Source organism: Anser brachyrhynchus (genome assembly GCF_964034855.1).
Source record: "Anser brachyrhynchus genome assembly, chromosome: Z".
Taxonomy (NCBI): Eukaryota; Metazoa; Chordata; class Aves; order Anseriformes; family Anatidae; genus Anser; species Anser brachyrhynchus.
In genome coordinates this window covers 19,062,666-19,189,621 of record NC_137697.1, presented here as the reverse complement: position 1 = coordinate 19,189,621, position 126,956 = coordinate 19,062,666, and the positions used below count along the sequence as shown (strand labels likewise).

The 126,956-nt window shown below is 39.6% G+C and overlaps 1 protein-coding gene and 1 long non-coding RNA gene across 4 annotated transcripts; one reads left to right on the top strand and one right to left on the bottom strand.

Moving 5' to 3' along the window:
• The first annotated feature begins 5,592 nt into the window (after window positions 1-5,592).
• On the top strand, window positions 5,593-18,315 carry LOC308185260. Its single transcript, XR_013943228.1, has 3 exons — window positions 5,593-6,322; window positions 6,402-6,645; window positions 16,870-18,315. It is a non-coding gene; the product is annotated as an uncharacterized lncRNA (long non-coding RNA).
• On the bottom strand, window positions 9,999-68,920 carry PIK3R1 (phosphoinositide-3-kinase regulatory subunit 1). Of its 3 annotated transcripts, XM_080573107.1 has the most exons (16): window positions 68,703-68,920; window positions 63,650-64,412; window positions 35,857-35,949; window positions 35,054-35,128; window positions 32,054-32,185; window positions 30,966-31,167; window positions 30,687-30,766; window positions 21,013-21,115; window positions 20,213-20,311; window positions 19,909-20,089; window positions 19,297-19,422; window positions 18,144-18,286; window positions 17,698-17,874; window positions 17,463-17,531; window positions 15,033-15,203; window positions 9,999-14,563 (listed from the first exon to the last, which is right to left on the bottom strand). In XM_080573107.1, the coding sequence occupies exons 2-16, from the start codon at window positions 63,981-63,983 to the stop codon at window positions 14,374-14,376; spliced, it is 2,175 nt and encodes a 724-aa protein (XP_080429233.1). In that variant the 5' UTR covers window positions 63,984-64,412; window positions 68,703-68,920; the 3' UTR covers window positions 9,999-14,373. The 3 variants fall into 3 exon arrangements, with proteins under 3 accessions (XP_080429233.1, XP_080429235.1, XP_080429234.1); XM_080573109.1 differs by lacking the exons at window positions 30,687-30,766; window positions 30,966-31,167; window positions 32,054-32,185; ... (2 more) ...; window positions 63,650-64,412; window positions 68,703-68,920 and adding an exon at window positions 24,632-27,594; XM_080573108.1 differs by lacking the exons at window positions 30,687-30,766; window positions 30,966-31,167; window positions 32,054-32,185; ... (2 more) ...; window positions 63,650-64,412; window positions 68,703-68,920 and adding an exon at window positions 22,460-24,590.
• Between the last annotated feature and the right edge of the window lie 58,036 nt (window positions 68,921-126,956).

The following is a 126,956-nucleotide window of genomic DNA, read 5'->3' as shown; positions in this document are numbered from 1 at the left end:
ATCTAAGATTTCCACTATGCTGAAACAGCCAAGTTGCTTACCAAATTCTGAATCACTCTTCTTTGGGCTGGGCCTTATATAAAGGCTTCTCACAGATTATTGTGTGATAAAGCAACAGGCTGAGGTGTGAATCTCCATTGCCAACATGAGAAAAATAGGTAGGTACAGGACTTCTGCGCTACGGCAGTCGCAGTTATTGACTTGTCCTATATACCTGTCTACAATTAAAAAAGAAAGAAAGAAAGAAAAAAACCCAACCCTTTATACATTGCAGTTTTAGAAGAGGAAATGTACACCTCCCTTTGCCCTTACCACTAACGAAGAAACTGCTTCCTCCCTGCCGACTCCCAGTTGTCTGAACAATGAAACAGCAACAGAAAGAGATGAACCTTCCTGATTGACAATCAGGTGACAACCACAAGCATATCTTTTCTTCTTTTCTCCAGACTCACTGAATGTGCTTTCATATCAACTGTTTGTCCTACCCTGAAAGTGACTGCTGATGACAAGGCAAACCAAGCATCCGATCAGACTGCCAGTTTGCACTGTGCCTCCATGCCCCGAGCTGATTTTTCAGACAGAAAAATGAACATGCAGAAGAATGTTAAAAAAAAAATTAAAAAGTCCCCAAACCCAAAAGCTAAGGACATCACTGTGAGAACAATATTTAATCAAAGTTTATAGCTCAAATACAATGGACAAAGAGATCAAGAAACTCAGGCATCTGTAAGAATTATCAGGCTCTCTAACTGGGAGATGCAAGTTCTATTTTTAGGCATTGGAACGGGCTGCCCAGGGAGGCGGTTGAGTCGCCATCCCTGGAGGTCTTTAAAAGACGTTTAGATGTAGAGCTTAGTGATATGGTTTAGTGGAGGACTTGTTAGTGTTAGGACAGAGGTTGGACTAGATGATCTTGGAGGTCTCTTCTAACCTAGAGGATTCTGTGATTCCGTGATTCTGTGATTTTCCACTGGAAGTACCACTCAGATGCACTGGGTGCATGCAGTTAGGCACACAAAGGGAACAGATTTCTATAACACCAGTACAAAAACTCTCCATGGGAGCTTGTGGCAGCACAACTAAATGAGGCTGATAATTTACACTTCCTCACTTACAAATGCAATATCATCAGTACTAGATAAATTATTGAAAAAGTTGTCAAATAAATTGCCTCATGGATATGATCACCATTTTGCTGGTTGAACAGCATTTAAACAGCTGTTCCTTCAGTGCCCTCCAAAAGGGATTATTTGAGAGAAGTTTTAATGTGACTCTTCTTTCACTTAACTTTCTTTAATGTATACCCTTGGTATAATTCTATTACCCCCTCAGGATTTTTATGCTTCTGCTCCCATGTAAATGATAGGAGAAAACTCTCCTATTCTGGGCTACGTATGCCTTCAAGACTAGGAGGCCAGAACAATGATTTTTTTTGCATTTAGCAAGATTGGTAAAGAAAGCAGAAACAATTTTAAAATATTTTAGCTTAGCAAGTAGGGGTGAGCTAATCAGTGAGCGACAAACCTGAATGCCAGCCAAATCCATCCATAGGAACTGGAGATAATTCTGGTGAGATTCTTGTGCTGGGATTAGATGAGTCAGTGAACCTAAAGAGATTTTAGGCACATGCTGCCCCATCATGTATATTAGTCCATTTCTAGTTCACATAAATTTGTACTGGGGTTAGAGTATGCTGGAAGGAGGGTATTTGAAACAGAAGACCCAAGGGTCTTTCTTTTCTGTTTTGCAACTTCCAATCAGTTAAAAGTTAGTTAATTTGTGGCATGTTTTTAGAGACATAAAAGCTTCTAAGACATTTATTGGCGTTTTCATTGCTGCTGTGTTCAAATGCTCCTTTTTTTCTGATCCAAAAAGCTAGGCAATATTGAACTTTTCAGTAAAAATGAGCCAAAATAAAAATGAAGATCTAACATACCTTTGAGATCTGGGTGGATAAAGTACAGTTATGAAAACACCAGTCCAGTCTGGTTTCTGCGTTACAGTCAGATCTGGATGGGTTTGGTTTCCTGCTCTGTTTTTAAGTTGTATCTGTTCAAAGCAGAGTCTGTGATTTCTGTAAATGCATGAGATGGTTTTTCATGGCTGAAAATCCTCCCAGACTTTGGTTTTTTAGAATCCCAAGCCAGACTCACATCACAGACCAATTAGGCCTTGAAAGGTGAATGTTGACCTAAAAGTAGTTCTGATCTAGATGTCACTTCCTGAGCTGTAATACTCAGTAAAGGACCATGAAATCAAACTGCTTAGAGGAAAAACAACACTATCTTTACTGCTACACAATTACCTATCTCAGCTTGAGTCTGTTCAGTTTTCAAGAAGCTTGATGCTGTGTACATGGGTTAACCATTGAAGTAAGGACGTGAACTCAGTCTTCACTCGCTTCTGGTGAGTACCATAATGACTGGGCTTATTAAATTTTATTTATTTATTTATTTATTTATTTATTTATTTTTAATCTCAGTGAATATTTTTGTTCGTACAGAGTCAAACCACCAGTGGATTGAAGCTAATTCTTTAGTCCGGTGGAGGAAGCATTCACCTAGGATGCCTGATGTCCGACTTTAGCCAGTGCTCAATGGAGAGTCTCCTAAAGCTCACATATGCTAAGCGACAGCAAGCATGATCACTGTTGGCCAACATGCTGTATTAGATGGAAAATAGAGTCCTGCCTTTCATTTTGAACGCTGGAGAAGGTCTGCTGAAATGATAATTCTTGTCAGGGTTTCATATCAAACAAGTCAGTGTTTTTAAGGAGAACTGTCCTTGCTGAACTATCCTTGATCAACCATAGTATGTGCATGCTGAGCCTTACATTCCTGGCCTCTTTCAAGGGCCAAGATTAGATTATTTGTTAGGAAGGGATGGAGAATGACAGCATCCCATTGCAGAGTGAGCCATTTATCTGACACAAGAATGTAGCTATGTATTATCAAATGTGTCAGTACTAACAAATACACCAATAACTTTGTACTGATAAAGATGCTGGGCTGGAAAATTAGGCTCTTAATGATCTGTAGAGCAAAATTAAAAAGATAAATAAACCCAAGGTTTTAGATGACTGTTTGAATAGAAAAGCTAATCAGTAACAATGTTGTCATATTTGTGCACCTTGTCTCCTTCCCCTTGCATTCACATAGGTCTAGGAATTTGATCCTCTGAAAACTGGCAGCTCAGGAAAATGTTGGAAGAAAAGCTTTTTCTTCTTTTTTTTTTCCTCTCTTTTTTTTTTTTTTTCCCCAACATATCTCACAGTCCCTCTCTCTCAGTGGGAGCCAGTTCTCAAAACTCCAGAGCCAGGTTTGCTTCAGAAGCTGCTACAGAGGTGAAAGCTTGCAGAGAGACATCAGATATAAAGTATCTGCTGGGACTGATAGCCACATGTACCCACTATTTTTTGGTGGGGAGCCTACAGTCAGCTAGTTCAGCTTCATGACTGTAGAGATAGAGCTGACATTAAGAAAAAAATCAGAAGAAGCCATCTGCCTAGCTTCTTTTGATTATTTTTTTTAATCTAAAAAGTTTTGAAGGTAGCAGCACAAAGAAGAAACCATACATTTTTATTTTTATTTTTTTCATAGACGTGGGTATACATAAAGCAAGGGCTATATACATATCACCAAATACGGCAGTACTATTTTGAGTTTCTGAGTTTGAGAATGTTCTTCAGGTGTGTTCTGATTGTGAACGAGGGCAAAAGTTAACTACTATGTTCCCTTGCAGCCTCACTGCCACAGAACACAACCTAGGTGTCTGTGTATGTACATGGGGGAACAGCTTTGGTCTGCTTTGGCTAGTTCCCCTGTGAGTGTCTGGAATATTAAGATTTGAATACAGTCAAAAAGACACTACTCTTTGCTTTTGGTTGGAGATGAAGCACGAAAACCTGATCAAGAAATTCCAGATACTTGCAAGAAGGATGGGACACGGTGATAGAGTTGTAGTAGGTTCACTTTCCAAGATCCAGAACATCTTTTCTGGGAAACTCCTACAGCAGTCAGTTTCACTTGCACAGCATGGTTACTTTACAGAAGCATGGATTTCCTAGGCTTCTTACAAAGCCTGGGGCAGTTGCCGCTTTTCACTAATTTTACACCAATTTTACACCTTTTTTTTTTTTTTTTTTACAGTTTTTCACTAATTTTACACCATTTTCAATGGACAAACGAAATTTGAAAACGTGGGGAGGGTAGTGTTTTGAAATGAGGACTGTTCATTGGTGCAGCCTGGCTAAGAAGCTGATTATGTACTCAAGTAGTCAGCTTGTCTTCAGAGCCAAGGCCATGGTATTGGTTGTGTTTAGCCACGTAATGCCAAGCATGCCCAGGTGTGCCCACAGGTCCTGCGGTCGCAGTGTCTGCAGCGTAGACATGCGGAGGGAGCATGTACATTCACATTGGTATAGATGTTCTAAAAAGCAAGGGGGGAAAACCACGTTTTTGAGTTGCCACAGACACCGCATTCCCCAGTTATAATCAATAACAGGAGCTCTCGTGAAGCGTCCTGTTAGAGGGTGTGCTCTTCTGCATGTGACAACAAAGGAAGATTCTTGTGAAAACAAGTTCTTACCAGGACATTAATGGCAATTCCCTCCCCTCTTCTGAAATCAGCTATTTTGAACCAGCATTACCGAGGAGCTGTTACACAGAGCAAGCCAAGAGTGTGCACAAGCGCCTTTGTGAGTGCCTTGCTCTAACAGACGACAGCGTGAGCCCAGCCCCTGGCCGCACCCTGCTGGAAGCCCATGTGGCCCAGCCAGATAAGAGGCATTTTCTCCAAGGCGAGGTCTTGCATGGCTGTGCCTGCCAGGAATACTGCAGGAAATTGACCATGACAAGATTTCGGTTTCAGTAATGGTGTTAGTAGTGAGACACATCAAGACATTTTAAAACAGCAACGTCATTTAGTTGTGTGTCTTTGTGTACCAGTTGGCATTTTTTAAATCACTTTATTCTCTCTCTCCCTCTGAAATACTCACAGCCCTGCAGGAAGGTGGCTGTGTAGACATATTCACCTGCCAGCTCAGTCTGTCCTCATGCAGGATGGTTCTCTTGTCCAGAAACCTTAAGTGCTTACCATAAACAGGTGCAATGCTGTGAACCCATTCTGAGGGTCTTGTTCAAATGCCCTGAGGACTCCTGGTGCTCATGGGTTGCCTGACAATCCAGGACTTTCTTGTTTACATTGCCTGTTATCAGTAGAACAACAGCAGTTTGCATAACAGCTTCTCCTCTTTCATCTCAAGTCTCCTGAAGCTTCTTTCCCAAATGTTGTTCCTGCCTCAGAACATAATCCCACATGTCACTTCACCTGCTTAAACCCATGGGGCTCTGCAAGGCCATGTCTCCCATTTCACTGGACAGGGACACTCTCTATGCCAGAACTTCCTTGGCAGATCATTTGCTGATGAAAGGTTTGGTTTAACTCAACTGGGGCATGCATGCCTGTAGTGCTACAGCCCAAAAAAATACCACAGAGCCTGCTGTCTTCTCAATTTTTCTATATAGTAGATGAATGGGGAATCCCACCAGCTCTCCTGCCTTGCTGCAGAGCTCAGCATGCCTGGGAAGTAACTTGCCTGAAGTCATTCCTATCTTAGTTTTCTTGTCAAAATATCCCACCCTGTGATCCTGGCTGTGGATCAAATGGAAGGAAAGATCATCAAGTTCCATAAGTTTCCCCTGGATAAGAAAGGAAATGCAAATATGGTGACTAACAAACTGATCTCACTTGGAAAAACCAGCAGCATCTCCATCCATGCCTTTTCAGCTGATCACATGGCTGGCAAGAGATCAAATGATTCTGCAGAAGATAGGTCTCCGGCTTTCAGGCAGACTGGCGGTCAGTTGGGCCTGAGGGTGCCAAGGGCAGGCCTCAGTAAGCCAGGGCTGAGGCAGTGTCAGGGCTTGCTCTGGATCTGGCAGAGAAGCTGGCAGTATCCTGGCATTACTGCTCATCCACCTTCCTCTGTGTGGAACCCAGCATTAAGGAGGACGCTGCCCAGCATGGTTTTGACCCTGTTACCTTCACAATTATTATGAAAGACCCTAATTCTGAAAACCAACTGAACTTCTCATCCCAAATTAATTGTTCCTTATCATTACGCCTAAGAGCAGAAGATACCACAGCTGGTACTGGAAAGATTGAAACTGAGCTGCCTACCAGCAGAGAAGAGATTGAGTTCATCTAACTTTAGCCGCCTCCAAGCTGCATCTCTCACGTCACCCATTTGCCTGGGCTCCCCCTCCAGTCAATGGAGTGACTCCAGAGCATGATTCACCACAGCCTAAGAATAGAGCCTGAGGTAGGTGGGGTGAATCACCCTTGGGAATTGCCTGTCTCTCTCTATGAAGAGAGCTTTGCCAGATGGCTTTGATGACAAGTCTTTCTTTTAGGTGCTTAAAATTAGAGATGAATCCCACCTCAAAATGTTCAACCTCCATGCCTTCCTGATACAGAGAAGAGCCAGAGGGAGAGCTGCAAGTTGCATGAGCATGCAAATTTGCCACTGTTTTTAAGTGGCAGCCTTCAGCCCACAGAAAAATAATCCTGCATGGATTTGAAAGGGAAGGTGAAAAGCATCTGTGCCCCAGCACAGTGCCGTTGGCATCCTGCCCAGAGGACATGGTGAGAGGCACAAGGCTGGTTCCTTCGCATCTGCCTTCTAATATGGTGTGGCTGGCTACAGCTGCTAGACTTGCATTCCTATCATATTTTCATATCATGCTCTCTCAGGTCTTTACTCCCATCCAGCTTCACAATGTACAAGCTGCTAAGAGCTGCTTTACCTGTCTTTTAGGTTGGTAAAGTAATAGGCCAGAGGGCACAATGAAAACCATCATCAGTATGAAGCACTGGACAGGTAAGTGTGGTGTACCACCCTGCCACACAAACCAGCCACACATTTCCCTTCAGACAGGTCACGAAATATGGACTCTGCATGGCTCTTCTACCCAATACCCTGTGGAGAAATCTGCTGAAGTATGTAGGGTGGCTGCCAGATGTAGAAAAGAGGGAAGAAAGATTAATCTAGCTAGCACCTTTCATAGAACATTTGTTTTACACCAAGAACAAGATTAGTGGGGAAGAAAAAAAAAAAAGTAAACTGGGTAAGGAAATAAACATTTATGGAAGAAGAAATGTTCTCAGGAGTGAACTCATTATGTTTCTTCTCAGGCTAGAGTTTTCTAAGGATTTAGGAATATCAGACATATGAAAGTGAAATCATCATCTGAAAACTATATTCATGCCTGGTTTTGTCAATATTGTTTGTTCAAGGACCTGAGGAGAGCAGATTTTAGATCCTTTTGTGTGTTACCTGTTAAATTTTTCTTCTATCAATATTTGCACATGTTTAAATTGGTGGCTTAAACTCCTTTCTTAGTATGCAAGGGTGATTTCTTCGTGCTAGAAAGAATGGAGTGACAAGATATATTCATGTAATAGTGTTCGGGGAGGGAATAGAGCCTGGCACAGCCGTGGATAAAAATGCTGCTTTTTCAAAGAATTATCAGGACGTTTCTGGTCATCTGATTGCTGTTCAGAGGTTAAAGTACTGGTCCCCACAAAGATTATCCAAAGTTTGAATAGCTGCTGATTGATTGATACCTGTTTACCCAAGAAGTCCCTACAGAGCTTCTATTTTTGGCAGTCTGTGTATTTGAGGACATAGGTCCTCAGCGAGACTTGAAAAAGAAAAAGAAAAAGAAAAAGAAAAAGAAAAAGAAAAAGAAAAAGAAAAAGAAAAAGAAAAAGAAAAAGAAAAAGAAAAAGAAAAAGAAAAAGAAAAAGAAAAAGAAAAAGAAAAAGAAAAAGAAAAAGAAAAAGAAAAAGAAAAAGAAAAAGAAAAAGAAAAAGAAAAAGAAAAAGAAAAAGAAAAAGAAAAAGAAAAAGAAAAAGAAAAAGACACACCAGAACCATGTTCTCAGCACAGCTCCCACAGTTAATGCTTTTTTTTTCAAATGCATTAAGGAAAAGCTCTGTGCCTTTTGTACAACCCAGGTCTGACTGGAAAGTGTGTCTGACTCCATGTCCCTGAAGGCAAAGCAGAATGAGTTGTTTTTTGCCTCATTTCCAGCCTGTGGTGTGGGCAGGACCCCACCATTTACAATTTCCTTAGTTTCCACCCTCTAAACAAGGGCCCCTGCATAGGTGCTGGCCTTGCCGCCATGCTGGCTGGGGCCAGTCTCAGCTTTGGATGTACAGAACATGGAGGGGAGGAAGAGGAAGGTGGCTGCCACGTCTCCCAGGTGGAGGCAGAGGTGGGCTCTTTGGGCTTGGTGGGACATGGTGGGCTGTTGTGCTATGTGTTGGGTGTCTCTGAAATGTAATCTTCTCCAGGAACATGCTAATACACCCCATGGCTGTCAGGGTCCCTCAGAGGACTCCTGAAAACCAGAGGGGCCTTCCCTGCAGGAGTGTAAAGGAGGGCCGCCATTCTGGGTAGCCCTCAAGGCATAGCAAGGCCTTGCCAGCCATTTTGTGCCTGGCTCCCCACAGGCAGCAGAGGGGTCCCAGCACTTGTCCTGTGTTCCACCAGTGTGGGGAGGGGGCATTGCCTGTCCCTTCAGTAGGGCTTGTAATAGCCCACAGCAAGAAGTCTAAAATATCCTCTTCCATTTTTACTCAAAGGGGCCCATGAGAAGTTACTCATGCACAGGACTTCACGTGAGTCAAGCAGCTCCATGAGAAAAAGAGGATGAAAAGTATTCCTAAGCCTTTAAAAAAAAATCACCCACGTGTAGCTGCACAGATAGATTCAAGCAGTTTTTCACATTCCTTATGAAAAATGGCCATCAAGCCTCAGGAAGAAAGCAGAGAGAAAAAGTAGGAGTGTATTTGTCTGCAGACAACAAAAATAGAATGACATTTTTGCAAACTATTTTTTTCCAGTCTGCCAAGTGTGATTTCTATACAATGTATGATACAGGCCAGAAAGCCGCTGGTCCGTGGATTTCTGCAGATTATGATCAATCAATCATAATTTCTCTCAGTAGCTGATGATGGAAGATGTGTGATTCATGACCATAACTGTATTTTTAGATGTAGACCTCTCTGGCTACAGGACCTTGTGTTGCTTAGCATATGCTCTGAGAGCAGGAACAAGATAAACGTAGTGTCTATTTAAAAGAATCAGCTTACTAATTGAGAAGAACTGCAATGCATATGTTAATCAGAGATCTAACCCCACTTTCTATCAAGTGAACTAAAAATATTGTAATAGCCTTCAGTCTGTGCTTCTTGTAAGAAACTGTAAGGCCAGTGATGACGTAATTTTTAGTAATTACTTCAAGCCTGTGGTACCTAGGTACCTCAATCTGGGTGTATTATGTGACTACAGTGAGCAACACGTGGGCAGATTTTGGAATGGAAACCTTGTGAACAGGAATCTCTTTCTGCTTTTAGAGGGACCGGCTGGCTTCCTTGGAGGACCTCTCCTGGGGCAAGATACGGATGCGCCTGAAATGTTAAAATACTGCATGCCACCAATGTGTGAAAGAAAACAATGCTCGGAATCAGCCTTGCCCGATCAGCCTCTCCATTCTCCCTCTTCTTCATTGGTACCTTGGTTTTCACTGTCAGGGGTAGTCGTGAAGCTGGTAAATTACCTCTGGCTACAAAGGTTGACAGGCTGGCTTCATGAAAATCAATGATAAAACTAATTCTAATTTCAGATGAAACAGCACTTCATCTGCAGTATAAAACATACTCTTGCAAAAGCAATGCATCTAAGATTAGCAGAACTGTCATTTTGGCACAATTTGGTACAAGACTATTTTGGAGCTAGTCAGCTACTTCATTCAGTTCAATCCATAGGGTGGCTGAGAGTAAGCTGAAATCATTTTCTCCCTAGTTCCCTCTAATAATACAAACACTTGGGTCTCATTTTCGAAGTAGTTCACATATAGAGACAGGAAGCATCAGCAAAGGATTCTGGTAAATGGACTTCTCAGTCCTCACTGAAGCCTCAGAAACTGAAATGCAGTTTCAAAACAACCTTTATTCTGCTTGAAGACTTATTACAATTTTTAAAGCAACTTAAAAACAAGACACAGCTCCATCAACTCTATAGCTTGAACAAAATTTCAAGGAGGCATGTTTTCACTGTTGCCTTGTGAAGGCAATTTACAACCCACTTTACCCTTCACCTCCTCAAAGACCATTTTAAAACAAAGTAATCTTAATGTTTTAAAGACATTTAACAGAACAGAGCTTTATTTTTAAAAACAATAATAATAATAAAAAAAAAATAGCAGCATCTTGGGCAGCTAATGCAGTCTCATTAGGACAAGTGCAATGTAACGTTACCCACTCCTCCAGTCCAGTTTAGTTTTCCACTACAGTAAATACAACATGATTCTACATAAAATGTTGTATTTTGGAACCTTGTCCTATGGGAGGCATTGTGCTTTGTGCTGCCCATTTCTAAAGTGACCCTGAAAAAAATACTATCAGGATTCACTTTCCCAACTTAATACCATGCATAGCAAAAGCACTGTGTGAAAATCGGCAGAAGTTTTCCCCATTAGAAGCATTTGCATGTTTTCCCAAGCATTATTATTTCATTGCCAATTACAAGACAAAGCCATTTCTTTACTACAGAACAGTTGACACCAAATAGAAAATTTTAAGATTTGGTTTTACAGTTTGATAAGATTTTTTTAGATAAATGAACCATACAGACAAGCTTTTTTTAGAAAAAAACAACAACAACACAGAAACTCAGTCTTCTAACTGTATTTGGAAACATGCTGCACCCACAAAGGTCTAGTGCATGTGTGTGTCTTTACACAAAATTAATAATATCACTTACTGAATTCAGCAAAATGATCACGTTTGGTGAAAATGCACCTATACTGAGATCTATTCATACATAAACACAGCAAGTGTGTGCGCATATGCACTGATGCACACATGAATATCCCCAAAACTGGAAATCCCAATTTCAACTTACGGAAATCAGAAGCTCCTAATTTTCCCTGCGGGTGTTGGTTCTCTGTGTTATGCCTCATACTTTACAAAAGCCTTGCAAAAGTGCTGCTGCAGTGCAGCATAACTCAGGGATTTAAAATAAAAAAATTCCCCAAACCAAAAAAAATACCAAAACAATTCCCACCCTTGAATCATATTAGGTGGAAAAAGTATACGTCAATAGAAACACAGAAAAGCATTGCGTTTCTTCAGTTATATCCACATGCTTTTTTTCTGTATATATTAGTCTGAGATCAAATCAAAACTGGAGTGAACAATATGGTACATTAAGGACAAACAACTCTGCAGTGAATAGGGCCTTTGGCAGGATGCAGCTCTGTGCATTAAGGAGGGAGGGAAATGCAGAGGCCACACAATACCCAGGTACCAAAGAAACCCCACTCATGCCCACTTTGGGGGCGTAAGTGATCCTTGTGAATTGCACAGACCCTGTGTAGGCAGAACTTCCCCTAACGAAGCCCTAAAAGCATTTATCCCCATAACATAGTGCTTATTTCTCATTGTTGCTTGTGCAATAAAAGCAAGTGCCAAATTTGCACGCACACTATTTTTTCTCTGCTACAACCACAGATGAAGTGAAGTAGTACAGCACAACAGGAACAAATGATATCCCGTACTGGGCTGGGCATGCTAAGGATATGGCCCACTGACATAGCAGAGGTTTTCTTAATATGAGGAAAATTAGATCCAAATGCCTTAACTACGATGAAATTTCTTGAGAAATACTAAGTGAAACATCCATTCAGATTACATATATTTTGCTTATAGAGAAAAAAATACGATTTTACTCTTAAAGTATTTAACATTCAAAAATTAATATATGTCTGAAGAATACCTTGGATTGCTACAAGTGTTAAATTGTTGTATATTGAGCTAATTTGTAATGTCAAGCCCAGTAGTATGACTGTCATGCTAGAGTAATTGTTGCTTTTCATAGTAAAAACCAGTTATTAGAAAACCAAATTTAAATGGTCCTATTCTGAGAGGCCTGAAAGGAGGGTGGAATGAGGAATGGAAGGGATGAAGGCTAAACTTCTATTTAGAAAATAAAAAAATCAGAATAATTTTGAAAATGATGACTATCCTGAAACATTTTTGTTGGTTGTATCTTGTTTCCTGATATAGATTCTAGAGAGAAAATACATCTATAGGAAAGCAAAGACAACCCACCAAAAAAGCACAAAATCCACATAATTAAAGAAAAAAAAAGCTTTACAATCTCAGAAATGAAGGGATAATGTAAAAATTAAAAGATAATATAAAAACTACTGGAGACTGGCAAATTCCTCATTATTTTCAAAAGCTTAGTAAGTACTGAATGCTTGGAATCAAAATACATGTATCTCTAAAGCAGAGTTGTTATGAGACAGCTCCATGGGACCTACTCTTTTGATCATGTGTAAGTCCGTTAAATAGTAATGGGTTTTCCCTGTGCATCTTTGGGGAAGAATAAATTCATCTTAACTTAGTCAAAACTTGTCCAATATTTATGTGAACTTCATTACTTTATCAATTTGCAATGCACGAATTTCCGCAATGGTCATGGCAAAAAATATATAATAACAATAACCACTGCAAGCCACCCACAGTGAATTGTCCCAGAATTACTAGTAAGTTTGCTTTAGTGGGATTCATGTATTTGTTTCCTTTAAACAAACCATAATTCTGTAAGTCTCTAGTGCCTGAAACTATGAAAATGTTCACTTTAATACTCCCTCAGTCTACAAACTTATGAAAATAAACCCAAAATGTTAACTATGAAAGCCTAATCATTTTTCAGAACAGAGGTTTTCCAGTCTTATTTAGCCCTATGTTGTATCCAATTGTTCTGAGTACAGGTGGGAGATTTCTTTAAAAATACTAGTATGATAAACAAATCCAGGCAACAGTTTAGAGAAACTTCCTTCATATGAAATGAAAATACCTTGACATGCTGACAAAAATTCTGCCACAGTAGGTCAAGATGTCATTTATTTACTGTGAAGTGTGGATTCATTCTGAAATCCAACCTATCTACTCCAGTAGCTAAATTTTCCTGTTTTTCTGCAGTCATTATCAGAGAAGGATACACAATTTTTCATCTTTCAAATACAAAGACAATCATGACAGAAGTTCAAAATGCTTCAAAAGCAAACATAGCAAGGTACCGTACTCTAAAGGTATCTCTGAAACAATATTGTTGGACTCAATGATATTTTGTAATGTTCATATATTTTTATTGAATAAAGCAGCTTTGAAGCTTATCAGGCACTGCCCAACAAAATATTTAGTCAAAAAAAAAAAGGATGAACTTTTTAAACTTTGAGCTAGTAGCTCAATATTCTATACAAAGAAAATTGTAAAATATTTCATAGTTTTAATTCTGAAGCCAACTCTTGCTGGCTTCCTGTACATCAAAAAAAAAAAAAACAACACCAGAAAACGTCAAAAGAATAACAAAAAATAATCATCAAGAAAAGTATTTTCAGGCAAAAGAAAGAAAGAAAAAAGAAGGCAAGTAAAGAAGAAAGAAAAACAAGCTTAACCTGTAGACATGCTCAAGAGAAGACTACAGCCTAAAGAAAATTCAGTATTGCATAGCATGGTCTAAGAATTCAGCTTTCAGCAAACACAAAGGGGAAAAGAGAAGCAGTTTGGTATTGATAGTTTCCATCAATGATAGTTAGTCATCCAATATGTACATTATTAAAGACTGTATGCCATTGAAAGTCCTGTTTTCTTCAGTCTTAAATAAATTCTTAAAACAGGATTTTTAAATGTCTAAGCAAAACACTTCCTGGCACTTCACTATTACAATTCCTCCAAACAACATACTGTAACTGAAGTCCTTTTAAAGTGTCCCTTATAAATGAAAGTGCCATTCTGCTACATATCATTCACCAGAAACCAAAAAATCCACAATGCTGTGTGTCTGGATCCACTGAGTGCAGCAACACCAAATCCAAGCCAGGTTGTGACCAAGAAATTCCAATAACCAAATGACAAAGACCTCTTACACCTTGTGTCTGCAGAATCCAACGTTCTAGCTGGTAAAGCTTCAGAAGTGGTCGTAAACAAGCACCATGGTTAAAGGCCTCTATGTCCCTGCAGGGAGATCAGGTTAGGATTTCTCTCTCTTGTGTTTTTCTTTTCTCAATTTAAAAAAAGCACTTCAGATTAGAAACATACGTTCACAGCTTAATACTGTGATCTTTCCGACTGCAGTTGTGAAGGAAAGCTCTAGTCCCATCTGAAGACAGATAGCTTTGACACTGCAGCTCAAATTCTTGAGTAAGGCTGAAAGGAGCCTGCTCTCTCCAGAGGCCTCAATGTTGTCAAATCTTTTCTTTAGAAAAAAACCAAACACCCAGAGTATTAAGATCTTCATCGCCTCTGCTGTGCATATACTGGGTAGGCTAGTGTGACATTGAGAGAGTCATTGTGCTGCACAAGTGATGTGTGTTGATAATGTAGCACCAGTTCTTTGAGAGAGTTGTACAAGTTATATGGCTCTGCAAATCCATACCCAGTAGGTGTTTTGTTTATCACACAGTGCTTAACTTCTCCATCCACCCTAAAGAAGAAAAAAACAAACAAACAAAACCACAGTTTTTAGTTTGTCAGTAGAGTAAAATTAAGCTAGAAAATAAGGTACTGGCAATAAATATTAAAATGCTAGTCACTACATAGGATTCCTTCTATAGTCTTCTGTGGTGGGAAAATGGTAACAGCCTAGGTTTAACCCAAATTCCCAGGTGTTGTGTGAGCTTAAGGATGCAGGAGTTAGGCAAGACTTAGTAGCTGTAGATAAATGAGTTACTCCATGCTCTACTTTCCCTTGTTTTCAATGAGCCTCATCGGCGGGGGCAGCACAGGTTTGAGCTGTGTAGAAAATGGAGCGGCAATAAGAATGGCCTCAGTACTTGTTGTCTGCTTCTAAGCAGAAAGATCCAATGGGATCCACACACGTGCAAGTGTGCATGTGCCGCTTGCTCAAGGTGGGTGCCTCAAATGTTTACATCGTTCACATCTAGGGTACATACACAACTGAGCAGGCATAGCAGCCTTGCTTGCTGCTCTCTCGAACCAGGAATGTTCCATCTCGCTTTCCCCGCAGCAGATTTTCAGCTTGGCTTCTGTTGATATTTCCCACATTCCATGTTCTCTCGTCATGGTGGGGCAAGTCTTCATCATCATCTACCATAGAGTATTGGCTGTCAAAATAAGACAAAAGATGTTTGTAAAACATGTTGCAGAGCAAAAACCATGAGTATGCTAGTCCTCCTTTCATATCACTTGGAAAAATTTGGTTAGTAGATTGTCTCCCTGGTAGAACTACGGGTGTAAACCATGTAATACTACAACATTTCACCTGCTGAACTGAAATAAAAGTTCTGGTCCCTGTTTCTTTTAAAAATACTCATGTAGATGTGAAGATGGACATAAAAGGATGCTGTTTTATCTATCAGAATCTGCTGTGAGCATTTCAGCACTTCTACCATTGCTCCCTGTTTTGGTATACAGCAAGCCCACCAAAATCAATATATTTTGAGACAGCTTTATTTCTAAAGATCAGAACACTTGGTCAGCAGTGAAAAATCATGCAATGTATTGATTACATCTGCTGCTTGGGAGAGCTATGAGCAGTTGTACAGGTAGATAGATAAATTATTCATAGTGGAGATGGCTTTGTGGAAAGGTTGGAATAGTAGTGTTCTCTTTCCTGACGAGATTATGAAAAAAGCATGTAGTATAGGACCTTCTTTACCAAAACAGCCACCAACTACAAAGCTAATTCAGAGTTTCATAGAACCATCTGAGTTAAATGCACTGTGAAAGAAGATGTCTTTGGTTCAGCTATGGGGACACCACTTTGATACTCTACAGTTCCAAAGCTCCCTATTTGCCCAGCAGCCTGCACTGTCAGCTTTGCCTCTGCCTCTCTGCTTACAATCAGTTGTTCTGAAGAGTCTCAAAGTGGTCTACCAAGATCAGCGATTTCACATATTCTAATTTTTCAGGAAAAAAGGGTTCTTTTGTTTCAGATGACCTGCTATCCAGCTCCCTTATCCCATCGTATTTCTTTGCCCTGCAAGAAATTCTAATGCATTCAGTTTTTTGGCTCTATTTTCAGCATCTAGAGAAAGAGATTCCTATTTTTACTGCTGCTTATTATACTCATTTTTTTCTGCTGTACTTTAGAGAAAAAGTCAAATTCTCAAAGTTTAATTTGCCAGCAGAAACCTGAGCACTTAACAGATTGGAGAGTCACAGAGACAGAGAAAAGGAAGATTTTCTTTAAACAGTTTCACTTACTATTTTGATGCTATGTTATAACCACAGCCTGGCATTGCTCTTTCTGTCTAACTGATGAGAGTACCAGCGGAAACAAGTGTCTACATATTCTCCATTGTATCTTCTCTGAGCAGTGCTAAGACTGAGTGAACAACATGGCTTTAAAATGTGTATGCCATTTTTATTCCCTTCTTCTAACAATGCAGCCACAGCAGTTGCACAATTTCCAGAATAACAGCAGGAAATTCAGTAAATGAGGCCAAATTAAAATAGACCACTAATGTGGACAAAACTAGAATGTAAAACCAGAAAACAGTCATTGTCAATCTGCTGCCTTTGCTATATGTTCAGCCAGGCAGTGTAGAAGGCATGCACAGGAGACTACACAAGCAGAAAATGTTGATACAAATATTACTCAGACCACTTGGTTTTTCTACTTGTTCACTCTTCACCGTTTACTATTTTTAACTGTGAATTTAAGGCACTTCGATGCTATTTTGCAGTTTGCTTCTGTTTAAAATTTGGTTTATATTTTCTTTTTGCTGCTTTTTTTTTTCTTTTATTTTCCTTTTTTTTTTTCTCCAGGAATGAAGTGAAACATATTCAGTTAGTTGTCAGACCCCAGCCAGAACCTATACTAAAACTGAATTGCTGAAATGACAGAATACTATCCTGCCGTTTCCCAGAAAGACTGACTAGACCATAAAAATGGAGAAGGACCACTCTTCAGCACAATTTTATCACCTTCAATAGCAATGTGATACACTGATGTGGGCACCACTATACTAGATAGCACCATAGTATCAACATCTGTAATTGGGAAACAGCCTGCCTGTGCCTAAGAGACCTTCTGAACAATTTATGACATGCCTCCAAGATAACAACACCTTATAATCTTCATTTTGTTAGTAAGAATAAAGACACAGGTTAAGTTCCAGTGCTTTGCTATAGTAACCTGATTACACACTTCCTTGAGTGTGTATGGCGGAGTAGGGGGGTGAGAGGGAATCCTTTCTGATACTTGGGTTATGTAGGCTGCCCTGCGTTAACAGTGAACATTGTTACAAGAGACCTAGAAGAGATTCCCTCTGGATGGATCTAGAATTAAATATGCTCAATCTCACTTCTGTGCAAGCTGATAGGAAAAAACAGGAATATTTAAATCTCTTAATACTCACTCTTCTGTATTTTCATTTCCAAGCCATTCATTTAGCTTCTTTTGCCGAACACCTTTCTGAGTCAGCCACCTGGACAATAATACCAAATAAAATTAATTATTAGTTTCAGAAGTTTGATGCCAATAAATAAATATATTTGTATTATATTATTATCATATTATACTGTTATTATATCACATTATTATATATATGTTTATATATATGTATACATTTGTGAATTCATAATGATACTTACATCAAGTACTGGTCTCTTGTCTTCCTCAGCTGTATGAGGTCTGGCTTAATGCTGTTCATACGCTTGTCTATCTCTCTATATTCAGCGGCTTGCTTCTTTAAGTCCTCTTCTAATCTACGCCTGCTGTCCACAATTTCACTTATTCGAGACTTCAGTTTTTCATAGTTGTGCATAATTCTGAATGGAACAATGTGGTATGTTATACTCTGATAACGTCTTATTCATAACTTTATGTCTGCTATTTTCTCATGTAGACTTTTAAGAGAACAGATTATTTCTCTAAATGTAGCTTCATGCTTCACAAGTTCACATCAACCCCATTTGAAGTTTGCTTTGCTTACAACTGAACAACTTTAACCTTGACATCTTGCTTTAATTTTAGGCAGATTTATACTTGGCATTATTTCTTTCTTCAGAATCATACAATTTGAAATACACATACTGACCTTTGTATTTCTTTTTCGTTTCCTTCACGTTTAAATTTTTCAATGTATTCCTTACTGTATCTCTCCTGTGTCTGGCACTGCTCTTCAAATATTTTTATTGTTTCATTAAATGCTTCAATAGCTGTTCTTTTCATTTGAATTTCCTGAAAATAAAATAGTTGTTTAAATTACAGTTGTTATCAAACAGAGCGGATGATTTATTGGCTTGTATCATGGAGACATTTCAGTATATTCTAACAGAATGACTTCAATACCCCATTACCAGAATGCATCCTGTCTGCAGAGCTTTACAAAACAGAGGAAACAGGCCTCTGCAAAAGACAACCATGATGAGGCTTTCCAGGAAAGAAAAACTGCTAGACAAAGAGTTAGCTACAAGCTCTCTTTTGTATAAATAGGTTTTTTATAAATAATTTTTTGAAGATTAGCCTTATGGCAATGCACTTTGCCCTTTGTACCATCTAATGTCCTTAGAAGTATAGTTGGCTCTCTGAAATAAAATTTTAAGTTACTGGGGTGGACTGGTCTCCAGAGGTCATTTAGTCCATCTTCCTGCCCCTGCATGGCTAGTCCAGGGCTAAGTCTTTGAAACAATTAAGTTCAAATTGCCTGCACACCTCCACCTTTCTTCAGTTACTTTCAGGCATATTTTCTGTTTACTTTAAGGAGCAGTCTTGATTCTAGGGGTGTAAAACGGCACAAATTCACCAAAACCTCAAGACTTGGCTAATAATTGGATAAGATGAAAGAAGGACAGTGGGAGCTTTTCATCCCTGCAGGGTATCTACATGTCATCACTCCACTCTGCATCAGTGAAACCAGACCTTTCCAAAACTAGTATTAAAGTATTACTAGTATTACTAGCCCTGATGAGGCCAGTATGCAGATGTGTTTGTAAATCAAGGTGCTTGCTTTGGATGTGCGTGTCGGTCTTGAGCACAGAGTTAGGTTGTAGGTGGTGACTGTTAAAACATGAGTAAGCAATTCCACTATACTGAGCAAGCACATAAGGTACGTTTTCCTCTTTTGGGCAATTGTAGTCATGGTGGAAGGGAGGAGGAGGAAGGAAGAAAATAGCAACATGAATTTAAATAACAGTCTTCTAAATCCACATTAGACTTCCATTCCCCTTTTGGTTTCAAATCTATTTTACCTGAGATGTTCTTGTGTAGTCTTCATAGAGTCGGTCATATTCTCGGCTTTTTTCTTGGAACTGGGTATTATATTCATGTAATTTCTTCCCCACTGCTTCAATGCTGTCCTCTTTTACCACTTGATCCTGGGATGGTGAACAGAAGAAAAGATATTTGGTAAAAAAAAAAACAAAACAACAATACATTGCACAGATTTCCAGACTGCTTAAAAATGCCCAGATATTTATATGGTAAAAGTGACATCTCTTTTATCAATACAGAGGTATGATATATTATATGCACAATATGCAAGTCAAAATAAAACTAAATAATAAAAAGCAATTTTCCATTGCAAGTGTGCAGCTTTATAATAAAAATGATATATTTCATCAGCACTGAGTGGGGTATTTAGTAACTTAAATTTATTTCCTAATAATGCTTCTGCAGTATTTAAAGTTTTAATTATTTATATGCAATTTATGCTGTTGGTTTTAAACAAAAATATCCACTTTTATACCCACTTTATTTTTTCAAATATTAACAGAGCTGAAATTCTTTGTAATAAATGTCCCCCCAGTCTGCGATAATTTCTTTGTAATTAAGTGGAACACAAAGAAAATAGACTGAATTACCTGCTGGTACTTAGACACTGGATACAGTAATTTTACATCCAGTTTAGGATTGTACTGGGCTAGAGATTCATTCCTGTAGTGGTTTATTAGCTCAACCACAGAGTTGAAAGTTAACGGGTCAGAAAAGCCGTATTTCCCATCTCGGTGAAATATTTTGATTAATTTGTTATTTCCTCCTTTCCTGCAAGTAAAGTTTGTTGAAAAGTTAGGCGTACTTCTACTACTATTTCCGAAAGAACGTGGTATTTTAAAGGCAGTATTGCATTTTACTTAAGGTATTACAGACCTGCTGTAACTGTCTTACCTTAGTGTAAGCGTGTAGTCCCCATGCATTTTGGTTGAAGCATCTCGTACCAAAAAGGTACCATCTGCAGTGTCTCGAAGCTTCTCATTCACTTCTTCTCTAAAATGAAAGCAAAAGTAACTAATCATTTCAGCTTCTTCTCACTCATTTATCCTTTCACCGTGCTCTAAATTCTTGTTTTAAAATAACTTTTTTTTGTAAGCCTTCTTGATCTCCACATAAATAAACACAGTTATTTAATAGCTTATTTAGAATTACTAGAGAACAACTGGGATACAAAAATGGTATATTCTATGTCCCCTCACTGCTGGAACAAAATTATATTCATGCAGAGGTCTTCTGCTTGTTCATACAAGCCTGCACAATTGGAGCAGCCAGTCCTGGTCTAATGTACCTATATATAGTACATTTAAAATGTTGCTAATACATAGCACTTGTTAGTCTGGCTTGTTAACTGTTGTGCCTACAGTTGAGGATCTGGATGAAAGACAAGAAAAAAAAAAACCTATTTCTTGGTGTTGTCTTTTCATACTAGTATTTCATGCTAGCATTTCATACAGCTGCCTTAAAACAACAGAACAATCACCAAATCATTTCACATATTACATTCTAATGGACTGCAACTAACTTTTTAGTCATGTATGGAATAAAACCAACTGTGATATGTTTCTGTTGGAAAATATCCTAAAAATGGCTCTTAGAGCCATAATTTTTCTATACTTAAGCAGAATACATACAGAGAAAAACAGAGCAAGAATATAAAGTCAAACATGAGAAATACATGTCTTGAGATGTTTTACCTTGAGATATCTCCCCAGTACCATTCAGCATCTTGTAATGACATGTTGTTATTCATGCCGTTGTTAGTTACAGTATTAGGTTTCGGTGGCTTAGGAGGCAGTGCTGCAGATAAAGGGAGAAAAAGTTGATTATAACTCATTGAAAACATGACCATATATTCCTTGAAATCACACATTACTACATGAATGAGAAAAAAAAGGAATAGTTACAAAACAGTGTTTTCCACCTCTGACAGTATTTAAATAAGGAATCAAGAATTTTACTGAAAAAAATACAATTCAACAAGAAGGATGTACTGCTTCAAAAAAGTACGTTAGTCTTGCAATAGTATATTTTAAGCAAAATATAACACTTTACTCATCTCCTCTCCCTGTGAGGAAAGCATTTGGAAAAAAGAAATCTAAAGTTTGCTTTTACCTTCTTCAACTATCTTCAGCTAACTATAAATAATAAAACATGTAAGATTTCATTTTGTTTTCTCCCATGTGATGATCTTACACTAATATTGCTGTTTTCTCACCTATTAGCTGAGTAATAAAAGATGCAAACCCACAGCAATACTGTACGTTTTAATACAAGAATTAGCTTTCCATGATGCTCTGCATTCTGTGCAATCATTTGAAAAAAAAAAAAAAACACTTCAAGAAACCCATCTGTGACCCAAATATCCTTTGTGTTAATCTTAGTATTCTACAGAATAAATTGTCTTCCAAATGCAAGGACTGATAAAAAACACATCCCCTTTTCTCAATGTCAAAGCTGCATACGTATGCCAGTGGGTGCCAGAGGAAGATACTGCAGCACTCCTGACTTACTAGAAAGGGGGACTACATTGAGATCAGGATTGAAAATCAACCCAGCTCTTTAGTTCTCTAGTAAGTATAACATTCCTTATGAACATCCCTGTATGTATATTATGACCAGCTACAAAATACAATATTTTTAAAGCTGCAGTGAATATAAAGATAGCATAATATTTTTATATACTATGAAAAAAATGATGTGATATCCGGTATGCAGTTAATACTGTTAGATTTTAAAATCTGTTTTTCCTAAAGCAATCCAAACCATTGAATAGTAACCACTGATTCAGGAAACATAAGTGTTATTACAGCATCTCTTTTTAGCTACAGTGTGGATGACAGCAAAATAGCAAAATAAAAGAAATGATATTTTTTAACGATATAATAGCAGAGATAGAACTACATATGACAGAAAAAAAAGAGAAACAGGTCAATTCAGTAAAAAAAAAACATTTAAGTAAGCAGACAGGTATTTCTACAGGTTATGATTCTAATTGCTATAACCATGCACAAAAACACAATTTAATTCTAATTCGTATCAATGACAAAGTAAATAAATCCTATATATCCATTAAGTATTTTTCATCAGCTATCGTAAAGACCAAGAGGAATTAAGTCTTCCATAATAAGACTGCAGTTTTACCTGGTGGATCCATTTCTATGTAAAACATCAAGTCTGTGCCACAATTTATATCTGTCTTAGGATATTCTATATCCAGTTCTTCCATATTCCAAACAGTATTGTACATTTGTATGAGTTTCACTGAGTAAGCTCAGATACAAGAAAAGAGTCAGGCTCTCTTTGTAATGGTGTCTTGGAATTCATTTTAAAACCTATAAGGGGCTGCACTGTAACCTATTACATCATAATCCTCAGCCAATCATGTCAAAATAATGTCACCAGACCACTCCTGTTTCATCATTTTGTTCTACATTAATCTTAGAACAATTTCAGTTTCAGAAAGAGCCTGCATTTAGCAGAATAGCAATATAAACCTGGTTTTACAAGCAAAAAGCCTGAGCAGGCTCTCCTTGTGCACCCTTATTTCCATTTCATTTTCCTGACTTTGCAGCATGGTACAGTCCAATCCTGGCAGGATGACAAAAGGCTGATATGCTGCAGCACGTAGCTCTTACACACACGCACACACAACACATGCATGCTCACACACAGTGCAGCTCCCTTTGCAGAGAGGTAGGTCACTTCTCAGATTCATTCTCCTACTCAGATGCCTGTAGTTTACCACCAAAAAAGCTTTAAAAGGCTTGTGTGCATGTTAAAGACGCAGAAGAGAAAAAGAGCATAGCCATTATATACCCATTACACACATACATACTTAGGCTACATACATTACATACATACATTATTTATCCACATAATGAAATATGGATTAGGTTTTTAAATGGTACAGATTTCTGTATTTTAATACGCACACAGATCTGATATACATAATATTATTATATAAATTGTGCTTACTGCAGAGATGCCGCCCCCCTCTTTCATTCTGTAATAAAATACAATTCCAATTGATCTGGATTAACTCATTTTGAAATCTAAAAATCAAATATTGTAGTCTTACATTCATCAGACTTTCCTGTACCATGCAAGAAAGTCAAAACTGAGCAAGATCTTGAAAAATGATTTTGCTGAACATAAAAAGCCAGTCTGTCAGGACATGAGATTTAGTCTGCCTTTTCACAGTTTCTCTACCCTGCTCTCATCAAGATATTTATCAAGTTAATTGTTTTTAAAAACAAGAGTCCTTGTCAGTGTCTTCTTCTGAACTTGACTTTATGCCACCAGCATACTTGTACTATTCGGAAACCGTCTCTCTAAGCCCCCCCATCACTGGCTGCACCGCTCTCAGACCTCTTGGAAGAAGCATGCACAGAACAGACTATTGATTCCAGAGCAGAATGCTATGTAAAGCAATCTAAACGCTTTATACTCACTATAATCTATGGGGGCAGAAAACCAGATACCAAAAATAACCACAACAAAGAGTAACTGTAGCAACTATCTGTGCCTACATCAGGAGGAATCCTGGTGCAGCTGAAGTGTGCTCTATCTCACAAACACCCATTAAAAAATTAACACAGTTTATACCCATCCCAAATATTTCACACGTATCTACCCTCCCCGTGCTACTCACCAGCTCATCCCATTAGACGAGCACTAACATATACGAACATGTCTGGAGAACCAACAGTTAACAAAAAAAATACACGCCAGTTTGCTCTCTATATTAACAAGCTGAAATTCATTTTGAAATAGACTCCCCTCCCTGTTTAGGTAGACATGCTCCAAAGATTCCTTCCATTTCCAAAATGTAACAGGATACTTGAACTCATCCCAGACACAAGTCCAAACACTGAGCTTGGAGGTTTAGCCCACCTGCTACCTAAACAGTTGAGTTGCCAAGGTAATTATTTAAATTAGGTTATAAAGATTTCCTACCAAGACTATATCGCTGCATTTAGGTCTAATGTGGGATCAGTAAGATTTTTTTATTCTGTTGAATAAGGTCTTTCAGGAGAAATTACTTCTCCTGGGTTTCAGTGGTGGCTGAGTTCTGGGCTGCCCGTGCTCGTATAACCAGGTTAGTGCTCAGTACGGACTAGCCTAGCTTGCAGGCAGGAAAAGACAGGCGGCAGATAGGCAATTCCCCACTCCCTGAGTAATCTGCAGGCACTTGACCTTCACTCACCTATTTTAAGACCGTGAAACCTCTACCTGCTAATCGGTTATAGCGAAATACCTCCACAAGGTGACGAAGAAAACCCAAAAACTCAAGAGAAATTCAAAATCACTTACTTTGTACATTATGCATCGCAAACGCTCGCCCTTGTAATACAGCCTGAAAACACAATCCAATAACCTGAAAAATTAATTGGCTTTCTCTTATAAAAATCTTTAAGAAACAAAAACAAAAAACAAACAAACAAAAAAAAACTTCTTTTACTAGGAAGCTTCTCTGAAACAACTAAGCAAAAGATAATTCTGAAAAAAGAAGACTCTGCTTTCCAACCAACGTTCCACAAAAATCTCTAAAAAGCTGCAATGTGTAATGAGAAAACCCCAGCCTTCTCTCTCTTCTTAACTGCTTACAGCTCTGTGCTGTGCAGAAGGTATCCACTTACTCTGGTTCATCATTAAAAAGTGAACCTGACTTTAGTACTGTAAAAAAAAAAAAAAAAACACCACCCTCGGTAGCTTGCACGTCTCTCAGAGATAAAGATCTCAGTTTCATGATTAACTTGGGCAGGTTCAAATATTTGCTGAGCCAGGGATTTCTAGTGGGGGAGGGGGAGGCAGATTCAAAGTAAAAGTTGTCAACAGCCAACAAATGGCCAATGCAAGGCTAACTTTCTCATTTTAGCTAAGTAAATGAGAAGACCATTGTAAGCGGCCTTAAAATATTCAGTGTAACTGGATGGTGAATACAGTTTTAAAGTCAAGAAAAGCACCAAGAACAGCTAAATACAGGAAGTGGCTAACTTTCTGCAGAAAAAAAAAAAAAGAGAGATTCAAAATCTTGCTTGAAAAGAGCTGCATCTCTCAGATCAGCCCTGTGCAAGCAAAATAGCCTGCTTGCAAATACAGCATCACCTCCTACACTGGATTACAAATACATGTGTTGCTTGAAGACCCCTAGAATGAGGCCATGAAGCATTTTACCCATATCCTGAAAACAGTAGAGAAAATACCTGTCCATATTCACAGTGTTTGCCAGTATGCCAGGTTTGTTCATTTCCCACAGGCAGGTGGGAAAAGTGACTGTCCAGGGAGGAAGCAGCCTAGGTGAAATATATTTTCCTTGCCTTAAATCTGACTTGCTAAAGGAATGGAACAGCAAAAGACTGCTTCCCTTTGCCTACAGAAGTTAATTTCTTTGCCAGCTATAGTTTTACAAGGAAATAAATCCAAAGTGAAAGGACAAGCAGACTACAAGACCACAAATTCAGAGAAAGGAGTGAAGGGGATTAATATTTTCTTCCCACTTGTTGGTAACAGTGAGCACTGCTGGTACCAGGGGTCCTTGAGCTCAGCTCATGCTCCTTATGGCAGTCAAACAGCACTGAAGTTTCACCCCCAAACACTCCACCTAGCAAAATCCCCACATGCTACAAAATAGCACACCTACCGAAAGCCACTTGTAGTTCACAATGAAATCCCAAATATCTTCAGTACAATTTTGATGTTTTGCAATTGATGGATTAGCTTCACCTAATAGAAATCCCTCACTTTCCTAGTCTTAGCCTTTGCCTACCTGAACAATTGTCAGGTCTATATATAATTTAAAGTAGCACAATCATAAACGTATAGCCTACTTCAAATAGAGACAGTAACCCTGTGTTTCTGAACTCATGACAGCACGCAGCAAGAGAAGAGGTAAAATCTAACTTCTGACAGTAACTGATACACCTCCTATTTACTGTTAAAAGCTACAAATGGGCTTAATAACATTTTTTTTTTTTTTTTGGTTTATAGGACCGCAGCACAGATGCATATTCTCAAAGAAGATAAGACATCCCAAAGCCGGGGTCACTTAATTGGTTATCATTTCAAAACACACAGTTACACAGGCAGAGATGAAAGATAAGACTTTGTTCCTAAGTCCATTTCTTTTTTTTATCCCAGTGCCTTGTGCAAAAATGAGTGCCTAATCATCCTGCAGAAAGAATCATGTGTTTTGTCAAAAAAAATTAGATCCCGACATCCACACACCTGCATTTTCACATAACTGCACCACTTTAACTTTTATCTACATTTAAATTTCAGCAACTTGAACTGTACCCATTGAATGTATAGATTTGCATTTACAGAAAGGCAGCAGCGTACTACTTTTTGCACTCTTAAGCAGTGTTCTTCTATCAGTAAAGAAATTTGTTTCTACAAAATGTATGAAGCAGAAGGAGAACTGATCAGATTCCACAACTCTATATGTACTTACATACAAATATACATGTGCACACGTATTAATATGTAAACAATTCTGATTATCCCACACATTTAACCAAATACTTTCAACTTGGTAGTGAGAAAATTAGCGTATGCTCCACTGTCAAAGTCTAAAGCAAGAATTCAGAACAGCTAGGGCTGACAATTAACGATACATTTTGCTGTCCGCTAGACCAAGTATGAAGCCTGACTTTTATTAGCTTAGAAGGGGAGCCCTCTGCCGGGTGAGGAGCCAATGCGCAATAGCCAGTGTGAAATCAGTTCTCCCACGGATGGACTGCCTTGCACACACTCCAAAACACACTTCGCACTGCCAACAGCTCAGCCAAGCCTGTGGTATGATGCAGAAAAGTCCTGACACGATGAAGAAAGGTTCTGGCAATAGATAGCATTTGCACATCCTCCTCCACTGAGCCCCGAGATGCTACAGACAAGACTATGGGCTAAGCCTGACCACCACAGGCCAGGGCAGCTTTGAGACAAAATTCCAGAGGAGCAGGACCAGCCTTGATACTCCCCTGCTCTGGTTATTGTGCTGCCAAGCTTGCTGGTATTTTGTTTATCTGAAAGCAAAGTGCCAGCTTTTTGGCAGTGCTGCCAGGATTGCATCCTGGCAAGTGAGCCGTTAGGTGGTCTCATTACCTCACCTCTTACCTGTGACAAAGCAAGTAGTAAAACCTACTTCTTCACGCTTAAAACCTGCAGTATTTTACATCAATAAAAGGGGACAGGCAGTCTGGACAAAGCAGCTCGAGGTCAGTAGGCATGCAGGCCATTACCGGCTCCAATTCATGTGTACCAGACAGCAAGCAGCTCCTAACAGCCCCTGCAGATTCCTCAGCATCCCTCCACCCCAGCAGGACCCTGATCACCCCATGCTCTCCCCCAGAACCCCCAGCTCATCTCCCATCAACCTACCTGTCTCTGCCAACCAGAGGGTAGCTTGCTGGCTAGCTGACCATCCGGGCACTGGCTGGTCAGCATGCCATGCCTGCAACCCTACCATGTCTTCATATACTGCACACATAATAATGGCATGTATTTTAACTTTGGTGTTTTAACTTTTGCAGAGTGCTTAATGTTATTGTAATTCACAAAAAAAATACAGAGTTTGTGATGAACATTGTGACAGGGAACAAAAAAAAAATATCAGTCCAGGTTTGTCCAATAGAAAAAAAAAAATAAAAATCAAGTAATGGCCTAACATTAACTCCTGCTTTTGTGCTATGGCGTGCATAGCACCACGTTAGTAACTATAACATGTCCAATTTAAGATGCTGGTCCAATCTACATACTTTCTATTGTGTTGAGGCAAGAAGGATAATAAGTGAGTGATGTGATAAGAAAAAGGCCCGCAGCTGTGCAAAAGTCTCTTCCCTATTCAGACATCTCCAGCCTTGCATATAATGTACCTATTCACTGCTTAAGACACCACTAGAACTTCACGCACAATTCATTTTAGACTGAATGTTTTCATGCAGGCCTAAGAATAACAGGAAGAAAAAGAAAAAAGAAAAGAAAAAAGAAAAAGAAAAAAATAAAGGAGGATGCTATCACTTCAGTCTGTGAAAAATAAAAGAAACCTGGCTACATCGGTTTACCTGTAATTGCCCAATCATCATTACACCATTTTCAACAAGATTGTTTCTGTTTAAAACCTCTTAACTTCTGTATTTCTCAAATTCTATTACAGATCATCATTCTCAGAACACTTACATGAAAAAAAAATCTCTTTCCTAAGCATCTTCGTTTATTACAATGGAAATTCAAGACGCTGCAGTCAATAATCTTGAAGCTGATAATTTTGAAAAATACATCTTATAATCCTCTATAAGAACTATAAAAAACAGAGCATTTCAGATGTTCAGGTCACTGAACAATTAAGGTGTTGAACATAGGCTCGTGTCCCAATACTGTAGATTTATGTAGCATTCTATAAAGATTCAAATTTTGACAAGTATTTGAGCACTTTAGAGGTCTAAGAGCAGAGACGAGCTAACCACAAAGTTTGAAAATTTGTAATTTTTTTTCAGTGTATTTATAGATATGCAAATGTTCTACTAAAAACATTTCATTGCCGGGGATGGACTGTGAAACTCACGCATAAGATCTATTTTTGTAACAGATTATATAAAAAATCCCAGAAGGATCCTCAAAATAGACAATTGTATTACAAAACATTTATTAATTCAGATGAAATATTAAAAACAAATATTTGCTTTTAATGATTAATGCAGTGTCATGATTTTAATGGTTAATGAAATGTCAAACCCTATAAATCTGATTGATACAGCCACATTTCTTCAAGTACTCTAACGATACTCTCAGGATGACTACACTTCGTGTCCTCATTAGTAGTTCTAACATCAACACCTTTCACTTTTATATTTTCCTCATAGGAAGCAACTCAGAGCTATATGCAACTAAGTGATCTCTTAAGTGCAACTTAAGAAACTCTCACTATTGACCCCATCTTTGTAATGCCCCACCCAACCGGTGCCTCAAGCCATGTAAATTTACATATCCTGAAGCATTTGCAAACACATCATTTCAAAAAATGCTGTTATCAAACTCTGTAGAATATAGAGGTTTCAACAGTGTATTTTGCTTTTTAAGGCTTGTAACACACGGCAAAGATACACTCATTCTTTAACAATAAGCAGTTATTTGCTGCTTAATAAGGTAAGACAAGTAGTTGTTAAAAGTTTGGACTCTGCTGGTTGTTATGAAACATTAGGAAGGGAAATACACTGTGTTTCTAGAAATGCCTCCTTAACTATTTTGAGAAAATTGAAGAAAACCAAGGAACTATAAATTAGCTGAAAATACATGTACACTAACTGTTAGGCAAAGGTTCCTAACAGAGCTAGGAAGGTTGGAAAAACCTTTCAATCACAGCAGTAGGAACAGAAGTCTTTGTTTTAGCCACTTAAAATTAACCTTCATTAGTTGATGAAGGGGCTTATATAATGAACCTACCAGAAATACCAGTGATAATGCTTTTTTTTGTTGTTCTGTTGCTGTTTTTCTGCTGCTGTGTTCTAGCTCTTCAAAACATAAGCAGCCCTACAAATCTTACTGCCATGAACTTTACCTTGTACTGTCAATAGAGGTGGGAGAGCTATAACATGCCCAGGGTTCTATTCACTATGGCCCCATCCTTTGCTTAGATATTCTTTGTTAATAAGCTGTAAAATGAATTACCTCAAGCTAACATACAAAGTCCCCCTGCATTAATAATTTCCTTTTCACACAGAAAGCAACTCTGCCTTCCTCCTACCAAATATTTGATTTAAAAACAGGGATTTTTGCATAAGTTAGAGGTGTGTTTTACTGTTCGTTAACTAAATTAGATGCTAACTCACGGAATCAAAATAAGTGTAAACTAATTTTCTTGAATGGGGTTTTAATATTTTCTGCACAGTTTATTGATACTGATTAATAAATCTTTTGAGTCTCTGGATTAAAATAATAAATATATGTAAGTAAAGGGGAAAATCTCGATTTTTTCAGATGATCTCTATGGGGTATTGTAGTTCAAGAAAATTTGTCTGGGAGTAGAGTGGCAGTTAACTAAAATCTTCAGAATATACTCCTCCCACCCCTACCACTGTATGATACACATTTTACTGGTTTACAAAAATTCCTATTTTTTAACGAAAAAGAAAGGAATACCATGAGGCTGTAGAAACCATGGATACTAAACTGATTTTAATAAAAAAGACAGTTTCTTATAAAACAAATGTTGCACCTCACTATGGAAAATATAAATAACTTGGTTTTGTAATTATCTACTTTTGCATTGTTTCATTAAAAAGAAAAACAATGAACATTTACTGTCCTTAAATACAAACTTAAATATTAAAGAAAATAACACCATAAAACTTTTAAAATTAGGAATTTTTACCTGGTACAGGTTGTCTCTCATTCCATTCACTTGTGATTAAAACCTCTAGGATCTTTACGTGGTGTTCAGTATTATCAGAGCTGCAAGAGATGGATTAGACAGTAAGAAACAGGAAAAATACAGAAGTTTACATTAGTGTTATTCAAAAGAATTGGAAAAAAAATACAATAATGCCCTCCACATGGGAAGTCAGGCCAGAAAATTAATTCATTAAACTTGTTTTCGTATGTAGTTAACCCAAGTTTACAATACAGAATATAATAAAGATGTCCCACGTACCTTGCTATCTGGAATTTGAAAAGCAGAGGGCTGAAAATTTCAGCTAGAGACCTTGCATTCAGGAGGTTTTTGCTGGAGGCTTGACAAAGTCTGAGGAAATGTTTGAGCAAATATTGGAGTGTGAGCCAATACTGGGGAGGTATATTTGGAGATCTGATGAGTTTCTTCAGCAACTGAGCATATTCCTCTGAGCTCTGGACTTCTGCAAGCAAACAGATAAAAGGCTCTTGATATCAGAACAAGAATATTTAACAAGTAAAATGTAACTATATATGACCCTTGCAAGCGTCAATTTTACAGAAAAATAATAAAAATTTTGTCCTTCATGAGTGCTGCAAGACTTGTTTCTTCTTTTGAAAAAAGTGAAATGCTCAGGGAAAAGTAAAGAACAAGTATTTAAAAGTCAAATGGAAACAGATATGCATTTTGGTAAAAACCACAATGTGTTCAGAGTGTGCTGGTAGAAGTCTGTCTTGTGTTTAGCGTCACACATGATTGGGTAATTCTGAGATGCACAAGATAAGTCTCACAGGTGCTGCTCTAACTTTGAAGGTTACCAGTAGCAATATCCTGTCCTGGGACATATAACAGAATACAAGGCCCACGAGCGGAAAGCCTGTAAGTTGTGCTTGTTTGAAACGACCACTATGGATGATGAATCTTACACGCCTGCATTTGTCACTTCATAATCTGTTAACTCCCAACACACTGCAGAACACCATGACCTCTAATACGTTTACTTTGTCAGCACTGATAAAAAGTTAAAAATTAGCTTTCTGCACACAGATAAGTCCTTGATTTTTCCCCCCCAGTTTTTCTATAGTCATTCTACCTCCTAAAATGCAGAGAACAGGGCTATCCCTATACTTTGCATTATGTTAACTTAAATGGATAAGTAAATAATGCATGTCTAGATCTGAACTGGAACAGCTTCCACCAAAAGCAATGAAGGTATCTATTTTTTTCTGAGATTCTGCCAGGTTGTTCAGAATCTTCCATGTTCTATGGGGGACAGCTGGATCACTGGGTGCTCTCAATCCTAACAAAAGCTCCTTTGTTTGACATTTGAAATAATTTGGTGTTCATACCTTGAGCTACAGAAATCATGTCACTGTAAACAGCTGCTGGAATGATGGGATTTGGCAGGTCCAGAAGATATCTCTTGAGAGCATCTGATAAAGTGTGTACATCAAAAGTCTCTAAATCCAATGAAGAGGCATCTAAAGGGAAAGAGCAACATACTTTTTATACATTAGAAATTGGAAGAAATGTACAGGCTTGTGATATGAACTCTTTATACCAAGCCAAAACTGCTAATTAATATCTGGTTTATGGTGAACAACTCAAAAGATATAATGGAAGACACCAATATGCATCTTTGACATAAAGAATATACAGTGCTCAACACTGTGTCCAGGCCTTTGGCATCCGATGAACTGAATGACTATCACAGCTTGTGTAGCCTTCTGTCATATACAGTGCAGGGCTGAACTCATAATAATGGCAGTGACTTGCTGGATGTTGGCAATGTTGTGGAATCATCAGAATATTTTTAACAGGTCTCTGTTTTACCTGTAAATATTTTGTGTAAGAAGTAAGTATTAATCAAGGCTTTGCTCAAATGCAAGTTCTCTGCTGGCAGCTCCTTCTATTATGACTGGAAGCTTGATTAACAACTTGGGGCCCCATGTCTGTAAATATTTATGTGAGTAAGTGGAAACAAATATACACGTGCAAAACTTGGTGCACCATAAGTTGGGATTTATCTTGTAAAACCTGGTATCCTTCCAGCATAGTTATGACTTGAGCTAAGGTCTGAGAGTACCACTAATTCTTAGCACTGAAGCAAGGAATATCAGCAGCAAAAATAAAAACAGGAAAACACAGAAATGCTTAATGTGAGCAAGATTGGCTTTCCTCCTAAAACATGAAAATCTGGTGCAGTAAAGTCCCAAATGTTTACAAAAAGATGCATGTTTGGTACAAGAATTTAAATATACCAGTGCTGATTGACTTTCCAGAGTAGCCAAGTCCCCTGTAAAATAACTCTTGAACCTATTTGGCCAGCTTAAACCAAACTGAACAGGAAGGTAGAGGACACAGTTACACTGTGTGTCTACACATACTGTAAAAAAAGACATCCGAGAGAGAGTAGTGAAATGCTTAGTGCTCCTCCTTACCCTTCTTGTTTTCCCCAAAGGAAAGCTTGCAGTAGGAGCTCAATCTTTGTCAGACACCAAAGAATCCACTTGAGAAAATTATGATGGAAAAACTTGTAGCGTGGCTACAAATTCCACAAAAGCAATGAAGCATCAGAGAATCCAACCACAAATTTCTACAAAACAGTTTTCAATAGTTCTGTTGCTCACAGGATGTTTATTTCATAATTCAAGTTAAGTCCTGATTCTCTCAGTGTTGACCCATTCTCTGAAGTACATCCCAAATTATTATAATGAATACATGAGTAAAAATAAACTTGTGGTACTCTGCAACTCTTTGGGTGTAAAGTCATAAACAGATCTTAACTATTCTGTCTGCTGAGCTGGCCAGATGCAAATCAGTTTTGATTTTGGAGCTAAGTAGCATTGTGTTGAAGCTACCAGGCAGTTATCCAAATTAATATGCAGAGCATTTTAACCATAAGCAGAACAGCACATTAATTCTGTTCACGGTTTGGAAACAAAGCTGAACTACACACTGCTAGATCAAGAGAGCAGGCAGAGGAGATCAGGTCTGCTTGTATCTATGTATCTGGACACCTACTACACTGGCTCTGTCCTGGAAGGCTTTGATAGTATGTTAAAGAGAACAGAGAAAGAGACTGTGTTACTGAAGGGTAAAGTCCTGATTTCCCTTCCTCAAACCTAATTACATTTTAAAGAATACATGTAAACCACAAGTTTTTGATCTTAGGAGATAGACAAACCTTTCATAAAAGGTACACATTAGTTTCAATGCTTAATAAGGGATCCAGATAAATTAAGAAATGTACTCATTTTGTTGCTGTAAATAATATAATTAGAATGGTAAAAATAAGGCTTAGGCAGCTAGCACCGCATGCATATCTCCTGTCTCTGCTTTCATGCATGTACTTCTTCTCTCCCACCACAATCAGTAGAAGACTAGATGCTCTTTTGATTTGAAGGAATGGTCAACTCATAGTATCATCTCTTGTTCATTTTACTAATAGTTGTAATTACTAAAACTGACGAGAGCTAATTTACAGCATGAGTTGCTTGCTTAGTCCGTTTGGCAATACGGCATGTAGCCAGTTTCATTTCCTAGCTCTTGTATTTTTGTGCTCTTTCATGCAAGAGGAAGCTCACAACACACATTGCACCCCAGCTTGCAAAGGCATGGTCAAGCACTCCTGCTACAATAGCTCCTCATCTCTCACAGTGCAACTGACTTGTGTCATGCCAGTATATTCTGGCATAAAAAAAAAATAATACCAAAAGAGAAGTAAGTGTATTTCAGAGAAGTTGAATGGGTATGTGGTGTTAGTGGTGTAACTGCATTTTACTGTCCAAAGCCTGAGAACCCAGACTACTGCAGCAACATCAGATCAATTCTCTCGATTTCCCTTCCAGCATCATCTCCGTACCAGTCAAGAAACATTCAGCTATTGCCTCTCACTGCACCAAAAAAAAAAAAAAAAAGCATGCACAGAACTGCATGTAAACAATTGGCCATTTGTTTACAAAATATTAACCTCTAGCCTTACAGGAATAGTGTATCTTTCCCTTGCCTCTTAAAACAAACAAACAACCCCAATACCCCCCCGCTTTTTTTTCTGCACAGCTAGACTTTTAGTCCTTGAATAACCAAGTGGTCAAGAAATGATTAAAATAACTATTCTTGGGAAAAGAACCATACAATGAAAAAAAGACAACCCGCAAAAGCAAAAAAATACTTTTCATAGAAAGTGTAAACTTTACTAAGCCTTTTTTTTTTAACTGATATTTGTCTGTTTAGTATTATATTATCCAGAATCAGGTCATACATAAGCTGAGTAGGGGACCAAAGAAAATGGTATCAGTGTGACCACAAAATCCATCTAGTGCTTTAAGGAAGAGAGCTGTACTTACCACATTCAAGAATTTGTCTTAATTCTGCTGAGCTGCTTGAGCCTTGTGTTACATACAAAGTTGAGCACTCCAGACCTTCAAAACAAAATCGATGGGATACATAAATATTCCAGTGACTGTTGCCATGAGACAACATACTTCTGTTTTCTTCAAATAAGTGCTGACAGTATAAATTAGCAACATTCTCCCACCACCACCCTCCTACTGAATATGATTGCTTTTCAAGGCTCTAAAACAGTTCTTTATACATGCTAACTGCTGGATCTGCAGACAGAGCTGGACGTTGAAGCTCAGAGATCCCAACAGCCCGCCATTCTCGGTATAATGCTCCACAAGATGACCACAGAAGGCCAGGACTAGGAAACAGAGGCACATATCCCAAGGGAAGAAAATAGCCTGCAGGAGCAGCATGGGAGCCAGATCTTCCTTTACACTCTACATGAATGTATAATATACTCCTCAAAACACTAGGTCTTTTAGGTAGGTAGAAGTAAGAAGCCTGAGTCATGCCACTGCAGGAATGGGACATGGACATGATAAAAGTTCTGACATATCCAAATTAATACCAAAGACTTAACTGAGACTTAAAAGCATGCTCAACTTTTGCCACCCTATGTAGTTAGCCGAGACAGACAGTATGGAACAGGCAAGTCTTAGGCTGCTGTTGACTATTTGTAGAGCCTGAAACCTCACCGTGTATAAAGAGGTACGTCACTGGTGAGAGAAAATGTCTGTATATGCCCCATAATGTGTCTGGCTCACGCAAGTAACAAAAAGCCTTAGTAGATCACTCTTCAGCCTACCTTTCTTTTCAATTGTCTCCACTATCTTGATGAGGATTGGTGGAGCAACATCAGGAGGTGAAAACTGCTCTGTGAGATCTGGAAGCGAAAAAGCTGTAAAAGAAAAAAAAAAAGAAAAATAAGCCAAGGTACAGCTGAATTCAACTTCTATTTATGAAAATAATGACGCATAATGAAACCTGTTAATTTTTAAGCACGGAACACATTCGTCTTATCAGCTGTAAAAGACTGTGCAAACATCCCACTTGTCAGGCCTAAATGAGAACACTCCACAATTTACCAGAAAGCTGTAAAAAATGATGACGACTGTATTTTTACAGCATTTTCTTTTAGAGATTTCAATCAGTGCTAGAATCACCCTCAATATTACACAGGAAAAGAAAATATAATAAAAGTTTGCCACCTATGGAAGGACAGAAATATAATGCAGGAAATAAAAGAAAAACATTTTGTTCCTGAAGCATTTACATCCACTGTGCACCAGATGAGGGAGCTAAAAACATCACCATTTGGGAGCTGCTGATCCACTAGGTAAACATGCAAAAGCATGAAATAGCAGTAGAAACGAATAGTTCATATTCGTACAAAAGCTAAATGATACCTGTATATGTGTGTGTATATATATATATATACATACATATATATATATATATATTTCATTTTTCAAGCTTAATGGTATTAACAGCATAGTTTTATTGAAGCAGGAATTTTCTTTTCTATAATGACCAGTTAAGAATAAGTAGTAGTCTAATCAGAAAGAAACATTTTGCCGATTCAAATAAACCTGCATACTGATTCTGCATAAAGTCAGTTTTCATGCAACGCGGTTTCTTCACTAGGACAACATACAAATGAATGTTCTGGCTCTATGAAGTAAGGGATGATCTATCTCTAAATGCATAATTTTAACCAAAAGAATATTTTCAACTTTTAGAGACGCCCCGGTGAATTCCTGGAAAGCAAAAACATTTACATAAAGATATCATTAAACAGCTGCCAGAAACATCTGGCATTCTTCGATGGGTTATGATTAATAAACAAAGCTTAATCACTGAAGTAAAAGTTGCCAATTGCCTACGTGATGGTGATCTCTGGACAATTAAACTCATCATGGACAGACTGAGAACAATATTTAAACACACATACACCTATGTGTGTATGCACACGAACACAACATATTTCTAGAAGCCTGAAACTGAACTGAATTGTTATAATAATTAAATAGGAGGAAAAAAAAAAGAAGAAACAATAGGAGAATATGAATACAGAGTTTTTACTGAAATTTTTTTAGATAAGCAAAAAATTAAATACACCACAACTGAGACAGCAGGCAATTCTGGCTGAGATCTTACCCTAGTTTGGAAGCATCAAAGACACATCTTTTTTAAACATGCGAACAATTTAGAAATGCAAAAGACAGGAAGTAAGTTACAGAAGTAGTCTGGAAGTGAAGAAAATAGAAGAATGAAAGAAAATTTACATAATATTTACAAACTAGAAGTAGAAGTAGAGCGTACTGGTACACTGAGACATGCTACTTCCAAAAGGAATCAGAATTATGATAGTATAATGATGAAATACTTTCCAGTCCATTCATAACTGAAAAGGACATCAGAAAAATATCTGCTAGTTTAAACAGCTTAACTTACGATGCCCAGAAAATGAGCATTCAGGAGTCCCACCTCAGCAGATTTCTGGCCTGCTGATGTTACTTTTTCACGACTCCTGGAACATTAGAACAATTCCTGGGGATCAAAGGAGTTCTAATGCTCTACCTGTACCCTGAAAAGACAAGTAAGATGACCCTGATGACTACACACTAGTTAAATTGGACAAATCTTGGGCAAAGTAGAGAAAAACTTGATATGAGATTCTTATGATAAAACAATAAAAGGCTGCACTGTAACTAACAGCTGTCTGCATACCTTTTAGTGGATAGGTTTTATTAAAAAAAAAAACACATTACTTCCTTCCTTGATGGCATCATAGAAGAAAAATGCAAATGAGTTGACATAAACTCTAAAGTTTTGTCAGATGGTGGACTTAGAATAACCCTGCAATTAAAACCCACATAAAAATGAAGTGTGTATTCTATAGGTGAAGCTGACCCGCAGATCTCCAAGTGTAGTTATTAATGTAGAACAGACTACTCATGGAGGCATGGATTTCTTTATCTCTTCACATCGTTAAACCACTTCCAGGTGCCTTTTGGAACACATCGTTTAGCTTAACATCATGTCTGCTTCATCAAACCCAAGTTGGGTTCAAATGCAAGACTTTACAGTCCAAGCAGCCTCTGCTGAGTCATGCTGAAATAAAGGCCATATGATTTGTAAAACCGAGATCAAGTAATTCTTTTCAACCCCAAACTATGAATCTATCTTATAGCAAGGGCAAATCTACTGAAACAATAAATGAATTACTAGATCAGAATTGTATCAATGGGTATTCTACAAAAACACTCCAAGTATGACATACTAATAGCGTCACAGAAAGCTAAGGACATAAAATGTATCCCTTACATGGTATCAAACCAAGTGCGGATTTTATGAACAGAGTTTATGTATTTTTAATTATGAAAATAATTTTCTGCTCCCTTAGATAGCCAGTTACCTTACTCCTTCTTAAGTAAAATCAGAGAAATTGCATCATCTCTGAACAAAGATAACATAACTCCAGCTGGAGGCAGCAGTTCTGTCTAAACTGAAATTGAGCAAGAAAAGGAGAGATGAACAGGGAGAAAGAGATAGAGCGAAGTCAGTCTGACAGACACTATTCAGGTGTTATCCATCGTTTCAGGCAGCAGAGAAGACTATGCTTTCTCACACTAACCAATATGTGCCTTGAAAAGATGGCAGGGGATACACAGCAAATGGCTATAAACAAGGTGTATTTAGAAAAATAATTCTATTTCCCACTAGATTTAGATTTTTGTACAGGATGGATGAGTTATGACTGATAAACAAAGCTTAAACACTGAAGTAAAATCCAAGAAAACAAAAAGGGAGAATCTAATGTCAAGGGAAGATTTCAGTTCATGGGAAGACACTGCAGAGTGAAGAAAGACTACAGAACACAGTTTGTCCCCATGGGACATAAAGAATGAGGTGGATGTAGACCTTAACCAGATTACTTAAACAGAGAATACCTCTGCATCTCCATGCTTTTCATCTACACTTTAAAGAGGGTCTTAGCTTAACTGAATTTCTTTCCTAATCTGTTACTGAATCTCTTTGTTTTACAGTATCCTTAGATCAATAATATTCTTAGATGATGATAATGAAAAGCTTTCAGAAGTACTTACCTTTACCATTATGTAAAATCTACAATAAGTCTACAGAACATGTGCACATAGAGCAAACATTGCATTGGTCAAAATTAAGTATTTCCTACACTGGAAAAATATTAAAAATAGTAATAAAATATAAAAATAGAAATCATGATTTCTGATTTCTTCTCTTCTTCCCTGTATCCCATGCCAATTCTCCAAAAGTAGAAATTTTTATCCATCAGAGACATTGCTGAACTTTTAGGTATGAAGAGAGCCTTTAAAATAATAATGAAAATCTACTCCATAAATACATAAGCTATAGAATACTTATGAATTTGACTAAAAATCCAGGATATTCACCTCTCTGTTAATGCTAAGAATACATCAGTGAGTACAAGCTCAATAGCAAAAAGACACATGAACATACACACAGAGTAGGAGTAAAAAAAAAAAAGTTACCTTCAGCACAGTAATGACAGAACAATACATCTAAACAATACAGTTATAGTGCTCAACAACATTGAATAAATTCTCACTTTATAAGCATGGAGGAGATATTAAGAAATTAATATTACTTAACCCCCCACATATTCTAGTATTTCCTACTCATTGCTGTCATTTCCCATACAATTACATTACAGCATCATATTGTCTTGTACTTTAAATTCCACAGCTTTTGCATAGAACAGACAATTATGTCCATTTTAAGCTGAAGATCTCACAAAACACACATCTGTTAGAAAAAAGGACATAGCAGTATTTGCAGAACTGAAGCCAGTTTGCAACATCTACACAAAAGAGAGCCAAATTTGGGAAGTGCTCTTCATTTTCAAAATCATGATAAGAAATGGCAGAGGCTAACCTGAAGAAAACTACAGCTAGTTTTGGAAAAACAGTTTGAATCCTGTAGCCAGAATACAAGGCATCCTTAAAGAAGTCCTAATTCTAGGTTAGATGTTCTAGAAGAAAATATAGCATGCATATTAAGATATTTCCAGAGGAAAACTTTTCAGATAGGTCACTTTTAGTAAAAGAGGAAAGATGATAAAATCCGTCATGCAACCTTCATTTAGTACCTGATTTCAAAAGTATCTTTTGCTTTGAAGCATGCTGTAGCGCAGCACAGAGGTTTGGAGAACCAAATCCAGTCTTAAGAATCTGAGCAACTTTGTAGATCCCTTTACTACAATCCAGTATCAGTTTTTCACTTAGAGCAATCATTTTTTCCCCCAAAATCCTGTGCTTTATTTTTTTTTAAATCCCACTGTCTCCAAAATAATAAGATTCTAAAAAGCTGTCATACAGTTTTCGTGTCTTCTTTCTAGTCACAAGCCTGGTAGTAGGTCTCCAGATAGTAAGGAAGCTTCTGATGACACATGATAAAAGCTGGATTTTCCACTAGCTCTATTTTTACCTTGCCACAGTGAGAACCAATGAGAGGAACCACAAGCCAGGGTTCTCTCCAATCTGTGAACTCTTCACTCTCCCTGATACAGACAGGCCTGAACAGCACTAAGGCAGCCGCAACGTGTGGGAGATGAGAGCATACCTTACGTTCAAGGGTTGCCAACACAGCTACAAAGTGCAAGATGAAACCAGCCCACAGCTGCACCTTTTGGAAGGGTTCTCAGTAAAAAGAGATATTTTAGAGTTAGTACCTGGCAACGACAAGTGGAAATTTAAAGCTGGAATTTGGCTTCAGGAGTTTCTGAGCCAAATCTTTCGTTACTGTTGGAAGAGGAATGAAAATGAATACATTAAAAAAAAAAAAAAAGAATGTAACTTAAAATATAACAGCACAAACCATGGAAGGTACTTCAATTTCTGGATATTTTACAGAACTATATACTAACATTACTTGAATTTAACTTTGAATCAAGATTACTCCGTGCACTGCCTTCTTTTTCCAGAAATGGCATTTAAAATTGTTTATACATACTGCATTTGATGACAACGCAGCTGTACATAAAAGCATAATATTTGACAGCACAGGTCTTAAGATGATCATAACTGGCTTATGTGTGTGCAGATACATTCTTTATGTGTGTATCCACCTACATAGTGAAGTATGCAGTCATAAGATTTTCACATATCCATGTCTGAAAGTCATTCAATATGTCCAAACATGAATGCTTTAACCAGCACTGAGTACCATGTATAGGAAAAGTACTCCACTTTTCCTGCCATCAGCCATCTTCCCTGAAAGAGAACCTGAATTTCAGTGAGGATCCTGGCAACCTGGCATTGCTGCAGAACAGTTCAGGCAGTGAAATGCATTAAGGCAGCCTGGTGTACTTGGTGTACCGTGTGTCCTTCCTCCTAGCAGTCCCCAGGGCGGAGAGACAGCAGTGTGTTAAGGGCTCTCATCAAAAGCCCCGTCTGTGGAAACCAGAGTGCAGGTCCTGTAACACTGGGAAGCACCAAGGGTGCCTCTGCAGGGTTGGTCGAGTGGGCTGGTGCTTCTCACAGACTTTGGTAGTGGCTGCTCCAGACAGGGCCTCACTTGGCCTTCTCTGCCCCTCAGCACCCACCTCCAGCAACACGGGACGAAAGGTTTCGTGAACCTCACAGCCCATCAGGGAACGAAATCAGCCTGACTGACACAAAACCCATAACTTTTAGTGTGGGAGCATTTCATGGCCCCTTGTATGTTTTGCTATAGTCTTACGAAGCAGCAGTTTTTGTAGAAACGCTTGGTAGAACAAGTATAAGGGATCTGTGCTTTCAGTTCAAGCAAGACAGAAAAAGACTAGTCTGGCATTACAAATAAATACCACAGAGAAATTCACTCTGAGGACAGTAACCTTGCCTTGGCACCTGTAATTTTTGAGAGCTTAATGACATTTACCAAAAGAAGAAACAAATACAGTATTTAGAACTGCCCACCTGTTATTAGCAAAAGGTTTTGACTGGACAGGGATGAAAGGCAAGAAGGTGAGAGTGAAGACAAAGAAGTTTATGTCATTGTGTGTCATAGATAAATCAAGCACGGCAATAGACAGTAAATTCTGCTGCAACTGTTGGAAGAATAAAAGACCTCTCCTCATGCCCCTTCTGACCCAGGATGATTCAGGTTTGACTGCAGTTAAATTCTCCTAGGGGCTGAAAACACCACTGAAAATGGCAGGAGTGCTCAACCACCTTTTCCAGTACTCATTTAATTAGAAATATTTCAAAAATATTAATGGGAAAATATGAAAGAATTTTAAACTTCAGTGAATTTGACACATCATTATGAGTGGTTTAGTAAGTCTGTCTACTATTACTTGTCTTTTATTTTTATCAGATGTCGTCAATCAGGCAGACTCTGTGAACTCAGAATACCACAGAAGCCGTGGCTGATAGAGGAGACTAGATCCAAGAGAAATGAAGAGAGGCGAAGATTATCTCAGTACTAGAAAAAGAAAAGGTCTGTCCCACTAATGCTATCAGCCTTCAGCCTCACAAGAAGCCCATCTTAATGTAGGCTGAAAAATGTCTGCGAGTCAAAATTTATTACTGTACGAATGATCTCAAAGCTCTGAAAAGGAATGGAGAAATAGTGTCTGCTGGTGACCTTATGTGACTGAATTACAACTGGGAAGCTTGATGGAAATACTGCTGATTCTAAAACCCCGTCAGAAAATTCTTCTATAATACGCAGCCAGCCCGGTTTACTTCTTCATTTGTCAGCAGGTGTTGACTATATGCTAGAAGACAGTGACAACTTAATTCAGACGTTCTCTGCTAATGGTATGTTGAAGATATTAGCCTCAGTGAAAATACAGAGCTGTACAGGAAAAACAGTTTACCATGTCAGTGGTCAGTCCTCTTTTTCCTTCACCTGCAATGGATAAACACTCAAATAAAGCAGAAAGCCTTTTCTAGGGCATCTCAATGGTAACAATTAACTCCTGGATAAACGATACTCTGTTAATATGCTTTTGGATTTCAGTCACTTTTTAAAGCATTCATATTTCTTCTGTGATTCTACATCAGACATGTAGGGGGACAAGAATTTTTTGAAGGGGTTTATTCCAAAAGATAACTGCTAGAATTCTTACCAACATGACCTTCTGAACTTCAATCGATCCCTACACACTGATCAATCACAAAGCCAGAATTTACAGAAACCCAAGTGTGAGGTAGGTACCGACAAACACCCCTTATAAGCTTGAAAAAGAGCATTTCAGACTGATACTTGTAGAAAAAATGTGTGTAAGTTGTTATATGTGGTACTTAACAGAATAAGGCCATCCAGTCACTTCTTCAGGAAGACAATTATATGTATATCATGACCGGGCCATTTATAGTCCAACCCACTGAATCTACAAGGGTTAGAATAAAAACTGAATGTTACTTCATTTTTTCCTGGCTACACATAATACGTGGAAAAAGACATAGTTACCTGTATAAATCAACGCTATAACTGAGACAAGTCACATACTTTGCTTAGATACTTTCCAAGGTTATCAGTGCATATATGCAAGCAATGATCTGATTGATAAAAAGTCGTGTGTATGATGATTACGCAGGAAGTTTGGGGAGCTGGGAGAACAAACTCCTCTCTTCATCCCCTTTTATAATGTCACAGCAGCTGCACTGAAGAGAATAAGGGGCAACTGTTGGAAGAAGAAACAACCCAGGGCACATACAGATTAGTACAAGAAACTAATCTATAAACAGTAGATGGCAGAACTAGACAGAATAAAACTTTGATTTGACATAGGAAGTCATATTTTATAATTTACCAATTCTGCAGAAAGAAATCTGGGGTCTCCTTACCCTTCTGACACAAGAAAATCAATACTTGTCAGAGAGCTGTTGCATTAATCATTAAAAAATCATCTAAGACAAAACAGAATGAAAGTTCAGACAGAAAGAAAGAAAAGACAGGCTGTGTCTGGCTTCAGGAAAACTCAGCTGCACAAATGTGCAGAAAATATAAAACCACCAAGCAACAGCAGTGTAGAATACTATATTCCTTCATAATAGTTTAATACTTCTAATAGTGACTGCTAATCATGTTTCACACCTATTAATTTAATGTTTCATAAAGCCCTATTTGTATTATCTGTTGAAAGGGAAGTGATACTGTCTGTACTGGGCAGGAATTCTGTACATAATATTCCATCAGATTAAACCTCAGTAACTTTATGAATTATGAGCTGTCAGGCACTTTTCTCATCTGCGGCAGAATATACTTCTTAGAAATAGGAGCTATAAATAAGACAACAGATGTTCTTTGTTGGCTTCAACTGAAGCACGGATAATTTTTAAAAAGCAGACCGTAGTTAGGACCTGTAAAGACAGTATTTTGCTTCCCTCTATGGGTGAGTTTTTGCAGTACTCATTTTTAAACTATAACTGAGGTTAGGATTTGAAATGGCTGCAACTATGTCCAAATAGTTTTAGCAAAATTGGAGAAACAGGAAGCCCTGTTCTAGGGAAAAACTACACAAGTTATGAAAAAAGTATTAAGTAGAACACATTCTGTCTTGCAGTTCACTGCACTGCAATGCCATACACAATGCTTGAACTGCTTTGCAGAAGAAACCTCCCTACAAACTGAAGGAAATGGGAAAAGTACTTGTTTATTCAACTGTCTTTCAAAGTGTTGCCAGGCAAGCAGAAACAGTAAAATAAGAAATAAGCAAGAATGTAGTAAAAGAACATGCCTTTCTGCTTCTAAGTAAAGGAGGGCATCCAGTGAGCTGAGATGCTCATGCCAAGCACCGCTGGAGCTACACACCAAGCGCGCAGGGAGTGGGGTCCCTCACTGCTGGTCTGGGAAAGGTGCATCTCACCTCCTTCCAGTACTATGGAGCACAGGGCATGGCTAAAGGCTTCCCACACCTCTCTCAGGGTTCGCAGGCTGATGGCTATTTCCACCTTACCCATATTTCTCACAGATCACCCTGAGTGACTCACAGGTAGCAGGGTTCTCACAGCCCCTAACTATCACCTGTTTAAGCAGAGAAGCAGGTTAACACCTCTAAACCGAGCAAGCCAGTAGTCCTCTGAGCATGATTCTGAAGACAGAGAATGAAAACATTTTAAGGAGTTAACACCTACTGTTCATGTCCTGTTGATATCTGCAGGTTCCCCGCTGGTAGTTTGCAGTTAGAGAGATACTGGCAGATTACAGTTAAAACATGGCGTGGGTACCCAGTTACCACATCCCGAAAAACAAGGTTTAAGATCACAGAGGTGACAGTAAGGAGTGGAAGGTACAGGGGGGACCAAGAAGGTACAGGGAGGACCAGCGAAGTGCAGAACACTGCCTTTTTCATCAAGAGAGGGTCCTGTACATTCCCTCCTCCTTCAGGATGGCAGTTCCATGGCTAGAACAGAGCTGAGATCCAGAAAAAAAAAATTAAAAAATCAGCAATTCTGCCCAATTCTCCTCAGAGATACCCACTGCCAATGAAAAACTTAGCATTCCAGCTTCTGGCAGTGCTTTTGTTTGAAACCATACACAACACCACGAAGGAAAAGCTACGACACCGAATATGCAAGCATACTGTGTCTAAGCGTGGGCGTGAGGACAAAGCGTGTTCCACTAACATCTGCATCTCGTGACCTACTTAACTGGTTCCCTGTGCAACTTGCAGGGTTATTATTGTCATTAAACATCCAGATTGCAGCAGTAATACCTAGAAGTCCTTATCGGAATCGGAACAAACCTGTGATAGTTCTGTTCAAACAAAGCCTCCCTTATGATTAGCCAAGCAATCTCTTAGAATTCATACCAGTTGCTCTACTAACCTTTCTGCAAACTCTACCTCCTCTTTCCCAAAGATATTAAAGCCCTGGAGTTCTACTAACTTCTGCATTTTGGTCTTTTTTTTTTTTTTTAAATAACCAGTGAAATCCTTGCAAAAAGTGTATTTTAAATAGACTACATGTAAGTTAATACATTTACACAATATTTTACTCTACAAAAAGGTTCTGTCTGCTGCCTGTTATACTTCACAGACAGAAACAAAACTACATTTAAAGAGCACCAAGATCACAATGTCAAGCACTCAAAACTTTCAATTTTTTTTTGTCTTTTGACACCATAACCTTTTTCCCATGAAATTACTCTGCTTGTTTCAGCACACAACGTTTAGCTTGCAAGGGATAGAACCCAGCTGAATAGTTGAGGTACTTATTACCTTGAGCATTATCCAGATTGTGAATGGACACTTGGTCTTCTAGTAGGCTCTTATTTTCCCGTTTACTTCCCTCTCCAAACGCAAGTTCTCTATCATTTCATGTCCAACTCAGTTTGCCATGAAAGAGTACTTTGTTCCACAACTTGTTCTCTAACTCTTCAGAACAAGTGAGGAAGGAAATACATACTCGGTTCCTGGAAATTTTGTCACTCACAAGAGAGAGACAGCTGCCTGTCTTTTAAGGGAAGGAATGCTGAGGTCCATGTCAAGAAGCACTTGAAAATTTTGGTTCTGGCCAGCCACCACCATCTTCTACCTTTTCTGGACAAGGCTGTGGAGAGTGTGATGGCAAGATGACTTCAATGACCTCCATGATGAAAAGCTTTACAGATAATGCCAAGTTCCCTTGCTGGTCTTCTCAGACATTTGGCCCTTTTCACCTAAAAAAGCACTGATATGTTTCCTTCAAAATGGCTGGGCAGTAACCTACTAAGATTACTAACTCAGTTCTCTTCCCACATAACTATGATGACGGTTAGTAGTGGAGCTCCAGCAGCATCTTGTCTTTGTAACAGAAACAGGACTGCAGGATAGACATTCAGTATGAGATACTAGGGAAACTGGAACTCTCTCCGGAATGATCTGTCTCACCTGTAATGGATCCTTGTTCCTTACTGCTGTTTCTTTCGTATTTTTTTGGTTTTACTACCATGATTTTTTTATTTTTACTTTTTTTATGCAAGGCTATCACTGGTTTGTGATAATGACTCTACCTGAGAAGCATATTTTAAAACACTCTTTCTATTCAGTAATCAGAATACGTTAAACTTCAGGACAGCATTTTATTTTGCTCTGAAAGAATACTTTATTTTGCTACCTTTTTTTCTGTGAAGAAACTAAGGTAGGAGGACACAATAAATCACTTTCTATAGGCAAGCAATCTAGAGGAAAAGAATAAGCTCTTCATTACTGCAAGAAAAAGATAATGTGTATTACTGTGCTTGAGAAGTCAAGTTGTTTAGATCTGGAAGATTTACATAAAAGTACTGGCAGAAACTGCTGACAGATAAAAGCCAAAACAGTTCCTTCATCTTGGGAATTATGGGAAACATAAGTACACAGAAAGTTAAAAATAATGAGTGTACAGCAGTCACACAGAAGAAAAAGCAAACAATGGTAACAGTAATCCAGCATCAGAAGGATTTTTTTTTTTTTTAAATTCTGGAAACTAACATATTTCAAATCAAGTCTTTTTCCTCCTTTAAAAAAAAAAGTTTAGGGCTCTATCTGAAGGGCAATCTTTTAAGAAAGTAAAACTGGGTTAATCCTTACAGCCATTAAACCATTCGCTCATCTGACACAAATACAGAAACAACAAATTTATTCCTGCACTGTATCTACGGAGAGTTAATCCCACATTCGTCTTTAATTTCAGATGAAGAAGAAAATTCTCAGCCTTTATAATAATAGATTCTCTGACCCATATCATACACCTGTCTAGGTTTCTCTCCATAGCAATATTAATGTTGATTTCTCATCACCACTATATGTTACACTGTTGAGATGCTATACAAAAAGGATATCATGGAATATGAAGTACAAGCACTTACTGAATGAACTTAAAGACCTCTTTTCCATAAATCACTGTTTGTTCCCACTGCACTGCTAACTTTAATTTAGATCTTAGCAGTTAAAGCTGTGAACTAATTTCACGGATCTTTACAAAGCAATCAGGGTCTCAACTGGCTGGTTAACTGCAACAGGACAAAGAACTTTATTTGTGTACTGTCTAGCACATGATGTTGCAGAAATTCATGCAGTGTAAAATTTATTTATGGGAAGTGTTAAAAAAATCGATAAGAACAACAAAGATAATATAAATGAAAAGCTAGCATGAAAAATTGGCCATGTTATTTTACATTATCTGCAAAGACTGAAGTCAAGGGTAAGAAGGTATGGAAAAGGATTTCAGTTTGCATTGGTAGTATTCATTTGCAAAAATGTAGAAGCAATAGGCAAAGCCTGTCTTTAAGAAAACCCTTAGAATGAACTAAGCATTGAACTCTGATAAAGCCTTGCGCAACCTCCATGAAAGCCTACAGTATTAAAGCATTTCTTAAGGTCTAAATCAAAGAAATGTGTCCCTTTTGAAAATAAGTAGTATCATGGGAAGAAGTGAGGATGAAGTAGGAGTAGAACAGGCTGAAATAACTGCAAAAACAATCTCTACGTGGTCTTGGAAAGCCTAAAATGGAGAAGAGCTGAGCAGAGAAAAATAAATAAATAAATGCATCTGGTTACAAGCTGACATGTCTCCTGTGATTTTTAACTCGTGCTTAAATGAAAGCTGCTGTTCCAGAGAAGACACCAGGGAGGCAGAAGCTCACTTTATGTCCTCTGCAAAGACTCATAGGTGAGAAAGCAGCACTCTGACCTCCCTGCTTCCCTTCCCTTCTTCGCTGCTGCCACTGGACGTTCTCCATCTTCTCTAGTGAAACTTCATGGGGAGCAGAATCAGGCCTTAATGCTGTCTCTGAACTTAGGGGAGTACTGAGTATATAAATGAGCATTACACTAATATGCTGTATAGTTAAGTGCTGCAAGTATACCATGTTTCTAAGGGTCACACACAGACACAAAAGTTTGTCCACCATCCTGATCCTGGCCATGAAGTTAGCTGCTCTTCTAACACATCCACATCTGAAAATATAATGGCACTATCAATACCTCTATCTGCATTTTCACATAGGCACAGAGAGCACTTAAAGCTACAGACACTCAGTTGTTTCAGAATGTTGATTGTAGGGTACAATAAAAAAGTAAAAATATATTCCTAAATTGCACAAGCTGTGATCAAACATGTGAAAAGGTCCTCCGGCTATGACTCAGCAAGAAACCAATGGAGGTATGTGAGGCTGAAAGACTTTTGGCTGGATGGAATATGCCTTCTTCCACACTGGCCAGCAAACACTGGGAACTATTTTGCCAAAAGGCCAGGCATACACAGGTTTTTTCCTGCTATCCTCCTAAGTTTAAAAAAAAAAAAAGTAACAAAAATAAAAAGGAACTCTTACATGTCTGTTTCTGTTACTGTGCTCCAGAGGAATTCCTTCGTCATCATCTTGCCAAAGAAAGAACCAGAGTTACCTTTATTTGACCCTAAACAGAAAAACACACCTCTTCCCCTTTTTATTTTACATTTTAAAGGAAAGAATATCAATGATTTTTTTCTTTTTTTTTTTTTTAAATGTGGGCCATGCCAAGAAGCAAAACGATGGCTCACTTGATTCCCAGATGGAGAATCCTTCCAGAAAACTAGTTCCCTGTCGAGAACAGAAGGAAGAGGAATGCATACATTTTAAACTGACCTGATTTTTCTAACAGACTTATGACTCCCTGTTTTTGAGGGTACTTGCCTGCTACATCAGAACAAGCATCTCTCTACCCATCCCTCCTTCTAGTTTTACCCTTCCAAACTTGGGTATACAACCCTAAAAACTTGCATCATAATTAGCTCAGCCATGGTATCTTCTTTACTGAGGCACCTACAAGATAAAGTTCCTCAAAAATAGTAAATACAGCAGACAGCTGGTATAACTCACCTAAGCCTTACTACCACCAAGTATGTAATTCCTGCAGGACTAAGAAACCCTTCACAGGAGCCCGTCACCTCCCAAAGGGTTCTAATATTTCATGCTAAACGTGCCATGAATGTGCCATTAATAGCCTCTTTAAGAGAGATCACTTTGAGCAATCGTCTAAATCTAGGTCTTGTTTAAAGGGAAACACTTTTTTTTTTTGCTTTTTTTTTTCTAGACAGCATATTTCTTGATTTCTCAGGGGAGCTAGCCCTGCTGCTTCTCTTTTTCTTGCATTTCAGTACATCAGTCAGCCTTCCACCAGTCAGCTTCCCACATCTCAAACAATGTTCTCAAACTGGGAAGTCTTAGGAGACAAAGCGAAGCGACTGGGTATTCTCATGGCATTCAGTCGGGAAAAAATAATGCAAAGCACTAGGTGAATACGCTGATCTGTGCTGCCAGAGGTTGCAAAGGGACCTGACTGGAGGGAGAAAGTGTGAAGCCATAGGTGTAGACTCCTCTGGATGCACATATACTCAACTTGCTGGGTTTCTGTTTCCAAAACCTTGGAGGATTCCAAACAGCTATGTATAGATTGGTTTTTGGTGGTGGTGGTGTTGGTTTTTTTCCCCCTGCAAAACAGCTGCAAGTTACATATCATAAAATTGCAGGCAGAAATTTACATATACTGAGAGTCAATACTGTATTCATACAAAAAACCAATCAAGACTAAGAGCAAATTTCCTGGGTGCTGATGTGTCCACTTATGCCATCATCTGACAGTGCTTTGTATAGGAAGCTGCCTTTTTCCTTATTTTTTTTTTTTACTTCTTTAATTTGAAACAAGATAAGCGTGGGCTAAAGATTTCTGACAGGCCACAAACAGGTGACCAAATCACATTTAACGTGACAGAAAACTCTAGATTTTCTGAAATATTGTTTGTCCTAAAATGAGAAAACTTCATGCTTTTACTTCTGAATGGCTATCAACCTGAGCCCAATAGAACAAATTGGAACCACATTGAAGTCTACTTTTCCTGCTTGCTTTATCGCTTCACCATGCTTTATGCACATTACATGTTCTCTCTTTCTCTCTCAGCATTTGGTCTCTTTTTCCTTCTGGCATTCTGTAATCCTGCCAACCGATGAGCTTTGCTTTTAATAAATAGATCTGCCAACTTAAACACCAGTCTCCTAAGGCAATCAAATAATGAAACACACATGTATGTACTTGCACGTAATCTGTCAAATACCTCTATAGCCCACTACAAACGATTTTTGCAATACAGGGTTTTCATAGGAGCATGCTTTCATACACCCTTGGTTTTCAAAGATCAAATGGAGTGGTTCTTCACAGTCCTGTGTTTTGTTTGTATATACAGATGTAATGGCCTGCAGATTACATATCACTATTTAGAAGGCACATGAGATATGAAAAAATAAGAATACAAAGGATGTGCAGGCAACTTCCTATGAAATAAGAATATTTTCAATTTTTCCATCTTGGTGTAGAGGTCTTGTACAACACATCACAGATTCCTCCACAGCAGAACACTCTTTCCATGTCTTTTGTGTGTCTGGTAAATTAATGAACAACCAGTCAAGAATACGTTTCCTACCTCCTGCATTACTCATTTATCATCTGCATTGACACTCTCTTAATTTCCACCTTCTAAACTAGTATTTCCCTAAAGAGAAATCTAATGTATGTTGCTAGTAATAGAGTTATCCAGGAAAAAAACTTTGTCACACCGGGATGAAGTTGCATTGCCATACTTCTTGATTAAATAAGGCTGCAGTTTACAGCATGGCAGAATAATGAAGGTTGAAAAAATATCTTTCAAGTATTCAAGTTATTGACTGGTATTAGAAAAGTAGTATTAGGTTTCAAGTACTATAATTTCCCACACAACTTGGCATAATTTGGAAAAATTCCTACATTGTTTCCATTAATCACAACTACAATACAATGAAAAAAAGCAAAACTACTGGACATACATCGTAAAAATGTAGAGCAAAAGGTATTTAAAATGTGTATGGCTCTAATGCACATATTTCAATTACAAGACGTGCTCTACATTTACATTGAAGTGTTGAGAATTTGAAACTTCAAATTCTCAGAATCAGGAAAAAATTGAGACACCACTAAATGTCACCACATCTGTTCAATGTGAGCACTCACATTCTAGTCATTTTTTTTTGCTTTTGATGCTTATACTTGGATTCCAGCTGGTGGAGCTGGATGATGCAGGGAGAGGTACGCCAGTAAAATTTGATTGCTCTGCAAGAAATCCTCTCAGACTCCCAGTACTCGGCAGCTGAAGCCAGCGGTGGAGCGAGTAGACAGTACTTGTTCGTTTTGACAAATGAAACCTTACGCTATCAAGCCTAAAACAGTTCTGGTTCTTGGTTTTGGTTATCTTAATGAACATTTAACCAAAATTTTATTTGAGTTCTGTCCCCAGAATCAGCTTTTTGCAATGCTTTTCTACATGACCTCCCTATTATGAGAGGACTAAACTTAAAAGCTTAATAAAATCTTAAAATGGTAGTTACTTTTTCCTCCTTATTTTTGGGCTGCCTTATTCCTCACAAGAATTATGATGCTACTTTTACTCACAACAGAGTCTTGAAGGTGACTTAGTACTTGTGAAGCTCTGTGAAAGTATTATCAGCAATACTGCTGGGACAAGCACACGAGGCAATGAAGAAATCTGTTTCTAGAGAGGAGAATACTGTGAAGAAAAGGGGGCTTAAGACCACAAACTAACAACCAGAATGAAGCAATTCTCTTCCAGTGAAGACCTCTAAAATGAGCAAAGCAAGCACGAGAGGGAAAAGGGGTCAAGGACCTACGCAATTAAAAATTTCACACAGTATCAGACTTCACACACTGTAAGAAGCTGTAATTACAGGTACAAACGCAAGTTTTAAATGCATAGTTTTGCAATCTTAATGATCTCCTCATACAGTGTGCAATTCACTGTATACATGCACATGCACCATGGTAATAAACCTCCATATTTATCTTAAATGTAATAATTTGTTACAATAACAGGATATCGAATTAAAAATGTCACCATACCATTTTGTCACTTTTAAGAAACCTGCATTACTGTCACACTAGCTACCCAAACAAGCAACCCTGAGAAAAAAATAGCCTTGCCAAAGCAGCATGGAACAAGTTTTTCACTTGTGTTAGGGAAGATGACTGAATATAATGGAAGAAGATAGCCTGGTGAAAAAAGTCTCTACGCTGTCATCACCAAATACTATGAAGTGTCCATCCCCTCTCCTCCCCCCAAATTGAGACATTTTTACTACTGAATTTGCAACTCTTTTTATAATGGACATACAAATGGCTAAAAAGTAATATCACCGCCATTAAGTATGTACTAAAGAGAGGAGTCTGGACAAGTTAGAAACATGCTTAAAATCATCTAAAAGTTATGAGCTTGATACAGGAACTACCGAGTGAAATTCCATGCCCTGTGTTAGTGGAGGAGCTCAGACAAGATGATCATAGTAGTGTTTCTGTTCCATCTCTTCACAATCCGTGAAAGTACAGTCAGAGAACGTCCTTTACAGCAGTGCTTAGTGTGTAGTATTCCATGCACATTCATATTATATGCAATTTGGTATACTGAAAAAAGAGAATTTCTGCAGAACAGAGCTAGCATAATTATAGCATTTGTGCTCCAAACCCTAAAGGCAATGGGAATTTTGTCCAAGAGAAATGAGAGAAAGAACTGTGGGATTTGTCCCACTGCTACTAAAGCCTGACTGTAGGTCTGACCTTGTGCTTTCTGAAGTCAGAATTGGTTTTGCCACCAATTTAAGGGAAAGTAGAGTAGCAGCCTGCTGCTTCTTGTAAGAATAAGTCTTTTAAGTAAATAAAAAGTACTGTATTTACAAGAATAGCAGTTCTTTAAAATAATCTTACTTTTACTTTGCATCCAAAGGGATTTTGAATAAAACTCTTTAATACTCTGCTTAGAAGAGAACAGCTCTCATTAACAAGCATGGGCATGTTACATCTAAACTACCAGACAATCTACCACAGCATTTGATTGACTGGCTGTTTAGATCAAACAGACAATGAACAGGAAAAAAAATGAAACCATTCTCATCTTATTGGTGTGTTCTTTCTGTGTCATAATAAAACCCTAGATATTTGTCTTAGAGGAAACATCTGGAGAAAAAGCACAACAGTTGGTAACTGTCTTCCCCTTTTTTGCTGAACTGCACATGCAACTCAAGTCCTGTGTCTTAAGTCACCGGGGGGAAGCACCCCAACGCGCTACCCTTTTCAGTGCAAGTTTTAGTATCAGGGTCAGAAGGGACTTTTCACTAGCTCTGTGAGACTAGTACAGTCCCAAGCAGTGATCAGTGTTATGTGCAACAGATGAGTGCCAAATGTTCCTCTATTGGACAGTCAGAATCCTCCCAAAACCCAGAACACAGTCTAAAGAAGCAGGACTTCATGCTAGTTGCCCTGTAGTAAACACTGTTAAAGTCATGACTTACTATAACAAAGCAAAACAAACAAACAAAAAAGTGTCCTGATACTAATGGGATTTTGAAAATCCCTGATTTTACATATAAGACTGCAGCTTACACAGGCTAACAAAAGGGTCTTGGAGTTGTCAGCACTAAGTCTGAACCCAAGAGGAAGTTAGAAAAGCATGAAAGCGGTGGGGAATGCACATTGATCTTTCAACCAATGGTAATAAATTATAAATTCAGCAGAGCAAAGAGAATTCATACCCCTGTGCCCTTGTGGACCCCTAACTAAGCGAACAGAGGTCCTTTATCCCCAGATATTTGATATGAAAGTTTTGCTACTGACTGTTTTGAATATGAGTTCCTTGACACTTTCTCTATTGAACAGGCCAGACTGTGGGGACCTTTGTTCTCAGAACCGGCTTACACTGGAACAAAAGACCTCCCTAAATCTTTCTTTCCATAAGAAAATTGCTTATGTAGGCTAACGAGCAACTATGTTATTCTGGCTTTGGAACAACTGAATAGATTCGGACTGGCAAGAATATAGTCTACATTATACTCAAACATCTGTACAGATTCAACTCCAAAGTACCCAAGATAACTCATTTCAAAATGTCAAGGGATGACTTTTTCTGACGTTTCTCTCAAGGGAAAGAGTATATTGCAAATAATGCAATAAATATGAAACAAAGAATGAAAGACTGTTACAGTAAGAGGCACAGAGCAACCAAATCCAAAGCCAAGAACTTGATGTTTCAGTGGAGCTCCCAAATGGCACCAACCCATCACAGAAGACCTATACATCCCCCACACACAGACAGCTCTGGGACCTGTGCTTCACAGACACAGGAGACCACGGGAGCGGAGCACACCTCACTGCATCCCACCCGTATCCTAATGGCTTACAGCTCTTTGCAGACCAAGGCAGGTTAGAGACCCCTCAGGTGTGCACCACCAAGTAGGAGGAAAGCAGGAAATCACAGAAGGCTTTGCAATTGCCTCTGTCAGTCCTCACCTGCACCAAGCAGCTGTGTCACGGTGAGGTAACAATTCGTGGCTACACCTGCAAGCACAACAGACATTTTCACTTCTCCATTCAAACGCAGCACATTAAAAATTAAGAATTAGCAACAGAGGACTTGAATCATCATGGTGTTACACACCATGTGAAAGTAGGAAAAGGACTGCAAATCTTTGCCCTTAACTGCTTATTTCTGGAATATTTCTGGGTAGAAAGATAATGAAAACAGACACAGCCGTGCAACCTTATCTATCACTGTGTATAATTAGTGGTTTCTTTCATTAATTCCCTAATTAAAGTGCTTTGGTCTACCTCCAGCCAAAAGCAGCTCAGGAAGAGAGGGCTTGGAGATGAAATAGTAACTTCACAAATTAAAAGCCCAGCCCTTGACACAGACTATTTGAGAAGAAAGCATAATACTCTTTGAAACATGGGTCTACCCTGTTTGGTACTGTTTAGAAGTCCTTCCCCAAGACTAATCCTCCATGCTCATCAGTCCTCTACAAAATGTTATCCAAGTGGGATCAGGACATCGAGGATGAAATCAATGACTCAAGTTTTCTCTTGTACCCCAGCAAATAAATTTCACTGTTATATTTGTAAACAAGACACGTAAAACTCATACAGCCATGCCTCCTGGGAGGTAGGTTCCCTCCTTGGACTACAGAGCTCACTTTGCACTACACTCCCTCCTTTCCCATCTAGCTATAGCACAGGAGTGCTGGAACATGCTGCATCAGACATATCTAGTCCTACAGGAAAGGAGGAGCAAGGAAGAGACTCGTGAACGACATCAACCTGATATGCTCAGCTGAAATAGCTGAGTATCAGGCAGAACCTTTACATTTTTGAGTGCGCATGCTTTTTTTAGAAGGAAGCATTGAATAGTAGGAAGGGTTAACGTCACATCTGGTCTTCCAAAATAGAGTAACACAATACAAAATCAGTCTAGTTTAAGCCTTGCTTCTCTGTTGCCCAGAGCTGAACGGCACAGAACAGAACTAACTGCCTTCTTTCAGCAGGTCTGCCTGCTACAGGAACATCTTCCCATCCTGGACACTACTGAGTGACCTGCCAGCATGGATGGAAAACTGCATGTTTAGACCTAAAAAAGGTAGATCTCCCTTCTTGTCCTCGATATCCATGGTCTCTACTGAAAAAGCAACCTCAGACATTAGCCTCTGGGAAATGCTCTAACCCAGCAAATGATGCCAAACACATATGAATGCATCCAGTGAATTATACAAGCAAATTGTTCAACTGCTAGCTGAACTGTTGAAGACCTTTTCCACCTTTCATGCCATAGCATGCCACAGCAGTTTTGAAGTACAAGATAGTCCTAAGAGATATTTTGAAGAGTACAAACCATACGCAATCACATCTTCCCCTAGCTCATGGTAGTAGCATGCTTTGGAAACTCTGTCCTGAGGACTTTTGATTTTAGATCTTTATTACCTCCTAATGAGGTGTCAGTCTATGTATCATTTTCACATCTTGTCTTGTATGTAAGCTATGCACCCTTTTTAAAAAATGGAATATAAATAAAGAATACTGTCTAAGTGCTGCTCTCCTAGACCGTTGCATACAGCATTCAGATAAGACTGAACAAAAAGCAGTGAAGTTAGTACAGAAATTTATACCTGCCAACGCTTTACCAAGAGACTCCAGGCAATGTTCAAGAATGTGAAAATTTCTGTAGCAAAGTGCAAAAAAGAAACACATACCTAACAAGAAAGCAAAACAAAATAAAAACAAAAATAAGTACTGTCACTGATGAAAATACAAAGTAGGATTGTTTTTAGACATATACTTTGCTAAAAGTAAGAACAGAAGTTAGTAAGTTTTAACCATAGTTATTACTTCAAAAAAAAATCCAAATTTTCTCTTTAAGTTCTCTTAAGTACCTAGAGTCTCACCAAATTATTCTCAGGACTTAAAATCCTTCTCCAGTTGAATTCCTTTTTAAAATCCTGTAATTCCCTTCACCATTCTTAGCTATTAAAATAAAGCAGTTCTTTGTATTGTAGCCTTCAGATTGATTTCACGGATGTTCATCATGGAAAGTAGCTTTGGAGCAAGACACAGATGTGAAAGAGCGCATAGCCAGCTGTAGTTACAACACCTGTGTTCTTTCACACAAGAAAATCTGGATGTGTATATGGCATCACACAACTATTTAAGTGGGCATGGCTGTTTGCTTGGGGTGCAGAATGATCCATTCTTGGCAAATATATAGCAGCATGTGTTGCTGAAACTAACAAACTGATGTTATCATATGCAAACCTGAGTAAGAACTATTTGCTAAGCAGTGGGTTTTTTTTCAGATGTTCCTGGATCACAGCTAAAAGAACAGATTGAGATAATTCCAGTTGAGAGGAGTAGGCTACTTCACCTTTGCCTTGTTTTGTATCTTGCCCCAGGAAGATTTGTGTCATCAAGAGGTATTAAAATACTGAATCTGTATTACAGAAGGTTAAAGAAATTCCAGCAAAATCACTCAACCCGATGCCCCTTTTGTAACTATAGAAAGGTGTATCAAAATGAGTGCAATACAAAACAGATAAATTTCTTATAGCAACAAAATAGTAGTGTATTGCTTCCAGTTTCTTAAAATATGTGAGGAAAGGCAGTATTTTTTAAAGTAATTGATACAGATGGGGAAAAAGGGAAAAAAAAAAAAAAAGACATTTCAGCCACACGAGCCTATTCAGATCTGAAGTCATCCCCGAGGAACATGAGGAGCTTCTGTGTGCCCCAAGTGATATAATTTTTCTCCAGAAATAGCGACTGGTAAGTAAAACAAAACATTTTCTCCCACACAACATGGAAGACAGTGGTTGTGAAGCTCCTTCCTTCCTCTTGCTTCTTTCCTCCTCTACCAGCAGGTGGGGCCAAGCATCAACCATGAACTTGCCCAGGTCTCACTGTTAATGTGAACACTAACTAGCATTTTTAATTCCAGCTCTGGGCTCATTGTGGTGCTCACAAAAACTATTTTGGTTACTATCACCCTGCTCTTACCACTAAAAAAAAAATAAAAAAATAAAAATGCTTTGTCTCACTTCAATACAGCTTGCAAAATATTTGTTTTCATTAGTGGTAAAACCAGATGGTAAGAGCTCTGTTTTCAGAGACGCACCGATCTCGCAGTTTGAAATTTGCCTCATACGCTGAGAAACGTGACCATGAGAAAGCTGGTGAGTTTTTCTGGAAGGAACTTGCCCTATTTCTCACTGCAAGTGAAAATCCACCAGCTTTGAAAGTTTGTGACCGTGGGGCATTCTGACGACTCCAGCCAAACAAAGGCTTGCTCTCTAACTGGGCTTTTTAGAATAAGTCCGAGGACCCTGGATTGAGTGGCAAATACATTTACCAAATGAGATAGTGACTCATCACTTCACCCCATAATTTCCTTTTTCCATGTGCCTGAATCAGGAGAGATGACTCTTCTCTTCCCAGCTGAGGCTCCAGGCTCGCTGCATTCCACTTACTATTGTCCCCCCTACTTCACAAATGTAAATAATTTTCAGAAATTCAATCTCTCTACTGGCTTTATAGCAAAATTAAATGCAGAAGCAAATTCTACAGCATATTCAGTTCAACCATGCACAAACGGTTTTCTGCTCTCTGTCAGTTTGGATCCTTGTCAGACATTGCATAACCCGGTCTTTGAAAGGAAAGAGTTTCCAAATGTTCCGTCATTATCTTTGTCTAAGTCACTGATCTATATCTGTTCAAGGAGAAAAGTAAAGAAGGCTGCTGGTTTTTTTTGTTTGTTTGTTTTAAATTTATGGTATAGTTTCATCATAAGAAGGAAGAGCTTCTGATTATTTTTAGGCTCTAAAACAGCTCAAATGGTATGAAGTGTCAGCAAACACAACCCTTTTAAGTTACACAGGAAGTTGCAGGAAGCTCCAAAACATCAAAATAGAAAAACTTCACATGAAGCTCTCTTTTGCCTTCTGCAAACCAACCTTCATTTAAAAGTGAGAATTGAGCATTCCAAGCGAAATCTGGAAGTATTTCGGTCAATTAATCAAGGCTTTATACACCAAACCCTGTTTAAAATCAGCTTTCAGAAATGTGGTAGAGAAACAACACTAAGAAACAAAGTACACAGCCATATCAGTCTGAATAAAAGTTCAGAAAACTCAGCTGGACTCAGAACAAATTATGCATTTTTCATTTTCAAAAGGAGTCGTGTGAAATGGGGCTAAGTAAGAAAAATCAGCCCTATGTAGCTGCAATGTAAAAAAAAAAAATCAAGATAAAAAGAAGAATTTGTCATATCAAGTCTCAGTCACATCAACTTCAGGGGCTCTGGAGGGGAGCATGAAGATGACCCTTTGCTGGGTCTCCATGCTGGAAGTGCCTTTGACCCCTCCAGTGGCAGCCATTCACCCTGCCTTGGTGGGAGATGCAGCATGGGAGAAAATGCTGGGGCACCGAGAACCTCACACCAACTATACAAATTAAGTCTGCCTTTTGGTAGCTCTGACCCACACCAAGCCTAAAACTGAAAGGCGCTAGAGACTTCCTGGGGCCCCCTTATTTTCACATCTTTTCAGATGCAATTAAAAAAAAAAAAAAAAACAACCCACCAACGAAAACAAATTCAGACTAAATCTACCTGTTCATTGACAAACTTAAGGGGAAGACAGACAAAAAATGCAATGGTCCTAGAATTTCCTTCTAGTATCCTCACTTCTGGTTTGATCAGTTTATTCCAGCAATTTAAATGGGTTATCGATAAAATAAAAATCTGGAGAAAGATTTGACCTAGGTTTTAGAATGAGTAAGTTAATGTTTTAACAGAATTTGACACCATTGGTAGTTTTATTTGCTTTCAAATTAGCTTCTAATATTTAAAAGACCTTTCTATTTATAATTAAGACTGATAGCATAAGACAAGCCTGACGAACAGCTCTGCCCATGTTACCAGCCCCATTGATGTCATGCTTGATTAGGTGCCTGCAGTTACTTGCATCTGAGTGCTTGCAGCACTGTGAACACTGGCAGCATTTTGCCTAAATATTGCAAGTTTGATCTAAAACAAAAGAATCTGAACATTGGTGAGCAGGTGACCACACTTGAAAAGACTGGGAGAAAACATTCAGAATAAATATCGAAGTATTAGAGATTAATGAAATTATTAGAAAGTAATTTCTTTTGAAAATATATACGCATATGGTAAAATTAAAAGAACTTGCACAATTAAATATAAATTCTTAAAATCTCCAGTTCAGTTTCTGATATTCTTATTCACCACATACACACATAGGTATGTACAGAATCGACTCTTCACAGACTGACAAAAGTATACAGATCACAAATAACTAAGATACATTTAAGAAGTCTGTTTCCAGTTCCCCATTAATTTGTCATTTTGATACACAACAGTTTCAAATCATCAAGCACTGAAAATATAAACTTGACTGTATTTGGTCAAGCAAGTTTCATACTACGCATTAATTTATTTGAAATACACTCCCAGGGTGTAGAGACAAGTATCATCCTGGGAAGAATCTTTTGGCCCACTGCCCGTGACATTGGCTGCTGGACAATATTAACTGCGCTATTCCCTGCACCATATTTTATATGCAGAAACAGCACAGCACCCTGAAAGTCAGATGTACATTGCTATATTATTCTTGTCTTTAACTGAACTATATTTTTTTCTGCACCTCTGGTTTCATCATAGACATAATTTTTTGTATTATTTTGCTCAATTAAAAATTCTACCTTCTTTATTTATTTTTAATAACATTCTCTCCATGCACTTCTCATGTTTGTTCTAATATTTGAAGCACTCTCTGCCTTAGTTCTTTGCTACAAAAAGAGCTGTGAAAAGACACTTCAAATTAGTGTTCCCAGTTTCTTTTAAATTATTTTAAAATTAAATACATGATTTTAAAAATAATTATACCTATCTCTTGAGCCATCTTGAGTTCAAATTTCAATGCTTCCCCTACTTCTCGTTGAGGAGGGTCTAATCCCTGCTGCTAAAGCATTAGCGAGTGTGCCTAGCCATTTACATAGAGTTCGGAATCTTAAATTCAAAAAAGGTATGGGAACTTATATATATTAATCAGAAAAATACATGGTTGTAAGCTCATTCTTAAAAATGTTGGAGCATGGCAGGATCATGCATGCAGACTTCATCTGAGGTTAAGATTCCCAGTTAAATTAGCACATTTTCTTGTTTCAGATCCCCACAGTCCCAAAATATTAAGAATAAGCACATGTAAATAGTACTCTGTTCTCAAGGCAATAAAATTCAGATTAGGAGAGAACTAGTCACTGAGGCTTGGGGCAGTGTCTAATCCCATGGAAGCAGAAGAGGGCATATTTCAGCAGAGCTCCCCAAAACCTGCAGCAGGGTTTCACAGGAGAGCAACTCCCAGCAGCCAAAGCTTCCAGAAACATCTGTTATGAACACAAACCCAAGGCAGGCTCGGAAACGGAGATTAACACCAGGACTTCTCATCGCAGTGCTGTGGCCAGCTCACAGCATGGAGCTGAGAATGGGAGCACCAACCAAGCATGAGCACAGAGCCCAGGCGAGTTACAAAGCACTGCTGGAAGTTCAAGGCATTAAATGCATCAAAGCCTCAGGTGATGGTTACCTCACTGCAGCAGGCACATGTGAAGAAATCAGATTTTCCTTCCACCCTCTGCCTCTCCAAATGACCTGCCAGTGCTGAGCTGTCTATCCAAAGAGCAATGGTTATCCTGCAGCTACATGCGATGGAGGCAACCACCTCAGCAGGTGGGTTAAGAGAGAAAGCAAACTTTATCTGATCAGCACATGCTAATATCTAAATTGGGGAATTATCAAAGAAGAAGTTCTCTTTCAAATGCAAATATCCCATTTTCCGAAGCAATCAGATGAGGAACCATGAGACTTGTGTGACCAGAGGCTGAAGGTTCGAGGACAGCAAGACCTAAAATGCCAAAACACACCCTTCTGGCTCCTGTCTGGGTGTACATACACCATTGTTAGGATGAAGGCATTATACACTTACAAGCTATTCTTGAGTGTTTAAGGATATTGCTGTCCTAAACAGTTCAGGTCTACTCCTTATTAAGTCCCCACCAATATGGAAACACTTCTTCCAGGTTTCCACTTCGTTGCCACATACAGTTTTCTATATTTCTGCTCTTATCTCTGTTGATTATCAACACAGCCAAATACGAGATTGTAACAGGTGATGTTGCAAACATTTTTAGGGAGGCAGGGAGCGACAATACTATTCAGGACCATGGTGTCACTGTGAGAATAAGCCACATACTGTCACTTGTATTTTCTATGGCTCGAAATACTGAGAATTTAAAGCATTAAACGTTGAAGCAGTATGAATCACTCTAGATTTTTGAGAAGTGAAAGGCCAACATAAAATCCATCCTAAGCTGCACGTGGCTTGTTTATACGTAAAATTCTAATATCTCAGTGTCAATCAACAAAGCAGACAAATCACTTTGACGAGGGCTTTTAAATTTTGTTTTTAAATCTACACCTTTTCCAATTCTTATGTCTTTCTTCTGCTAACAGGAGAATTCTAATCAAATTCTGTCTGTGCTCTGTCCAACATACTGCTGCAAACGTAGGTTAGAATGCGATTTATGTTTAAACAAAGGAAGATACTTCCTTTGTTTATATAAGTGCTATTTTAATACTGCATGCCCTACCCTGAAACAGACAAAATTAAATATGAATTTCTCTTTATCATCACTCTATTGTTCATTTTTAAATACCTACTCTCACTTTTAACGCCACATGAAAACCTCCGTGACAAAGTACATAAACAGTATGTTCCTATCAAATCTTCTCTTGTTGGCAAGAGAGTTACGTGCAATTTGTACCACCAGATTCACGAAGAAATTTCTTAGCAGTGAGTTTGATGAACCGCTGAAGGAAATGTGTCCATCAGATTCTTGGAAACATAAAATAAACAGTAATCTGCTCATTCTCCATTTAAGCCTTTGCAGTTGTGGATTTTAAGTATACCTTTACACCTGTAAGATGTAGCTCACAGTAAGGCACTGCAGCGACCAGTAACTGAGGCAAAGCACATGAGATCACAAAGTATATGAGCTAAATGTTATAAGCACGCATAATTCTTCATTGACTGAAATGAGGCAGGCACTACAAAAGCCTGACCAGCATGTGCTGTACACACATATATACAGTCATATAAGGCAATGAAACAAGAATATCTGAAAAATGTGAAAGACAAATGCGCACACACACACACCTTCTGAGAACAGTACTAACCTTGTTGCTCACTCTCCGCTTCAGCTTTTGCAGGACTTGGTGCGACAGGAAGGGGTCGAGGAGGACGAGGCTTTGGAGTTGGGGGAGATATTTTTTTTCTTCCAATGTATTCTACATAAGTTCCTGGGAAATCCCCCCTCTCCCCTGTGGTTTCATTAAAGCCATTTAACCAACCAATCTCTTCAGGCTTGGCTTCTTCCCCTTCACTGAATCCAAGTGCTAGTAAGGTACCTTTATTCACAGTTAATATATCTCCTAAGTGCAAGTCAATGTCTTCTTCTCGCTCTTTCTTGTAGTCATATAGAGCTCTGTATTGATATCCTTCAGCACTCATCTTGGCAAATGGTTTAACATTCACAAGTGTTACTAAACAGTATCAAAATGCAATTGTCCAGTTATTTTTATGTACAGGTAGATTCAAGATGTACTAAATGTGATAATAAAAATGTCAATAGCAATGTCTAAGTAATAAAATCCACCAGAGAATCAAAAAGCACCAGGATCTACTATTTCACTACTGATGTTTTTAATTCATGCATTTATTTTAAGTCAATGTCTGTTGCAGAAGAATGTGTTCCACTTCTTCTATGTCTAGCAGAATTCTTCCAGTTAGTTCCTTTTCTGAGCTTGCTGGCAATTCTGGGTCTCCATACTCAAGTTCAGCTGATTGTTGTAACCAGTCACACCTTCTTCTGATGAACTTGCCATAGACTGCACACGTACCTCAAATATTCTGCCACGGAACTCTGCATGCATGCTCTTCCTGTAAAGAGAAGAGAAAACTGGTATAGTCATTTCAAGTTCTCTTGATGCTTGTGAACTTGTGATTCTGCTCACGCTTTAAGCTTTCTGTAACCCTGACAGGGATTGTGTGTCCCCCAAAAGAGCCCTGAACAACACTCAAAAAAATGCAACCTCACACATACACACATACAAATCTGTCAGCTAATGCTCACACTTTCATAAAGGATATGTCTAATGACGAACCAAATTTCCATCCCTGCAGTACAAGACATGCTGCTACATATTGCCTGTTTCCTTCTTGGTGGCTTATTGCTACTGAACTCTCTGAGAGCGAGAGGGCTAAGCCCTCGAGGTATCCCTGCCAGGGCAGTATCTAACCTGGCAGGAAGGTTTCACTCGTAATCTCCCCGAAGACACACAGCCGCAACCCCTGCCCACAAAAGGTCTGCCAGGACAGAGGTGGAGCTCACTGCAATTAGTGCTGACGCACCCAGTGCCGGGGTACTCGACCTCCTGCTGCCGATGCAGAAACCATGCAACAACCTCCAACCCAAAAACTGTATCCCCAAAAGCTAGCGGAGGGAGGGATCTTTCTGTAACATGTGAGAGAAACAGAATGTCTGAAATGCTTTTACTGGATGGGCACCATACTTCTTAAAAAAGAGGGCCTTCTCCACTCCCGCACCATCCAGATGCTATTTAATGTGTTTACAGTAAAACATTGAAAAAGCAACCAGCAACTGAAATGGGCACACCCAGACCACCTAAGCAGCACTAGCAGGAGGAAGGTATCAGGGTGTATGCTTAAATTACACTACAGGCAAGAGACTACAGGCCTAAGCGTTTGACTCAAGGTTGCCCGACTATAAAGGGAAAACATGATTAAAAAAAAAAATAAATTTAGAAAACAGTAGTTTAAAGACATATAGAACAGTGAAAGTTTTCTAAACATTACTTCAACTGTTACTCATTTTCATCTACTTAAAAAGTCAAGCCCAATCATAACTCGAAACACTACCCTGGGAACCAGAAAGTGCTAGCTATTCAAAAGTGCATTGAAACTCCTAAACTGCAGCTGAATAAAAGACCTGAGGGGGCTACCTAATACCAGTAGGTAAAATATTAACTGCATACTGTATACTTAATGCCACAGAAGGCTGATTTTTTTTTTTTAAGTAGCACTCTCACACTGTAAAGGGACAAGAGTAGACAGGGCTGGAATAGGGAACCTCTGACAGCAATTTTCCACACTGTTTTCTCTAACGTCTCAGTCATCAAGCCATTGGAAAAGCGCTACTCAAAAAGCTAAAAAGCGCTTGTAAGAACGTATATGGGCTTCCCTTTTCAGTGCATGGCCTGATCCCTATTTGTATGGGGCTCCTCTTCAGTCCATCAGGTCTAAATATAATTCCCTACAGGTTGTTACGCAACAACTCTTGTAACAGAACACATAAGAAAGTCTTGCAAGTTCTTGAAGAACTTCCTTATCATCCACTGCAACCAGTTTTGCTGTAGGAAAGAATATTCTGAGTCTGAATTAGACTTCTCATTTAAAAAAAAGCCTACACACATGTATGTATTCAAAAAATTTTCCAATCTATCCATAAGAACTACGCATCCAGCTCCCACCAAAATTTTAATGAGAAACTTCTATAGCCACTTCTGAACACCCAAACTATGTGCCTTAACACACATACTACCAAGCACCACAGACTCCAAAATTAACATGAAGAGAATTTCCCTGATATTTATTTTGCCTTTTCTACCAGAAGGAAGTGTACAGACATTAACTGGAAAGGAAAAAAAAAGGGAGGGGGGGACAACGATGACAAATCTACAGCACAAGTATCAATTAAATTGTACAGAAGTCGTTCCAAAAGCATGGGTTCCTCTCATAGAGCAAGGAAACAAAAGACACTTTCACAACTTGGATTTCAATGTTGGGGCTAATCTAAATGTTTCCCATCAAAACCAACAATGCACAGCAAAACCTGCTAGAAAATTACTACTTCTACTATATTAAATATTCTGAAATATTTATTCTTTTTAAGAAAGGTTCAACAAGTGCTCTGCTACAACTACTCATTTTACTCCTACTGCCTACAGGCATTTTGGCTGCTAACCAAATAAGTCTTCTAAACACTGCATAATTTAACTGACTTGACCTACTCCTCTGATCTTTTATTATCAAATGTATCACAGCAACTTTATGTCCAGATATTTAAAATGAATACTTGTACATCTTGCACTTGATCTGACAATGCAGAATTTGTCATGCTGTAAGAAAATGTCTGTGACAGTTTTGAAGCATATCTTTAAAAATAACTCAAAACCTAGATCAGAGAGAACAAAAGGTGTGATTTACTTGCATGCTAGAACAACTCAATGCAGTGCTGGCAGCAAAGCTTCCCTAAACCCATCCTCCCCAGGATGCAGAGCTGCAGCACTGGTCTGCACATACCGCCCAGCACCGCTCTTGGTACAGCGTCCCCCACATCCTGTCTCCTGACTGACCTATGGCATGTGTACCTTTTTATGTGCTCAATACCTGTGAAGTCCCAGAACGGAGTGTGACTCAGACCCCAAGAACCTTGCAGACAGCCCTAAAGCACATGGATGAGCAAGTAGTATTTCTCCATAGCAGCCTGGTAACACTGCAGTGTCTCCAAACAGCCCTCTTTGATAGTTCTTCATTTTCTGCTCTGTTAAGATTCTGTATAAACATACTCCCTTTACTCCAAGTGGACTTACACGGTCTCTACCCTCAGACATTTTGAGTCAAACTGATTTAAGCTGATTACTCTTAAAATAAATAGCTCGGAGACATCTTAAGTACAGGGGAAAAAACAAACCAAACACTTTAGGCAAGAAACATTGTTGCATTTGAGATGATGCATTACTGGATTTCCAGTTGGCGGGTGGAATGGAAAAGGAGGAAGAAGTATTGTAAGAGAATCAAATGCTCATTTGTTTTTTATTTACTGTCTAAGAGCTTGATCCCAATGAAAGATTCCCGACTTCAGGCAGAATTCTGGTCTTTCAACAGAATGGTTTATGTTGTGCATATCAACAGCTATGAACTTTGACATTCACCAGAAAGTTGCAAGAGGTTCACGTAGATTTAAGTAGTAAAGGAAGGGGACGTGAAAGCGTCCCCTCTACCCCTCTTTCTGCCCCTGTTAAAAACGATGGCTGGCTCCAACCCCACTGGTACCCAAGCATTTCCCCTCACACTGGCACTCCTTTGGGGACTGAGAAGAAAAAAAGTTTTTACTCGGTGAACCCACACCACTGCCAGCCCAACCAGAGGGGCATTTGTGGGTGTTACTGATCCTGCACCCCTGGATAAGACAGCAAAGACTTTCTTTAAAATTAGTGAATTTAATAACCACAGCTCCTAGTAACGTCACCTCTCTCGCACTTGTGATCCCCCTAATGCTTACTCCAAAGACTTCCAGTAACTCCCCTTGCACAGGTACTGTGGGGTTTGGCGATGGAAGTTCAGGTACCGCACTTCGGGCGGCACTGAAGCAACGGGAACCTGCCTGCCACCGGGGGACCTGGCTGGGAGGCTGGCTGCTCTCCCCACTAGGTGTCCGCACACCTGTAACTCTCTAACTCCAGCCTCGGCTGTCCCTGAAGTGCGATGCTGCCGCTCTCCGAGAGGAGATGGCCGAGGCAAGCACCACCCCGGAGCGCGATTTTCCGCAGGACAGCGAGGTCCGTGATATAAGTATTCCTAATACTTCGTTATTTAAGCCTTTAACCAACTTCCAGCCTCAGAGAGGGAGTTTTTAAGCCCGTGGGATCTCTGAACCGAACAAGTCCAAACCAAGAAGCACCACAGAGCACGTCCCGCTCCCAACCCCTCACAGCCCTCACAGGAGCTGCACGGCCACGCGGGCGGGCTGGGGGGCGCCGAGGCCGCTTCCGAAAAGCCGGCTCCAACTACGGCCGTACGCGGGGCCGGGCTCCACACCGGACCCCCAGGGGCTCGGGGCTGCGGCGGGGACGGAGCCGCCCCGGGAGAGAGCCGGCAGCGCTCCGCCGGGGGGCATCCCGGCCCCGCCGCCGCCTGCCGGCCTCACCCCGCGCCCCGGCACCGCCGGCGGAGCCCAAGCAGGAAGCGCCGGGCCGGGCCCCGCCGCCGGGAGAAGCTCCGCCGCCGCCGGGGCTCGGCGCCGCCCGCACGGCCACACGGGCGGGCGAGGCGGCGGCACCCCGCTCCGCTCCGCACCGAGCCGCCCTCCCGGCCGGGGCTGCCGGCGGGGCAGCGCCAGGTGAGGCGAGCACAGCGGCTCCGCTTTACCTCAGCAGCAGCAGCGGCGGCGGCGGCGCCTCCCTGCCTTCTCCGGGGCAGCCGCCGCCGCGTCGCTCCGCTCTCCGCAGCCCGTCTGTTCTGTCCCGTGCCGAGCCGTGCCGAGCCGTGCCGAGCCCTTCCCCTCTTCCCCCGGCCGCGCTCGCCGACCCAGTGCTGGGCTGCGCGGTGCCCGCCGCCGCCGCTGCCTCCGCCCCGCCTCCGAGCCGCCCGGCGGCCGCCCCCTGCCTGACGGCGCCTAGGGGCGGTGCTGCTCCTTCGCCGCCGCCCGCCGGGCCCCCGGGACCCGGTGCCGCCGGCCTGGGGCTCGCGGGGGGGGGGGGGCGAGGTGTCCCCCTCGGGGGGCTCCTCCTGCCCTGCCCTGCCCTCCGCTCGCCAACCTTTGGCCGCCCTGAGCCGTCGGGAGCCCGGCGACCGTCCCAAGAGCCTGCCAGCCCCGGCCTAGCGAGAGCAGAGCCGAATGGGCGGGGGTGGTGGCTGTCTGAAGCAGCCCAGATCTCGGGGTGATAGCGTTAATTACCGTCCTGTGGTGCCAAAGTCTGCCGGGCTCCGTGCGGAGCAGAGCGAAATGACATATTCCCTGCCCCAAGGAGTTCGCAATCTAACGTGGATCTGACAGCACGAGGGCGTGACACAGCACCGCGGGGTTGCAGCAGCAGAATCGTGCTGTTGAGGTGTGCGTACTGTGTTCGGACAGGCCTGTATTTATCTCCAGATGCTAAATATGCGTACATATGTTACCGTGAGTCAGTCCTTGTAGGTGTCGCTGTGAAAGGGGAGAAAGTGATTTAGGCCCAGGTGCAACACACGCAGGGAGGTGAGTGCAAGGGCGGCCGTGCAAGAGGCAAGCTGAAGGCTCATCGACGGCAGTGCCGTGGGATGGTGAACACAAGTGCCCAGCATGCCCCGAACAAAAGAAGCTACACGAGAGATATGTAGGCCTTCAAAAGTAAGGACAAGGCATCTGTGGCGCAAATGGGCGCTGCTGTGGTCAAGGGTTCAAAAAGGATGGAGCTCGAACCAGCCAACTTGCTGAAGAGATGGCTTTTGCAGCTGTGCTCACCAGGGGTTTTAGGAAGACAATCTGGGTGTTAAAGAGGTGTATATAAAGATGGTCATGATTCTGAAGGCAGGACATGAAGACACAGGCAAGAGATTTACCTGCTAGGACAGATTACAGGGATCAGGCCTTCTGTGTGGGAAACAGACTGGTGAAGTCTTCTCCAGCCTGAAGTCTCACGATGGAAAGAGAAGTACAAGCTGGCCGGAGGGGAAGGGAAGAGAGCCTGGCTTTCATTTAGCGGCTGGGCAAGTTAGCTTATGGTCTGATCACAGGCAGTTTAGAGAAGAAGTGAGAACAGCTTTACTACAACACACTGTGACAAGTTCTTGTGAAGTACAGTAGAGGTAGTGTGCATTTCTGCAATCTTCATGCTTTTGGAGGTATTTTTGCTGAAAATGTTCTAAGCCAAGAAATTTGGTTGTACTGAGTGTGGAGAAGAAATTGAAATCTCTTATCAGCAATAGTTCCTTTAAAGCATACTCCTCTGTGGCCTCTTCTTTATGCTTTGGAGTCGATTTTTTATTTTTATGTTTTTTTCCCCATTGAGTTCCTAACTTTGCATGCTTCCAAGAGGCACTGGAATATTTCCTGACTCCTATTAATCCTTTCTGCGTTGGTTCATTAGGACTCAGTTCCCTTCAGATCTGCAGATGAGAGAAGATGACAGCTCCTAAGCCCTCTCGGAATAGCAGCACAGATCTGACCACACAAGGGTGTGACAGCACTGGAAGGCTGCAGCCATGGGGTTGCAGGATCCAGTCCCTGGGAAACAGTAAAAATGCTCTCATTAGCCTATCTGGCAATCGAAGCATGCAGAACGCATTTTAAACTAAACAGTCCATTTGGAATACGGACTGGTGTTTGTATGTAAGCAAGAGCATTGCTGTAATTTAATTACTAAACAGTAAAGTGGAAGGTTGTTGAGGGAAGTGACGGCTCTCATCTCTTACATTTTTTCGTGGGATTGAAAATGCAGGCAGAAGCAGAGTTAAGAAAGAATGTTCCGTTTCTTCTGTCCAGACTACTGTCTCTGGCATTTGCTGTTGCTGAGGGCAAAAACAGCATTGATTTTGAAGGGGATTAGACAGACTGGCTGGTTGGAATGCCAGTCCCGGGCACTGGCGTGACAATGGGTATTTAAGGGAACTAAAAACCTCTCGAGTAATGGTTCCCAACTGATGCAGCTAGACTTGTCCCACAGGTGAAAGGCAGAGCTGGAGTTGGTGGCTGCGCTCCCTCCCTGCTGGCATGGCATCCCTCACTGCAAGGGAAAGCCTCCAGGGCAGGGTCAAATGGGCCTCCTTCCTTCTTCCCTTCTCTAGCAGCAGAGCATGCTTTCCTTACCACATTTCCTCCCTGAACTTGACTCTTGAGTTCACCTGAGGCACCTGGCTTGCTTCTTTTTCTCTGTTAAGCAAGGGGAGAAAGAAACCCAGAAGGGAGAAAGTAGGCAGTGCTTACTGTTGGGCCTGGTGTGACTCCTCTACCAAGGTCACTTCAGCTCCCTTTCACCCCCTTCCCCACAGACCCCAGCATCTAGCCAGCGTCTTCAGGGATCATTTCCGAAGTGTAATCTTGGTAGTTGAAGGCAATGCAATGAGGTTTGCACTGAAAACATTACAAAGCAGTACTTTAGTGTAAAGCTGGATATGTATGGGAGGAGGATTCATAAGTTCAAAACCTGGGTCCTTCTTTAGTCAGCTGCTTTCCAGGAGGTCTTGAGGACTGCATAAAGCTTTTATATATAAACCTTATAGTGGGAGTAATGCACCTAGACATGCTTGATTAGGTACAGATTTCTTGAGAAGAATATTTCTTGACTGGAAGTTATTGGCTAAATGTAACCAGGACTATTTGTCAATCAGTGGAAAGAAGAAATGACAGAAAGGTGAAATATGGGTAGAGGGCAGGGTTATGAAAGTACAAGCCATAAAGTCTTGTGCTTGCTAAGGAAGACAACTTTAGTCTCCATCCATCAGGAGATCACCTAGAGAGCATTTCTGCTAGAGGCTGCATTGGAGAATGCAATATAGAAATGAGCGTTTTTTTTGCAGTTGTTTTGAGTCTTTACATCTTACCTCTGGGCAAGCTTTCTGTATTAAAGGTCAGGCAGCACTGGAGGGAATCTACCCTGGAAGTTCACTTTCCTGTACCAGAAAAGAAAGTTCAGCTTGATCTTAGAAAATACTGAAGTATGGAGATTGAGAAGAGAGGAAAAAATGCAAACAGTCAACAAAGAGGATCTGTGGGGAAAATAGAGTTCCCAGGGCATCAGATCTGTGTCACTATAACTGGCAAACTCCATATTTCTTCTCTGCTGTAGGGAGATTTAGTAGGGAGATTTCCTTCTATTTCTTCTAAGATACGAAGACAAATCCATTTGTAAGGTAAGATACCTAGTTCAGTGGATTTTCTCAGTGCTGAATGTGATCTCTTGGGATAGTGTGGGCAAGGGTAGACAAGATAGTGCAGGGGACTTTTATTGAAATCTAACTTAGGTGTGACAAATGCTGATGACATATGTCATTTACTAAATTAGAGCAGTCCTGTGACTCCTGACATAACACCATACCATCTTGTAGCAGTGGGGTTTCAGCCAGCTGATTTGAACGGTGAAGTTGAAAAGGAATCAATGTTTATATTCTTTCATGCTCCTCAAGATGAAAATGAATTCACACAGCGTAAGTGTGCAGTTCTATTAGCACACACTGCTAAGTGACTCATGTAAAATTCCCAAAGGAGTGACCATAGTTAGTGTAGGTATGAATTAAATATAAAATAAATAAAATGGATCACAAGAAGGGCAAGTACCAATGCCTGAGAACAGTGCTATTTTTCTGTCATAGCTAGCACAAAGAAAACATTGCTGCCCAAAACTGGTTTTAAATGTGTTTCAGAAGATGAAACAGTAGCATGAAACACAAGTTACTCCACTGCTTAAGAGAATTTTAGCATATAAAGGGAAAGAATGAGCTAAAAATAAGATAGAGGAATCCAGGAAAGAGAGAGGCAAAGCTCACTATAATACTAAAAATCAGAGAAGTAAGCCTGACAGCCTTCATGTTAAAATGGGAAGGAAGCAGATTAACAGCGTGCCAGTCATGTTGGACGTAGCAGAGCAATTTGATTTGCATTTTATTTCATTTCTGTGGGAAGGTTAAAATGGGTTCTACTTGGCCAAAAACCTGACATCAACAATAAATGTCCGTATCTGAGCTAATCAGCCAAATCTCCATTTACAGATATTTCCAGTTTGTGATTCACTTATGAGGTGAATGCTATGGTGGGCATCTACAGGTTTTGTTCATTCTTAACATACAGAGTGTCTGAGGAGGTGGAGAGATCTCCATCACTGAAGGTTTTTAGGGGCAATCTGGTCAAACAGCTTCCTGGCTTAGATTCTGGTTGTCCTGCCTTGGCCAGAGAGATGGAATAGGTGACCACTGGAGTACTTTTATCATTCTGAAAGTGCATGCACATATTAATTTTCTGAAGAGGACACAAACCCTGATAAATCATAGTTTCTCTTAACTAAACTTTTCCACCAGCAGTCTGTGTGGCCCAAAAATCACTCCTTTGGCCACACCTGATATTCGAAAACCAGAATACTGTAGCTGTGAAAGCAGAAGGCCATACCTTTGCAATTTTATCTTTTAGCAAGCGGTTCTTCCAGTATGCTTTGGAACACATTTCTAAAACACAAAATTAGTGGAAAACAAGATTTCTGTGCACAAATCACAGCCAGAAAGTATTTTATGCTCATTAGAAGTCTTCAAAATATTTTGCTTAAAATAGCCACTATTATTAATCATCTGGAAGTTGATTTTTAATGTATTTTTTTTCTAGTCTCATAATTTTGAATTGTATGAAAATTTTCATTTGCCGAGAAGCCTTTTTAAATCTAACAGAATTATTTTTTCAGATCTACAGGCTATTAAGACAAATAAATAGACAATGTTTTTCCATCTTTGAAGCAGAACATAACTGATAAAATAGCGTTATAAATATCATATCTGCAAATGCAACATCTGTGTTTATCTTTCAGCCATATAAAATTACATAAACATAGATTCTGCTTTTTATGAAATCTATGAGTAATTCCTCCTCTGCTCTTTCAGTGCTTGTACGCTAAGTGATAGAAAAGTGCAGCCTTGACAGCCGTGCAAGACTCATGTCTTCTGTGTAGACAAGTGGTGCAGCATGAACAGAAATCTTGGAAGTTTTCATGTGTGCTGTATCATTTGTGCACCTGATGTTGATCAGCACTGTCCAAATACAACCGTGAGGAGTAATAAGACCCCCGTGAGTAATAGCATATCAAAATTTCCCTGGCTATTTGTAGATGTGTTTTCTGTTGAGACTCTTTCCCTAAAGATGCCTTTTGTAGGTTTCAGCATTGACATCATATCCCACAGAAATTTGCATCCTGCAGTACTGAGCTCATTCTGAGAAGTAGATGGAGTCTAAATTAGGCAGGGACCATCTAGTCATGTTGCATCAGCTTCTACAGAGTAAGAGTTGTCTTGGTTTCTTCCAATAACATCAAGGTGGAAGAGATCACATGTTATTACCAATCATCTGGGATATCCTGGACCCTTAAATAAATTAATCATAAGAGTCACTGATCACAGTAAGTCTCAGTATGGGTACTTGATAGATGGCACCTTCCTTTCTTTTCCAAAGAGCTTAAGATGTAAGACCAAGCCTTGGAAAGCTTGCCAATTTCAACGTGTTGTTGTAGGGCCTGCAAAATTCACTGCAATATGGGCATGAATAATCCAAATTCTGCCAGGCAGGAACATGTGCTGTTGCTCCTACATAAAATACATCTTGAGTGACATCTTTAACAATTACAGTACTAGGAAGCAAATATAAAATTAGGGCTCATCCTGCGAAGTTAGTAGGAGTTTAGGGCCAGCAGAAAAGCATATTCAGTTTCGTTTTGCTGGTTGGGCTAGGAAGGTACTTCTTTTTTATTGTAGCATTAAACAAATGAATCTATTGTTTAATCTGATGGGCCAGAGCTATCATTCTTCTAAACTGTGGTTTGAAATTGCAATATGATTAATTAGCTAAATCGTGGTATTCTGTAGCAAATTAATTGCACAGCAACAAGGCTTCTGCCTGCACAGCATGACAGCTGTCATTCTAGCAAGCCCCAAATGATCATGTAGGTGCTGTGAAGTGCAGCTCAGAAAGAGAGCCTCCCTTAAGTCTCCATTAATTGAGAAGGCTGAGAACATTTGCCTCTCACTTTTTTTCAAGTGAGAATACATAGCAGAAAACTGCTTTACTATTTCTACCTGCTTCCTACCTCTTCTCCAGTAGGATCAGCAGAGCAATATTAAAAGTGGCAGTTCCACCTTGCTGCTACAGGGCAGTATGATTCATCATGGGTCTCCCCAGTGCACATGCATACCAACACACACGTACATGCAATTGTTCCTTTTCTGTGCCTGTCATCTGCCTGTGTTGTTTGTAGCAACAACATTGTTTCTGTACAACAAGAAAATATGTCTTATTGTAAAAATGTTACAAAACTATTAAATAAATATTAACGTAAAACAAGCAATTATATGATAAGTTAGTGTTTGGAACCCATTTTTGTTTGCATGACCTAACTTTGAAGCTATCCCTGCTTGGAGCAAATGGGAGAGACTAGACTAGATGACCCTCAGAGATCCCTTCCAAAGTGAATGATTCTGTGAGTCTGTGATTCTATGAAAATTGAACTGGTTTTATTTTCATCTGAAATGTAGTAAACTCAATGTATTTATACGTGATATTTCCATAAGGACAATTATTTGTTATATGCTATTAGGACACCTTTTTAAGAATATAAAAAGTAGTATTTGACAAATACATTTGAGTTAGTATATTTCATTATAAACTTAATAGTTTAGGAATTACTTTATTTGAAAAAAAATAATAGAAAAAAATAAGAAATTTATTCTGGGAACAGAGTGGAGCTAAAAACTTGAAGAGCTCATATCAAAACAATTCCATCAGGTATTTGCTAAACGAAAAAAAAAAAAAAAGAAAAAAAAAAAAAGGAAAAGAAAAGCCAACCAAAGAAACCCTCTGTTACTAGCTGAACAAGAAAATGCTATCCTTGGTGTTCAGTTGTCATCTTCATCCTATCTACAAGCCTCAGAGTAACAGAATAATGTAATGTTTTTACATTTAGCAAAAGTGGTGAAACCTCCTCCCATTCTGACTTTATCTGTTAAACCACAAAGAAAAGGGGGGGAATACCACAGTTTTAAAGTAAGGTTTTGGAGTCTAAGGAGAAGAATGGAAATTCAAAGATAAGGGCGGTAGTTTCTGCCCATTACCCACCAATTTGTACATTGTTGCTGCACATTTCTTATAAGAACAAGTATTTCACTTCTAGTTTTGGCAATGCAATGCATTTTGGAAAAGGAGAGCTTTCCAGTAACATTTAAAAGAAAGTGAACTGGACTTAGAACAGAGCCATGTCATTCCTGTCAGTATTTGTTAACTAGTGTAGAGGCTTGGGGTTTTGTTGTTTTTGTTTGTTTGTTCTTGGATGGGAATGGGTTTGGACTGCAAACAATAATCAGTGGCTGGTGCTGAGATACCAGGATCCCCTCCGATCATGATGAAGAAGTCAGTTAAGTGGCCCGGAGGAGGGTTTGCTCTGTCACTGTACTTGTTTGTCTGTGCCAGTTCCCCGAAGCAGAAACAATGTTGTGAAGCGCAGTTTATTCGTGCAGCTTGCTGCTGAAAAGAGATCCCTTGATATGATTCAACTGTGGCTTGTGGTAGGGTCACCAGCATCATAAGAGATGGGACTGCCCTCTGGCCCGTTTCCTGAAGCATTGCTTTTTAAAGCAAAGGAATTTGGGGAACTTGTACTTCATCAGCTGTGTCATATCATAAGTCAGATCTCACAGGGATCTTGTGACAGCCTTGAAGATGTAAGAAACAGCCTGAAGTCAGTACAGAAATGGATTAAGACAGCAGCCAACATAAAAAAGTTGTGAATGTGACACACAAAAAATGTTTGACTTTCATAAATCCTTCTGGAGATAAAGATTTAGAAGAAGCAGAAGATGATGATGGCTTGGGTATAGGAAATAAAAAACAAAATGTATTGGCTGTGGGAACAGACTGATATGGTGAGGTGCACTGCAAGAGCCATCATGGTTAAATGCAGCATGGAAGAATTGCTGGTACAGCAAACTTTTTCTCGGGAGATCACGAGAGGAAGTGCTGTTAGGACAGCATGACATGTTCTGAAACTCTGTCTGTTCTTGGATTGTGACAACTGAAAACTGGGGACTGAACGCAGGGACTAGACTACGGGAAGCAAATCCCCCATCTCAGATTGCCCCACAGGACCTGAGGACTACGTCCCCTCCAACTTGAGGCCAGAAGGCAGGAAGTTGTGGTCCAGGGAGGCCAGTATCCCAGCAGGGGGGGTGGAGTCTCCCGGTGTTTGTACACTTGCACAGAGACCATTACATGCCACAGTAATTTAGATACTCACAAATTCATTGTTACCCAGACAAACTCCAGGTTGGGTGGTCCTGTGATATGCCCTGCCTGAGTTAGTTTCCTTGGTGCAGACACAACTGGGTCTTGGTCGCTTTTAATAGTAGCAACATGGAAGAAGGTGAAGCGCAAAAATGTGGCTAATACAAACCAGATGGAAACTGAGTTATAGGAACATGTGTGGTAGATACACCTTTGAGAGAAGCTGTAAGCAGCTGCTCTTCCAGTGTTTCTGCTTTCAGCAGAGAAAGGCAGAGGGGGCTTGGGTGAGCAGTGTATTGTGTTGTACGTGCTGCAGGATGGTGCTGTGCTCTATGGCTGGGGGAAGGCAGGGCCTGCTGAATTTACAGCCCAGTATCCATCTCAGTTTTCAATCACTGAAAGTTTCCCCTATGTCTAAATTTTTTGGGTTTTGTTTTGTTTTTGTGAATGCTCTTGGTCTACAAAATAATGCAGGGAACATTACAGAATCACAGAATCACAGAATCGTCTAGGTTGGAAGAGACCTCCAAGATCACCCAGTCCAACCTCTGACCTAACACTAACAAGTCCTCCACTAAACCATATCACTAAGCTCAACATCTAAACGTCTTTTAAAGACCTCCAGGGATGGTGACTCAACCACTTCCCTGGGCAGCTATTAGAAATAGCATTTCAGCTCTTGTACTATGGAATAGTGAGCTGAAAAAAAAAAAAAAAGAAAAAGCATTCAAAGGAAGAGTCAAGGAGTTTACAGATACACTGTGGGCTGGGAGTCCTACCTTATTTTGAATTGGAAAGTATCACATATTCTGGATTTTTAATAAAGCGTGGCATTTCCATATAAGGACAGTGGCCCTATAATACAAACTTGATTTTATTCCACCATTTCTAGTGGGAACAAGGACAGGCTGGATAGATGTCTGATCTCTGTATCTGGGCCCCATATAATAATATAACAGCTAAAATGGAAATTAAATAATTCCAGTAAACCCGGTAAGCTTATTTCCTGCACAGTGCTATATTTCATACAATATCAGCACTGCATGGAATCTTAGTGAGTCTTGGCAAGAAAAAGCTGAAGAGAGATAATTTTTGGAGGTATTCTGAAATAGATTTCACTTCCTATGCCAGTATTCTTTCTGAAGCTTCAGTATTCATACAAGAATCATCTCTCCCTCTATAAAGACAGCAGGATTTTCAGTGTGTTGCCCTGGCTGTCTCAAGTCAAAGGAGATCTACACAAGACTGCTTATGCTGAGTGATGAAGCCACTGTGACTCTAGGAAAAGAGAAAAGTTCTCCTCCATTACCATTTCCAACTAAAAAGACAGATTCCTTCAGTAGCTTTGCTGTAGGGTTGTCTTCAGCGCAATAGATGTGACCCCATGATTTTAAATTGTCTTGTGCCCTGTGGATAGATGTACCAGTGGGATCTTAGGTGGGCAAAGGACTTGGATCAGATTCCACTCCAATGATATTGATAATCAATGTGATTGCATTGTGGAAAACCAGTTCCCACCTCTGTGCCCAGCACAGAAACTGCCTATGCCATGCCCAGTCCTGGAAACTGTTATCACGCTCTTTCTTTTGGAGGCTTTGTTTTCCCTGTTAAATGATGTAGGGTTTGACTAGCAAAAGTGGCCTTGAATCAGTGGTGCTGTTTGGCAGAGCAGGGAAGTGTGGTAGCCCTCAGAGTTGTTGCTAAGTGTAGGCAGTCAGTTTTAACACCAAGCTGCAGATTTCCACGATGAAGAGCCCCGAGTCTCAGTGCTTTCCCTGCAGTTAGACTCCAGCTAGTGGGAGTAATTTCTGCTCCATAAACTGCATTAAGCTGCATTAAACAACACACAGGTCCACTGGAGAAGAGCAGAGCAAAGGTGAGAGACCCACTAGGAGTCTGCATAGTTGGTCTGTAGCAGGTGAGCTCACCCTTGGCATACTAACTTCATCCTTCACCTGATCTATAGCAGCAGAATAAGCATACAAGTTCTTTCTTCCCATAGTTGCCAGTGCAATATAGACCTGGGGTGGTGGGTCTAATGTTTTTGCCAATTCAGCAGTCTTGGATTCTCACCTGCCTTTGGTTATTCTGTAATCTGAGTATAAATGGTCATGCATGCAATCTGTTCTGTCCACCCCACCTGGCCATAGCTTTGTGCTGGAGCCCTCTCATCTACGGAAGAGCCAGACAAGATCCTGACGTGGTACAGTGATGGATCACCAACTCAATCCAGTAGGAGTTTGATTCATGAATAATAAGAAAAAAAGAGCTTTATATGGGATAGCTTTAATGTTTGAATATAATTTTTAATTCATAGAACTGATTGTTTTCGGAGGCAGATACAGCCTTCTGCATCATGCCACAAAGTTGCTGACTGGTATTTTATTTATGTGTCCACTACTTTGGATGATAGCTTTGGGTGGAATACATTCCAGTGAACATTACTTAAAATTTCAGGACATACCCTACATGTGAAAAGACATACTATTCCTTAGAACACCACTGCAATAGCCAGTCCCACAAAAGAACCAAATCCCATGGTCCCATGTCCTTGTGTCAAGTCCTGATGAAACCCACTTGAAAATTCTCACCTGAGGTGAACCAGCATGAACTTATTTATCATAGACTCATTAAGGTTGGAAACGACCATCTGGTCCAACCATCCCCCTGCTACCAATGTCACCCACTAAACCATGTCTAAGCACCCCATCCAACCTTTCCTTAAACAACCCCAGGGACGGTGATGTCCTGGGCAACCTGTCCCAGTGCCTGACTGCTCTTTCTGAGGAGAAATGTCTCCTAATTCCCAACCTAAACCTCCCCTGGCACAACTTGAGGCCATTCCCTCTAGTCCTATCACTAGTTTCCTGTGAGAAGAGGCCGACCCCCAGCTCCCCACACCTTCCTTTCAGGTAGCTGTAGAGAGCAATGAGGTCTCCCCTGAGCCTCCTCCAGACTAAACAACCCCCGTTCCCTCAGCCACTCCCCATAGGACTTGTGTTCCAGGCCCTTTACCAGCTTCGTAGCCCTTCTCTGGACACTCTCCAGGGCCTCGATGTCCTTCTCGTAGTGATGGGCCCAAAGCAGAACACAGTACTCAAGGGGCGGCCTCACCAGAGCAGAGTACAGGGGGACAACTTTTATTTATGCCACGGGGTTATTTATTTATCTGGGTTCATTGCTAGTAACAGGGTGTGATGCAGATGGATCTGTTTAAAGGATTCCCTTTCTGCAATGTTATGAATTTAAAATGTTACTTTGACAAATGACTTGTCATAATTATTCATCTTGTCAATAGATAAGATTTCATTGGAGTTTATCATTGGGCTACCAGACAGGTTTCTTAAATAGTCACAAGTGCACATTGCCATATTCCTGTCTGCCAATAAAAATACTCTGCTCTATATGAGGAGAGAAAATGTGGTATTAGTTATAAGCCATATATAACACAGAAATATTACCTTGATCCATTTTTATACTATCATATAGGAAAATGAAGTCTTCAGCAAATCCTTTTTTTGTATTAGGAGATATTTCTAAGAAGAATTATTCCCTCAAATAAATCTCCCTGTTAAGTTCTAATAATTCTCCTGGTAGAATCCACTTTATATATTTGAGTGCTAACATTTACAGTACATTTTCTCATTTGTTTTTAAGCCATGCTCAAATTAGCAATTAACTAAAATAGTTGCTTTTGTAAATGGAGTATAAGAATATTTAATAATTTATATTTTTCTGATTCCAGAGTGCAACAGTGTGAAAATGAATGACTAATTTGTTGTTGATATGGGAAGAAATTTTAATCTTTTATGAGAACATCTTGGCTGCGGGTGTGCTTATCTATGAGAAAGAGAGCTGGAATTCTTCAGTGGGAAATGTATGAATATTATCTGAGGCAGTGTTGAAAGTAAAAATAATTGAGCAAGGAGCTAGTTACAATTTCCTCTTCTGTGTCTAGGATTTTTATCAGCCACTTTCTAAGCAAATTGTTAGCCCATATGGAACCTAGTAGTATTTCAGAAATATAACCATTCGTTTATTCTTTGAACATTTATAGGATTGAACTGTTACAGGATTCACAGATTCCATTGGTACAAATAAGCTAAGAGGGATTTTTTTTGCCCAAATCTTTTGCCTAGAGAACTTGTGGATGTCCTATCCTTGGAGATGTTCAAAGCCAGGTTGAATGGCGCCTTGGCCAGCCTGGTCTAGTGGGTGGCATCCCTGCCTATGGCAGGGGTGTTGGAACTATATGATCTTTAAGGTCCTTCCAACCCAAGCCATTCTATGATTCTATGATATTTTGGCTCATCTTTTCATAAATATTCCTAAAAACAGGATTTCGTGATCAGAATAAGCAACCCTGCTCTTCTAGTTGGGATTTCAGAGGAGCTGTGTGCTTATCACCTTTTAGGGGCATTTCCTTGTGTCCTGAAGTTCAGTTCATACTTCCATTTAAAGATGTGCAGCATGAATGTAAGCGCAGACAATGGTGGTTGCAGAGTCAAATGGATGCTGTGTCCTCACCAGTAACACTCCCTGGTGCAATGTCCTGAGGATATTTTTATGTGTTCTTCCTTTTCATAGGTGTAGCTGAGACAAAGAAAAGAGGTAGGAGGCCCTGGTCAGCGTCAGCAGTCTTGGTTCTTTTTCAGGTGTGTGGCCCAGGGCCCCTCTCCAACATGCATATTTCCAAGAAATAAATAAAGCATGTTGGTGTAGTATCTACTGCCCAACTAACTCAGTGAAACATAGTATGTAGAGGCTAATGAATTTAAAGGTCTGTACTGTGCCTCACTCTTTCGTTACTACTGTTCATGACCTAGTGGTCAGTAAAGAAATAGAGGGTACAGCAAAGAAACCTTCCTAACAGAAAACAAGAAGTATGACATGGCCTCCCCGCCACTGTGCAAGCTTGTACACACACACACACACACACGCTACACACATGTACCTCCCTGCCACCTACCTCATTCCCCAGGTGCAGCGCTGCATTGCCTTAACACTTGGCAGTTTTCATGCTCACACCCTCCCACTGTGTAAGTCATTCCTTTGTTCAGACAAGGAGACAAAACAACTGAATGTGCTGTTGAACCCATGGACAGTATCAGCTGTCAAAGTGAAGTGGTCATTGTCTTAGGCAGAAATAGTGACTCGTGTGTCTTTGTCCCCATTTTTAGCATATGTTTTAGCTGCTGCCTCCCTGTTCTTCTCTTACCTCAGTGGTTACCAAATCTCAAGACACTAATTTCACCTTACAATTCCTGCCCCAAGGACAGGATGCCTTTCTTTCTGCTTACACAGTACCTAAGATTACAAAACTTCAGTCTGGACAAGCCTTCTGAATGGTATTGTATTATAAATAAACAATGACTGCTTTAGCTAGCCAATGGAATAACTCCAGTAGTTGAGGAAGATTTTCTTTATTTTCATATTTTGTACTTTGGACATAGTGACAAAATGTAGACTTTGCAGATTCACAGATGTAATGGCTCATAAAAAGTCATTTCTTGATCCTTCTCCTTCCATTCATCTTCTTTTGTCTAGGTGGGGGCAAGAATGGGAATGGAGATTGATAAGAGCAAGGACCGCAAAGGCAAAGTAACGTAAAGGGAAAATAAACTGTCTTGGAAGAAATATGTTCAGGGGTCTTAGGCTATTCCTTTTCCTGTTTTTGGCCTTGTCATCTTATTCAAGACAGAATGATCTTGTCAGCTTTCTGTGACTGACTCTTTTGTTTCTCTTTGGGAAACGATACAACTGGAAATTAAAACCGTTTCAGAGAGAAGATTTTAACAATTGCAGTGACATAGATTTTTATCCTGTCTTTACGTGTTTTCTTTGGGGGAGGGGGGGAGGGAAGAGGGAGAAAACCTGTTCTTTTCTTCTTGTGGTCAAATATCTCTTGTTCCATAATTACTTGGCTTTAGACTTAATTCTTCTCTTAACTGATTTCATAGCATTTCCTATTTTCTTTGCAGAAATGTAGAAAAACACTTCTGTACCTTTTGCCAGTTTTTCTAATACACTTTCAGTTATGGTAGATTGTAGACAAAGTGGGGATGAAAAGGATTATACTTCTAGTTCGTGATCTTCATGCCAAAATGTATCCATATAGAGTGTTCTCAGTGCCTTCAACAACAGCACAGTAGGTGGTTCTTCCATGCTTATATTTCTGGTAACATTTCATGCTCCTGTAGATATTACTAAAATCGTTTCTTGATATGTCAACCCAGTTTAGCTCCGTTTCAGTCAAGGTACATCCCTTTGTGACTACAACAGAAAACTTTCTCTCTGATTTGGTTTTTATTTTCAGGAGTGCTACTCTAAGAACCTCTGCTGTGCCAAATGGACATGCATGAAGATCTATAAATTTAAGGAATTTATATGGTCCTAAGCATCCCTGAATTCAGATACCACAAAGTACTGAGACAACTTGAACTGTGCAGGAATTATTTAGGTGTCTGTGATCTTTCAGCAGAAATACAGGAGGAGGAGTGGTGTATCCTGACTCTTCTACGGGACAAATATTATTTTATTTTCTTGTGAGAATTGATCGTTTCAATATATAGCTCTCCCGTGGTTTTCCTTATAATGGCTGTAGAGGCAAAGGAGGATGAGATCCAGATGGGGAGAGAAAAGTAGGGTACAAAAAGTCCAGTTCTTACAGCAAATGAGATATCTTGCCTCCCTCCTTCCTCCCTACATATGCCATAGTGATATGCAGCTGCTTCAAGTTGTTAAAGAGAATTTCCCTAGCAAATGGGGAAAGGAATTATTCAGCTTCATTTTCTTTCATTTCCTCACAACACTTGGTGAATGATTGGAATGAAAAGCCTTAAACTGCCTTTTTTTTTTTTTTCTTTTCCTTTTTCTTTTTCTTCTTGCACTTACCTGGAAAGTGGCATCCCAGGATGTACAGTCCACAAGCTTCTTGTGCTTAAAGCACATGTATTAACATTGCTGCTCCCCTGTCGGTTTTCCTTTGCAGAGTGGATGCTATTGTTGGCTACAGACTCAAATGTCATCTGGGTTTGGATTCTTCCAGCTTATGATTTCATCTTTGCAAATGCTGAGTTTCAGAAGTCTGTTTATATGCTCTGTAAACTGAAATGTTCAGTCTGAAATAGTTTCAGATATTAAACTCTAATCAAAACATTTTATGGTTGAATTATGCCTGCTTCCACTGTTATAAAAATTCTACTAATGAAATTGCATTTTAATATTTTAGACTAGATGCCTAAAGTTTGCTTCTTCATGCATTTCCTTCACCTGGACAACCTGCCATCTCCAGGGAGCAGGACCTAGGATTATGGAAGGTACATATTATTTCTGTGACAGATCAAACAAAATAACAACATCAGTACTGGCATTTCCAAGAAAGGCTTAATGGTGGGGAATTTGCTAGTTTCAGTCAGGTGCGACCTTTAATTTGGTAGCTACCTTTGGAGATCATGCAAGTCCTTTAAATTCCAGGATAGTTGCTTTTGTCTGATGTTACAAAATGAGGCGGTCAGAGATCCTTTGAATTGCAGTAGGCAAAAAAGGTAACGGGAAACAGTTCTGCCCACTTAGAGATTCATCCAAGTCTGCTATAAGGACTGGAAAGATACCCATTGACTTCACTGGGAACTGGATGAGGCTCTAAACGTCAATAAAATCAAAGAAGTCTCACAGTGAATCGGCCTATCTGGCACACATTAAAAAAAACGATTGTAAATTTCGAAAATGAGTCTTCTTGCAACGTAGGCCAATTGGTCAGCTGCAAACTTGGCACAGCTGTGAAGCATGTGTCCTGGGCAGTCCGCAGGAACACGATGTTCTTTCTCACTTCTGAGAGCTATGGAGACAGAAAAAAAAGGACTCAACCCAATGCTGAAGACTAAATGCTGAAATAATGGAGCTAAATACTGAAATTAACAAATAATACGCAAAGGTAACACTTCTTTTGGAAGAAACTAACAAAACCCCCCAAAGTTGAAATATTTTACAGGCAAGTGTTCTGCTTCATTCTGTGTCTTGGAAAAAAATAACAAAATTCAGAGAATTTTCTGGCAGAAGCTGATGGAATTTGACCTTTATATCAATGCACTGTAGAAATCAGGCAGAATTCCTGAAAAAAAAAAATACTAAGCATGTAATTTTCATCCTTTAACCATCTGTGGGGGGAGTGAAACTCATCCAAAGAGAGGGGAAGCTCCTGAGCCCCAGGCATCCAAACTGTTATGCAGAACTGTTGCTGTTCTGTCTTCAAGTAGAAGTATGATTTTGCGGCACAAACTCCTTTCTGATGCTTTTTAAAGGCTTGTGCAGTGGTTGCAAACTCCAGAAAGAAAATGTAGACTGTTAACTGCATACAGACACAAGAGCAAAAATGGTAGTCGAATATTGTGGTTGATGTAATGTGCAAATAGAGCACAACACATGCACACTTAGGCTTGAAAGCAGCCACTGCAAAACTGGTTTTGATTGCCTTGATTTCCCACAAAGGAAGCTTCTCATGCTTAGAAAGCAGGAGTAATGTCATTAATGGCAATGGAGCTACACCACAATAAAAGAAATGTGAGGTTCGGTATCTGTACCATGCTGCTAAGCCATAATCTCAGGAGACCTTAAGTCTAGCATTCTTATAGCTCAGCATTCTGCAATTACATAGCAAAAGATACTTCAGAATTGCTTCTTTTAAGCCATTCAAGGAAAATTGCACTGGTAAAACAACATGTCACAGTATATATGATTATTAAATAAATATCCCCATGACCTAGATGCCTGCTTCTCTCCTATAATAGCACCTTTCTAAGGACAGTGAAATCCTGAGAAGTCTAGTTGCAGTTGCTAAAGGGACTTGAGTATTTGTTTTTTAAACAAAGGTATTAAACAATCACTATTTAAAAAAGAAGTCTGTGCAATTTAAAATTAGCATTTTAATTTGGGGATTTTAGAACCCCAAAGTTTCATCTGCCTTTTGTTTTGCTTTTTACTTCCAGCTGTTTTATGTGAGCTGGAGTAGTCATCTTCATCCTCTGCTTCCCTGCTGGCTCCAAGTGACTTTGTGACTCTGCTCCGTAGAGACTGAACCTGGCTAGCACAGAAAAACACATGAAAAGATTGTTTAAAGTATCATTTTAGAGCTCCTATTTTCACTAATTCAACGTCTCTTTCAGTGATAGAAATTGACCGCTAGTAGCTTAAATTGACTCGTGGATATTAATGGTCCATTTCCACCTCTGTTTCTATGGAAATGGATGTCAGTCTGGTGAGGGGGAAATGATTTTAAACGTATACTTCATAAAAGCTGTCATGTACCTGATGTCCTTTTTCCCTAAAATCTGACTCAGAAAGGTTTCTGGTAGCAACAACAAAGCACTGCTGACTGGTTTCAGCTGTTCATGCAGGACTGGGCACAAAACTCATTTTTCAAACAAATGCAAAACAAAATACCAAGTCCACTGGCTTCTAGATCATGATTTGTCATTGTCTTGCATCCTGTGTAATAATTCACTCTGTAAAAAAGTATGCATAAAATGCTGTGAAAAGAGGATGGGAGAAGCACTACAAAAATGAGATAAGATGACTTCACTCCTGCATTAAGTATTCTTGTAAAGAACAAGGCAGAATGTGAAGGAAAGGTGGGGAAGAAAAATGGTAAATTTTAAATATCTCCTTCTAAAGGTAGCATAGACTTTGTTGGGCACCTTGGCTCTCCAGGGAGGCTTTACAAGTAAGGAAAGGACATTGACTTACAGCAATATTTCTTTTTTTTTTTTTTTCTTTCAGTTTTGTTGTTGAAGTTCTGTTTGATTCAACAGATACAAGTTTTGCTTTTGTGTAAATGAGATCAAAACTGTTCCTAAATACATAGACAAAGCATAAAAGGCCTTCTCATCCCCCTCCCTCCCTCTCTCATTTTTGTATTTTTTGTATTTCCAGAAGAAATTATAAAACTGATTATGCTTCACTGAAGTGCATCTTTCTGAACCGTGTATATGCATGCACACGTGACCTTGGTCTCGTATGAAATAAATAATGAGAAAGGATAAAAATGGATGAGTATTTGCACAGATTAATAAAAGAGAAATAAAAGTCGCTCTTCCACTTTTCTAATTTATTTCTCTGGCATGGAGTGTGGAGGTAGAGAACACCTGTCCTAACATGTGTGCCATTTCAGCAGTTTTTGTAAAATTGCCACACTGTTGTTTTCATGACTCTGTGATGGGTTCTCTCATTGGTTATCACCTGTGTTTAGGTTATTTGAGTCAGATGTAATCTAACATGCAACATGCATGTTTAATATCTGTAACTGGGTGTACTGTAGAGTCTCAACAATGTGGCTCCTGATACATTTAACATACAGAGCATTTTGCATAGACCATGACCATAAATTCCACATGTGGTTCTCATCATCCATAGCCCTGGCCTTCATGCCTCTCTCATCTCACCCTTAGTCCATTCATGTCGTTGATCAAGTGGCAGCATATTTCATTGAAAACGGAGTGCTGACCAGTTTATAACTGGTTTGAGCAGCTGCCTTTACATAGATCTTAATGTAAAGATATCTATTTGACAATATGTCACAATAATTTTCTCTGGAAAAGATCTTTGTCCTGGAATAGTTCTCATCTGGAAGAAAGGTGCATTGCTTTGTGGCAAGTTTGTATTTTCAGAATCACTGAAAATGAATGTAGAAATAATTCTTTCCTTGTATTATTTTTATGCTTTTGGAAGAGGAGTAAGAAAAAGAACCTTGATTTCTGCCCCCTCACCCATGAATCCCCAACCCTGGCAAAATGCTTTGTTGCTGTCTGAGGTAATGTTTCTTTTCACAAGCTACAGCCCCTTGTGAGATCACACTTCTCTTGCTGAGCTGCTAGGATTTGTCACAAGAATCCTTGATCACTGTACCATAGAGAAAACTGAAGTCCCAGGGCATGAACATGCTTAACATCTATCAGATCAATCAAATTTGGCGATGGTGAGAAAAGGAAAGATTCAGCTGAAAACCAACAACATATTTACATTATGTTGAAAAATTCTATTAGTTGAATTAAAAAAACACAGTTTTTTGTTGAAAATAAGTTTGGACAAAAAAACAAAAACAAAAAAACTTCTCTCAACCAGTCATTTCTGAAAGGCTAACACTCTGCTGATGGCAAAGTATTTGGTTGCTAACTTTTGTACAGATGGCTGCATAACATTCACAGAAGGAATGATTCTAGGAGCCAGTTTTTCAAATGTCATCTTCTACATATGTAAGTGCAAATGGGTCCCTGCATATCACTTGTGCATGCAAATGCTAGACCTAGCATTTGCACATCAAGTGCAGATCAGCTTCGGGCATTATCCTACAGATGGACAGATAAGGTGTAAATTGCATTTGTTCAAAGCTACAAATCCCTTTAAAAAGGTGGTCTCCGGGTTTGTCTACTCCCAGCAACTCTGCGCTGCTGAGGTAAACAGAGATACTCCTACACATTTTTGTGGAGAGAGCCTTTTCTTCCTCATGGTATGCTCTTATTATTCTGTTTTCCATAGATCTGCTAAACTTTGGTGAGGCTTTGCATTGCAGAAAGCTGGACAAATTTTTAAATTATTATTGGAGAGGGCAGTCAGTAATTACCTGCTTACCTCTGCAAAAAGCTTGGCAGGAAGGAAATATGCTAGGTCCGTATTAGGAGCCTGGGTCACCAAAAAAAAAAAAAAATCTTTAAAGACTCTGTATCTATCACTAATGATGCATCTTTGGGAAGTTACCTTATTTGTGTTTCTGATTAAATATAGTTACTGTGGGACGCAAGTCTTATTTTTTCAGTCTACTTGTTGCTGAAAATAGCTACCATAACAGCTAAGGCTAAGAAATTTTAGGCCAGATTCTCAGCAAGTCTAAACTGGCTCCATTGACTTCTATACGGAATATTCAGTCATAGACTGAAAATAAACAGCTTAATCGAGGCTCAGAGTAATTTGGAATAGTGTTAAACTGCTAAAAGGCTGCTATACATAGATGTGCAACCACATATGCGTTAACTGGACATGCATCAGATATCACATTGAAAGTTTTATCAGTGCTTCACTGAGCAGTAGAGAAGTAGCAAGGTTTCACTCTTACTTATGGGAGTAGCTGCAGATCTTCAAATAGTATCGCTTTAAATGTGTAACTTAAGAAATTCCCTTTTGCCTGACTGATTTTACTCAGTATTTTTATTTCAATGGAAAATGTCACAGATGTTTTCTCTGTCTAAGCACAACTCTTTCCGTGGCTTCTTTCTGAATGTGATGAGAAAACGGAGGCACAGAACACTATTTTTAGTTTTTTTTTTTTATTTATAGATATTTATTGTTAGCCTTGCTTCAGTATTCTTGGTCTTTTTTAAGGTGCTCAGTTAACTATGCCTTAGTTCATTTGCTGGCTGTTTGACACCAATAATGTTAACACAGGTGAAATAAAGTTCATGAAAAGTATTGAATTTCCAAAAAACAGACAACTTAGCAAGTTCTCTGCCAGTCCAGTCATATTACTTTGGGGGACTTGGCATGACACACTTGGTTTTCTAGTTAAAGGTAAATCTTATAGTAAGAGATGAGCTGAATGTTACAGTACTGCAGTTTGGCTAGTAAGCCATATGTATGTGTATATATATATATTAATCAGATATATATAAACAGTTAGGAACATATATAACCACCCATGAAGAAAAAAAATAAAGACTGTAACTTTCATTCGGATGTAGTAGGAACACAACTCAGATTAGCATTAGCTTTCTGAATAAAGGCAATGCAATGATTTTTAATCGATTTAGCTTTTTGTGTGTGCATGGCTAACTTCAAAAGACAGTGTCACAGACCAGCAGGCCTGAAATAGCATATTGTGAGCAAAGTTTTCCTAGTTGTAACATGACAACCAACGAAGCGTACGGTTATCAGGCTGGACATAGTGACAGCTAAAACAGCTGTTTGTCTTCTGAATGAAAGGAATGAAATGAACAAAACGAACTTTTCCTCCCTGTCCTACTCCCCACACAAAAAGATTCAGAAAAAAAAAGGGGCCTTGGGACATTATTCTTCCCCTTTGAACTTAAATCCTCAAGGCTGGTTTATCCTGTCATTCAATTTCTGTAGCCATCTGTATAGTGAATATCACGTAATCCTCAGAAAAGAAGTGAAGAAACTAGGCCTAACCTTGAGTAATTAATAATTTTGCTAAGAAATGGACAAAAGAAGCACTGCAGGACAGTTAGTGTTAAGAGATGAACTTCATGTTTTACTGTATCGTCCTCTCCAGAAAGTCGAATTTGTTGTGGGGTGCAATTCAGTTCTCAGGCAGCACCTGTGAGTAACATTTCTTTCTGCTGTTCTCCCTAAAGTCTTATCTCGCTGTGCCTATTACTGACCATGGAAGACAAGCATCTGACATGAACAGTGACGGCATGTTTCTCCTGCTTTGAAACAAAATAGTGGACTAGATAATCTCTTGATATCCCTTCCCTATCCCATTTTCGTTGGATTATTGCAGGCAGTGTCGTGGTAATCACAGTTTGAATGATGGAAAAGTAAAATTACACTTAATTAGAATTAAAGTCCTATTTAATTGTCATTCAGAAATTCACTAGCAAGAAAGAAAAACACAGTTGGAAAGAAAATGGTCCCTGTCTCTGCTTGGATCAATATAATACCCTTGAGGAAAAAAAATAATTAAAATTATTGCATGATGTGAATATGTTGCTTTGTCTTTCTCCAGTGCAAATCCTAGTTTAGGTGTCTTTTGCTCTACCATGCCAGTGATAAATGACTGATGAATTAATAACTGACTTATATTTGCAGCTAAGTAAATTCAAAATCAGATTCTGTTATTACGTGGAACTCTGTGGCAGGCCTTAATTCTGTGCTGGGCATTTAATTTCCAAGATAAGAGATTAATTTCATTTTTTTTTTTTTAGTCCACCTTTCACTTACTGAATTTGGGCATCCTCTTGTGAAGTCTCTACAGAAAAATGGAACTGTATGCAAGAACTGACAGCTATTCAGAAGGGACAACAAACTAACATGAATTCATCTTGAAATCCAGATTTCTTGAATTCAAGTTCCTTGACTCACAGTTAGCTATTAAAGGCTTCAGGAGGGTATCAGGATGAATCGTTTGTAGTAAGGTGTGGAAGAATGACATTCTGAGGTAAATGTGATGTAACTCCCAAAGAAAGGTAGGTGAGGATCTATAGGCTGTTATACACAACAGTTATAACTTCCTTATCACCACTCTCTAAATATGAAGAAGAAAATAATGCTGCAGCCTAAAATTTGAGCTGAGTAAAATGAGCACTGGTTAATTTTTCCTTGTTGGGTAAGGAGTTTCACCACTCCACTCCCTGGACTGCACACTGGGGCATAAATACAGGTATGGAAATTTTATAGTTAGTCCTGTGAGAAACTCACACATAGAAACGTGGAAGGGGAGAGACTGTAGATAATAATTTAAAATATTTCCTCTGTGACTTGAAGGTACAGGAAAAACATCACATTTTGTTCTTGAAGTATTAGGTGGATTTCAGCATAGTGGTGAGAGAGGAAAAAAGAGAACATTTATGTTTCAATTGGGATCAGCCTCAGCCTATACTAAGAGCAACCACAAATGCCACTTCTTATATTTTTAGTATTGATTTTTATTACCTGATTACCCTGATGTGCATTGTTCATATTCAGACCCTAGTTTTAACATTTGTGTAGGCCTGTGTCCTCTCATGTACATTTTGCTGCATTATGCCCCTAACTGAAAGGCAAACAGTTCTGTCCTGCATCTGATACCATCTCCTCTTTAAGAAGATACCACCCCTCATTCAGTGGCATTACTTTATAGCCACTGTGTTCACTCCAAAAACATCAGTCTCCTTTTCTGTACTCCTGCAGCTCTTTGGAACTTGTTCCTGGGAGTGGAATGCAGACTAATAAAATTTCAGAGTATGTGAGGTTTATAAATAAATTAAAATACTCTCATCTGAAATACTTAGAAGGACTTAATGTTTGCCAACACTAACTGTAGGCATGCAGTTATATACCACTTACCATCTCTTTATGACACTGGCTTCTTTAAACACTTCTTCTTCTTCTCCCCTGTAGTCTAAGCTGCTGCTGTAAAACTTTCTCTGCTCACAGCATTCGTTGTTCTGCATTTTAGTAAATATTTATCCAATTTGTAGTTGCTGCCTGGAGCCACACAGGTGAGAAAATGCTTACAGTGGACTTCAGTTTTTCCCACAGAGCTTTCTGGTGCATGTTACTTTCACTGCCTATGTCGAGCTTTAAATGTATTTCAGTAAAAGAGAAATAAAAGAAATGCGCGTATCCAATTCCTATTGAGCATTATCACCTAAATCTACAGGTTTTCAGATAGTGGAACAGGTCTGCTACTCCTTAGCTGTGAATTGCCATTCCACAACTATTTCAGCATTGTAAGAGAGTTTATGGCTTTGGAAATAGAAAAAAGAGGCCAAGTTGCATATGTAATAATCACTGAATGGTAAGCAGGATTTTTAGTGTCCTACAGGTTGAATAAAGAGAAAGCCTCTTTCTTATAGGACCACTTTTTGGTTCTAAATTTGTACCAAAGCCTTTTAAAAATAATCAGACAAACGATTTTCATCTAGAAAAGCCAAACAACCCATTTACTTGATTTGTTTTGCTTTTCTGAGCATGATCATAGATTCTACCTTATAAAGTCTTCAAGATCCTGTTGCAGGGCATAGGTAAGCCACTGGATCTGGGAGTGTGGTGGGCTGGACACATGTACAAGCTGTGCTGCCAGGCAGGTTTCAGGGTACAGGAAGATGTAAATCCTGTTTACCCAGCCTTTGTGCACAGAGGGACTCATTTTTACTAGAAATAGATTTTTCTCTAATCTGAATTGGTCAGTACACCTCATTGCACTTTCAAACAATGGAATGAAACTGAATCTTAGCTCCCACTGCAGGGCATCCTACAGCTCAATCCACTGCTGCCAGTGTTTCTGACTCAGATTTGCTACTGTTTCATAAGCAGACACTTCTGTGTTAAGATTTTTTTATTTTTTTACTTTGGCTTTGATCCCATCTTTAGGAGTTTCCATTTTCAGTCCGTAGCAGAAGGCTGCCTCAAAACACGTTCAGCTTTCAGGACACGTAGAATGTGTGAATCCATCAAACTTGTCAGGTGGAAGAATGGGGCTTTGATAGGTTTATACAGATGCTAGAAATACTACTTATAAAAAAAGTTGCTCGGATTTTAAAATTTTATTTGAAAAATATCTATGCTTTATTGGCACTAAAAAATAAAATTAGTATAGAATTAGAATTTCAAAGTGAAGCAGACCAATGCTTCTTCCTTTTTGCAATAGAGCAACTGTAAGTTTATGGAGTTTTCTCCACTAGAGACACATATGGCAATGTGAGATGTACTAAACAACCAAGTAGAAGATGACTTTTTATATGCTTACTTTCCGATTGAGTTTGAAAGCGTTCCCAATACAAATACAATGGCCAGAGGCCGGCAGCACAGCTAATCAAAAGGGTGGGAATCAGACTTTAGAATGAAATGAGACAAAACATGCAGAATTTCTTGTGGAATGAATTCTTAAACCCCAAAGGGCTGTTTTTATCACTGTGTTAGTTTCAGTGTTATCAAAATACTTAATTGCAATTTGGATTTTTTTTTTCCTAAATGTAAAATAGGATTTTTTTAATAAGAAATCCAGTTGTTACAATAGAAAACTATAGAAACATAATGAATTCCAAATGCTTTTGCTTTTGCTTTTATTGAGTTAGCATGTTTTGGTAGAAAATAAATCCATGAAGAGGTTTCGTATCTTCTGTAATAACCACTGTACTGGTAGTCATTTTTGTCTTATGCATCCTAAAAGCCAGAGGCATAAATTTGCCTGCTGTTTAACATCTTTTTTTTTTTTTTTTTTTTTTTTTTTCTGGATCAGAGTACTTGCAAGTGCTTGCATCTGTAAATAACAAGCTCCAAAAGCAGAAATTCCTTCACTTCATTTTATAAATTGATTACTACCTTAGCCAGAGTAACTTTTTAAAGTCAAACTGTAGAGGCATTTAGAAGCTCATCCATCACTTCACTGTTACGGGTATCACTGACACCACAGCAAATTGGTGCAGAAGGAGAGACGTTCCCTCAGCAATACCAAACACCAGGCTTCCCAACCGCAATGATTTTTGTAATGGTGTACTTGCCCTGAGTAGCACCAGTTATCAGAATTAGTTTCTTACAGAACGGTTAAGATGTTCTACAACAAATAAGTCTCTCTCTCTCCCTGCAGTGTGGATGTTTCCAGTGCCTAAAACCCTATTTGTAATGGCAAGAGAACGCCCATTATCTGCAAGGTGTGACATGTGTGTCTTCCCTTTGCAATTAATCAGAATGGTGGACAGAAAGTGTAAGCAGTCAATGAGAACCTGACTCGTTTGTTTGCAGGCAGAGCTCCTAAGTGCAACTACAGAAGTTGGAGCTGGAGAATGGAGGTTCAGGGTCCAGTCCCCACCCACTGAAGTCATTGGTGAGCATCCCATTGCTGTTGGAGGCAGTACAGCTAGACATCATCCAGTACACTTTGTATCTTATTAACTTTCCCAGCTGAATGAATAACAATGAATGGCTTGAGTCCCTAGCTTAGTCAGTTCTGAGGTAATGTCCCAAATTAGCTTGCTCCTCAACCTAGTCCATAGATAATTAAGGAACCGCTACATCAAATTCAGTCTCCATGAATGACACTTTGAGGATTGAATCTACAGGACCTACATGGCTAAGTGGATGAATGTATGTATACATCTTGACACAAATCCCAGATCACAGATACTTACATAAATTACTTAGTTACTTACAGGTCTGGGTTTCTGGGCCTAAATCAACTGAACTGGGAGTTGCAGCAAAATCCCTGTATGTGAGTAAGGCACAAAGCCTATGCCAAATAGGTTATTTCAGTTTGCATCCTTTGTATGGCTGACTTTAGTATTTGCATACCTTCTCTACCCTGACCAAAACCAGAAGAGACACCCTTTTTAATCTGCATGGAGATAACTGAATCCATCCAGCTGCATCACTTATGAATTACTTTGTTAACACATGTCAAATCCACATTAACTGCTTTGTCAGTGGTTAGAAGCAACGGCAGTTGAGCACCAAAATAACTTTGAGATCCAGGTATAAGATCCATAGCATGTTTTCTTTTAGACCTTTGTCCTTTACCCCAGAGCAGACATTAGCATTTCTATTTTTTTTTAATTATTATTATTTAACTGTAACTGTGATTGGCTTGAGATCAAGTGAGTATTTTTAGTTTAATATTCTAAGCCAGTATGTTACTTCTTCACAGTACTTTGAAACTACTTCAGATCTTCCACTAGAGACAACAAATTAAGTTGCTTATTGCCAGAAGAATATTTTATGGTTTTTAAGCCCAAAGATATTGACCAAAAGAAGACCTAACTGAAAGTTTTCTATCTATATTGCTTTCACATGCTCTTCTTACCATCTGTAATTTAAATGATATTTGGGCAAATGTCATTAACCCATCTTTTGTTCAAGAAACTTCTGAAAGCTGACTAATAAAAGTATACCTGAAACTTTTAGTTGCTTTATTTTTCATATGATGGCATTTTTAAGTAGATCTTTGATTACAAAATAACCCCCAAAACAAAATACAATTTGCTTATCATACTTCTAAACCAACATAGCTCTTCCTACCTTCTTCCAAATATTTCACTCATTTTTATTTATTTTGAAGATGTTAAAAAAATTCTAGTAACCCAATATTGTCAGCTTCTCACAATTCCCTGTCTGCTTAATGTACTTCTCAATGCAGAATTGCAAAAACAGCATGAATAATGCATTGCCTCAGCCAGTCATATAATTTCTTGGTGACTTATTAATATAGTTTATCAGCATCATATGTTTCTTATTTATTTATTTATTTGTTTGTTTGTTTTTGTAATAATAGTAGTTACACAGGATTTGGGGTTTTCTCTGTGAAAATCATTGGGTTATTTTCTGTAAAAGGGTTCATCATAATATCACAGAATGGTTTGTGTTGGAAAGGACCTTAAAGACCACCCAGTTCCAACCCCTGCCATGGGTGTGGACACCTCCCACCAGACCAGGTTGCCCAGAGCCCCATCCAGCCTGGCCTTGAACACTTCCAGGGATGGGACATCCACAGCTTCTCAGGGCACCCTGTGCCTGTACCTCACCTCCCTCTGAGTGAAGAATTTCATCCATTGCTTCTTGGTACAAGAGCAAAATGGATTTTGGAAATGCACAGAACAATGCAATGAGGTTTATTACCCATTAGAAGTGCTTAGCATTCATTTTAGCAGGGAGCAGAATAACGATGTGAGAATTGTTCAGGCAGAAATGGATGGAATACAAAGTGTTCCTCCTCACTTCATGTCACACATAAATTATTAACATTTCTAAAAATTTCTCTCTCTCTCAGTCATCTCCTGTTAATGCAAGAAGAATGATATTATATTTTTCTAATGCTTTCCTTTCATGCAGTCTATAGTAAGGGTCTTAGCTGTTAAAATGGGATTGTGCCAGCAGTTGATTGCAGGTACAGTGAATTTCCCTCATTTGTAGAATGACCCAAGTTCTCAGATCTATTCTGTGTTGCATAATGTTGACTCCAGCACCCAACTCAGAACACAATTCAGAAAGTACAAAACATGCCCTAATCCTGAACTTTCAGCTGAATAATAAAGTAACCTTCCCTTCTCTTTCTTCCCTTTACACTCTATTCTCTCCTCTCCCATGCCCTTCCCCTCCCCCCCAAAAACAAACAAACAAACAAACAAAAAAAACAGTCCTAACCTCGTAAGGCTATCAATTCCTTCACCACCCAAGTGACAGGTCCACGTGGTTGAGCAGAAGCCTGCTGCAGGGTGAGGCTTTTCATACCAGCAGTGTGCCCAGCAGTACTTGCAAAACAAGGTGTCAAAACCAACTGATATTGCACAGTGAGTGCTTTTGCCATGTACTAGCAACTTCCTTCCATGCTCAAGTCACTGGTTTTGTTTAGATCAGTGCCTTACTTTATCTGGAATTTTTCTTGCTGCTGTGGAACTGATAGTGTTTATTACAAACAGTGTAGTTTAGCAGACAACTTGAGCTGGGACCTAAAAACCTAGGAGTCAGTCTCCATTGAATGGTTTCAGGCAGTCCCTCCCTGCTCTACAACTCATGAGTGGATAAATTACACAAAGTTCCTTCATCAGGTACTTAGACACGGAGGATGAAAATTTCTACAGAGAGCTCCCAAGTGGAATTGGCCTCACGTGCATCAAGATAAGGCAATTCTGGATTTAATCATTTCTGCTAAATTTCATTTTGCTATTTGGCAGCATACTGCGCTGAGCCAAAAGCAGTGCCCTCCTCCCCAAGGCGTTTTGATGTTCTGTTCTCCTCGTGTGCCAGCCGTGATGATATCCAAGCTGTAACACTTCTCATTTTGTGGGTTTCCTATCGAGAGCCAGCAGCTGCCCACTGGCCTCGGAGCACACCTCAGCAGCAGGCAGCCACGCGGCTCCACTCGAGTACTGCTGCTTATCTCAACTGGCTGCAACGGCAGCTGGTTTCCCAATCCAGCTGCAATCAAACGGGTCGTTGATCAGGTATTATAATCGTGAATATGGCAGTTAATGGCTGGGAGATGCTGCAAATGCTGCCTTTTTTTTTTTTTTTTTTTTAATCCCTGTGGTAGCTGCGGCACATGACAAGGCAATTGTTCCTGAAATGTTGTGAACCCCAGCCTAGAGCTCCATCCTGCTTTCCATGTTTTCTGTTGCTTCCCCAGGCATCCGCACTGGATCCTGGCACCCACCTTCCAGATCATCCATCTTCTCCTGCTCTTTGCTCTTGTTCCACACTAATAGGAATTGTTGCTTGATCCTTTTCCTCTGCTGGGCTTGTTCTTTGAAAGCTTTCTGTAGGATTAGATGTATTTCTCTCTGTCCTATAAGGAAGTGTAATTAGTTCCCCAAACAATCTGGTCTTTAAATAAGAAACCTTTAATGTCTTTAAAGGCAGTTGTGAAGATCAGATTTCTCACTTGAGTAAAATTTGCCTTTCACATAAATCACCCGAGTCTTTCTGTACCACCCTTCTGTCCAGGACCACAGTATGCAGGCAGATACCCATATGGTTTGCGCCATAGGCTGAGGGCTGGCAGCCCAGCCTCATGCAATTCATGAACCTTCCTAGCCTCCTAGCGAGATAATAAAAAAGTTTTGGTTTTTACTTTTCATCTTTTGCCTACATTCCCCAGCTTGCTGAATGGGTAGGCTCTGATCTTGTTTCACGTGCCAGCAGAAGCACTTGCTGAGGACTCATGGTGGCCACTGAAGCTTTTGCTGAAGTGTTTGTTCAGCCACAGTGTATTTGAAGCCAGAAAGACAGTCTAGGTCCCAAAGGGAGTGAATAAGAAGGACCCTAATTTGTGGAGGTGGGAGCAGGCCACACATGCAGAACTTTATTTTTTTATTGGGAGGTTGCACACTAGTCCTGCTGTAATTATTCCAGGCAGAACTGCAATAAAATCAAAATGCCAGCAGTATTATGATAAATTTTGCAGGAATAATTACAGATATTTTTTGCAACTGCATCCACTCTGCTGTGAATAACTCCTGTTCCATGCCTCTGAGCCTTGTATGAGCCCCATATCAAGGCCAAACTCAGACTGTGATGAGCACAACTTCTCTCCTTCCCATTCCAGCTCTTACAATATACCTCTGGCAGGAGTTATGCTATGCTCCTGGTAGATGCCAGCCTGTGGCATCTATCAATGTTAGCATTTGCTTTCTAATCTGCTTTGTGGCATGACACGGTTGGGTGAAAAACATGACATACCTCTTCTACAGCTGGGTACAAAGCTAGCTGAAGCAGGCTGTCAAGTTGCTGGATGTAACAGAACCATCATCCTAAGGAGTTTATCAGGCTGTTGCTTGCAACTCTAGCATGATGTGACTTGCTGTGGACCAGTGCTGCACACCAACTAAGAGCCAGTTGCAGCTGAGAAGTCAAATTCTTTCCAACCTCAATCATTCTGTGACTCTGTGATCTCTGATATTTGTTTATCTTACCCATGAGTAGTAGAAGAAACCTACTTGTGCATTTTACCCAGTGCGTGAGTAGAAGAGCGAACATTCTTCTACTGTTCTTAGGAAATGTCTTCACCCATTCTCCTCTTAAGAAATCACCCCCAGAAGACATCCTACACAGCAGTCTAGTTACAGTCCATGAGTATCTTTGGTCTTTGTGGGAAATTAGCAGTCTGCTTCTGCAGGACTAGTTCATCACAAAAACTGATAGTTTGTTCTGACTTTCTTACGGGATCTTCTCTGTAACAATCTTGTGTTGAAGAGATGATTGCTATATGCTACCTCCCCTATTTGCTCAATCATAAAACTAAATATCCTTGTATTCTCCTCCATCCACTTTGGTAAGAGTAGTAATATTCTTGAGTGACAAAAAAAACTGTAACATCCCATATTTTTTTCCATCCATACAGAAAAAAACTGTTGTCCATGTTCCTTCCTACTGAGTTAGCAGAAAGTCACAGCAAGATAGGAACACTCTTTATGGATATTTTTGTTGCAGGAAAAAATAGGAAACACAAAAATCTATAGAGACTCTGTCATTATAGTGTAAGATCAAACCATATCCTCTGAATTTCACAAGGAGCAGCTTTCCCCTTTCTCTCATTTTCTGATGTCGCAGGCTGCTTCCTAGGAAGCTAATGAGCACCAGGTGATTGTGACCCTTCCTAGCTGAACTTTGCCCCTTCAGTCTGTAGCCCTAAGAGCTTTCACCCTGGTCATGCCATGGCAACAGAACTTAGCTCATCCATCCTGCACCATATTTGAAATCCTGTTATTAGATAACAGCATTAAAAAGACCACCACCAACAGACTTGGAGCAAATGAGCCACAGATTCACTTTTAATTAATATCTTTGTTCCTAAAGGCAAGAGTTTGATTACACACGGAGTGAGAACATGCAATGGTTGCGAATGCAGCTGAGAAATTAGTGTACGAGTTATAATAATACATTGATGATAAAGGTTCCTGTTGTTTGTGCTACACTAGACATTGTCATGGAATATTATGATATACTTCCTATAACACATATGGTAACCATAATGTGCTGGAAGAGAGCTGTATCTATTTTGGTCATCCTTTGTGCTTGACAGCTCTCAAGGTGACACCAAATTATTCTTCTGATCTTACGGATTCCCATGGAGCTGCTTATCAAATGTTGATCTGAAACATGTGAGAAGAGTTTCTCTTTAGGTAACGCAGTCAGACAGCATATGGAAGTTAGACTACATGTAGCTCGAGTTTTTCCTATGAAATCAAATTCATTAAGGGATTATACAAAACCCTGAAGTATCTGAGTTACAGGTGTTTGACCTGTGATGCATATATGTTAAGAGTACATATGGCCAGCCAGCTTCCTTCAATCAGATTGAAGGCTAACACATTTCTTAAGTGAAAGTACTATGTCTAGAATAACACAATCAAAAAAGTATTTCCAGTTAATATTTTCAGAAAACAGAAGTGGTGTAAATGTTGGACCCTCTGGGGAAGCATATGTCTGAGCAAATCTTACTGCCTTTCAGAGGTCATCCATGACAAATGACAGGAGCTGTGCACATGTGGCCCTAAACATATTCAGAGTAGAAAGGAGTTTCAACAAGCATGAGGTAAAGTTTTCACCTCAAAATATTCATCATGTGACAAACTACATATCTGACAGCAATATATGTTTGCTGTTTAACATTTATGCAGTATGAGATATTATACTGGCTCTGGCTGGGATGGAGTTAACTTTCCCTGCAGCGGGCCATACAGTGCTGTGCTCTGCACCTGTAGCTAGAAGAGCACTGGTATCACACCAGTGTCCTTATCTCAACCCATGAGCCTTTTTTTTTTTTTTCTTTTTTTCTTTTCATCATACTTTCTTCTCCCCCTCTTCTTCTGAGGAGGGGCAGTGGGAGGGTGGTTGTGGCGGAGTGTGGCTGCTCAGAAGGGTAAAACCACCACAGGTGCTTTGAGAGACAGCTAGAAAATTTCACTCACATGTGGTAAAATTGCTGATATAAGATGAGGATTAACAGAAAAGCTGCATTAACACAGAAAACCAGCACACACCATCGTCATTCATGGACAATCTATTGATAACCAGAAATGGTTTATCAGGACTTCAAAGGGACCTCAGTCTTTTAGTAGTGCTAGCCAGCTCAGACCATGGTCCTACATAGCACAGTGCACTGTAGTCAGCTAGGAGCTGGATCTTCCCCAGTTTGATATCTCTGAATATTTTTCAGCACTGCTTGAACAAGATGTGTATAGAACAAACTGTTCTAACATACGACTGTGAGGTAGGTGTTTCTCTTCTAGAAAATATTAACAACCTCACAACAGTAAAGGAGGTTAGTATTTTTAGGAAACAGCAGAGTTAATTTGAGAGATTAGTGAGGAAAAGAGTATTGGTCATTAAAGACTGAGCAAACAGATAAGAAATGAAGAACTGGTCTCAGAACTCAAGATCAATAAGAGATGCTAGCTAAGGCATGTGAGAGGTAATAGCATCTAATTGGTTGTCTGAAATGAAAATGAAATCACCCCAAAAAAAGCACAAGGTAATCTGAGATAAAAAGAAATGAGAATAATGTATGGTTTTATGTAACCATTTTTTTCTAGAACTTCTCAGAAATTTCCAACATGACCTTCTTATGTAATTTAAAAACATTAAATTAAGAGCATGAAATCAGCTCAGAGGAAAGTACTGGTCTGGGAATCTGCAAACTTTTCCTACAAGGTAGGCTGTAAAAGTTGCCTGATTTCTCTCAGGAGATTGACAGTTTCCTCACTGTATGCTTGGCCGCCCACCTGTAATGCAGCCTTAGCTTCATGACCTAAGTATAAAGGGATTGGCACCCCTGGAAGTGCCCATCCTGTGTGCTGCCCTCATGAGCAGCAGGCTGAGGGGTTTCAGACTTGCTAGGTGGATTAGAGATATCTGAAATGAAATGCTTGACATGATTTCAAAATAAAATGTCATGGAAATTTCCCCTTTTCAAAAAGCTTTGGAATTTCTGAAGACACTTTGGAGCAAGGTAGTACATCCTTCGCTCTGAATTTTGTGATATTCAATAGAAAGCAAATTCTTTCATCAGCTCTAGCACTTCTGTAACAGAACTGCCACTGCTCTTTCACTGTCTTTAGCAACAAAATGGAGTTATATCAGAAAATCAGCATGGCACGGTTAGCACTACAGGCCATGCTTGACTTCACATAGCTTGCTTGTATTGTATTGTAACACTTTGTTTCCACTTTTCACTTTATTTTTTTTACTTAATATGCATTGGTAATGTCAGATTTAAAACCTTCCTGAGAAGTGAACGCACAGCCATTGGCAAGCAATTAGTAAACACAAGAAAAGACAAAGACATCAGAATAGGAAAAATGTGAATTTTCAGGATAAACTTAGGCCAGGAAGAAAAGTTGCTTTTGAAAGTATGCTTTGATGGTTTAACCCACTTAAATCTTTCACCCATTAACAGATAGTGTATTTTTAAGTTTCAAGCACAACTTCTTTTCCTAGATTTGTTTATGGAGATTTAGAGAACAAAAGGTAAGGGGGGGTTCAATGACTGAATTTTTCTGGATGGGAAGTGAGGATGAGAAAAGAACTTAATAGTACTAAATCAGATTAAAAAAATAATAACTACAAGAACAACAACAAACAGAAGAATCTCACAGATTTAAATACTGACCCTTTAAATATGGAAACAAAGCAATTGAAATGTAAAATGCTAAGTGAACATAGTTACAGTTGGCAGCTTCCCCCTGAATTGTTTACATAACCAATTACATGGTCCTATTTTAGTTAGAAAAGCAGAAACTTTTGCAAACTCTAGTAGTTCTTTATGGCAAAATCATACAGTCCATATCATAACACGTTGTGAGCTGATTAGTTGTGAATGTATGGAGGTTTCTCCTTCATTAAAGCAAGGTTATTTTCCTGTTTGTATGTCCACTGAAGGTCTGGGAACATCCCTGTTCTTTGAGCAACTCTCTGGTAGGTTAGACTTCTGACTTGACAAATCTGATACAATTATTACTTAGTGATAAATAAAAGAGTGACAGCAAAGATCTTCTTCTTTCTTCTATTGCTTCTGCAATATTGCAATTTTAATTCCTATTGTAATGCAATATTCAGCAATGGATGTTCTACAAGCAGCAATGCATTTCACTGCTGTACAAAATGTAGATCACAGCTGTGATGGCTTTTCATCGTTTTTGGCTGTAAAGAATGTTAGAAGCATGGGCTGAAGGTTATGGGTTCTAAAATAAATTCTTCTTTTTCAAAGTAAAAAGAAAACCTAGGTCAGCAATTAAATCAAGAGACTTTCAATGTCAGCCTGTCTCCTGTCCTTCCTGTTTGCCAAACTGTACTGTGTTACATTCACAAAGGAAAGAGTAATCTCTTCTACTAATATTCAGGCTTTGTCAAACAGACTGTAAGCAATACAGATGTTGCAAAGGGCATTCACTTCACTTCAATGTGCAATTACTTTTTACATCTGATTAGGACCTGGTCTGGAAAAATTGTGTTGGACTAATTCACCTAATTCAATTTTGACCAAACATAAAGGGAAACCCAGTGGAACAGACATATCCTATGCATTTCTTTAGCCATATATGTTTCTCATGAGGAACATGCAACAAAATTAAACTTATGGTCAAAAGAGAAAATAAGGGTGTCTCCCTGCTATCTCAGATCCATTTAGCAGTCTTCCTTAAAAGATGTGAGATTTTGTCCAAACAAGATGAATGCTGTTCCACAGTGAGATGGTAATTTAGATGCTCATCTCTTTTCTATCATCACTAGTAATATCAAGAATGAAGGCATGAAGTTGCTGGCAACTGAAGTATTTGCAGCCATTCTGTGTCAATGATTCTGTGATTCTGTAATCTTGGTTCTTTTCATGAGCCTGAAAGAAGATTAATTTTGCACTCTAGGAAAACAGATTTACTCTATTCACTGTGGAAGAATTTTAATGTTCTTTACTGCTTAGTTATGATGCTGGAAAAACAGGGCTGTGTTGCCGAGGCTTGTGATGGAGGATCGAATCAATCTTCTGTGATTCTGGACTTTCAGTTAGAAGTACAAGAAAAAAGGTTGGGAGTTGTTATGACTTCTAATCTTTTGTTGTTTTCAGCTTCAAATTCAGTGTCACTGTACATAGATGAAATACGATTCACAGGCTAATAAATGCTTTTGTTTGCTGTTGCTGTCATCCACTGAGCACTCCTGTAGAACAGTGCAAATATAGGCTCTGTGTCATGTTATTGGCTTTCAAGGCACGAGTGTAGGATTCCTCATAGTGTTAAAGCCTTTCACAGTAAATGTCTATGCTATAAATTTTGATGTGCTTCCCAGCTGAATGGATGCTTTGAGTGGAGACAGACTGGCTGGAGCTAAAGTAGTTAGCTTTGATTTACCTCTTCTCTATTATTCAATCCTATTGAGAATTTTGAGTAGTGATATCAAGGCACGTTGATTGGCTTCAGTTTATAGATTGAAATAAAATGAGTGATGTTTAACCTTGGTCAATACCATGCAACCTTATAATGATATTAGTGGGATGAAGTAATGTGTAGATTTGTAAGACAGAGACAATGAAGTATGATGTTTGCAAATAAATCCATTGACAGATGAGTTTTTCTTATTAATCATTCAGTGTGTGTGTTTTGTGCAAGTCCTTGAGGAGTTTCCAGTGTTAGGGAAATACTTGTGAAGAGTCTCTGTGTGTGTGTCATTTCATAAGCACCATTTAAATTTAGTCTGATTTGTAATGTTTGGTTTTCATATTTTAGGCATATTCGTGCAGTGCATCCCAGCAGCTTTTTTTCCTAGTGCTAAAGCAGCTCCTGCTCTCCAGCACTCACAGGATTTTAGTCCCACTTGCTGCTTTTTAGCTGCAAATGTAGTGGGAGTTAGTTAGTTAGTTGCAAGTAATCCAGAAGAAGTAATTCATTTTCTAAATCACTGCTCCAACACCTTAGGTTCCCCCATAGATAACTGGGTGCTTCTAATATTTCCCTTTATAGGAAAACATACATATTTAAGGAGTTAAGTAATTTCCTTGCTAGTTTTAACTGGCTTCCTGAAAAGCAAAGCACCATTTCTCCTTTCTTCAGCAAGTAATCAGTGATATCAGGGTTACTTTCCACATAATTATTAATGAGATTGATTAACAGTTTTCAATTCATTAATCCCGTGCAAAAATCCTCTGTTCAGCTACAAATCATACGTGAGTTTTAACTGGTTATCGATACTGACACTTTTAAGGACCATGCAATAAAAAAGACAATTACTGGTGGGAAGAAAAAGACAGACATGCAAGTGGCCTGAAAAAGATCAGTGGTTCTAAAACCAAGCAAGTCATTGCCAAAAATATTTCAGGGGGCAGCATGTTAGCGTTGTGTGAATCTTGAGGGGCCATCTGAACAGGAATGCCTGTCAACTGTGGCAGCTATAAGTTATAGTCCTCTGAGGACATATTTGGTCCTCTGCATATTTGTCATGCTGTCTGGTGGCCCAAGGTTAAGCCAGAATTAGGATATTTATATCTTGAATATTACTGTCACCAACCAACACCAGAGTTAGACACAGTTAAACCATATTTGGCTATTGCGTTAGGCACTGTGCACTCGAGGGAAATTTCCCAAAAGGAGAGGGGAAGGTCTGAGTGGTATCAGCTGCTGGCATGCAGCAAAGCAACAGTTAAAAACAGTTAAAAGCGTGTATAATTTTGGTTAATGTCTATGTGTTCAGTGAAATAGCCAATTCTCACAGATGCATCTCTTGTTACTGTGAACCATGCCGTGCTGTTACTCAGGCAAAACTCTCAGCAGCTGGAAGTGGAGCATGATCCCAGGTACTCAGGCCTTATTTTTTATTTGTCATGTCCTGGAAATGAACTAATCTGAACAAGGTGAAATCTGGGGTCCTTAAAGCCTTCCATTTAAATAGAATTATTTAAATGAACCCACATTTTATCCTTTCTCGTCTCTGTCAATATTCTCAGACTCACCCTTCCCATAGACTGACAAAAATTCTTAGCATTTAACTGCAGAGCTATATCAGGCTCCAGCTGAATTGGAAATAGTAGCAACCCTGAAGTCTCCAGGTCTGTCAGAGACTTTGAAAAATCAAAGTGTGTGCAACACAGACCATGTAGACAGAGGGAAATTGCAACAGGCGACTTAGTCTCTCTTATGTATCCTGAAGGCTTGCCTAACATGTTCAGGTTAACACTTGTGGTTTTTTTTTTCTCTTTTTTTTTTTTTTTTTAATTCTTATTTTATTCCAAGTGCAGAAGATAAGTGTGAACAAATAGAAGTTTACGGAAATTTGGAGTTTGTCAAGTAGAGCCAGATACAGCCCACTGAGCTATCGAAAGACTGTAACATAGTTCCCATCCACGAGTTGCAACAGTTGGGAATTTCCTTTTAAAAGACTAGCACTGCAGGTTTCAGAGGATTTGCTCTGGTTGGCTGGCTCAGGATTTTGGCTGTTGTGTGTAATGCAGGTTAAAATATTCCTGAAATGGTATGCTTGGAAGAAAGGTAGGGTATAGTTGTGTCTTTCCATGTGAAAAGCTGTGCAGCCAGGTGACAGCGTGCCCTGGCAGCCTAGGACAGCGTGAGGAGAAGGAGAGGAGTCCTCGCAGGTATAGCTCCTGAGATGTAAACCGAGAGGCATGCACATGACCACATCCTTTGAAGTGGCTGCTGAACCAAATCAGCTCAAAAGAGCCTGGGAACAGCTTTCATCATCTACCTCCTTGGTGCCCTTCCTTGATTAGTGTCAATTTGCTTGGGAGTGGGGGCTGAAAGTGGCTTGCCTGGGTGCCACTCCTTGTTCTGTCCCTAAGGCAGGGTTCAGAGAAACACAGGCAGTGAATCTTTTTTTATTTGTGAGTATTTTGCATGTGGGACTAATGTAACCACCTATAAAATTGGCTGTATACAACACGCACAACTTATGTGCACTTGTGTGTGCAGCTGACATAATTACTGTGTTGGCAAAGCACCAGTACCCGGGGTGGTTTGGAGATCCCAGGCTATCAACAGTATGCAATGGCTTGTCTGCGAGCAGTCTAACTGCTGATGTAAGTAGTTCTCGGCACAATATGAAATTTTGAATCTAAGATGCCCATGTTCCAAGCAGCAGAGTAGATCCAGCTGACTGTAATTTACCTAGCATTTTCAGAATGAATTACCATTACTCAGGAAGGCAGTCATTCTCATTTCTTGGTGTGCCTCTGAATCTCTTGAAATACATTTTGGCTTTACCAAACCATGCTGCTGTAGAAGAAAAAAGCTCAACACTGGCTTCCTCTTTACTGCCTTGTATTGATAAAACATGCCCAGAGATTTGCGTACGCCTTATTGCATCGGTGTCCAGTATAATAAAAATGCAAACCATGTCTCTCTTTGAGCAGTTTTGTGAGTCTTACAAGCAGGCTACTTCTAAAATCACTTCATGACTGATTAGTGCTGATTGGTTATAATTGGTCACTTAGTACAGTTTATCTACTTTTATACCAACATTGCAGAGCAGTAGCTTCAGATATAAAAATACAAATCTCAGAAAATAACTATTTGAGAAATCCTTGGTGCTCATATGTCAAAATACACATTCATTCAAAGGAAAACTGATAGTAGAACTGTTTTTTAAAAATCTCCCAATTCAAAAATTGGTCAAAACATCCTCTCTTTTCAGAATAAGGTTAAAAGAAAGTGGTTTAAAACCAGTGGTTTGGTTTAAAACTGTTTTGCATTTCAAAATTGTCAAATTACAATATGGAAAGAGAGGGGTAGAAGATGAAACTAAACAAAACTGTCAGGCAAGCAGGCTATAAAATCACATGAATTCAACTACAGGAGGAACTTCTTGTATAGCAAGTATATAAATAATTTACGGCTGTATGCACCAAATTAATACCTTAAATAACTGCTTAAAATTAGCGGGCTAACATGGCTCATGCTCCTTAGAGTTACAATCAGCATTATTAGCAAAAGTACCTTCTGGTAGCTTCCAGCACCTAGTATGATTTCCTGGAGTCTCCCAGGACTTTGACCTGGTGCTTGTGAGCCTCTTGCAAGCCCATTAGCCAGCATTCAGGATCCAAATCCAGGTGACAAATGTATGCCAAGGTGTGAAAAGACCAGCATTTCAGGGGTAAACAGGCAGACTCATTGCCTACCACAAATAATGCAAGACATTCTTGACAAATAACTACCTGGACATCAGGAAGCAGCCAAACTTCAACATTTTCCTTTTGCATTCCATCGCTGCTGCTGGTAACAGTTCTGCTGATGAGCTTTTCTGTCAGCAAGATTCATAACCTTGGATCGTCTTGGACTACTCTGTTTCAGAGACTCTGCTTTCTTAAAGGGCATGCTTTCCCATTACTGCTTTCCGTAACTAATTCTTCTGTGTCAGTAGCTGAGATCATCTGTTCTAATGCCAAGCCAGTTACCCATAGACCCATACTATTATCACAAATAAAATCCCAGCATCATATAAGCCACCATGTGCATATTTCTCTAGTAACCTTGCATTCCACAGCAATGTCGGTGTGCTACTTAGTGGGTATATTTGTGTACCTGTCCTAATTCTGACATGACAAGAAGCACAGACAGTTGTTACTGTACTTTCAAAAACCTTCTCTAAATAACGCAAGTGTCCCAAGACTGGATAAAATATTCTCAAATCAATGAGACTTACACACCATTCTGACATCATTCAGTTTAACATCTCTTTTAAGGAGCTAAGAACTACATAAGAATCTCAGCTCTTGCTAAACAAACAAACAAACAAACAAAATATATAAATATATAAGTAACAGTCCACAAAACTGGCCTTTTGAACAAAACCTTACAAAGGAACATTGCAGGTTCAAATGTATTTCGGTAAAGAAGCATGCATTTTTATTTAAAGTCTTATTATTTTAAAAGCATTATCTTGAGCATTTTGTGAAGTAGATCAGAATCATAGTCACAGAATGGCTTGAGTTGGAAGGGACCTCAATGATCACCTAGCTCCAACCCCCCTGCCATAGGCAGGGATGCCACCCAATAGATCAGATTGCCCAGTGCCTAGTCCAACCTGGCCTTGAACACCTCCAGGGATGGGGCATCCACAGCTTCTCTGGGCAACCTGTGTCAGTGTCTCACCACCCTCTGAGTGGAGAATTTCCTTCTAACTTCTAATCTAAATCTCCCCTCTTTTAGTTTAAAACTATTCCTCCATGTCCTATCATTATCTGCCCGAGTAGAGTCCTCCTCCATGCTTTTTTATAAGACACCTTGAAGTATTGAAAGGCCAGAAGGAGATCTCCCTGGAGCCTGCTCATCTCCAGGCTGAACAGCCCCAGCTCTCTCAGCCTTTCTTCATAGGAGAGGTGCTCCAGCCCTCTGATCATCTTTGAGGCCCTCCTCTGGACCCGCTCTAACAGCCCAACATTCTCCTTGTGCTGGGGGCCCCAGACCTGGATGCAGCACTCCAGGTGGGCCCTCACAAGGGCAGAGCAGCAGGGCACAATCCCCTCCATCCACCTGCTGGCCACCCCTCTGTTGATGCAGCCCAGGACGCAGTTGGCCTTCTGGGCTGCAAGCACGCACTGCTGGCTCATGCTGAGCTGTTTGTCCACCAGAACTCCCAAGTCCTTCTCTGCAGGGCTGGTCTCAACGAGTTCTTCTCCCAGTCTGTGCCCATGTCTGGGATTGTCCCAGCCCAGGTGCAGCACCTTGCACTTGGACTTGTTGAACCTCATTAGGTTCACATGGGCCCACTTCTCCAGCCCGTCCAGGTCTATTTGGCATCCCTTCCTTCTATCATATCAACTGCACCACCCATCTTTTTCTTCTTTTTTCTTATTTTTGTTTTTGTTTTTGAAAAGGATGGCAAACTCATCACTTGTTCCATGGCAAGGAACTCTAAAGACATTCCAGATCTCTAGATTTATCAGTGAAAAATGTCATCCAGTACTAAGATTTAGATGCCCATATAACTTGCATAAGCGTATTTCTAGAACTGTAAGCATTTTGCTGCTTACCAAGTGTTATTTTTGTTTTATATATATATATAAGGATGCACATACCTGCAACAGAAGATATAAAACATACTTAGGAACAATCTGTTATTTCCAAGATGAATGCAAAAAAATACAATATGCAAATTTCAATTTCTGTTTACAAAATACATCGATGTTTGAAATGTTCTTTTACGTATGATATCAGGTTCTGTTATTTCCACTGGCATAGGATTTTTAGTTTAATGTAAAGTTTTTTACCATGGGCAATTCTGAAAACCATACAAATACTGCAGTCACTCTCCTTTGGCAAAATGGAGTGTCAGTGCTATGGTACCAAACAGACAATAGCAGGTTTCTTCTACGAGGTTGATCCTTAATGTGGAAGAAGTAATACACCATACATTCTCTGTACTACAGTTAAAAATTTGCAAAACTTATTGATAAGGTCATAGTGCAGGTGCTAGCATGATAAGATGAAGGACCAACAATAAGGGCAAAGAAGTGATTTGGTGATTTTAATTTTCAATACTTTCTTCAGGTTATTACATTTAGAGAACTAAACTTTAAGAGAGTTTTACGAAATTCCTTAAATTCATTGTTAGTTTAAGCTGGGTGTTTTTCAAAATATCTTTTGTATTTTTGGTGCTGACTCAAATGTGAAAAAATCTAAAGAATGATATACAATTTGTAATAGCAAAGATCTGATATGCTATCAACCTTTTATTGACACAACTGTTAGGCATTTTTTGTGCATGGCAAAGTCTCAGAGCACTTTTTGGAACACTGTAAATCAATCCAAGCTATAACTTCTTAGCACATCATATTGTCATGAACACTGCAATGAAACCACTCCACATTTTTAGGAGAAAAAATATTTTTTTCCCTATGGAAATTATTTGAAGTTGGATTATGAAGACATCTCAGAATTTGACCCTGTAGTGACTCATAGCAAAAGCAGCAGTTGGAAATGACTTCTGAATAATAAGAGTTTAGTATGAAGTTGATTAAATAACATCTGTAAACTGCCAATGCAATGCAATCAGAAAAAAAAGGCAAACATGATACTAGATCAGGAGAAATACTTCCAACAGGTACGGAATACTCTTACAATCAGTGTACCAAGAACTCATGAAGCCTCATCTATACAAGAACATTCAAAGTTGGTTTGCCATATTTGAGAAAGATTAGTTCAAATTATAATGAGGGAGAGATGGAGGGGAGAGGGGATATTAAAGGAAGCTATAGGACACTGGAAGAGCCTAGTTGGTGTCATGTAGTAAAATGCAGACTATGAAGGAATATGATAATTTTCTAAACGTACCAGTGACGAAGAGGTGTTATATCTAATAAGTATGACATCGGCACAATCAGAAGTAGATGGTTCCTAGCCATTAAATTAAGAGATTCTTTCAACAAAAGCAATGGAGCAAAACACCTAAGCAATCTTTAAACTGGTGATCTGTTAAATTCTGGGAGTAACAGTATGCCACAGTGCATGCAGTAGTGGAAGTCTGAGCTTTAGCACTTTGGAGGTCAAATCCAGCATGCCCTGCTGTGGAAACCAAACTGAGAATCAAGATCTTTTTTTTTTTTTTTTTTTTTCTCCAGTGTAATCTGTTTCTTGTGGGAAATTCTGCTTTATCAATTAACATTTTTCCTAGTCTGAATTGGAATTTCATCTTACTCTGAAACTTTCAAGATATTTTTTCCCCTAAGATTTCATTCTTTGCCCAGACTGGAGGATAAACATTTTCTTGCGAGAAAGTAAAATTTCCTTTGGGCAGTTGTTAGCAATCATATTTACATATTGCCTGACAGGACTGGGAGGTACTGATCTGCACCATGATTCCCTTTGCTCTACAATATATTCTACTTCCCAGTAAGCCAAGAACTGTTTTGTATATCCTCTGTAATAGCAAATACACTTTTCCACCTCGTTCTTACTCCAAGTCAAAACTAGTGGAATAATCAGATGACAAAACATATTTATATTACATGAATTTGATCAGTGCTGATAGGGTATTCAATACTCAGCTTTCAGAAAATAGCTAAAATTGGAAGCACAGTAGCTGACAAACCTAACAAGTTTAGAAATCTTTCTTTAAAGTGAAAGAAAGGCAACATGTATAGAGATTTTCCTACAGTAAGGAAAAACTATCTCTCATTCATGAAGGAAAAGATACTGAAAATGTTCTCACGAATGGCCATTTTTGGGAGGTAAAAAATGTGGTTTAATTCAGGTGATCTCACTCCTTTTCCTTGTTTTAAAAGCCATTTGAATCGATTGTAGTCCAAAAGAACAAAGAACCCTTCCAACAGTGATGAATGGGGCAGTGTTCAGGATGGATCCAATCCAGACTCGAGAAGTGCTGGACATGTGCACAGTCCAAACAGTTGAGCTGCCCTACAGCTGCTGACCCTAGAAGCCCTGAATTTCTAAATGTTTGGCTCTGTGTCAGAAACCCTAGGCCCTGAGGTTGCTGATCCCAAGGCAGCTCCACGGCAGGGCTGCCTGTCTGCCCTGGAGCTTCTGTCCGCAGGCACACTGCAATGGGCACGGTACACTCTACTGTCAACAGCAGCACAGGCCTTCAGTATCTGACTGAATGAGCTGGAAGGAGATTCTTAGAAAATCTGACTTTTTGGAGTTTTTATCTTGAGACCTTTTCTGACAATGATATAATTCTCAAGATAGTTCTCCACTTGACTGGAGACTGGAAGGACATTAGAGTCCCTCAAGTGCAGCCAAAGGCAACAGCGCATTACACAAACCAGGGAACTCTTCTAGATTTTCCTTCCTTCCTTCCTTCCTTCCTTCCTTCCTTCCTTCCTTCCTTCCTTCCTTCCTTCCTTCCTTCCTTCCTTCCTTCCTTCCTTCCTTCCTTCCTTCCTTCCTTCCTTCCTTCCTTCCTTCCTTCCTTCCTTCCTTCCTTCCTTCCTTCCTTCCTTCCTTCCTTCCTTCCTTCCTCCCTCCCTCCCTCCCTCCCTCCCTCCCTTCCTCCCTTCCTCTCTCCCTCCCTCCCTCCCTCCCTCCCTTCCTCTCTCCCTCCCTTCCTCCCTTCCTCCCTTCCTCCCTTCCTTCCTTCCTTTCCGTCACAGCAAGGCATTTTTACTTGCATTGTTCAGTCAAATCCATTGGGTAGTTCTGGTCTGAGTTTTGCAGTCCCTTCTGGCTTGTACAGATAACGTTAACATAATGAAAACATGCTTAATTGTCTAGTTGAACTGAAGCTAAAAAGCCTGAAATAACAGCACCAATAGTTCTGTTATCCATCTTCCATCCTAAAAAAATTGTTAGCTCTTAAACCTACATTGGGACATGCAGCAACAGTTAGCTGAGCAGAAATGTGGGAGACGAGATACAACTGGAGTTGTCTGCCCTTTTTATTTCCAGATCTGGATTAGTTCTTAACTGTCTTCTTCAAACTGCTTCAAACTTCTGATCCAGCTTCCTGAACTTTTGTTTGGGGTGCCAGGTGACTTGCCACCCATCTCGAACCTTCTCTAGTTTCCTCCTGTGCTCTCGATTCCCTCATCAGTACTTGAATGCAACATCTAAACATCCATCAGTGAAACAGAAGACACGTTTCCTGCAGCTCTCTCCTTGCACTCCCTCCATGTTCAGCTACTGGCCTTTTTCAAAACTGTGCTTGTCCGGATCTCAGCTGCATGCCAGTGTTTCCTCTCCCTGGCTGTCAGGAAGCGTTGCATATGCCTAAAGCAGAGGAACAACAAGCAGAGTGATGTGAAAAGGGGCAGCATAGCTGTAAGGCTTAGCACAGTTTTTAAACTAATCACCTTTTATTTAAGGAAAATGACCAGAGGTGGCAAATAGCAGAAAAGTGGACAGAAAGAAGATGTTGGTAGAGATGGTGAAGAGCTTCCTAAGATTTTTCATGTCAACTAGTTAAAATGAAGCTGCGAGGGAGAAGGGAGCTGTTTCAACAAGTTTTCTGATTCAAAAACTACCCTGAATTTCCAAATCTATTGGAAGTGATTAACACCTTTCTCAGACATTTCAAGCACACACAACTTTCTACTTGCCCCTTCATTTTACATTTTCCCTAAAAACTTTGAACTAGTTTATAATAATACATAATTGAATATGAAAGGCCACAGTCAAGATGAAAGATTTTTAACATGACAAAATAAAATGATACAGTTCATGTGATCCTTTTATATATATATATATATATATATTAGTGTATTAGTCTATGACATTTTCCTACTTTTCAATTCCTCCTCCCATTTAGCATTGGAGAAAAGCTGCAAAATGTCAGAAACTCTTATGGAATGGGAGAATAATTTTCTATCTGCATTTATCCAAATCAGATATAAAAAAAAATATATTATTCTTGACTCTTATTTTAGTTTGCCTTTCCCTTAGTTTCTCTTTGGTCACATGAGTATGGCTAGAGCTGTCACAGCATGAAGTGTCAGAGTTCACTGACTCACACAGACAGAAAGCAAAACTATTCTGGCTATATGATGAGAATAAGCTATTTATGTAATTTCTCGAACATTTCTCTTCAATACCTGTCATAGCATTTAGAACACATGAAGAGCTCTGAAAGTGTCAAAAGAAATGAGAATCTGAGAGCATGTCTAAATATAATGCTTTGTTCAGGCCCTGAACAGTGAATTTGAAAAAGCATCTCACAACACCACTCATGCTTTTTGTTATCTGGGGTCTTTTGGTTAACGTAAATGGCTGTGCAGCTATTGAAACTGATATTCATGAAACAAAAAAATGATTCATAATACGAAAGAGGAGAAAGCTACTACATTTTTCTCCTCTGACTAAACTGAAAGTTGTTGTTGTATTTACAATATGCAGTATTCTGGAGAGAGAAGGAGGTTTGTGTGGGACTGGCCTCCCAGAAAGATCAAGCAGCAATGGCAACAACAACTTTGTTGTTTCGTGGTTTTCAGAGGCGCATTCAAAGCCCTTACAGTAAGAGTACATTAAAAAAAAATCTTTAAAGAAACACAGCCAAATATTACATTTAAAGCAGAAATGAAAACATGGTTTAAAATAGACTAGAAAACACATTCCAAAGAGACACCCTTCTAGGCTCTTGAATGAAGCTAGGGAAGATATCTGCAAGTTAGAGCAGAGAGTGGTCTTGAAAATAATACAATCAAACATTGTAAGAATATCTTTAAGAGCCATTTTTAGAATTTTTTTTTTCTTTCTTTCTTTTCTAATTTTGCATAACACTAAGTAATTCTTTACAGTGCTAAAGCACAATATAATTCCTAGTTAAGTGTTCTTCCCCACACTTGTAAGAAGAACCACATTGGCTACATTTGCTCTGCTAAATAAATAGGGTCCAAGGAAGTAAGCAAGAGTGTTGTACTCATGATTGCTCACACAAATTGGTTCACTCTGCTCTGTTTGAGCTATTCTGACTAGCACTGTCCAAGGCAAAGCTACTCATGTTTCTAGGGTCAGCTGCCTTGAGGGACTGTTCCCCCAAAACATCAGTGTAGAGGCATTAGATCAGAGCTCATTCCCTCCACAGCACATGGTCCTCGAATGCAGTCCCATCAGCCTTTGTATCCTCTGATGTTTTCTCATACCTCCTTTGTACACTCCAGGGCATGCAGCAATTACCACGAATTTCAGCCTATAAATATCCACTCTGGCACTGCATTTTCTTTGCATTACTTTAATCAGTCACAGGCCCTCTTTCCAGAGACTGTGTCATTGTTCCCAGAGCTCCCCGTGTTTAGTTGCACAGACACATCAGCTACATCAGGTGAAGTTCCACACAGCCCAGTATTTATCCACCAGCACCACTATACCCAACTTCTTAGGCTGAGAGCATAGGAGCAGGAGTATAAGAATAAGAAAACTGATCAAACAGAGAGCACTATCTTCCTTCTTATACCCTAACACTTTGTGCCCAAGGATTTTCTGAGGCAGAGATTGTTTTCTTCTCTTCAATAGCCTCTGCAGCATGAATACTTGTCTATACATATGAGAAACTGAGCGTGAGCTGTGATTTGCCTAAATAACGTGCAAAAGACATTCCAGTTCTACTCTGCACTGTTAATGGAATTTGAAAAAGAAATTTAAAAAATGAGAGAAGATTTAACTCCTCACACCGTTGAGCCTTGAGGTTTTATTTTGAAGATATTCTGTACTGCCATGACAGCCAGGGCTTTTTATTTTTTTGACCTGAAAGCTGTATTTCTCATGCAATCACTTGGCTCTAGAAGCAAAGGCTGTAGGAAGTTAACTGAGCTATCATGAAAATTGGACATGCTGAGCAGGCCACAGAGCATCTGACCATAGGGACAGGGTTTGAATTCAGAGTTTTCTTATTACAGCACCATACTTTTTTCACTAGTTTCTATTTTTTTTTTTTTCTTAGCAAAGATTCTCTAGGGCTTGAGGATTTTTAAAACAGTATCTCATAACTAACTGCTTTTGATAGCTTATGAAAAATACTATAATCTATGAAATCTGTCATTGCTTTCTTGAGTGCAATGCTAATACTGGTAAGAGTATTTGAAGCAAGTTGAAGCCTGTTTATCATCTCTCTTGGCAATGCCTAAATTTGCACAGTATAGTAACGTATTCTGGATAAATGTTGTTTTTAGTATTAATCTCATATACAGATGAAGAAATATAACTTATGGAAGCATTTTGTGCTACTGGGTATAATCTTTGCTCTATCTAGCAATGTTAGAAGGTAATGCCAATCAAAATCAATAAATTTTGTGTATTCAAAATCAACAAGAAAATATTGCTGCAATTCAGAAGTAACAACAAAAAAAAACAACACACCCTGTTTTGTTTAAATTTGTCTTTTAATATAACCGCTTGCCTGTTTCAAACTAGGTAATACTTTCTCTCTTTGTGGCACACCCAACCCAGGTAGATTACATGTTTATTTGCCTATTTATAGCACTGAAAACACACACACAGAGCAAAATATTCTATATGCTATTATAACTCAAACAGAAGTTGTGGGTGAATATTGAAATTACTGACTGTAACTCTATAAACTGTATTATGCTGAAGATCTAGCTATATGTCTATGATGGTCCATTCTGGTTTTAAAATTCCTGACTAATTGCTAGCAAACTGTTCACTGGTGCACTTGAAGAAAAAAGGTGGTTTCTGCTCCTGGTGAAAAACAGCTAGCCTTGAAAAGTGAACGAAATCAGTGTTAAACCAAGGTATGGCCCCACAGAAGGGAGCATCCCCACAGAACAGGGTGCTGATTACAGGATCAGGTCGATGCTTTTGGGGAATGGAACAAGGAATGGCAGAAGAGATTCCTTCGAACCACAAGAAAGGTTTTGTTTGCATTATTTTCCCTTGCTGGATCCAAGTTTAGACTGGTTCTCATTTTATCTGCACACTGTTCCCCACCTTCATACGAGTACACACAAAGCGGGGGCTTCAAAGCTCACAGCACTGGCCTGACTCTGTTCTCATTAAATGCATTGGCAAAAGTCCCAGTGGCTTCAACAGCAACAGGATTAGGCCAACTGTGAATGCTTTGAAAATCTCACCCAAGGCAATAAATCTACCATTAATTCACAAAACGAAAAGCAGACATAAATGGTAGGAAGATAAGGGAAAAAAGAATCATCATGCAGTTTCTCCAAGTCATTAATCAGAAAAGGGACCAGAATTATATATTGCAGTGTAGGGTGCCTGTGGCTGGTACATGAGGCATTGGACACTTATTGCTCTGCTCAGCCCTGTGCATGAGGTCCAAAAGATGAGGATCCTTTCAATGGTCACCATGTGCACAAATTCACAGAGTTTACATGGTACAAGAGCAAGGCAAGATCCGAGCTCAGACTCTGCCTCTGTGCTCCTCCTGGGCTTGGGGAAAGATCCAAGCACTGGGCAGCAAAGCTGGGCTGGCTGGGAAGAGCACGTTTAACCTTTTCCCACCATGAAGCATGGGCTGCTCTGGCCTGCAGTCTCCTAAGGCACTAAGCTGTCAGTTGTTTGACATATCCACATCCAGTTGTTCTCAGCTCACCTCACACGTCATCGCTTTTAGCCCTCTAATAATTACTACAAGTGCTTCTCTTTCAATTACTGCCATTATGCTGGTGCTTCTCTGGCACAGGGATACATCATGTAGCCATGAACTTTTCCTATAAAAGGGAGCACACAGCAAGCATGCACACCATGTAAATGGCACCTGGCACTTCAGTCTCAGTTTATTGACATTTCATGTATTATTTGGTATCCTGCTCATTTTATTTCATGCACACCAAAAATACGGAATTGTGAAGCTAAAACTACAAAGCTTCTGTCTTCCCCTCTCCTCCCTCAGACATAAAATCACAGAACCACAGAAAGGTTTGGGTTGGAAGGGACCTTTGAAATCACCCAGTTCCCACCCCCCTGCCATGGGCAAGGACACCTCCCACCAGACCAGGTTACCCAAAGCCTCATCCAGCCTGGCCTTGAGCAATTCCAGGGATGGGGAGTCCACAGCTTCTGTGGGCAACATGAACACAGGAGAATTTTAAGATTCTTGTACGAAAACTTGCATATCCCATTGAGGACACTGAAAGATAGGCAGGTGACCTTCAAATGAAATATCCTGGTGGCAAAACTGCTCTTTTCTTTAGGTGGATAGATGATGTCAGAGCTCAGATCTTGCAGTGGATTTTCTACTGTATTGCATCCCATGGGGGCAATAGCCATTTGAGCTACCTTTATGAGGTTTTGAAGCTACAGCTGTTTACAAAATGGGGTTCATGTTTTTTGTACATCTTGTTATAATTACTCTCACAAACTTATTTATTTATTTATTTATTTATTAAGGGTTGGGGGGCAAGGATTGGGAAGAATTCATCTCCCTCTGAAGAAGAGATGAAAATGGGCAGCTAGTTTATTTCATTACCTGGCAGGTGTTGTCTGGACTTAGGAGAATTAAAAAATAAATAAAAAATTGTACTAGTAGCTTCAAACAATGGGTCAAATACAATTAATGGGTAATCTTGGCACCTTTATAGCTTTGACAAAGTCAGCCCCATTGCTAGAAACAATCAATTTAATCTTTCTCCTCCTGAGATTGACACAGGAAAGTTATTCTGTAAATAACTTCAGCACTCTCTTCATCCTTTGAAAGAGGACTCAGGGAGGTCCCAGAAAGGCATGCATGATACTTGCTGTTGTTCGTTAATTCTATTTGGCTGCACTTTACTTACTCTGTATGGGTGAGAAACTATGCAGCAAGAAGTATTTTCTACAGCTTTCATTACAAATGATTAAGTGATTGTTCTGTGCTTGGCAAAAGAGTAGTGTATTTTGGGAACACGAAGATAATTTTGTCCAGAGTTTTGCATTATAGTCCAGGTCTGTGTGCAGTGCTTTACTTTCTGTTGCAATGGGGAAATCATTTGGCTTTGAATTCAGCGGGACTGGACTTTTGCCATCCTTTGCAATGAATAGCAGAACCTGCATCTGAACTTCTTTTCATCTCTTTTCTTCCACCCCGAGAATCTCGCTGGGTTCTGCCACATTCTCCAGCTGGGCAGAGAGGAGGAGAATTAGTACTGCACTTCCATAGAGTGAGTAATACTCGAAACATTATTGGCAACGCTCTTCCATGAAAAGGTATCTTTGGAAATTGTCCAGGCCCTTGTTATGTCTCACAAATGCTCACACTTACTTTTCACAAAGTGACTCACCTCTCACACATACTGACTTTCTGGCTGTACAGATAGGTGGCATTTCCCCCTTCACTATTAATGAACAACAGGCACTGTCCTGGAAAACTGGAAGGGTTTTGTGTAGGGCCATGGCATGCTGGATCGCTATCGGTGCACAAGGATTGGTCCTGATTTTCAGAGGGAAGTGCACTCATATCTGCTGCTGACATCTGTCAGGAGAACAAGGATTTTATGTAACTGAGATGTTAGTACATATCTTGCTTCAGGCACCTAACTGTCTGTGATTTTTATTTCAACTGATATTATAATGGTAGTCTCCACAACTTTTATTTACAAATTCTTCAGTTCACAGAATCACTCAGTCACAGGATGGCTGAGGTTGGAAGGGACCTCTGGAGATCATCTGGTCCAACCTCCATGCCAGGCAGGGTCAGCCAGAGCACGTTGTACAGGGTCGCATCCAGGCGGGTTTTGAGTATCTCCAGAGAAGGAGACTCCACAGCCTCCCTGTGCCAGTGCTCTGTCACCCTCACAGTAAAGAAGTGCCCTGTCATATTCAGCCGGAACCTCCTGTGCTTCAGTTTGTGCCCGTTGCCTCTTGTCCTGTCACTGGGCACCACTGAAAAGAATCTGGCCCCATCCTCTCAACACCCTCCCCTCAGATATTTATACACATTGTTGAGGTCTCCCCTCGGTCTTCTCTTCTCCAAGCTAAACAGGCCCAGCTCTCTCAGCCTCTCCTCATATGACACATGCTCCATTCACCCTTCTGTTGTGAGGATCCACAACCAGAATCCAAAACAGCAAAGTAGAAGTGGAAAGTTCTGTCATCCCCTTTAAGACACCAAGGCCTTCATACTTGCATTGCTGTCAATTCAAAACCTGATATCCAAAGTCTTTTCTGGCTCTATGTTAGCATCTTTCTTGCACAACTTCATGACCATAAGTGGTATCTTTGTGCATTGTCAATGTGAAAGCAAAACTACTGATGCATAATAAGTACAAACAAACAGAGAATGTTTGGAAGAATAGTGACTTGAAAGCATACCATTCATTTATCTGTAAATAACCTAGGAGTTCAACACTCACACAAAAATTACTGTTGGCACTCTTGCCAAAGAATAGCTTCTAAGCGGACTTTTGTATCCAGAGCTGGGTAAATAATTGGTTTGGGGGGCTCACTGGCAGATCATAAGAATTCATTTTGCATCAAGCTGGAATGAAGTATTCAGCCAAATAAAGAGCAGGAAAAGTAATATATGTATATATATATTTTTTTAATTGAGAACAAGGTTTGGGGTTTGGGAGGGGCTGTTTGTTTGCTTATTCATTCTTTCATAAAACTAAAGTTGATTTCCAAATGCTTTGAACTAAAAATCAAAGTATCTCAGCACTATAAAGTTGACATTTTTCCAGTGTTAAGACTTTATTTTCTCCTTAAGCAGCTCATGAAAATGAACATAATTAAATCACTGTCATACAGGAATAACATTTTAGCCAAAAAGTTTTGCCCAGATCTATCTGTATATCAGATATCTTCACATGGCACATCTCCACTTTATTTAATACACAGTGGGAATGTGCTGAAATACAAAACTTAGTGCAACTTCAGTAAATCTATGCAAAAGGGCAAGTCAGCACAGGAGACAAAAGAAACTATGATGCTCAGCTTTTAGTTAAAGCTATTAAGCCAGTGGATATTCGTGTTCACATCAACCTTATTAAACCTCACAGGACTGCATAATTTTTTTCCCTCTCTTTTAGTGTACCCTGGAATACTTCTGACACATCTGCCTCTCCATATGCTCAAAAGTCAATTGTGATCTGGGAATGGGACAAGGTAAATGTTGTGAGAACAGGAAATCACACATGAAATGAAATAAATATATTGTCATTGATATATTTCCTTGATATTCACAACTAGTGATTTATATTAGTGACTTCTTAAAAAAATAAAAGACGACATTATTCCATGAGTAGATTAGGTGGAAATTTAGATCAAATACACATTTGAATATACATAGAGTTCAATCAATAAAGCAACAATGACAAAAAATGTTCATAGATAATCTTTCAAATTGTTACTGTGTGCTTCATTATATCCCTTTTCTATCTACTTTCCATGAATGTTCGAGCAAGTAAACTTGTACATAGAAATACTCATGAAAGCATTAAATATTAAGGGATTATTGAGAACATTCAGAGGGAATAAATTTCAGATTCATAATCACGATGATTTGCACTTAGATATGGTATATTGGTTGTTATTATTATTATTGTTGTTATTATTATTATTACATAAGTGAATATGGACTATCTATTAAACCAAAACTGTCTGAAATTTTAATGGGAACTGCCAGACAAAGGCACAAACAACAGCTATCTATAGGTTAAGACAATGACCATGAAAACAGTCAATGAAGAATGTTGAAGAATGAATTTGGGGAAGCAAGTTTGTTCACAGACAATTTACAGATGGAATTTAAATATACAGAGGAGATGTGCTGCAGTGTACTTGTCCCTTTCATGGTAATCAGTGCATCGTCAGTGCACGAACAGTGACAGACTAAGTGGTAGTTATGGGAAGTGACTTTGAATCGGAGGAGTGAGAATGTCGAGCAGTTTTGTACTGCCTTCACTGGTCTGTAGGCTAGGTGTTAAGGCAGCAGCTGGGAAGCTGAACTTTTACTGGCAACCCCACTTTGAAATGAATATTCAAATTTAGCCATTGTCATGCTATGACATTGTTAGAGGGAGACATCGGAGCTGCTTTACTGCATCTCTGGTTTCTGTAGTCTTCAGCAGAAGTCAGAGAATCCCAAATGCTGGCATAAGATAGACTATGCAAGCCTGATGCTGACAGTAGGCTGAATTAGCTGCAATGCACGGAGCCTGGTTGGAAACCAACAGCACAGTGCACAGAGGTGAGGTCTGAGCACTAGGGTAAGTGGTTGGAGTGGCAGTTCATGGCAGCTGAGAGAGAAATCTTAGTATCAGTAGCAAAGGTTGATGCCTCTGAACTTAGTCTGTTTAAGGATCTAGGAAAAAAATCACTGGTTTGAGAGGCAAGTGGAGATTACTGCAACGTCTGTGGGTTTGAATATTCAAGGCATTGATGATCATTTCCTAGGGTATAGACGAGCATTTCTTTTGAAAAATAGAAATTCCCATTCAGAGAAGTGAGTGAAATCAAATATATTATTTTCTGCTGTTGCATTTGGAAAAGATATGAAAGCCTGGCAAACACTGAAATGTTCTGGGTTTATACCTCTGCCATTTCCCATGAGAGCTGAAGCTGGCTTTTGGATCTCTGGACACTCTAGAGCATGCCAATCCAGGAAAAACATATTGGGAAACATTTGAAAACTACCCTAAATTCCTTTTCCAGAACTGCACTTGGTTTTCTGCTAAGTTGTTTTAAGAAGGCTCTTAGCCAGTGCATATCTCAGCCCTTCACTTCTGAGTATGAAGCACATAATCAGAAACCCCCAAACTGAACTGAGATAACATTCCATTCCAGGGTAGTGGCAGATAAAAATGGTCGAGTCTGGAGTTTCCTGACTCCATATGAAGAGCAAAAATTTGAAGTCTAGAATTTTTGAGCTGAGAATGCAGAGTATGGATTAAAAAGCAAGACTGAAATCAAGAAATAGACTCTTGTTCTAATGATATCTTAAAAAAATAATAATAAGACAATCCTAGGGTGCTGTGCCTTTCCTGCCAATATGCAGTACTCCAAAAGAGCCTCCAACATCCAAAAGAACAACATGATTCCCACGTTCACCTGTATCCTGTACACTTTGACATCTTGCAGACAACACAACCTTTGCATAAGCACCTAAAAATGTAACTAGAAGGTACTAAGGCACTAGGTGACCACAGGAACCAACAGGGTCACATCATTTTGAGAGCAGCCTATGCCTATGCTTTAGGCAGGGATTCTGATCAATGTCTGAAGAGAGCACATAGGCTGCAGGATGTTTTAGAAATACTCCTAACAGTGTTGTGTAGCTATATCCCTTTGACCTTTCTCACACTTATGTGCCCCTAGTTTGTATTTGCTAGCCTCAGGCAAGATTTTGGCCTTTAAAACACAGATATTATTTTCTCTGCAGTTGAAAAGAGTTCAGACGCATATGCTACAAGAAATTTTAAAACGAAGTGTTCATTTCATAAAGCAGTTGGATAACTACCTGGCACACATTTGGACTCTGGCTGATAAGTGTGGTATTTATTTTTATATTTTCCTGCTTCCAAGTCTGTGCACTCTGATGTAGTCCTGACCACTTTATAAAAAGCAGAGGGTGACATTAATATTGTCAGTGGGATGGTGTAAGCCACAGACATTTGAAAAAAACACTACACAGCTCTTTTTAGCTATGTGTCCTACTGAGAGCTGCTTGCTGGGAAAGAGAGGTGGGAATTAGCCAATTCTGTTACGAATGTCAAGGTTCTCAGAGGGCTCAAGTAACAAGAGGTGCTGAAAAGTATGGCAACCAAATCCCCATCTCCTGACACTAAGCTTGTCACTTCTGTGGCATTCTTGGCCTCCTCTAACCCAGTGTCTGGGAATTTGAGACTTAATCTTTGGTCTACCACATGTTGGTGCAAAATATAGCTACTGCAAAATGAGACCAACCTACAAATGGGGAAAAGATCTATTTTAAAATTAAAAATCCCAGCCCCCTCATTCTTCTCTAGCCCAGGCTTTTTTATAACCAAATTTCAGTCTCATACTGACCACTTAATACTGCGTGGGCTGTGTTTCTCACTCCAGACAGGCAGGAATGCTTTGCTGTTTGCCTTGAAAGTCAACATGCATGCATCTGCTGGGAGCATCTATTCACATGCACCAGAATGCAGTTCATATTCTCATCCATAACATCAGAAAAACTCTATCTGAGTTGGTTTAAATAATAGGCTACATGGGAGTGGAAAAGTTGTCATGGTAATTAACATTTCAACAGAGTAACCAAGCTAGTTTAGTTTAGCTAGCTAGTTTAGCTAGCTAGTTTAGCTAGCTAGCTTAGTTTACAGCTTAGTTTTCAAGGTCATTGCTCAGTCCATCACCTGACTTTGTGATGAACTGTTAGCTGCCATAGTGCATACTGACTTCACAGTCAGTCTGCACAGCTGAGAGCCTAGACAGGGTGGAGAACCCAAATACTGGTATCTTCTTCATTCACAGTCTGTGCAGTTTATGTTGAGACAGTGGCCAGGTCAACAGAGATGCATTACTTCCATTGTCCCATGAGATCCCTTAGCTTGTGGGGGCCTGTAGTGCTCCAGTTTACTCACTTCTCAGTACTGCTGCTGTAAGACATGAGCAGGCATATGTAAAAGTATAAAGGTACCTTTACTTGACATAACATATGACACATTTGTGGTGTTGCTGGGTAACGGTAGCAGACTTTATATATTTTCTATTATTAATGAAGCTTATCATACCCTCAGCACAAGATTTCCTCCTTGCCTACTAGAGACTTTAGAGTGCACACCTCTTTGAGTTGAAGTCCAGGAACGTGCCTTTTCCAGCTTGCTCAGAAATAAAGTTCATAGACTTTAACATCAAAACTGTGACTGCTGTCTGGGAGGTTGAGGTACTGGCATAGAAATATCATAAATAAAAAAGGTTCACCTCAGACCTAGTCTTCAACCTCAGACCTAGTCTTCAACCCTTGCTTGCTTCTGATGGTTCTGCTCTAAGATGGCTCAGTGTAAAAAATCTTTCTTTAATAGCAGAACCTTTGTACTTCGCTTAAAGAAAGAACAAGTTTTACAATTCCACAGAGAATAAAAATTGGTGAAACACTGCAAGAACACTCAGCCTTCACTCTACTGCTGCCCCACATACACTGCTGAGAAAACTGGACATCATGAGCAGATTTCCTGACAGTGTACAGTGGTGAGTTCACGATGCAATAAGTCTCAGCTAGCTGCACCTGGACACAGCTTTATAGCAGTCAGAGGCAGAAGCATTTTCTGTGATGGTTTAGGACATGCCATGGGACTCCCTTGCACTTTTCTGTTTGTCCTACCCACATCATTGGATATAATAGCAAATCTGTCCGGGGACAGGCCCCTTTGGCTTCATTCTTCCCCATTTCCCAGTCTTGAACATATATATATATATACATATATATATATTATTTTTTTTTTTCACCTCACAGAATGTATGAATGTATCTTTGTCTCCTCTTCCCAAATTGTCCCTCTTTCTTGCTTGTAAAGAATAGCTTTTACTTAGCTGTTAGAGGCCTTCATGAGCACAGGTAGGGGCCAAATATTTGTACCTGAGCACATGAGGTACTCATGCTTAAAATTCAAATTCAGAGCAAGTTTCAGGCTCTGTGAAATGCATTGCTAGCGTGTTGGATTTCATCCGCACGCATATCGTATAAGAAAAATGAAAGCAAGAGAAGAGGTAGCAAGCTTGTTCCCTCTCATTTGGCAGAGTGCTTTTGGAGTGGCTGGGCCCGCTCTCCATTAGGGTGACCTAATTCTGCATACAACCATATTGATCTGATATGCGTCACCATCAGCTCAACATTCATTAATGCAATTGGGTGCAGAAAGCTTTCAGGGGAAATAGATGAAGGGAAAGAACAATGTATGCTACCCTCTTAAGAGTAGGAGCGGAATTAGATTATTTTTGTGCACTTCAGCTGAAGCCTACTCGGTGATATTTTAAGCAGGCGGCTCTCAAAAGCCCTGCCTGCCACCCTCACCCACCACAGCACCTTCAGCCGTGGTGACGGGCGTGTGGTGGGTGTCACCACCATGCTACATGCCCCCCCTGCCCTGGGTGGCCGAGGAGGCCTGCCTGGTGGTGGGGCAGGCCTGCAGGCAGTGCTGCCTTTGCTGTCCCTTCCCGG

Bases quoted from the DNA above. Each gene is read 5' to 3' on its own strand.
- PIK3R1 (XM_080573107.1), bottom strand. From the start codon at position 63,983: ATGAGTGCTGAAGGATATCAATACAGAGCTCTATATGACTACAAGAAA. The intron at 31,168-32,053 runs GTATGAACACCA...GTTTGCTTGCAG, and splicing joins CATGATTTCTGTAGCTCAAG to AAGTCCAGAGCTCAGAGGAA. The intron at 18,287-19,296 runs GTAAAATAGATT...TTTTATTTTCAG, and splicing joins ACTACACAAGAACATCTCAG to GAAATTCAAATGAAAAGAAC.